Source organism: Pisolithus orientalis (assembly GCF_024613125.1).
Source record: "Pisolithus orientalis strain OTSU chromosome Unknown F5J12scaffold_5, whole genome shotgun sequence".
In the NCBI taxonomy this organism is placed as follows: Eukaryota; Fungi; Basidiomycota; class Agaricomycetes; order Boletales; family Pisolithaceae; genus Pisolithus; species Pisolithus orientalis.
This window is the reverse complement of record NW_026260786.1, coordinates 483887-584927: the sequence shown is the minus strand read 5'-3', so window position 1 is coordinate 584927 and position 101041 is coordinate 483887. Positions and strand designations below refer to the sequence as shown.

The window sequence follows — 101041 nt, the reverse complement described above, 5'->3', positions numbered from 1 at the left end:
GTTTGGACTTCTGGTTGAGTTCTAGTTTGATGTGGGAATTCTGAACAAGGATGAGTGACCCTGGTTTGAAGTTAAAGTCTTTGGTAGAATGTGCAAAACAGTTGACAAAATCCTTGGCTGAGGCAAAGCAGGATTTTAGGACCAGATCATGGATGCAAGCAAGGTCATCTGGGTGTTTCTGGAGTTGGCAAGCACAGTGAGCAATGAGATCTGTGGTCAAGTAAAATTCCACTTTGAAAGGGGCTAAAAATGTTGTTTTGACCAGATCAAAAGGGAGTCTGGGTTTGACACCATGAGCCATATAGAATGGAGAAAACCCAGTTGCCTTGTGGACCATAACCCTTTCTGCCCAAAATACTGCAGGGGCAACCTCTGACCATCTTGATGCTTCCCCACCACAACTTTTTACCATTGCCTCTCTTACATCAAAATGCCGCTGTTCGACAACTCCATTAGCCTGTGAGTTATAAGGGGAGATGTGTATGTGATAAATTCTGAAGGTCTTGGAGAGCCAGTCACGAGTGAGGACATATGGCCCCCTGTTATCTGTGACAATCTCTGCAACAGCACCCCAACAGCGCAAAATCTGTTCAAAAATGAACTTTCCAATGGACTTGCCTGTCTCTGCATGAAGCATAGCCCATTTGGGGTAACTGGTGAGTGAACAGTGGGCCTGGGTGATGTAGCAAAAGCTGTTTGACTTTGGCATTAGGAACATGTCCATATAGGCCTTGTAGAATAGGGGTTTGGGAATGGCAACAACTGGTGGAATATGAATGTGATCCAAACAACAGATCTGGCACTCATGGCATGATTTAACATACCAACAGATGTCCTGCTCTAGCATGGGCCACCAAAAGTGGGTCAGCAAATGCATGTGAGTTGAGAAGATACCCTTGTGCCCTAGGTCATTGTGGGCCTGGTGGAGAATTCCAAGGCATTTGTGTGGGGGTACCACTAGCTGATGCCATCCCTGGGGATCCTTCCTCCACAGTTCCCCTTCTTTCATGAAATACCAAGTCGCAAGATGCACTAGGCTTTCCAATTCTGCCCCTTCCAACCCTTCTGGTGACTTCTTCATCTCCAATAACTCCTTCACCACTCTCATCCTCTCCTCTCTCTGCTTCACTTTCTCTGATCTTGCCCACACTCATCTATCCAATCCTCATAGTCCTCATCTCCCTCCTCATCTTTTTCTGCTCTTGGCCTCCTCAAAAGTCCATCCAGTGCTGTGTGCTTATGTGCTGGAACATGTATGAGCTTGAAGTTGAATAGGAGAATTCCAGTGATCCAATGATTTATGGTTGCATTAGGCTGTAGGTTGGGATTGTTAATCATCCCTTTGATGTACTGCACATCCACCTCAACAACTAAATTCCACATGCCAAAGATATGAAGTCAGATGTCATGCAAGGCATGGAAAAGCCCAAATAGTTCTAGCTTAGCTTGGCTGTAGTGGTGTTTGTGATCATTGAGAGTTATCAAGCTGAACCTAGCAGGGTAGCATTTGCTGTCTTCCCCCTCCTGCATGAGGAGGTACCCAACAGTGATGTTAGGGGTGTCAACTGCTAAGATGACTTTCCTTTCAGAATTATAGTTGATAGTTTGCAATGCAGAGGACAAGACAATTGCCTGGCAGAGGTACTCCATGGCTTCCCTATGTTCATTGTGGAATTTGAAGGGGACATCCTTCTTGGTCAGCTTGATGAGGGGACAGGCATGTTTGGTGAAGTCTTTGATGAAGATCCTGCAGTACAAGCAGAGACCTAAAAATCCACATACTTTAGTAATGTTTGTGCAATAAGGCCAATCTTTAATCTTCTGGACTTTAGTTTTGTCCAGAATTCTACCCTCAAATGACACCTTGTGCTCAACCACTATGATAGACAGCACAGTGATGATGCATTTCTTTGCTGACATGGTGGTTCCTGCATGATGCAGATGGTGTAGGACTTGGTTGATGTTCTGCAGGTGCTCCCAGATGAAGCATCTAATCCCAGAATTCTGTGGAATCATTTCATAGGTCCCATCAGGATTTTGGTAGTGAGATTTGGGGCCTTTAATAGGACAGTCATCAATAAATGGAATGGTGACTTCCAGAATTTTGTCCTTTAAAATCCAACAGACATCTCTGTGGAAAATTTGGATGGCATTTGTGTAGCCCATAGGAAGTTTGGTGAGTTGAAGGGTGCCAATAGGAGTTTGGATGGTAGTGAGGTCATGGAAATTGTCATGTATGGTGTGATGATCATATCTGACCATAAGGTCTAAAATTCCATAGACCAAATGGCAAGCAAAGGCTTCAGCGATTGAATTGACAAAGGGGGGAATGGCTGAGTCCTGGATAGAAATGGTGTTTAGAGGTTGCAAGTTGTGTATGAGGTGCAGGGATTTTCTGTCCTTCTTGACTATGCAGAACCATTTTGAGCAATAGGATGAAGTAGATGGTTCATAAACCCCTGTGGAAATCTTTTCTTTGATGATGTTAACAACTTCACAGAAAATAGTGGGAGGAATGGGAATATTTCACTCGATCAAAGGCTTGTGAGCTAGTGTAGGTATCTTCAGGGGCAGGAACATGTCCTCTCAACAAGTCCCTCTTTCTGAAGCATCCCAAGCAAAGGCATCCTCTTTCTCCCTGACCAACCATCATACCAGGTCTAATTCCATAGGCCAAAGGAACCTTGCCAGGTCCAGATTGAGCTTGTCAGCTCTTTCTTGAGTAAACCTGGAACCTGGCATGAATGGCAGGGGATGAGTAGGTAAAACAGGCAGATGCATGAGTGGGTCTTTGGCCTCCAGATGCTCTACCCAGAATTCTGCTGGCATTGATGTCAGTACTGGCCTCACCTTCCTTGCTACAGGTTTGTACTTTAAGACATGATAAACAGGATTGAACTGATAAGTAGAGAATAAGGCAGAGATTGTCAGTGGAGAAATGGTAGTAGCAGTCAAAATCAAGAAAGGATCAGTTGGAGAAATGGAACTGGTGTCAAAGGGATTGACAGGGGGCATACTGTTGCCTTGTAAATTGTAGATAAATGCTGCAGTGGGATTTATAGCAGTGTCTGTGGGAAAAGGTGGATTCATGTGGCAATGTGTTTGTTTTCATGTGAAGAAGTCTTCTTCATCTTTGGAATTTACACAATGCAGAAGGGGTTGCAGTCTGTTGTGAGGTCATGTCAGAATTAAAGCTTGTTTCCTGGAATTAGGGTCATGGATTTCTAGAGACTGTTCCCCATCAGGGAAATCATGAAGAATGCTGGAGAGTAGGCAGAAGAAGGGATGACTGAGTAGTAAGTCAAAAGGTGCATGATCAATGACTTGGATTTGTAGATGGGCCTTGACATTTCCTATGTGCAAGGTGGCATTCTCTATGACCCCAAGGGTGCTTTCTTTGGATTGGTTAGCAGCCTCCAGAGTCATAGTCATGTCAGTACAGAGGGGGGCCTCTAAGGCTTCCCACAACTCCTGTCACAAGGCCACTACCTGACATCTGCTGTCCAGAATACATTCAATGTGAAGTTTGTCCATCAAGATTCTGTCGACAGCACATAAGGGAGCCATAGTGAGGCCTATGCACTTCCCCTCTGTGTCTCTGACCCAGTACTGCTCATAGGATGCCCAGGCAGCTGAGGGTGTCACATCTGATGCAGTTTCTAAACTCCTGATCATTATCTTCTTTGTTGCCACCAGTTCTCTGACCTGCTTGCAAATCTCTGGGTTGACAGCTAGTAGGTCTTTAGTGGAGATTTCCATCTTTGCATCTAAGACCTGATTTATGATCCACTTGGTTGCTGCAGCCTCATCAAAGCTGCTTTGGTAATGGAATTGAGGTGTGGAATTTGTAAATGGCTTAAGCTTCTGGAGATCAGTAAGATTAGGAGCAACTGGAGTTTTTCCAGCTGCTGGGGCTTCTGAAGATGTGGCAGGGTTAGCTGGAGCAGGATTACTTGTAGAATATATACTCAGTTGGGTTAAGTAGCCAACTATATTATGTACCTGTAGAATATATACTACAGGACTATTAGCTGAGTGTAAAGACAGGATGTAGAAAGTGCTCACCTCTGTTGAGTTAAGTAGCCAACTGAGGTGTGAATATGCTACTTGAGTGTGAAAATGAATGTGATTATGTAATATGGCCAAATGCGCACCATAATACTAAGTGGGATGCAGATGAAAGTATAATATGAAAGACAGAATGTACAACACTCCTCCTCAAACATCATGGAGTCCAAGCTCATAAGCAAAGTGCTTGGCTTTGATGTTTGGAAGAGCCTTGGTAAGGGTATCTGCAACCATACTGCCAGTAGGACAGTAGATGAGGCAAAGCAAACCATTATCAATAGCATAGTGTATAAAATGATAATGAACATCTATGTGTTTTGTATGGGCATGGTAATTGCCATGGTGAGCAAGCATGATTGCAGACTGATTGTCACAATAAATTGTGGTTGGGAGTGAGAGTGGGCGGAACAACTCTTGGATGAGGTGACAAAGCCAGATGGCTTCTTTTGCTGCATGAGTGGTGGCAACATACTCAGCTTCTGTAGTAGATAAAGTAATCAGTTCTTGTTTCTTTGAGGCCCAGGAGATTGCTCTGCAATTGAGCAGGAAGGCATAGCCAGAAATGGCATGCTGGTGCTCCTGTGAGGCACTGTCTGCATCCATATAGCCCTCAAGGCCATATCTATCCCCTCCAAATGTCAACATGAGCCCTTTCATGCCTAAAAGGTATCTAAATATTCTTTTTACACCCTCACAAGGTGCTAACCCAGGGTTAATGCAGAATTGCAACAATGTCACAACAGCAAAAGCCACATCAGGGTGTGTGGCGACCACTAGGTGCATCAGTGAGCCAATGGCTTCATGGTATGGCACATTTTTCATGTGCACAGCCTCAGCATGCATTTTTGGGCACTGGGCAGTTGAGAACTGGACTGAGGGGTCCATAGGTGTCATGATGGGCCATAGATCTACAAAATTATATTTTAACATCATAGAATCGATGTGGGATGCCTGCAAGAATGAGAATGTGTGTGCCAAGTGGTTACACATGACTTTTATTCTGAGTAGGGATGAAATGGGGCCTAAATCTGTTAACTTGAAATTTGTGTCCACTTCAGATTTGAACCTTTTAATTAAGCTAGGGTTATTGCTGGTGATGGTGCAGTAATCTACATGTGATGCAAGGAGTAGGATGTCCTGGCCTGTGTGCATGAAGAAAACACCCCAGTCAGCTTCAGCACAATGCATACCAAGCATAGCAAGTGCAGCACACAGCCACTTGTACCACTTCAATGCTCTTTGCTTTGATCCATAAAGCACTACATGCAGTTGGGTGACAGGATTGTTATATTTGCTGTTAACTGAGAGTCTGGGTGGCAGTTGCATGTAGATTACTTCATCATCATCCAACTTCCCATTTAGGAAAGCACTCTGGAAGTTGAAAACATCAACATCCCAGTTGTTCTGTGCTGCAATAGTGAGGATGGTGCAGATAGATGCCATGCATGCAACAGGTGTGTAGGTATCATAGTAGTCAATGCCATAGACCTGCAAGTAGCCTTTTGCTACAAGTTGTGCTTTGTATTTTTCAATTTCTCCCTCCATGTTTTGTTTGATATGAAATACCCATATACAGCTGACCATGTTGACACCACACAGTCTCTCAATGATGCTCCATGTTTGTGCTTCATCCAATGAGGTAAGTTCTTTATTAATTGCTTCCTCCCACTTTGACCAATCAGGTCTTGCACAAGTGTCTTTGATCATGATGGGATCTGTCCCTTCTAGCTCCACAGTCCCAGCAACCAAGGCAAAAACTTCTTCTTCTTCTTCATCCATCACCCCCATCATGCCCAGGTTTGCTGTCTCTCTATTCTCCTCTTGTCATGAGCCTGGTTGTATTCCTTGAGGTAATGGTAGTGTAGGTAGTGAGATTCATCCATCATATGTACCCTCACCCTCATGCAGGTGCCATACATATGCTGACTCAACATGTGTGCAACCAGAGCAATGGGCAGGTGCTGCAGGTTCAAACCTTGGTCCAAGGTGGTCAATGGGAGTACTTGGTGTCGTTGGTGCACTTTCTGTGGTTTGTATGGCATGCTGATTGTTTTTACCAGCTATGTGCGAGGTGGATGATGCTCCCTCATCATCTGTGATGCATTTCTCCCCCTCAAGCTGCATGCTGATAGGAATGGTGACCTCCTGTGAGCTGAATTGGACATTTTGTTCAACACCCACATGTTGTAAGTCCTCAAAATAAATTCTGTGTGCATTTGTGTCCTTATCAAAGCCCACCCAGCAACCATCTTTCATGTGCATGTCTAGTTTTGAACCATCAGCTGTGTGGACCTTGACATGGCAGCCCCAGATTGGTAGATTAGATAGATCTGGTTTCTTTTTATACAGCATTTTGTAGGGTGTCTTTTTGTTGAGTGCACAGGTGGAGGTTCAGTTCTTTAACCAGTTTGCATGCATTATGGCTTCTCCCCATAGTGACTTTGGGAGGCTGCTTGCATTTAGCATGGCACATACATGTTTGACAAGTGTGCAGTTCAGCCTTTCAGTGACACCATTATGCTGTGGTGTATTGTGCACTGTGAGCTTCCTCTCTGTTCCTTTCAGCCTGAGATGATGTGAAAACTCTTTGCTTAGGAATTCCCCACCCTGGTCCAAGTGAAGCCTTTTAACCTTTGTGTTGAACTGCATCAGCACCCAGGCTTCATACTTCTGGTAGGACTCAAAGGTTTTGTCCTTTGACTTCAGGAGATACAGGCTTGTAAAGCGAGTGTGGTCATTGGTATGACATGAAATACTGACTCCTTGCATTTGTTTGGACAGGGGATGGTCCCCATAAGTCTGTATGGATTTTGTCACCAACCCTGTCTCAGTGTGGGGGGTCTCAGATTTTTCCTATGGGTTTTCAGGTTGCCTTGGCATACTTGCATGCATCACAAGATTCAATTGTTGCATGGGAAGGGTCTAGGCTTATTCTGGTTACAATGCCATCCTTTAGCATTTGTTTAATAGTGTCTGGTGATATATGGCTGAGCCATGCATGGATATCTTCCATGGTAAGGGTTACTCTTGAGTTTGCCAAGCCCACATAAACCTTCTGCATGGCTTTGGTTGTGTAGAGGCTGCTGCTGACTGGTACTTCCCCAAGGAGTTTCTTTTGTCTGTTAAAGATCTTTGCAGTGTGAGTCACAGAAGAGTATGGCATATCCACTTGCATCTAGGCAGCTAATGGATACCAGGGTCATGCCAATCTTAGGTGTATGGAGGACATCCTTCAAGAGGATACAAGTGGGTGAGTTGCCATTTGGTAGGGATATGTACACATCTCCTTTTCCACTGGCTTTGAAGGTTTGTTTGTCTGCTGCAGTAATGGGTTTGGGAGTAATGGGCTTATAGTTGACAAAGTTTTCCCTGTATGATGACATGTGATGAGAGGCTCCAGAATCATATAGAGTAGTGTAGTTCAGTGGTCTCATGTATGCATTAGTAGTGAATGTCTCTGGGGATGGTTGAGCTTCATCGACCTCAGCTTCATAGCTGTCATTGATATGCATGAGCCATACCCCATCTGGGTCACTGCTGCTGTCATCCTTGGCCACCACTGCATGCTCTTTTTGTTTCCCTTTGTTCAGAGACTTCCCTCCACTTTGTGAGTCATCCCCACTTGACCTGCATTTGTGAGCTTGGTGCCCATGTTTTCCACATTTATAACAAGTTCCAGCAAATTTCTTCTGCTTTCCTCCAGCTGAGTATGCTGCATTGTCTGTATTGCTAGACTTTTTCTGCTTTGTGGCATGACAGTCATACTCATCATGTACTGCATCCATGAGAGTTTCAGTTGTTAGGGTAGTGGAGGTGGAAACTTTTGTGAGTGCAGACATTGCTCCAACAACAGAATCATAAGAGCTTGGGAGGGATGTCATGACCATGGCCATATAGCTTTCATCTGTCAGGGCTTGGCCCACTGAGGCAAGTTGTTCATGTATTTGCTGCATTTTGTCAAAGTGTTCCCTGACATTTCCTTTCTCCACACATTTTATAGTTTGGAGCTTCTTCAGCAGTTCAACCATACAACATGAGAGCACTTCTCAAAGAGGTTGGATAGGTATGTCCAGATGTTGAGTGCAGTAGTGAGACTCTTTATTTGGATGAACAGTGTGTCAGGGATTGTGCCAGCAATTTGTTGCTTGATGATGGCTTGGCCAAGCCTCCATTCTTTTAGAGTAGCTTGGTAGTTTGTCACTTCCTTTTTCTCCTCTGCAGAGACAGGTATCCAGCTCTTGCTCCAGTTTGGTAGCGTCTTGGGGTCAACTGGCATTGTCTCAGTACCATCTATGTACCCAAGCAGCCCACAAGCATCCAAAGACCACATTAGCCTGTCCTTGTATGTTACCCAGTTCTCTCCATCTGCTGAGAGCTTTGGGACCTTAAGGAAATCATCTCCAAGCTTGGATGTGAATGACATTTTGCTACAGGTTCCCAGTTAGTGAGCAACAGGGCTCATAACCTGTAGAATATATAATACAGGACTATTAGCTGAGTGTAAAGACAGGATGTAGAAAGTGCTCACCTCAGTTGAGTTAAGTAGCCAACTGAGGTGTGAGTATGCTACTTGAGTATGAAAATGAATGTGATTATGTAATATGGCCAAATGCGCACCATAATACTAAGAGCCAGCTCGGAAACTGGTGTACAACCCATTGCTGACACATGTGTTGGTTAACATGCCCGGGATGCTCCATGAACTACAAGGCAGAGTTTCAACCTTCCTTCCAACTATACAATGATGATCGCTCATCGATATGATGACCTCAAACCCATTATTGCTTGTATCACTTCTGCTACACTTTGCATTGTACATGTTGCTGGACTCCTTGTTCTTTTAGAATCAGATCAGGAGCCAGAAATGATGAGTAGTCACAAGTGGACTGATTCAGAGACTCATGCTCTCCTCAACTACCTCATTGAACACTGGTCAGAACAAGGCAATACAGGCAACTTCAAATCCAGTGTATTTTCTAGTGCTGCTGCTGCAATTGCTCCACCTAACTCGCCCCCCACAAGAACTGCTCAGCAGATTCAAAATAAATGGTGATGGGTAAGTGCATCCTCCTCACACTGATAGCCTTGACTGATATCGTTATTAGTTGAAAGGGATCTATAATTCCATCGATGGCTTCATTCAACACTCTGGGTCTGGCTCATGGGATGAACATTTTGGTGCCAATATTGTCACACCAGCTGAAGAGAATGTATGGAATAGCTACATTGCAACCAATGTATGTTGTCCCCTATCATTGAGCATATCAGTTCATCTAACATGAATACATCAGAGTGGACAATGTATCCTGCCCTATAAAAATGTGGGATGGCCATTTTACGCAAAGATGGCACAGATCACCCCATCAGGAGGGGCACAAGGTGCTAATGTGTATGCACCATCAGAGGCCCCCTCATCCAACTGGCCCCCAAATTGGCTCAAGGACTTCAATGAGCCTTCCAACAGTAACATCAGTGGCATGAACCCAGCTCCTGATCCCTCGTATATCGACTTCATGGCTGAATTTCCCACATTTTTTCCCAACCCTTCGCACCCCGATCCACCAATTCCATCTGCATCACCCAGCATCTCAGCGCCCATTGTGGTCCTGACCCAGGGGGTGGGCACACCGTCAGCCAGCATCCCAGCATACCCTCCCTTCCCAATGAAGGGGCTGGGCACATCTTCAGGGAGCGTCAGTAGGACTGGTAAGGAGAGACACACATTTTCTTCTGGGCCCTATCCAACCTCGTACACTTCTACCCCGCCCCCATCACATAAACCATCTCATGGGTCTGGTTGGTCGTCTGCCCAGTCCTTTGGTCCTCCTAGGAATCAACAGCCAATTCCGCCCAAACTCTCAGCTGGGACTGCAGTGTTTGGTCTGACTGGCACTGTCAACCACATGACTGATCTCCTTGGTTTGATATACCATGACAGTGCAAATGCAAGTGCTGCCTCACCTGCCCCCACCCCTGCCACCACCAGTTCTGTTGACCACCTTTCCAAGGCATTGACCCTTCTGTCCACTGAGGACTCCTCACTACCAGTTGAGGTAGGTGCATTTATGGTGCACACTGTTACTGCAGATGAGAAGAAGGCAATGATGTATGCATCCATCACAAATACCACTCTTTGTCAAGCTGTTGCCAACCAAGAGTATCAACAATCAATTGCTGGTCATCTGCAGGAAGGTGGTGTTGATCAGGGGGGACCACTTTGAATTACAATGTAGCTGCATATACTTTCCATACTGACATGTACCTCTGTCATTTGTTGTTGTAATTCATGCTGTTTCAGATGACTTATCAAGAGTAATCACTGGAATTAAGTCTTCACATTAAAAAAATGTACATGGAAGGGCAGTAGTTCCTAGGTATATTCCTCACCACTTACTCATCCTCAGTGCCATCCACATCCATGTCAGACTCATCTTCAAGGAGCTCCATGTGTCCCACTGCCTCTCTCTCCCTCAGGATGGCCTGGTAATCGATCCACATTGCCTCAGCAATTTGATCGCACAACACATGTGCCTCTGGATGTTCTCCATTGCCTTCCAGTACACTGGGCCCCTCCAACCCATCACCACCTTGCACACCTGCATCAAATGGAGTGCCAAAGTCTTCTGGAAGTTCACCTTCAAATGGATTGTGGATGTGAATGAAATTATGAAGGGCGCAAAGTGCTGCTGGCAGCTGCACTTGCATCTGGAGATCAAATGGTGGAACTAGTGAAAGGATATGAGAATGACACTTTATGACACTGAAAATATGTTCAATAATGTTGTGGGCTGATGCATGCCACAAGTTGAACAATTCTTGCTTGTTCACAGGCCTGCAGTTTTCATCAGTAGGATGGTCAGGGGATCGTAAGTGTGATTACTTACCTTACACTAGCATGGCCCCATTCAGCTAAATGGTAGCGTACACCATGGTATGGAACAAGCAATGTTTGGTCTGCAGGAAATCCAGCATCTGCAAGCAAAAACTTTCCTTCAGGAATCCTCAAGCCATGTGTGGTTGCATATTCGTAGACATGGGTGTCTGCTGCACCACCCTCCCAGCCCATAAGAGAGTATATAAACCATAAGTCAAAATCGCATGTGAAGAGACAGTTTTGGGAAACATATCCCTTGCAGTTCCAGTAGTTTGAACATACATAGGTGGGGGGAGATGCATGGATATGGCTTCCATCAATGGCACCAATAGCGTTGTGGAAGTATGGCCAGAACTTTGGGTTGTTTTGGATCTTCGAAGGAACAGTATTGCCAGCTGGAAATCAAACATAGTCCATATAAAAAGGTTGTGTTGCAAGTATGGTGAGTATCATATGGAAATAACTGGAAACTCCATGCAGTAGTTACATCGGAGGAGTGTTAAATACATACCATGAAATCATATCATTTGATTGTTGAAAGTGCTCCCCTACATGCCTGAATGGCAGGCCAGTGACACATGTATACAGGAATATCACAAGTTGTTCCTCAAGAGAAATGAACCTTGAATTCTTGAGTCCAAGCTGCTGCAAAGCAACAATAAGCTGCTGGAAAACCTCCATGTGCATCCCAAGTTTGCAACGAATGCATTCTGGGTGACCTGCAAGCAGTTCCAGCACCCAGTCTTCACCAGACAGGCAGGAGGTGTGGTATGGCTGAGGTTCTTGCCCAAGATCTGATTTGAGGAGATGTGTGACTGCACAGAGAACAATGCTGAGGACCAACACAATATACTTTACCAGACAATGGCATTGTTCTAGGCTGAGAGGGTGCATGTAGGGTTACATACTGTAGTACATGCTGATTGATTATCACTATCAGCAGCCCAGCACAGATTATGGCTCTGACTAAATTTCGGCATGTGCTGTTAGACTCAAGTGAGCCAACATGAGTCGGTAATGCTCAGCAATGCTCTACACCAGTTTCTGAACTGGCTCTAAGTGGAATGCAGATGAAAGTATAATATGAAAGACAGAATATACAACATTACTGACTGGGGTAGAGGCTGCTGGTGTGTTGACTGATGCTGGGACTGCTAGTGCTGGCCTTTGACAATGAACTGGGATTTCTACACTGTTGAAGTGAGCTGTCTTCTTTTTCTTGATAGCATTCTTCAACTCTTCTACTTGTGCATAAGCCCTTGCTAAGGCACATTGGTCCTCTTCATCAGCATCCTCCTCTAGGTCTTCATCAACTAGATAGGAAGAGGGGTGTAAGTTGACTTGGTATTCTGAGGCATCTCCATTGCTGAAGAACATTGTGCTGACAAGGTGGGGAGGTGTATTGTGCCCACAGGACAAGGATGACTGTGGGCTGGGCTGCTGAACTGAGATGAGGTTTGCTAAGGCAATGATTGAGTTGCACATGGCAAGGAAGTTATTGATCTTTTCCTTGAAATTATGACCCACAGCTGCCCTAGGAATGTCAGACCTGTCTGGCATGAAAACTCTTCCCCCAATCAGGGAGCATTTCCCAGCTTGTACATATTCATGACACAGTGCACACTCTGCAGTTCTGTGGCCATCTGTTCCTCTGCAGAAGAAACACCATGGATTGAAGGAACAACAGAATTGGCCTTCTTGACCTTGTTGAGGAGGCAGGGCAACAACAGGTCACTGAGTGATGTAGGAAATGGGATTTAAGAGAGAGGTTGAGGGGAAGGGTGAAATCTGATGGGAGAGAGTAGGCCAAAAGGGGCTTCTACAGCCTGGGACTGGATGGAAGGGTCATCTGAGGGCTTCTATGGCTGTCTGGGTGCAGGGAAATGACCTGCTCAATTTTGTCTCTTGTCTGTGGTATCTTGTCTATTGTTAAAAAAAACTAACTACATCAAGTATTGGGTAGGGCTGACTAAGCAACAAAAAAGCGAAATTCTAAGTAGCACTAACAGAAAAACACAGAATGAAAACTAAGTAAAACAAAAAAAATAAAGCAAATCCCCTGGTAGGGAAATTACATTCCCTACAGCAACATGAACATACTCTTGTTTCAAGATAGTAGGAACAGTTGGTGAGGAAGATGGAGCAGAATTCTGGGGAAACAGTGCTGACAAATCTGGCTGAGGGAGGTTTCATTTGGCCCCACTGAGCAGGTATTTGGCATGTTTATAGACTGTATCAAACTCCCATGGTTTGTCAATGTCATGATCTAGGTCAGAGAGTTGCAATTGTGTGAGCAAGGAATTCTGAAACCTCAGGGGAAACTCCTCAAGGAATTTCTCATTGATGTAGTCCTCAGGGAGTTTCTTCTTCTGGATGAGGCCAAGAATGCATCAGAATTCTTGGATGTATTTCCTGAGATCTTCCAGCAATTCCATCAGTTTCTGAACTTGATGGTAGTGTAAGGTTTTGAGGATGGCTTTAGTATAGTGATGATCTTTCACTGAGGCACCTGGATAGTAGTTCAGGAGTTCTTTGGAAAATGCATCCCAGTCATTGAAGCCATCAGTTGCAGCATCTAGGGTGGACCAAAACTCCACCTCATTGTGGTCAGCATAACAAATGACCCAGTGGATCTTATCTTTTCTGGAAACAAGACCAGCATTGAGGCAGAGTTGTTCAACATCTTCAAGGTAATGGGTGATATCTTCAGTATGCCCAGAAAACTTCAGGGCTTTGTTGGAACCCCTGAGCAGTATATCTTTTGCTCCAGACATTATGCAAGGTGGTGTGGGGATCTGGATCAGAATTTGGGGGAGGATAGGAGCAGAATTCAAGAGAGTTGAGGCAAGAGTATTCTGTATGGGTATTTGAGTAGAAAGGGTGATAGCAGAATTTGCAATTAGGGAGCAGGAAGGAAGGAGGAGTTGTTCAGTGGCTAGTTCTGAATTGCTGGATGGTGAGGTCAATGAAGAGGTTAGTTCTGAGAGAGGCAAAAATTCTTGATGCTCAGCAGGAGGATTGAATGGTTCATCAAAGTCAAATCCTCCTGGGAACACTGGGTAAAACACTGGGGACTCTGGGCTCCAAAAGATCTCATCTAACCTGGGATCTGAGTCTGATGAGTGTGGCACTGAAATATCTCTAGGATCAGCTACTGGGATTAAGATTTCTGATGAAGAAATAGATAGTCTGCAGAAGGGCTCTAGGAGATCTTTGAGTTTGGTTCTTTGACAAGTGGGTCATAAGGATCTCCTTTCCAGATCTACAGACCCCTTGTGGTGGGCTCCAAAACATTGTGAGACACAACTTCTGGGAAGCATGTGACTAGAGGAAGGCTGAAGGGAGAACTCCCTAGGATCATCCCAAGGGGTGCTGTGTGGAAGGAGAAGTCAAGGGTTACCCTAGAAGGGGTGGGGAATATGAGTGAGGGTCAAAGAATTTAATTCTGGGGGGTCATGGATGTGCAAGGATAGCAAGATGGGTATATGAAATTCCAAGAAGCTGAATTGTGGCAAGAAGAGTGTATTTGAGGTGAGGGGGATATGGAATAAGGTGTGCAGGATTGGAAGATGCAAGAGACACGAGGCTCACTGGGGACACTGTATACACTGGAGACTCAATATATGCACTTAGACTCTGAGAACATCTCAAACTTGTGGAACACACACAGATAGTGACTCTAAAGGTGGGTGCTTTATTTCTGACATTATGGCAGAATTATATAGTACAAGGGAAGTAGGTACAAGTCAGATTAAGGTGGGGCAGAAAAAAAAAAAACCCAGAAAATAAAGGAAAGGATGACAGACATCAGTGAATTACAGATGCATGTGAAATAGTCTGGCAAGTAGTAGACAAGAGTAAAAATGGGTCAACAGTAAGGGGTATCTTCCAACAGAACTAGGGTATGCATACAAGTGAGAGGTGGAGCTGATGGGAGGGGGAAGTGCAGGAGGGCAGAGCATACTGGCATGAAGTCCAGCTTGCTGTCATAACCATGCATTCACTCTAGGTCCTTACTCACTCTGCACCCTCTTCCACTGGTCATTCACTCACTCCACACCAACTCTGCCCAACTTCTGTTAGTTATGAACCATCTCTGCTCTGACTGCTGTTGGAGTTGTACTGGTCTCCTACTGGACCAAATGGACCATTCTCTGAGGGTTCATGTGAATACCTTCAGACTCCTCCCTGACAGCTCACAGTCAGGTACTCTGCAGCATGCACACTGCATGGTCCAGCACCTGGACTGTTTCCTTTTTTGGATATTCTATGTTACCCATTTGTATGTCCTCTGTCTACCCTTCATTCATCATCTAGGAAGTTTTACTTGAAATTTTACAAGTCTCCATATGTCAGTTCTGATTCTGATTACTGTACCTCCATAGTAGTATAAAAGCATGTACTGTACTCTGCTGTTCTTCAGTACAAATATTGACTTAGTTCCTACTCCCTCTGTCTCCATCTTCTGCCTATTGGAGTTACCTCCAACTGTCCGTCTGTACTCCCCCTCTGAAATGCAAGGGCTGAGATCATGCAAGGGGGTAGTGCATGAACTAAACCCAATGCCCTCACTTCACTCTGCCCTTACCTTTGGTGGACTTCATTCTTGCCAACACTCTGCCAGTCAGAGTCCTGCTCTTTCTGTTGGACTTGCTTCCAAACCTCTCCCCAGACCTCATCCAGCATTGGAGTTGGTTGGAGTAGGCCCAGACTTGACAGTATATTCATACTCACACTTGTACAATCTCATTTTCTGTCTTCTGAAAAACTTACACCATTATGAGAACTCAAGCTCAATCCCAGAGAGAGGTCACTGAGAACCCTTGCTGCTGCACTAGCTAATCCATGTCAACTCCCTTCCATTGTCAAACAGTTCCAATCATTCTCTGCTTGATGCTGCTCTCACACTGAAGGTGAAAGTGCTTTGCAAGCTGGTCACTCTGACCTCCATCCAACCACTTTCCATACTCTGTCTCCTTGTAACCAAGATGATGGACCCAACCCTGATGACCCTGATGGTGATCCTGACAGCAGGGGCAGCAGTGATGGGGATATACCCAAAGACCTGGCTGAGCTGCCAGAGGATCCCCTCGTAGCTCTTGCTAGGGCTGTCCATGTGCTTGCACAGTCTGGTTTGCACACTGGGGACTCTGCTCTGACAACCAATGTCTGCAAGCCTGACACTTTTGACAGCTCTGACCCTAAGAAACTCTGTGAGTTCCTCATACAATGTGAGCTGAACTTCCAGGACTGCCCCCACATGTTCTGCTCTCACAGAGCAAAGGTTGCCTTCACCCAGTCTTATCTTAAAGGTATGGCTCTGGCTTGGTTTGAGCCAGACCTACTAAACCCTGACAATTATGACTGCCTGCTCTGGATGGATGACTATCACAAGTTCTTACAAGAGCTCACAACTAATTTTGGTCCACATGATGCCATAGCAGATGCTGTCCAACAACTCAAAAACCTTACTATGAAAGACAGTTCTTGAATTACCAAATATGTCATAGAGTTCAATCACTGGGCTTCACAGGTCAAAGACTATGGTGTTGTTGCTTCTGTCATATCCATGACTCCCAGACTCAATCCTGGTCCAGTCCAGACCCCTAGCCCCTAACTCTGGTCAAGTCTGGTCCTAGTCCAGCCTAGAAAACCTAACTCCAGCCTAGAGAACACAACTCTGGTCCTAGATAACCCAACTCTGGCCTAAATAACTCAAGTCCAGTATTTTACCCCTATCTCTGGTCCATTCTGGCCTCCCAGCCTTGTGCTGCTCCACCCCAGTCCTCCCAGGTCCATGTCCAGGTCACCCAGACATAACTCTGGTCTGTTTTCCTTTGTTTGTACTATATTTAGTCTGGTCCTTTTGTCTGACTTTGCTTACTGTACAAATCCTGTGTCTGACCCTGGTTATGCCAGTCACCTGGACCTTGGCTATTAGCCTTGGCACAGCCACTGTGGCTATCCATACCTTGCTAATCACCTCACTAATAGCTTATTAACAAGTCTGGCTTTATGTTCATTACCCCAGACTGGCCTCATGTATTTAACCCCTGTACATACTTCATAGCACCTCAGTCAGAATATCAACTAAGTATTACCCTCAACTCCTGTACTACACTCTGAGTCTACTCTATAGCTAAGGTTGAGCCTTAAGCCATCCCCAGCCCTATCCTGGACCTCTCCCTGGCTGCATAAGGGTACAGTACATAAGCTGAGACCAAGGGAGGTAGATCCAACCCTGGACCAGCTTCCCCTTGTGTGCACTCCAAGACCAGTCAGTTTCCCATGCTACCAGCCTTGTTCCTGTGCTCCTGGCCTTAAGTCCAGTCCTCTGGACTTAACCCCTGACCTCCAGCCTTAACTCTGGTCCAACTGGACTTGGCCCCTGTCTCCTGGCCTTGACTTTGGTCACCTGGACTTAGCCCCTGTCATGCAGTCTTGAAGCCCAGTTACCCAAGGGTAAACCCATACTTAACAGCTTCCTATGACTCCAACCTCACAGCTATGACATCTTCAGGCCTTGTAAGGTTGGAGGTTGAACTTTCTCAAGCTCACCTGCATGAAGTGAACTGTATGGTATTTGTGCAGGAAAAAAAGGAACAGAGAAAAGGAAGAAAGGAAGAAAGGAAAAAAAGGAGACATATGTATGGTTGGGCCTTGTGATTTTCAATGTCAAGGGTGAAGCCTTGGAATTCTATGTGGAAGAAGAGGTGTTGAACCCTGCACTTACTAACAAAGGTATGAGTTTCTACACTACATCAGTACCAAGTAAATGAGTGGGAATCTAGCTATACTCACTTCAGTGTATGAAGCACTCACTGAAGTGGAAAACAACAGTGTGGAAAATTTATAGTACAGTAATTAGTAAGTGTGTTGACATTGGAATTTAATTCTGAGGGTCAGGGAGAAACTCCAAGCCCTCTGGGCAAAACCCCAAGAGGCTACCATAATTCTGGAACACATTCTCAACACTCCCCCTCAATTGGAATGGAGTCCAAGTGCAGATGTGAAGCATTTACCTTGATGCTAGGTAAAGGTTTGGTGAGGGTATTGGCAACCATGTCATCAGTAGGACAATAAATTAAACAGAAGGAATGGTTTTCCACAGCAAAACGAATGAAATGGTATTGTATATCAATGTGCTTGGTGCAAGCATGGTAGCTGCCATCCTTGGTGAGTGTGATGGCAGATTGGCTGTCAGAATACAGCAGGATAGGATGTTTGAGTGGTCAGAAAGCTTCTCCAATGAGTTGTCAAAGCCACAAGCCCTCTTTGGCTGCATGAGTTGCTGTGACATACTCTGCTTCTGCAGTCAAGAGTGTGACAAGTTCTTGTTTCTGCAAAGCCCAACTAATAGCTCCTCCATCCAGTAGATATGCATATCCACTGACAGCCCATCAATGCTCCTGTGAAGCTCCATCTGCATCAGTATAGCCCTTGAGGCCTCATTCTGTATTTCTGAACATCAAAGCAAGTGCTTTTGTGCCTGCAATATACCTGTAGATTAATTTTTACAGCTTCCCAGTGAGCCATGTTTGGTGCATTATTGAACTGCATGACTGTGGAGACAGCAAATGTGATGTCTGGATGTGTTCCAACAGTGAGGTGCATAAGGGAGCCTACAGCAGCATGGTAGGGTACATTTTTCATGTGTGCAGCTTCTTTGGCTGGCTGTGGAATTTCTCTGTGAGAGAGTTTTATTCTGGGGTCCATCAGAATTGTGGCAGGCTTGCAGTCAGTGAGGTTATATTTCATCAGGATGGCCTCAATGTAGGACTGCTGGGATAGCAATATGGTGTGGGCTTCTCTGTTCTGTGTCACCTTCATCCCAAGTAGCCAACTGATGGGCCCTAGGTCAGAGATTTTAAAATGAGTGCTTATCTCCTGTTTGAATGAGTGAATTAACAATGGGGAACTGCCTGCTACAGTGCAGTTGTTGACATGGCTGGCAAGGATGAGGATTTCTGATCCTATGTGACTGTAGAATACTCCCCAGTCTGTGTGTGCCCTGGTGAGTCCAAGATCTGTGAGAGTGGCACATAGCTTCTGGTACCATTGAAGTGTGCCTTGTTTTGAGCTGTATGATGCAACATTTAACTTCCCAACTGGATGGGAAAAATTCCACCCTACAGCATAGCCCTCAGGGAGCTCCATGTAGATGTCTTCACCATCTCTGAGTTTGCCATTTAGGAATGCTGAGTGGAAATTGAATACATCAATATCCCAGTCATTGCATGTGGTGATTGCTAGTATGGTGTGGAGAGATGCAAGTCTTGTGATGGAGCATATGTTTCATCATAGTCAATGCCCTTGATCTGAGAGTAGCCCTTAGTGACTAGGTGGGCCTTGTACTTCTTGATTTCTCCAGCAGTGTTGCATTTGATCTTGAAGACCCATTTGCATCCTATGACATTTGCACCTTTGGGGCACTCAATGATATCCCAGGTATGTGCTTCCTCTAGGCTCTTTAACTCCACATTTATGGCATTTTGCCACTTCAGCCAGTCAGCTCAGGATTTTGCCTCCTGTACTATTGATGGATCCAGCCCTTCAGCTTCAGTCATCCCTGCCACCATAGCATACATGATGTTAGTGTCATCTTCATCAGCAGCTAGTTCATCATCAAATATGTAGGTAGCATTCTCTCAGGATTTCAGGCTGTTTGGGTTGCTATTGCTCTCCCAGAGTTCTTTTACAAAGTCAAGAGGGGCGCATTCATCACAAGTGCCTTCCCCTGCATGCAGGTGCCTCATATAGTCTGATTTGAAGCACTGGTGAGTGGAATGTCAAGGTTGAGGTGGAGGTGTTTTGAAATTTTCTCTGAGTGGGTCCAAAATGAGTCTTGGAATTTCCAAAGTTGCTTTGGTGGGTTGCTCGACTGTCTGCATAGCCTTGGAATTTCCTTGTGAGGCTTCAGAATTTCCCTGCTCCCCCTCAAGCAGCACACCTGAAGGTACAGACACTTCCTGGCACTCAAAAATGATGCTATGTTCTATGCTGATTGCTTGTGTGTCTGGCCAGTAGATGCAGTGGCCATCACTCACAGGATCAAATCCTACCCAGTGTCTGTCTTGGGCTTGCATGTCTAGTTTGGAGCCAGAGGTGTCATGGACCTTGACACAGCTTCCCCAGACCAGAATTTTTGAGAGGTCAGGTGGTCTTTGGTAGAGCATTTCATAGGGAGTTTTTGTGCCTAGACAGCAAGTCAACAAGTGGTTTTGGAGCCAGGTCACATGCATGATGGCCTCCCCCCAGAGGTTCTTGGGCAGGCCACTGGCATGAATCATCACATGTGCATGCTCAATGAGTGTTCTGTTGAGTTGTTCTGCAACTCCATTGTGTTCAGGGGTATCATGGACAGTTATGTGTTGTTCTGTGCCTCAGGATTTCAGATATTCCGAAAATTCTGTACTAAGATACTCTCCCCTGTGATCTGAGTGAAGTTACTTGACTTTGGTATTGAACTGCATGTTCAGCCATGCTTCATAGGCCTTGTACAATGTGAAGGTCTTGGCTTTCATCTTCTGGAGGTACAGCTTGGTGTAGCAGGTGTGGTCATCCATGAATGATGTGTAGTACTGACTGTGGCCAGGGGTTTGGAGCAGAGAAGGTCCCCAAAGATCTGTGTGGACCGTGTCACCTAGATGTTCATGGCAGGGTGGGTCACACTCCTTCCTGATGGGCTTCTGAGTCACTTTGGCATATTTGCATGAATTGCACACACCCATGGTGGAATGCACCTCATCCAGCTTAATTCCAGTGATTGTACCATCCTTGAGCATGTACCAGATGGCTTCAGGAGTGATGTGACCAAGCCTGATGTGTATCTCCTCCATGGTTAAGGATTCTGTGGCCTTAGCTAGGCCTGCAAAGGCATGATGAGCCCATTTGAGGCAGTAGAGGCCTTTTTGCATTGGAATTTCAGCTACTTTCTTTTTCCAAGCATCAAAAATTTGACAATGCTTGTCTCAGAATAATGTGGCATACCCAGCGACATCAAGTTTGCTAACAGAAATGAGTGTGATTCCCATCTTGGGGGCATAGAGCATGTCCTTAAGTCAAATGTGGGTTTGTGCAGTGCCATTTGGGAGTGAGATTGCAAGGTTGCCTTTCCTGATGGCATGGAAGGTGTGGTTGTCAGCAGCAGTAATAGGTTTGGGAATGATTGGCTTGTAGTTGAGGAATTTGCTGCAGTAGGAGGACATATGACATGAAGCACCAGAGTTGAACAGGATGGTCTCTTCTGTGGAATTTAGGTTTTTGCCCACAAGGAGAGCATGGTCATAGGTGTTCATATACACATCTTTGTCATCAATAATGATATCCTGGGGGTTCAGAATTTCTTCCTCTGCAATTTCTGTTAGCCAGTCATTGTCCTGTGGGTGCACTAGCCAAACTCCATTGGGTTCTGGGTCAGTGCTGGTCTGTGCACTCAAGCTGGCTGTTGCACTGGCCACAGTGGCCTTTTCCAGAGCCTTTTTCCTTCTTTTTTCCTTTGCCTTTGTTCTGGAACCACTTGGGCACTTGCCCAGCTTTTCCACCATCCTCTTCCCAGCATTAGTCTTTCATATGACCTTTCTTTCTGCAATTTTCACAAGTAGACTTCTTTCCATCCTTCATTGAATATGCTGCATCTTTGGAATTTCTGGAGTTTCTGGAATTGCCCCTTTTCATCTGTGTTTGGCACCTATCATATTTGTTGGAAATTACTTTAATGATGAAGTCCAGAGATAGGTCCTTTTGCATGACCAGGGCCAAAGACATCATAGCTGCAAGGTTGGAGTCATATGAAGTGGGAAGTGAACTGAGGATGATGGCTGCAAAGTCATCATCTGTGATAGACTGTCCAAGTGTGGCAAGTTGTTTGCACAGTGCATGCATCTTGTCAAAGTGAGCATGGACATTGCCTTTTTCTGCACAGTGGGATTCTTGGAGTTTTCTCTGAAGATTGATTGTGGCAACATGAGAGCAGTTTTGGAAAAGGTCAGTGAGGACACCCCACACACTCTTCACAGTCTCTTCCTTCAGAACTCAAAGGAACAATGATTCCAGGAGTGACACAGCAATCACTTGCTTGACATATCCATCATCCTTTGCCCATTGCTGGAGTTTTTCTGGGTATTCACTGACAAGTTTTTGCTCCATGGCTGTGTGCTTCCAGGAGGAGTCTTTTCCCACTGAAGGGTCCTCTGGTTTCACATCCAAGCCAGTCAGGTGTCCAATCAGCCCTTTTGAACTGATGGCCCATTCAACCCAAGCCTTGTAGTATAGCCAGTTCCTTCCATCCACATTTAGGGTTGGGACTTGTAAGGAATGATTGTCTTTTGCCATAGTGGGTATTGTTGCTGTGTAGTAACTCTTTTGGAATTAGAGTGTGAGAGCAGGGCTCATAACCTAATGAAGGTATGAGTTTCTCAGTGTATGAAGCAGTCACTATATTAGTACCTAACAAAGGTATGAGTTTCTACACTACATCAGTACCAAGTAAATGAGCAGGAATCTAGCTATACTCACCTCAGTGTATGAAGCAGTCACTGAGGTGGAAAACAATGGTGCAGAAAATTTATAGTATGGTAATTAGTAAGCATGTTGACATTGGAATTTAGTTCCAAGGGTTGGGGAGAAATTCCAAGCCCTCTGGGTGAAACCCCAAGAGGCTACTGTAATTCTGGAACACATTCTTGACACTTACAAACTCATGGGAGAGTTGGATCTCCAGAGGGAACACTCCTTCCCACTCATGACCTGTCTTCATCCTTGAACAGGTTGTCAGTCATTTAGCCCTCCTCAGGCTCAGAATCTCTAACAGGGGGATTTCCCCTGGTAGTGGATGCTCCCACACAAGGGCAGTGACAAAACACCTTCCTTCTTTGATATGATGGTCTCTTTCTTCCTTGGAGGGTCTTACTCCATCAACATCCACTGCATTGGGGTCCTTTTCTTTGCTGAGGTTGTTGTTTGGATAGAACATCCTCATTTCTTTCTTTCCAGAAAGTTTGTTCACTTTTCTCCACTTGGAATCAAGTTTTTGTGCTTGTTTGCACCAATCATTAATTTTGGCAAGGGTTGTCTCCATCATGTGGATGCAGTTCCCAATGAACAGTTTGAGACCTTGAGAAAAGAACTTGATCAGGGTTACATCTTGGGTGAGGGTGGAGTCAGCAGTGGCAGTGTGGAAATCAGTGATGTACAGTGAAAGACAAAGCCATTGCAATATTTGCAATGTGTGTATTGTTGATGATGCAGCTCAGGCTATTCTGCATGGGGAGTTATGATACATATACCAAGGGGTGACTCTGAGCTTTCCAGAACACTAAGGTTTATACTAAACAAAGCCATACATGCTGAGATATAGTGTATTCTTTCCAAAATGGTGCATTGCAACACTTTTGTCCCTGACTGGTGAAATAGTGAAAAGTGACTTTTTGATGGATTGAGAGCATGAGGGATGGGAAAATATGTAATAGACCACATGATCTTCCAGATGATTTGTCAACATGTAAACAATGACAAACATTGGATTTGTACCATTAACCCTCCCTCTTTCCCCACAACTTATGAAGTCATCTCTCTGGCTCATGTGGCCATTTTCTCAGGGAAATCTTATTAACTACTAGTGGCCACTACAGTACCATCAGTATAACATGCACTCAGAATCATCAGTCCCTTGAAAAACCTGCTGTCAGTCATTCCCTGGACTGTTTCCTCACCCATGCCTGATGTGTTCTGGGACTAATCAATACTTGGAAGGCTGAGAATGTTATGGAGGTCCATCTGGCACTTCAGAACATGATAGACAAACTAATCCCCTCTCAACCTATGCATTTTGGAAGTCAGGGTGAGACACAATCCTCTTTACCCTTGGGTGTCATCAGAAGGATATGCTACTGAGCTGTAATGGAGCAGAATCCTGTGCTTCCATCTGGCCCTGAATATTGCCTTTGGTCACATGTGACCAAACAACCCTTCCCCAGTCATCTGCAACTCAGATAAGAGCAAGATCTAGTGAACCCTCTTATAATGCTTGGAGCACAAGGAGGTTTTGTCTTGCCCAAGCTTCCACACCAGTGTCTCTGTGCCAGAAATGCATAGGTTTGGGATTGGTTTGTCCATCATGTTCTGAAGTGCCAGATGGACCTCCATAACATTCTCAGCCTTCTAAGTATTGATTAGTCCCAGAACACATCAGGCATGGGTGAGGAAACAGTCCAGGGAATGACTGACAGCAGGTTTTTTAAGGGACTGATGGTTCTGAGAGCATGTTACACTGATGGTACTGCAATGACCACCAGTATTTGATAAGATTTCCCTGAGAAGATCACCATATAAGCCAGAGAGATGATTTCATGAGTTGTGGTAAATGAAAGAGGTACAAATCCAATGTTTGTCATTGTTTTTGTGCTGACAAATTATCTGGATGATCATGTGTTCTATTATGTAATCATATTTTCCCACACCTCATGCCCTCAATACTGTCAAAAGGTCACTTTTCACTATTTCACCAGTTAGGGACAAATGTGTTGCAATGCACCTTTGGGAAAGAATACAGTATATCTCAGCATTTATGGCCTTTTTTGGCATATACCTTAGTGTTCCAGAATGCTGGGAGTCACCCCTTTCCAATGGTATATGTATCACAACTCCTGATGCAGAATAGCCTGAACTGCATCATCAACAATACACACATCACAAACATCACAACAGTTTTGTCCTTCACTCTATGTGATACTACTGAAGGGCCTGTCCTTATGTTGTGACACTATTAAATGATATTACTGACAGGCCTGTCTTTATGTTTCTACTGGGGTACATCTTACTATGGATGGGCCTGTCCATATGTTGTGATGATATAAATGATACTGCTGAAGGGCCCATCCATATGTTGTGACACTATGAATGATATTACTCCCAGGCCCATCCATATGTTGCCAACTTTGTATTCTAATCATAGAGGGGCCCATCTTTATGTTGTAACCCTCTCCATGATATGATAGGTGGGCCTGCCTTGATGTTGTGACTGGGGTGTACCCTACCATGGACAGGCTCATTCATGTGTTACAGTAGCTTAGTATACTCAATTGGTCACAGGCCCATCTGAATGTTTCAGCATCCTTACCCTCCATGGGCCCTCCCATATGTTGTGGTAATGCATGTATGGGCCTGTACATACATTACTCTCACTTTAAGCCCTTAGGCCTGTCCATGTGTACTGGCTAATCTATTTAGGCAGGCCTGTCTTGGGGTCTATATAAGTGTTGGTGTTTTGGTGCACAGGCTGCCCATGTGTTGTGACTGAGTGTGACTACACTATGCACAAGACCACTTCCACAAACCTTATGTTGTCATTAGCTACCCTACAAACTGCAACATGTATGTAAGGTCTACCATATGGCCAAGACCTTTAAGGATCATAAGCAAGGGCTTTGAATAATAATTATAATAAACAGAAATAATTGATGGCCTGTTCAAAGATGAAGACAGGTCACAAATGTGATGGGGTATTCCCTCTGGAAATCCAACTCTTCTCTGAGTCTGAAAGAGTGGGGTTTAACACCCTTCCCTCTGTGCAAAAATCCCCAGGCTTTTCCCTCAATTACTGGAACTGTGAGGCTTATTTCCATATATGTCTCTTCTTTCTTTCTCTTCTTTCTTTCTTTCTTTCTTTCTTTCAAGCCTTTGACAGCTCTATAGGTATGGGTGTTAGGGGAGATGCCCTAATGAGTAGTAATTACTACCAGCATGTCATACCTCAGCATCACATCTCCTGCTCATATATATGTCTCAAAGACATTGCTGTAGGAGAATCTTTCATCAGGAAATTAACACTTTACTATTTTTGACTTTTTCATGACTTTTTTTGACTTTTTTGTGACTATTGTGACTATTTGTGACTTTTTGGGAAGGAATCTACTATCTGTACTTTTTTTTTGGACCATATACAGCATTTTGAAGAATGAAAAGAGAACAGAATCTATTGAGACAACTAAGTAATGATATATCTAAGCCAAGAAGACTAGAAAATGTCTGAAAATTCAGAGATATTGAGCCATTGGTGTGATGCACACTGTCTGAGAGAAAAATCACAATATCTCTTTGGAACCTCCATCAATTTGAATGTATGTGGTATCTACTGAAAGCTATGAATTAAGTGGTTTTAACAAGACCAAAATCAGCAAGAACAGTGCAGCCATGCCTGCAGGACATAGGTAATGATAGTAGATTCCTTCCCAAAAAGCCACATTAGTCACAAAAAGTCAAAAATAGTAAAGTGTTATTTTCCTGATGCTTTTATCTCTACAGCATATACTGCAAATACCATGCAGTTCACTTCACTTACATGAGCTTGATGTCATGACCATGCATTCATCCTAGGTCCTTACTCACTCTGCACCCCTTTCCACTGGTCATTTGCTCACTCTTCACCAACTCTGCCCATCCCCTGACATTTATGAGTCATCTCCACTCCAACTGCTGTCAGACTTGTACTGCTCTCCTACTGGACCACATGGGCCATTCTCTGAGGAGTCATGTGACTACCCTTCAGACTTCTCCCTGACAGCACATGATCAGGTACTCTGCAGCACATGCACCACATGTTCCAGTGCCTGGACTGCTTCCTCTTCAGGACATTCTGTGTTACCTATTCATGCATCCTCCATCTACCCTTCATTCATTGTCTAGGAAGTTTTACTGGAAATTTTATGGGTCTCTGTATGTCAGTTCCAATTCTGATTACTGTACCTCCATAGTAGTATAAAAGCCTGTATCATACTCTGCTGTTCTTCAGTATGAATATTGACTTAAGTTCCTACTCCCTCTGTCTCCATCTTCTGCCTGTTGGAGTTACCTCCAACTGTCCATCTGTACTCTCCCTCTGAAATACAAGGGCTGAGATCATGCAAGGGGGTAGTGCATGAGCTAAACCTGATGCCCTCACTCTGCTCCACCTTTATCTCAGTGGACTTCACTCCTGCCAAAACTCCACCAGTTGGAGTTCAGTTCCTTCTGTCAGACTTGCTTCTGAACCTCTCCCCAGACCTTGCCTAGCATTGGAGTTGGTTGGAGTAGGCCCAGACTTGACACTTGAGATAAATCCCAACCACAACCTTACAGCATTGCCTCTGTGAGCACCACACACTCATTTGAGTTGGAACTGAGCAAACTCAAAGAACAATTGTAGACTTGTAGCAACACACCAACTACTATACATCCATTGTGTTCCTGTACTTGGGGCACCTTTGTAAGTAGTCCTACAATATCACATTCATTATCATTATCTTGCAATTTCCACATGCCCAATTATATCAAGCATCATGATTCTCTACTGGATGCATACAGCTCACATCAAACCCATTCTCTTCCAAGTATTGATGGAACTTCAAGTTAGACAGGTGTCAGTTCATGCCCAGAGAAGTAAAGGAAGACATGAAAAACATACAGCTTTGTCATTGGCTTTCTTTTGATCATGTGTAAGAGGATTCACCAGGAAAAATGTTACAACCACATTGAGAGTTGCAAGGCCACTACCAAGCCAGAACAGACCAATGTTACCCTTCACAGTTTCTGATCCACCTAATGCTAAATGGTTATACCCCTAAGCATGAGCAATTACACCTTAGATTGAGTGTATTGAAACACACCATCAATGATTTGTGGGAAGGCTATGGCCATTGGAGATCAGTCTTAAGAGGCAGATCAAGCCAACCTTTACATGGTACATACCCCACACTCCAATGAAAGCTCCTACTTTTCCAATTGCAGCTGCAATGATGCATACTTGTCCACTAACATGGGCTGAAGATCCAGTTTTTGCAGCAAGGACATGGAGGCAACTGCCAGGACCTGTTTCATGGCAGCATATAAACAAACCAATCAACCATGCCATTTGATTCTTCAGACTCACCAACTTCACCAAGACTTAAGAATATTCCATAGATAATCTGTATAATGCTTGAAAAGTTACACCCCTGAGTCCAGATTCAATGGGCTTACTGCAAATGTAGAAACATGATGACTGAGTTGGATGTACATGGTGCCCATAGCAATGCCAATGATGGCCTGCAAGAGCAATCCAACAATCTGACAAAACAGGATCTGAATGTACATGGGCCTGGCACTGTGCACTACTACATACCATTGTTGCCTTTAGACCAAGGTAATTCATAAGGAATGTGCCAAGCACAGTTCCTGAAATGGGTTCAGCTCACAGAGAACCAGGAAGGGTAGGTAAGGCACCTGGAATACAGAAAAAACTACTAGAAGTCAGGACAACACCCCATGGGACTAAAACAGACAAGCCTACTTGATGACCCCAGACCACCCCAACACAATTGTCAAGGATGAATTGCCTCCTGTGATACTACAATCCCCATGAGGTCTAACTCTTTGTAAATGACACCCCATGTGAGTCACATACTCACCATAGATAACAAAGCTTGGCAACAAGTTTACTAGCACCCTGACCCTCCATGCTTCCCTCAGAAGCAGACATTGCAGAAAACATGATGAGCATAGAAGGTGCAAACACCTGTGTGCAACACTCAGACACATAAATGAGGTTACATGAGCAGCACACCACATCTATTCCCCCACCATTTGAAACCAATGCAAAAATCAGCATACTAAATACAGTGCCTTCAGGGACATGGCATGTTGGTGTGCTTGTGACATGGGCACAAACAAATACATGGAGCTCAACTTACCAGCAATTGTCATACTTGTCAACAGCCCACTGTGATATGGTGTCCCAAATTGACCTCCAGCATCTTCACGAGCTAGTACTGATGCCAGCGGTAGGGATTGATTAATGCCTTGTAGATATCTCAGTTGATGGATTTACGTATGAGTGATAACTGCAATAGCGAAATCAGACTGGAGTAGAAGATCAGGGCAGGATACACATCATACCTGCTCCAATCGCTCCAATAGAGTAGCCTGCCCATGTCAGTGCACCTCTGATGATGAGTAGGTGGATGGGCCGCACCATTCGAAAGTAGGACCGTACCACGGCCGACAAGTCAGGTGAAACTTCTCATTAGTTCCAAGCACAGGGAGCAAAATGAATCAAAACCTTACATGAGTCGCAGGCACAACGTCTCAGCAAAATCTCCCTTCGTTACAGCTGGCATTTTCGTAGGAAATTGATGAAACGCTTGACAGGTCAAAAGCAAGGGGCGCGGTGAGTCCACGCTCCTTATAACCAAATGTGATAGGGGTCATGATTGGCCGCAAAGGAGTGTTAGGGGTTGACTCAGCATGCAGCATCAAGTGTCTATTTTCTGCACTTGCAAACCAAAAGATTGTGTGGCCTCACATGTCTTACCGGACACTCGAGACAAGTTAGTAGAAACTCACTGAGAAGGCACGAGAAACGCTGTTTCTCGTGCTCGTGGCCCATCAGGAAATTACTAAGTGACTTAGGGAAATCAGAATCCATTAAATGACGATCGAAGGGCTTAATAGTTCGGTACCATACAGCACAATACTGTCATAATTCAAGTTATAGCGATGGACTGTACGAACTACTTATCCCCCTTTAATCGATGAATCTACCGACTTCCACAACCTGTGCCACCCTGGGGGGGGTTCGATACCTCGCTTCTTCCAAATTTCTGTCTGGTAGTCTTTGGCAACCTTTCCAGTCCTGCGTTCACAATCCGCTATAGATTCAGTTTCTCGCCGTACGGAGTCGTGCGCAATGGGTGGCGAGTTTGCGGCCAGAAGTCGAAGGTAGCCGAGTGAGTAACGACCTGAAGGTTCACATTTTCGTATATCTGATACTAGCGCGCAGATCAACGTGCCCCGTTGTCCCAGATTGCGACAGAATTTGGCTCCCGACGGAGACAAACTTGGAAGTCCACGACTGCGCTGAGCTGGAATTGTAAGATTGCGCCCGATCCGGCCTTTGGAAGTGCGATGGTGCGACGCGTGAAGCCCTTATTAGCATAGACGCTCTTCCATCCGGTCACTGGGGTGGACACGGACGACAGGGTGAATGTTGTCTACGGTTCCCTCTGCACGTGCAATCCCTGGGCATGGGCTCCTTCCGCCTGTGCGACCGCACTGTGAAGAGCAGCGCGACCCTCTAGGTACTTCTGAAATCCAGGGCTCAACGACGAATAGAGGGCGGATCTGGAAATGATGTCAGGCCTTCCACACCCAGCCAACTAACTAACACGGCGCGATAGGTTGTCTTACCCAGAGGTCTACAATGTGTCCTCTCCATACTCTGGGCCTGCTATGACCTTGAGAGACGTTGTGCTCGGAGGTTGGATTTCGTAACTGACATCGCTGTGGCAAAGGCCAAATTTGGTGAACGTAACTGGATCGGGGCGGTTAGCGAGATCGTTATATACAACTACGGATGCTTAGGTTTCATTGTCAAGACTGCAGCGTTAAATACGTACCATGAACTTCCTCAAGCCCTGGTCCCTGAGCACACCAGTGGTGGCATGGGCATGAAGGGTCCGAAAGATCCGGCAAGCTCAAGTTGTTCATGGATATTCAACTCCTAATCCCTGAAGACTGTTGAAGGATATATCGGCACGCGGAACCAGTTTGCTTAAGTTACTCACAGACGACACCTCTTTCTTCCACCGGGAGAGCGCTGTCCGTACTACTTTAATATCAAAAAAGGAGAAACGTGCGCACAGCTCGTCTTTCTGAGCTGGAGCGAGCTGGCGCAGATCGATGCCAGTCGGCTTCCTGACCAGCTTCGTCTCTAGCTTTCCTAACGCGTAGGGAGGCTGGTATAGATACTATTGCTGCTCAAAGGCTTTGGTCTGCGATACGCCTGCCTGAGCAGATGCGGCTATGAATTCCACCTATGTCCGGCGCTGTTTCTCTCTCTCATATGCAAATAACAAGCCCACCGATCGAGTCCAATATATGGGGAGGTCGTACTTTGACTAAGCATTCCACCAACAGTTAGGTGCTTGGTCGAATGCAGCGGGATTTGGGTAATGCATTTCATTCCGCGTTATCGCCATTGGTCACAGGAATTGAAGACATTTGTCGAACCGTAGAAAAACAAGTCCGAACCAAAATTGATTAGCACAGTCACACCTACATGAAGGCGAGCGAGATGCAGCATAACTATCGAAGCATATGACTTGCCTTTTGGTATATACATGCCGTGAAAAACGTTTGCCGTCGTTGTCGTGCATGGAAGCACTGCTAGAGTGTCGATGAGGCCTGAATGCCACCGCCAGCTCTCCAAAAGTACAGCCTCGGCGTAAGCTATCCCTGAACTCGGGCAGACGGGTATCTCAAACCATGCGATCGATCTCTTGAGCTTTGGCCTGCGCCTCTGAATATAACACCACAGCAAGGAGGAAGAGAAGGAGTGTGAATGATGTCTGCGCCGGTGGCTCAGTGGTGGCAATGAAAAACTACATAAACTCACTGTTTCTGCTCTACTTGTGCTGGAAATGAATTATACGTTACAGATAGAACATACGAAACTCAACTCACCAAGGAGTACAGTGGCTGCCACTGCTTTGATGAACTCATCTTCAGAGGAAGCCAAATCCTTCCCAGATTCCATCTCGAATAAGTCACCCACAAATGACGTCGTTGGCGTGCCAGCTGCCTGCGAGATATTAAGACTTTGATGTCTGAATTTACGTAGCTGCCGCAAAACTTGCTATTCTATCCTGCACATACGTTACAGGATCGTCCAGCACCGTTCTCGCAAGAGCGCAGCACTCTGTTGAACTCTTTTCGAACTGTCCGCCAGGGATCCACGATAGGAGGTATACCACTGAAATGGCATTGGTCGCGTTGATAATTCGACGTCGTTAAAATGGACTCACAGAGTGAGATGGCGCTAAGTAAAGTGGCTCGTTCCACAGTTAACACTCGAGTCCTTCCCTCTGGGAGGAACACATCAAGACGACATCTGATATAGGACGGACGGCCGTGCCGTTCCCTGGTAAGTCACGTCACGAGGGGCGTCCGCATCTTGGAAGAATATCAAATCAAGGTTCTAGAACAGGTATCATGACAGCCTAATAATTACTTGTACGCTATCACGAACGCTCCCGGGACTGAATCTGATTGGGGGTCATGCGCCTACCTAGACTTAATGACGGGGTAACGAGCGGTTTCAAATGGACTGAACTGTTCTGAAAGACGTTTTCCCATGAGGTGCAGCGGTAGTAGATTGAACGTTATTGTACCGTACATAATCAAGTGGGGTGACCATCGCCGACAACTTGAAGTTACGTGGAGAGACCCTCAGAAGGTAGCTTGTGGTGGTTCCAAGACCCGACCCGACCCTGCTCTGTAACGGTGGTAAGTAAACTGTAATAGTTATAAAACAAAATAGAGAAGAAGAAAAATAAAGCAGGAACACCATATCCTTGGTAGGAAAAACCCACTGCCTACATCCGAGGCTTGAAACTTTGACTATCCCCAGTCAACCCAGAGGCAGCACAACTAGATGAGAACCTAAGGTCATGAGGGAGGGGTGAGGGAACGGCGCGGCGACGGACAACAGCAGCTCGAAATGGCACGAAACTATGGGATACGGCGAGGGCGAAAGCGGAGAACACGGCACCAAAGGAATGGAGCGAATTCGCCCATCTGTTCCGGCGATATTCACGTTGTGCGAAGGTGCCTCTAGTAAGAAGGCAGGGCGTATCTGCACACCCATAGAAGCAAGCGCGACGTAAGGTATACAAACGAGAGGCACGACGACGAAGTGGGTGAGATACGGCGCATACGACGTCGTGGACAGCAAAGGGGGAACTGCCGACTAACAGCGGATGCTTGGAACGAGACGAAACTGCAAGAGACGATGGAGAGAAACGTAATAAATTTGGCGAGAGAGAAATGGTGGGAATTTATGCACGCAGGCCCGAGATGTTCACAAAGTTATCGGAAAGTGCCTCACATGACAAAAACCGACTGAGAGCCCGAAATCCGAATCCATCACAAAAGTCAATTATGTCCTTGAAATAATATTGTAAATTGTAATAGTCATAAAACAACAGAAACGAAGAACAATAAAGCAGAAATACCATGTCCCTTGGTAGGGAAAACCCATTCCCTACAGCGCAATAGCAGATGCAGATGGTGCACCCACGGGCAGTGGAGTTTTCGTCCAGTCTGGAATGATGCTTTTCAGCAAATGTTCCGAATCAGCTGCCGTGACGGCCGTTTCATCGTCATCGTTCTGCGATGAGAACGCTTCGCCCCACTTTTCCCTCGTAATCTCCATCCCTCCCGTTTTGAGGGCCCTGCAGGTAAACAGCAACCGGATTGAGTATGTCACGGGTGGACGTGAGAGCGAAGCAGAACATACCCTGCTAGGGAGCCGCCAACCCATGCCATCAACGCAGGGGAATATGCAGGCGCTTTGCCAGCATTAGCTTTGGCGCGCGTCGAGGACGACCCAGAAACCTGTGGCGAAGGATTGTTCAGGATGGCAAAGTGTGGGATGAGTGGTCTGAGCTCTGCATAACGATCATAGGCAGGTGGTGCTGGTCTTCCACGTCGAGAATCTTGTTGCGGTGATCCTGGAGGTGCGATTGCGCGAAGGAGTTCGGCATGCAAACGCGGGATAAAACCAGGTAACATCGCAGTGCCCCCCGTTACGAGAATGGAAGATGCCATCGTTGTTCTCAGGTCGATAGGTACCTGTGAAAACATGTAAGATCCGAGCGAAATTTGGCCATACAAGGGAGGAGGAACCTTGAGTAGAGCATCCAGTATGACCTCTGCGACGCTGCCTTCGTCGACGTCACCGCCCTCGAAAAGGACCTCGGCGGCTCGCTCGCGGATCCATCCAGCTACGATAAGGGTGCCGCGTCCGGTGCCCATCTGCTGTGAGGTTGGAGGCACAACGCGGAGTTGGACGTCAGTAGCATTCGAATGTCGAGTATATAAGTTGGCGAGTGCTTGGAGGTAACTTTCGGACGCGGTCCCAGAGTCAGATGAAGCTTCTGGCTGCGAGGATACGAAACTTTCGGGTACATCGGAGGCAGAAGCACGAGAGAACTCCGACTCAGACACAGCACTATCGCTTTCAGGAAGAGGGTCGGCCTCGGAGGCAGATGTTGTCGGGGACGAAGGTCGGATGTCATGCCTTGCTTCCAATACACTGCTCACGAAACAGCACCTAGTTTTGATGTCTTCAACCAGTAAATCCGTAAGAATCTCCTGCGGGACACGTGTAAGACGGGTCGCAAGTGGAGGATTGACGACGGTAAGATTCGTCGGAGGCGGAGCATATTTTCCGAACAGAAGCAAAAGGGCACGGAGGTGTGATGTGAAGCGGGAACCCGCCAACGGTGTAGTCTGTAGATGTGGGAACAGCGGCCTAGCAGCGAAAATCTGTATAACAAGACTGGCGTTAGCGGGACGGACAGTTCGGATTGTCTGGAACGAAAAACGTACGGGTAACGCTGCAGTTTCGAGATGACCACAATCGATCACCAAACCAGTGATGCGGCCAACCGACAGGAGAGACAGAAGGTGACTTGGAGCAAACGATATTGAAGGCACCTTGTAAGGTATCAAGGATATGCCGTCAAGACAATGTAAAACCACCCAGACGCACCTGCAAATTACCGAACAAGACGCGAGCAAATATTTCTTTGATGTGCAGTGGGAGTAGAGGGTGTTCGACCAAAATCACCTTGCGAGATTTGGGGTCTGTAAGTAGCGACCTACCCCGCACCTCTGTTGAGCAGAAAGCATCGACGAGAGAGTCTCAGTCCGTCCTCACTCATGGAACACCGAGCGCATGCGCCTCTCGACATTGATTTCGAGTAGCCGATCTTGCTCAGCTCTAGTTGCAGCATCGCTTGCGCGGTTCAATCCCCACAGAGGTTCCGCGCTTATTGGATCTGAGTAGAAGACATCCCTGGGCCTTCCCTCGCCACTGAAGCCAACCTTCCAGATACGTGAGCCAGGATCGACGACGACGCGGTCTTCGGTGCCATACAAAGAGTGTCTGCGTGTAGTCGTATAATGGGGCGATGCCTGAAGGACATGGGAACCTGCGATCCTGGTGGCAGTTGGTGTTGCGGTAGGTGTCGCGGACGCTGTTTTCCCTCTGGGCGTTGCTGTGAGCACAGACATGGCCTGAGCGCACTCGGTATGCCCTCGATGCCCTCGAGTCCAGAGTACTAATGTAGGTCACGTGAAGTTGGACGCGTTGCAGAAGTAAAGCACAGAACAAAAAGCCCACGGACATGCAGCAGTAGTGATTACATGGAGTGTGAGTCGATTAAAACGCCGGCCCTTCGAACAACACGCATTCTATCATACAGGTTGGACGAAAAGCTGGTATGGCTCCTCGTATTCACCCCTAGCCTTCCTGGCGCGCCTCTCGTCCTTCCTCGCCCGCCTCTCTGCACGCCTTGCACCTCTGTCAGCCCTCCTTTCCGCTTTCCAAGCCCGTCGCTGAGCCTTGTAATCATTGTGAGAGTGTCCATTCCCACGGTGACGGCGATGGCCATCCTTGGAATCAGACGAAGACGAAGACGACGAAGACGAAGAGGACGAAGACGAAGAGGACGAAGAGGACGAAGAGGACGAGCTCCCGCGACGGCGGAGGTTGTTGACCATGTGTCGTTGCTGTGGATCCCAAAACTTGGGAGCAGGACCTTCGCGTCCACTCAGACGTTCGGAATCCTGACAGAGGACGACCTCCATTCTGCGAGGGCCAAAGAAGTACTGTCATAGTGATATTCAGTAAAAGCCGAAAATCAACATGAAGCTGTTTGGAAAACGAACGTGGTTCCAGTGATCAACGACATCTCCGGCAGCAGTGCGATTCTTGGATTTCATCCTATTCTCGATTGCGTGGGTCATAAACAGACCTCCTGTAGTCTTGTGTCACAACAAAGTACAACTTCAATCAGTTGGTAAGAAATCATACCGAGGAAACCCAGTCCAGCAACCACAGGGATAACGTTAGATTTGATACGTTGTGCACCAGACAGCGAAGCACCCTTCTTCACGTCCGCCAGGAATCTGTGAAAGAGTTTAGTACTTCGCGGCAACCGCACACTAAGTGGACAACCATGACTTACCGCTTCCAATCTTCTTCGGCGACATCGTGGGTCGCGAACGGGTGCGGGGCGAGCTGACAAGGGGGTGGGAGCTCCGGGAAGCCCTTCGCCAAGTCCTTTCCGTTGGAGATCAAACACATCGGCGGGAATTGATTGTACGGCATGTTGGATGGGGGTGGACGCTGCCACGAGGACGGAGGTCCCTGATTCCCGAAAAACGATGCAAGAGACAACCCCCCTTCCCTTCCATTGGGTGATGGTGTACGGTTTAAGTGCGTTGAGGGAATGGTGGTAGGATCGTACGCCTGCGAGTTACTTGGGTGAGAAAGAGTGGTCAATAGGATAATCGTTCTTATGAACTTACGGCGGAGCGAGAGGCTTCCTGTGGGTAGGGTGCATACCCTTGGGGAGGGTGGCCACTAGACGGCTGCAGGTATTCTGGCGGGGGACCAAGAGGGGCTGGGTACGATTGCTGCGGAGGCGCAGGGTATTCTGATTGCTGATAATAAGGATTGTTCGAGTGCTTCTCTGGCATGGCTACCGATTGCGATGTGAGATTTGTGAACGTCTGCAGCAGTGAACTCAATACTAACCAGCCTTTTAAGCCCTCTCTTGGGCGCTTTGGCCACCAACTGCTGCGCTGGGTATCTATGTAACTCGCATACCCGGTCAACTATGATGGCATTATCGCACAGTGCACTGCTCTGACAGCATCCGGGTGTGGCCACGCCGCACGGTGGCAATTCCAGTTCGGGAGCAGATGGTATCTGCTCCCAACACCTGACCTTGAACCAGTCCAACTCCACTGCTCGTCATGGCCTTGCACCCTGTGCACGATTGATTCAATATCTGTAGGAAACGCGAGCAATGTCATTGTACAATCGTGGCTGCGTACGGAAGATGGAGGCTAAGTACACATGTAAACAGAGAAAAGAGCGTCCCTGATCAACAGCGACGCAGATATCAGAGTGACCGTGCCTAATTGGAGGGGCTATTGCAAAGATTAATTATCCGCAGCACCGAGAACCGAACAATAGGGGGACGGTATCACAGATACAAAGCGTGTATGTGAAATCAGACACAGGACGGAAGCGGATGTGTTTAAGAAGACCCGGCTCATGTGCCGGCCTCCTTCGTAATACTTGTAGTCGTGAAGGAGTGAATGAGGAAAACGTGTGTTGCGATATGATACGACAAAACCCCAAAAATGAAGAAAAGAGCACCTACGCCAAGGTCAAACAACCTTTAGGTCTGGCAATGCATCAATTTGTGACTCACCGAAAGTAACGGCATCGTCCTCCCGTTTAGGACGTTAAGATCCCCAAAAGCAAATTCCAAACCCACTGAAGCACTAGCCTGACATTAACATTTCACGGTAGCACAGGGACAGGGGCAGAGACGCACCACGCATGAAAAGAAGTTGATAGTATGTTCGAATAGAAAAGTTCTCGTCATTAATACGATCGATCGCCGAATCCTGGCGTAGTTGATGGAAGTTCTGAGCGTATGAATATGAATGGTCACGAAGTGCGCAAATGGAACATGGCAACATGGCAAGTAATCCGTAAGGAAGTCCTTCGCGCACAGATTTCATAGAGTGGAAGCGGAGGCACTCACGGTTGGTGAGTTTATCAGTCCCTGCGATAGACCTGGGCACACAGCACGCTTTACGGATTCCTCCGCAGCTGCATGATCCGAGGATTCGCTATCCTGTAGCGGATCCTCGATATTGATCCTAGACCTGGATGCTCCGTGTGATAAGAGATTGGGCGATACAGCACGTTGTGGGGTTGCATCCGGGGAGCCCGTGACAGTGCGAGTAGCCAGTGAACTGTGCATCATAACTTCGCCGCCATCACTTTTATCACTTGATTCCTCAGACAGTTGAGAGTGAAGGCTAGCATTGAGGCGACTGCGCCTTTTCACTAGACCGGGTGGGACCGGCGGAACGCGAGTGTTCGCCGGATTGAGCTTGGGATGAGTTTTCATCCTCGAGAGCGGAGGGGACGACAGCGGAAAGGATTTGGGAAGATGTGTTGGCCAATGAGGTAAATTCATGTGGTGAGAGTTCATGGCGGATGACAAGGGCATGAACGGTTCGGTTGGAGAACCCTGGGTTTTGGGGAACGGGTATTCGAAACGCTGAGAGCCGATATCGAACGGTGTACCTAAGATCTGCAGCCAGAACAAAAAAAAAGAGTGAGATGCACGACAAAGAGTGATGAGCCCGACAATTGATGAATGGTGCCACAACGCGGAGAATCACCGACCTCTCCAGAAGATGCAGACGAGAAACTGTGACCTGAATCTGAATGGGAAGAGCCTGTGGTGGTGTTGTAGGACCGGCCACGGCGAGTAAGAAGAAAGCGTACTGACCGCTGCGTGTAGGGTGAACAGACTCGTCCATAGTCGTGACTGGGCGCCGTTGGGCCTGCTCTACAGCGAAGAGGTGGTCAGCAGAGGGTGACATCCACTGGGTAGCAGCGTAGTAGCGTGCTGGCAGGAAAGAAATAGGCGAACCGGCCTCAATCTCATGGGGCCAGGCGCAAACCCGCAATCAGTTAAAGCAGCGCATCGGCCAAACGTGTTCGATGTTCCTCAAAACAAAAACACTGCGACTGTTCCCGCCTGCATCTGCCAGTCCACGGTGTGATGATCTGTGAGTGACTAGACCTCATTAATTGTCTGTCACCTGAAGGCTGTGAGTAGGGAGGCCGATGGGCTTCAGTTTCATTGACGAGTCTCGAGGTGCAATCATGCTCTGAATGCACAGACGCCCATAACAGTCGTGCCCTTCTTCGCATCAGACCCGATGTTCGACACGCCCCCTGCGCGTTTCCAGCGCAAGGCCGACTTCGGCCACAATGGAGTGCCCACACCCATCCTGTGTACAACAATGTGGCAGGCCCGCCTGACCCACGTTTGTGCCGCTTCCGACGCCGTGACAGCCTTTTACAAGCTTCTTGGCACTGCGGGGGGCTGTTCCCCCTGAAGCCTTTCACTTCCGCACTCTTCCTTGTGCTCGTTCGAACACTACAGCAACCTCCGGTCTTGTCCGATCATCTAGCCAGTGAGCCAGTGCTGCAGCAGCAGATTGCGGGCGCCAAGGCTCAGCGTACATCTTCCATTCCTCGCGGGACGGTATTGTCCGTGCGTCCCTTACCTCGCCCTTTATACTCGGTAACTGGGAATGAAGCTTCTTCGCATGTCGCTCAAATGTATCTTACAGCTTCGCCGCCCGGGTCTGATCACCTCGAATGGCCTGATTCTGTTCTACAATTGTCGTTTCGTCCCTCACGTGAACTCGTCTGCTGTCCGTCGGAGAACATGTCTATCAGAAGCTTGATTCTAACCCAACGCTGCTTGCAGTCGATCGTTTCGTGGGACGGCCTCCCGTATACCGACTATTTGCTGCAATGGCTGTTTTACATTCGAACGACTCCTGGTAGAATTTCAATAACCACAAATGAGCGATCGGCTCTGAGGCATGCCTATCTTGATGGACACTCGTGTAATCTGAATCGGGACCTCGTGATAGAATGCATGGACGGTGGTAGTCAACCTTGATCAGCAGCTGCGAACGTCGTTGCCGACCACACTGGCAAAGTCATTGCCATTGACACTGTTAACACCTACCCTTTGGTTCCACTGGCGTCCATCGTGAATACACGAGGCACCAATCTTCTCGAACTTTGCGCATGCATACTCGTCTCCGACCCAGCGAATTAGGCCTAGAAGCCGAGCGCCTCTCAGGTTGCTGACAAATGGCACCTCTTCCATCCTGCCCTCCTGATCTTTGTTGTACATATGGTACATAATGTACACATCACCTGTTATACAATCCCAGCCCGACATCCAGACCCACGTTATCCGATCCTGATACGCAGTCAATTCCCGCCGACACTTGCATAGATTAATTCCGCAGCCCTAGGAGACCGTGGCTCTATAGAACAAGGGAAGGGTTTAGGATGTCTATTGAACATTTTTGTTAAAAGGGCACGAGCAATATCGACCGGATATACTCACGAAGCTAACCCTGCCATTATGAACTCAGGAGTAAAGTCGACTTCATGGCAAGCTTCGTTCCTGGCCTTCCCAATGCGTAGGGTGGCGAGGATAGATACTGCTGCTGCCCAAAAACTTTGGTCTCCGATATGTCTGCCTGGGCAGATGCGACTACGAATTGCTCAAGGCTGTTACCGTCCGTCATATACAAACACCACACCCACCGACCGTAGCCAAAAAGCGGGTAATTTGTACCTTCAGCAAGTGTCCCGCTGGCAGTTAGGTGCCTTCTAGGGTTGAATGCGGTGGGATTTGGGTAACGTTTTTCATTCCGGGTTATCGCCCTGGTCACAGAAATTGAAGTTTATTGAACCAAAAAAAAAAAAAGGTTCCATACCAAAAATTCGTCATCACAATCACACCTATATGAAGTCGAGTGAGATGCAGCGTGGCTATAGAGCAATTTAACTTGCCCTTTGGGATATGCATGCCGTTAAAAACGTCGGCTGTCGTTGTCATATGTGGAAGTGGCACTGGACGGGTGCCCGTGAGGCCTTTTCCGCCCGACTTGGTGAAGCGACTCACATAAGGGGTTGATGGGATGCCATCGCAGGGTCTCTATAAGTACAGCCTCGACGTAAGGAAGGTTCTCTCTATCCCTGAACTCGGGCAAACGGGCATCTCCAACCACTCGATCGATTTCTTCTTGAGCTTCGGTTTGCACCTCTGGATTTAACACCATAGCAAGAAGGAAGATGAGGAGTGCGGATGATGTCTGCGCTGGTGGGTTAGAGGTGGCAAAGTAAAACTACATAAACTTACTGTTTCTGCTCCACCTGTGTTGGAAAATGAGTTGTATGTTGCGGATAGAGCATACGAAACTCAGCTCACCAAGGAACACAGTGGCTGCCACTCCTTTGATTAATTCATCCTTAGAGGAAGCAAACTCCTTCCCAATTTCCATCTCGAATAAGTCACCCACAATTGACGTCGTTGGCGTGCCAGCCGCCTGCGAAATATTAAGAGTTTGATGTTTGAAGTCACGTAGCTCGTGCAAAACTTGCCGTTCTATCCTGCACATACTTTACAGGATCGTCTAGCACCGTCCTCGCAAGAGCGCGACTCTCCGCTGCCCGCTTTTTGATCCGTCCGCCAGGGAGCCACGATGGGATGTATGCCACTGAAATGGCATTGTTTGCGCTGATCTCCGACGTCGTTAAAATGGACTCACAGAGTGGGATAGCGTTAAGTAACATGGCACGTTCTGCAGTCAATATATTTGTGATTAGTTCCACTAGATGTGCGACATTGGTCACAAAAGGGTCGTCCTTGGGAGCAACATCATATCCGTAAGTGATTGCCATGATTATGGCAGCAGATAACCTGGAAGATCGTCAGAACATGCGGGGTCTGCAGATCAGCACTACGTACGTAGCGGCGTGCTTTGGATAGTCGTGCGGTGTGGAGAGCAAGTTCACAAGGAACTGATGCACCTTTTCCATCTGCACGGCTTGGTATTTCTTGGAGGTTTGCTTACTAAAGGCGACGTTGAACATCTTTCGATGTAGCCTCCATTTGTCACCGTACGGGAGAAGGCCTGTATTGAAATCCAGTCCGAATCTGGGATCCAGTGGAATCATGCGGTTAATGTGCAGTAAATGGTGGATGATTACAATTGACTCTCACAGCTCATTTGCTAACAGATATGGGCGATCAGAGTAGATCGACGACCGTTTCACCATCAGTTCATGAAATATTTCTTCGTCGTTGATGATAATAAATTCGTAGCCCAATATGGTACAGTATGATATTCCACCTGTGGGATACACAATGAGAAGCATACCAAATATATGCCGACCGAGATCACGTACCATAGCGCTTCCCCCACTGTTCGTACGTTGTCCACGGTGTAGAAATGTCTATATCAAGAACATTCCCTACGAAGGGAAGACCCCTTGGACCTGGAGGGAGCGGAAGACCATTCCTGAGAGCTCGGTTTCTCCGTTTGCTGATGGCAAACATGAGACAATTCGCCATGGCGAAAAAAGCGACAACCTGTAGAGCGTGCATTTCAACGTTGTGGTGATCGTGCGTGGAGGGAGGGGTATATATGCGAGTTTTAAATCTCAGTCAGCGCTCAATCACTTCCCTGTGAGGAGAACACATTGAGGGGATATTGATGTGGGATGGACAGTCGTATCGGGTAACGTCATGAGCGGCGTCCACATGCCAGTAAAGTCTCAGATTGGGAGCGGGTACCATCAGCCACTGTCAAGTGATTGGGAGGATCGCCCATGATGCATGAAGTACTGAACCTGATTGATGGTCATGGACCTACATATCAAGCCTAAACTCGCCACCGAGGTAAGTTACGCCAGCTTGACGATTGTTTTCCCACGAGATGCGGTTGTCTTACCTCAACTCCATGTAGCCCCTCAAGGCCTCTCACCTCCTGTTGCTTTCCGTCTATGGGCCGACAAGGCGCTGTACTTCACCCAGTGTTCGGATTTTTTGTAAAACCACAACAACTCGATGATCGTTGGTCTAATTTTTGGGAAAGAAGATCATGCTCTGGGCTAAACTCCATAAAATTCGAGATGAAAAAATGATGGGAAAGACGGTGTGAATGATGAGAATGAAACCCGTAGGTCTGGTTTCACCTAGTATTTCCGGAGGGTGTCACACAAAAAGCTCGGCAGCCGCGAAAACTCAGCGGCATTGCGGTGCCACTGAGTTCTTCATCCTGGGTAGTCTAGTCGATGTACTAGCCCTTGGAGTCTCAGAAGAATGCCTGCACCGTCACGGTAAGATCACATTAGTCCTGTGGCATAGTGCAGTGGCGGGAACTAATCCACTTTGTGTTAGTACACTCTGAATTAATACACGCCGTTCGCCGTGCTTTCGGTCTTGAGGCTTGACAGCCCATAGATGGCCTTTACATTGCGCACGAAATTTGGCTACTTTCAATCCAGCATGCCTAGCTCCTAACCGAGCGCCACAACTACTAACTGATCACGGAGCACTAGCTGGCATTCTCACCCATCGTTTGCCTCTGAACGGCATGTCTCACACATCGGTGGATTCAAGAGGCCGTTGAATAAGATGGCCAGTGAAGGCTTGATCGTCACCCAAAACCAGAGAGCGTGATTCGACTTAAATCAAGCAAGTGCACGAAAGGTGGTTCATGAGATTGAACTCTACAATTTTCTTGGATGCCGAGTTGGCCAAGCCTGCAATCGTAAAGGACTATCAAGCATCTCGACTCGATGATTCGCTCAGAACCTGAATCATTTATTACGAGGATTCCTCCAACAGAGCGGAGAAAAGAGTTTAACAGCACTGGTTTTATCCTACACTCCTTTTTGTCGCTTTAGTGGGCGATCGCTGAAAAGACAAATGATCTAATCAGCCTGTTCTACACTCCTGATCTTTGGTACATCTTTGGTACATAAACTGACTTAGTACACGAGCCCAACATGCCCGATTGCGATACGCAGTTACTTTGCGCCAGTGCTCGCATAGATTATTTCCACAGTCCTTGAGGACCTTGCCTCTATAAGACAAGGGAAGGGCTGAGGACGTCTAACATTTCGCTCAGAAGGGTACAAATAATATCGACGGGAGATACTCACGAAATTATCCCTGTTGTGAACTTAGGAGTAAAGTCGACTTCGTGACCAGATTCGTTCCTAGCTTTCCCAACGCATAGAGTGGCGAGAATAGATACCATTGCTGCCCAAAGACTCTGGTCTCCGACACACTTGCCAGGGCGGACGCGACTGCGAATTCCACCTGCACTCAGTGTTGTTACTGCCCATCATTTGAAAACACCAAGCTCACCGACCAAGTCCGAAATACGGGGAGGCCGTGCCTTCAGCAAGCGTTCCGCCAGTGGTCAGGTGCCTTTCAAGGATGAAGGAAGCAGGATTTGGGTAACACACTTCATTCTGGGTCATCGCCCTTGGTCACAGGAATGAAAGAAATTTATTAAGTCAGCCAATCTATGCAATACCAAAAATTCACGAGTACAGTTGCACCTGATTGAAGTTGAGTGAGATGCAGTGTGGCTAAGGAGCGTCGTAACTTGTCCTTTGGGATATACATACCGCGAAACAAGTCGGCGGTCGTTGTCATATGTGGAAGCACTGCGCGACGGATGTCGATGAGGCTATTTACGCCTGGCTTAGTGAAGTGACTCACTCAAGGGGAGAACGGGGTGCCATCGCAGGGTCTCTAAAAGTACAGCCTCAACGTAAGGAAGATTCTCCCTATCCCTGAACTAGGGCAGACGGGTATCTCCAACCACGCGATCGATTTCTTCCTGAGCTCTGACCTGCGTCTCCGGATGTAACATCATAGCAAGGAGGAAGATTAGGAGTGTGGATGATGTCTGCGTCGGACTTAGTGGTGGCAGCATAAGAATACATAAATTTACCGTTTCTGCTCCGGCTGTATCGGAAAATGATTTGCATGTTACGGGTAGAACATGCGAGACTCAACTCACCAAGGAATACAGTAGCTGCTACTGCCCTGACAGCTTTGCCCTTGGAGACCGTCAAGTCCTTTCCAGTTTCCATCTCGAATGAGTCATTCACAAAAGATGTCGTTGCCGTACCAGCGACCTGCAAGATGTCAAGTCTTCAATATTCGAATTCACGAAGCTCTTGCAGAACTTGCCATTCTAACCTGCGCATACTTTACAGGATCGTCCAGTACCACTCGTGCAACGGCGCGGCACTCCTCTGCTTGCTTTTTGAACTCTCCGCCGGGAAGCCAAGGTGGGATGTATTTCACTGGAATAACATTGATCTTCCCCGCGAAGAAGGCGAAAAAAAGCACACACAGAGGGGAATAGTATCAAGTAAAGTTGCACGTTCCGAAGTCAGTGCGTTTATCATCAGTTCCACTAGATGTCCGATGCTGATCACAAAAGGGTCGTCATTCGAAGAAAGTTCATATCCATAAGTGATTGACATGATGATTGCAGCAGACGACCTGGCAGATTGTCAATCTACGCGGGATCTGCGAGTCAGGACTATGTATGTGGTAAAGTGGTTTTCATAGTCAAGTGGTGTGGAGAGCAGATTCATCAGGAAATCAACACTTTACTATTTTTGACCTTTTTGTGACTTTTTTTGACTTTTTTGTGACTATTGTGACCATTTGTGACTTTTTGGGAAGGAACCTACTATCTGTACTTTTTTTTTTGACCATATACAGCATTTTGAAGAATGAAAGGAGAACAGAATCTATTGAAACAACTAAGTGATGATATATCTAAGCCAAGAAGACTAGAGAATGTCTGAAAATTCAGAGATATTGAGCCATTGGTGTGATGCACACTGTCTGAGAGAAAAATCACAATATCTCTTTGGAACCTCCATCAATTTGAATGTATGTGGTATCTACTGAAAGCTGTGAATCAGGTGGTTTGAACAAGACCAAAATCAGCAAGAAAAGTGCAGCCATGCCTGCAGGACATGGGTAATGATAGTAGATTCCTTCCCAAAAAGTCACATTAGTCACAAAAAGTCAAAAATAGTAAAGTGTTATTTTCCTGATGAACTTCCTGGGTAATTGATGCACCTTCTCCATCTGCATGCCTTTGTACTTCTTGGAGGTTTGCTTATTAAACATGAAGTTGAGCATCTTTAGATGTAGCTTCCATTCATTGCCATATGGGAGAGAGCCAGTGGCAAAATCCACTCCGAATCTAGGAACCAATAAAATCATGTGGTTAATATGTAGCAGATGGTGGGTGATTGTGATATATTCTCACAGATGGTTCATCCATGACTATGGGCAATCAGAGTAGGTCAATGACTGTTTTACCATCAGTTCACGAGCTATTTCCTCATCATTGATGATAACACATTCATGGCCAAGCAGGGTAGAATATAAGATCCCACCTACAAAACATGCTGTGGGATGAATGATAAAGATATACTGGTCAAAATCATGTACCATACCACTTCCCCCATCGTTCATATGTTGTCTGCAGTGCAGAGATGTCTATGTCAAGAACATTTCCTACAAGGGGAAGACCCCTTGGACTGAGCGGAAGTGAAAGACCATTTCTGAGAGCATTGTTCCTCCATCTATTGATGGAAAACACAAGATAAGTTATCAACAGAAGAAATGCAATGACTTTTGCAGCATGCATTTTGAAGTATGGTGATAGGCTGTGGGAGATGAGGGGGGTCCACATGCTGAGAGTGCATTTTAAATCGCAGATACAGCACTTAGTGTCAGTGTCCGCAGTAGGTACAATACAGTTTGCCTCAAGCACTTTCCAGTATACTATGAGTCACCAGTGGCACTTACTGCAGTACCAGGAGAATTGTAAGAAGATCATCCATTATCACATCCAGACTCCAAACAAACCCTCATTAGTTTGCCATGTTCTTCTGATGAGTATTATTGCTGTGGCTTGTACTGACTGATCATCTTCAGGAATGTTTCTAAGGTACCCAATTTCCACCCTGCCTCTGAGAGACTAGATCTTTGAGTGGAATTCAAATCCAACGACTTGGAGTGGACATGTGCAGGTTGACTCATGACTGAAACCTATCTAAACCTTCTGCCATTCCCTTGCAGATCAGATGGTAACCATATGACAGGTCATCCCACTCATTTGGTTGCTTTCTTGCATTCTTTTTGCATTCATGGTTAGAAAAGTTATGTATTGACTTCACTCCTCTCCAACCTAGCCAATTGGATTGGATCTTGAAGCCAACCACTTTCTGGGTTTTTTTTGAGTCTGGCTTACCATTGCAATATTCACAGAGCTTTCGAACTCGAGACCTTCGATCCACATTACAGAAGTAATATCGTCAAATGGCAGGGAAGATATCTTGCTGTTACCACAGAATTCCCTGAATCACGACACCATGGTGTTGAATAGTAGGGTTAGCAGGTTTCATCGACTATGGTTTTTTCTTGCAGGCCAAAAACAGCCCAATGCTTGTTCAGTGGCTCGTCCAACTTCACCTGTTCATTTGAGGTGCACCTGCTAAATCATTCATTTTGCATACCACTTTATGCCAACCCCTATTGAGTGTGACATTGCTATGGTACATCAGTAGACCACTTTGTGAGCTGGTAGTCCTAGGGAATCTGTCCAGTGCTGGACAGCTCTGGCCAGCTCTGGCCAGCAAAAGTGATTTACTGATGTAATAGTCCCATGGTTTAGTGCAGTGAAGGAAACTAATCCATTTTGTGTTAGTGCACTCATACATGTTGGATGCCTTATATATGCATGGCCTGATCGACGGTTGCAACCTTGGCAGCCTGTATTGAATAAAATGACCCTCACCCTAATCGAGCATCACGACTACCAACCGATCCCGGAGTACTGGTTGGCGTTCTCACTGATCGTTTTCCCCACAGTGCAGTGCACAGCCTGTACTACGGTCTATCACCTGCTGAACGGCATGTTTTACGCTTCGGTGGGTCCGAAAGGCCATTCGATAAAATGGCCAGTGAAGTCTTGATCGTCACCCAAAATTGGAAAGTGTGATTCGACTTGGGCTAAGCGAATTGCACGAAGGGTGGTCCGCGAGATAGGATTCTGTAATTCTCTTGGATGCCGAGTTGACTAAGCTTGCAAACATGAAGGACCGCAAGCCCTGGGTTTAGCAATTTTCCATAACTGAGGCGGTCATACCAAGCATCCCGACTCGACGATTCGTTCAGAATCTCAATCACAATTGCTATGGGGATTCTTCCAATAGGGCCAAGGAAGAGTTTGGCAGCTCCGGTTCAATGCTATCCTACACTGCATATCACGGGGGGTTCCTCCGATACAGCCGAGAATGTTCAACGGCACTGGTTCTATCCTACGCTCCATTTCTGTTTTAGGGGCTATCGCCAAAAAAACCAAATGATCTTAGATGGTACATCACGTAGGTACACATTGCTTGTTATACAATCAACCAAACTGCCAGACACAAGATATCCAATTGCTAGATGCAGTCAATTCGCACTGATGCTAGCATAGATCAATTCTGCAGCCCTAGGCGACCGTGCTTCTATAGAACAACGGAAGGGTTTAGGATGTCTAGTATATCTGTTAAAAGGGCACGAGTTATGTCAATGGGATGTACTATACTCACGAAGTCATCCCTGTTGTGAACACGGGAGTGAAGTCGATTTCGCGACCAGCGTCATCTCGAGCCTTCCCAATGCGTAGGGTGGCAAGGATAGACACCATCGCTGCCCAAATGCTCTGTTCTGCGACATACTTACCGGGGCATATGCGACTACGGATTCCACCTCCGCTGAGTGCTGCCACAATCCCCTTACGTGCAAACACCGCACTCACCGACCGAGGCCAAAATATGGTGGGGCTGTGCCTTCAGCAAGCGTTCCACCAGCGGTCAGGTGCCTTTCAGGATTGAAGGCAGCGGGATTTGGGTAACGCACTTCATTCCGGGTTATCGCCCTTGGCAACAGGAATTGAAGAAATTTGTTAAATCAACAGAATTATTCCATACCAATAATTCACTACCACAGTTGTGTCTAAATGAAGTCGGGTAAGATGCAGCATGGCTGTCAAGGGAGATGGCTTGCCTTTTGGGATATACATGCCATGACAAACGTCTGCTGCCGTTGTTGTATGTCGAAGCACTGCCAGAGAGGTGTCAATGAGGCCGTCGCGCCTGGCATAGCGAAGTGACTCACTTAAGGGGACAATGGGTTTCCATCGCAGGGTCTCTATAAGTAAAGCCTCGACGTAAGGAAGATGCTCTCTGTCTTTGAACTCGGGTAGACGGGCATCTCCAACCACGCGATCAATTTCTTCCTGAGCTTTGACCTGCGTCTCTGGATATAACACCATAGCAAGAAGGAAGACAAGGAGTGCGGATGACGTCTGCATCGGACTTAGTGGTGGCAGCGTAAAAATACATATACTCACCGTTTCTGCTCCAGCTGTATCGGAAAATAAATTGCATGTTACATGTGGAACAAGCAAGACTCAACGCACCAAGGAATACAGTGGCCGCTACTGCCTTTACAGCTTCGTCTTTGAATGAAACCAAATCGTTCCCAATTTCCATCTCGAACAAGTCACCCACAAAAGATGTCGTTGCCGTACCAGCCGCCTGCAAGATGTTAAGACCTCGATATCTGAATTCACGTAGCTGCCGTAAAACTTGCCATTTTATCCTGTACATATTTTATTGGGTCATCCAACGCAATTCTGGCGAGAGTGCGGGACTCTGTTGCTTGCTGTTTGAACTGTCCGCCAGGGAGCCACGATGGGATGTATGCCACTGAAATGGCATTGATCCTTCCGCAAAGGCGTCGTGAAGATGGACTCACGGAGGGGGATGGCATTAAGTAAAGCGGCACGTTCCGAAGTGAATGCAATTGTGGCTAGTTCCGCCAAACTCACGACGTTGGTAACGAAAGGGTCGTCGTTGGAAGCAACTTCATAACCGTACGCTGATTGCCATGATGATGGCAGTAGACAACCTGGAAGGCCGTCACCACACTGGGTCTACACATCACTACTACGTACGTGGCAAAGTGATTTGGATAGTCGAGTGGTGTGGAGAGCAAGTTCACGAGTAATTGGTGCACCTTGCTCATCTGTACGAGTTGGTATTTCTTGGTGATTTGCTGACTAAATGCGACGTTATACATCCTTCGATGTAACCTCCATTCGTCACCGTATGGGAGAAAGCCTGTGTTGAAGTCCAGTCCGAATCTAGCACCCAGAGGAACCACACGGTTAATGTGTAGCAGATGGTGGATGATTACGATCGACTCACAGCTCGTTGGTACATAGGGGTGGGCGATCAGAATAGATCGACGGCCGTTTCAAAATCAGTTCATGAGCTATTTCCTCATCATTGATGATAACAAAACCCTGGCCAAGTACAGTACAATATGAGATTCCGCCTACGATACAAACAGTGAGATGCATACTAAATATTTACTGGTCGAAATCACGTACCATACCGTTTTCCCCATTGTTCGTACGTTGTCCACGGTGCAGCAAAGTTTATGTCAAGAAGATTGCCTACTAAAGGAAGACCCTTCGGACCAGGAGGAAGTGGAAGACCATTTCTGAGAGCTCTCCGTCCCCATCTCTTGACGGCAAACGCAAGACATATCAACAAAGCGGAAAAGGCGGCAAGAGATACAGTGTGCATTGTGAGGTGCAATGATGCTGTGGGGGGTCCGCATGGTGAGGGCACATTTTAAAAGCTCAGAAGCAGCACGTAGCGTCTGGAGTTGGCGCTCGATCACTTCCCTAGAAGGAACACATCAAAACGATACCTAATGTGGATGGAGGTCGTTCTCTGCTATTATCTTCGTTTGACTGCCGCCACAGAATCTTGGCTCATGTAAAGATGTTCCAGTGCTATTCCCACCGTTTTCCATGACAGGGAGATAAAATGGAGAGGCTCTGGTGTCCTCATGGTACGGTGAGTGCACCAGATTGAGAACAATTATCGTTAATTGATTGGCAAGGCTGTGGACCGCGACCCGTGACAACCTAACGGTTTGGGGCGAGAACAGAAAATACACCACACTGTCTGCAAAACAGTGAGGCTAAGCACATTTAATCCACCGTTTGCAATTGCGCACTCACACGTGTAGTACGATTGTACATAATAAAGTGTGGGGCTCGAACTTTCATCCCCTTGCGGGATAGGTATAGAGTAGATGTGTGGGCGTCCCCATTTTCCTCACTTGCCTGTTGATCTGTGTAATAAAGTTGACTTCCGGAACCCGCCAGATCATGTTATGCAGCTTCTATTACATACGAGGCACTTACCATTGTTTATTGCGATTCAGTCGGGAAGTGCCACCTGCGGCTGCCCAAACCTCGCTTGAAACGGAGTAAGACAACCTAGGAGGGCAAGGTACATGGGCTGGTGCACCTACTACAGGAGAGTCAATGGCCAGGACGAACAGGTGCTGTTGACAGATGTGGTGCGTTGGTTCCCACGACAAATCTTCTAATCCACTTCAGTCTTCTCCTGCAGCAGCAATGAGTACTACGCACGAGTTCTCCCCCTGCAGCACCTATTATCAAGGGAATTACAGGAAGATCATCCATTATCATCCCCAAAGAGATCGTCACTCCCCGATGTTCTCCTTTGTGCGAGTATTATGCCCCATCGCAGTACCAAGCGTCTTCAGCAACGTTCCCACAGGCGCAAGGCACCTGTGCAATTTCCGTCCCCGGCTCTGAGCCACCAGATCTTTTAGGGGAACTCGAAACCAACGATTTGGAATGGACCTGTGCAGGCTGAAACCTGTGTAAACTCTGCCCTCGCAGATCAGATGATGACTATGTGTCAAGTCATCCGCCCATCCATTGCGTCGGTTCCTTGCATTCTTTTCGCATGCGGGGTTAGACAAGTTATGTACTGACCTTACTCCTCTCCAATTTAGCCGATTGGGCCTGCAAGTTGACGCTTTCCGGGGTTATTCTTAGGTCCGGCTGCCCATTGTAGTGTTCACAGAGCTGCTTTCGATACGCGGGACCCTCGATGCGCTTCACAGAAGTGATATTGTCAACATAGTGGTGAAAGTATCCTGCCGTTACCGCAGAATCCTCTGAATCACGACCCCATAATGTTGAACAGTGAGGTTGGTGAATTCCATGGACTACGTTTATTTCTCGCAGGTCGCAAGTAATGCAATACTTGCTCGGCGGCTTGTCCAACCTTACCCGTTCATCTGAGGTGCACATGCTGAATCATATCCCATACAACATTGTATTAAGGTTGCCCCCTGTTGGGTGCGGCATTATCACGGTAAGATCACATTAATCCCGTGGTATAGTGCAATGGTGGAAACTAATCCATTTGGTGTCACTGCACTCATAAATGTTGGATTTCGTATATACGCATGCTGGCCTCACGGATGATTGTGGCCTTCACAGACCAAAATTTCGGCCTGTACATTGCGCACCCAAATCGGTTACGTTGGATCACTATCTTGGGAGCGCAAGTTAACGCTCCCGCTCATTTACCCAATCGTATACCGCACAGCCTATCTTACGATCTCCTGCATGGCATGTTTACATTAGTGAGTCCAATAGGCCAGAATAAAGCAGGTTTGACTCGACGGTTGGTTCAGAATCTAGATTACATGACACGGGGGGTTCCTCCAATGAAGCTGAGAAGAGTTTAACAGTACAACGCATCTTTTTTTGGTTTTGATAGGCATATTGCTAAAAGGGCAAATCATCAAATCAGCCTATCCTACACTCCTGATCATCGTTATATATACGGTACATCACGCAGATTCGTTACTACACCCAATCGCGATACGCAATCAATTCGCGCCAACGCTTGCATAAACTAATTGCGCAGTCTTAGAGGACCGTGGCTCTATAGAACAATGGAAGGGTTTAGGATGCCTAGTTTTCTGTTAGAAGGGTATGGTAACGTCCACGGCATACACTCACGGAGCTAACCCTTTGGTGAACTCAGGGGTGAAGTCAATTTCGTGACCAGCTTCGTCTCTAGCCTTCCCAACGCGTAGGGTGGCAAGGATAGATATAACTCCTGCCCAGATGCTTTGGTCTGCGATATGCCTGCCTGGGCAGATGCGACTACGAATTTCACCTGAACCGTTACTGTCCGAATATGCAAGCACCAAACTCACCGACCGAGACCGAAATACTGGGAAGACGTACCTTCGGCGAGCGTTCCGCCGGCGGTTAGGTGCCTTTCAGGGTTGAAGACAGCGGGGTTTGGGTAGCGCTTTTCGTCCCGGGTCATCGCCCTTGGTCACAGGATTTTACATGAGAAATCCATGGCACCAAGAAATAGTTCCGCACCACATATTCGTTATCACAGTTGCACCTACAGTATATTAAGTCAAATAAGAACTGAGATGCGGCATAACTGACGAGGGATACGACTTGCCTTTTGGGATATACATGCCATTGAAAACGTCCACTGTTGTTGTCTTGCGAGGAAGCACTGGATGAGGGCTGGTGAGGTTATTTCCGTCTGACTTAGTGAAGTGACTCACATAAGGGTTTGATAGGGTGCCATCGCAGGGTCTCTAAATATACAGCCTGGACGTAAGGAAGATTATCTCTGTCCTTGAACTCGGGAAGGCGGGCATCTCCAACCACTCGATCGATTTCTTCCTGAGCTTTGGCTTGTGCCTCTGGATATAACACCATAGCAAGAAGAAAGACAAGAAGGATGGCAGCTGTCTGCGCAGGGGACTCAGTGATGGTAGTATATAGGTCTGCATGTACTCACTGTTTCTGCTCCACCTGCATTGGAAAATGAAATGTATGTTATGGTAGAACATGAGACCCAACTCACCAAGGAACACAGTGGCTGCTACTGCCTTGACTGTTTCATCCTTACGGGATGCCGAATCATCCCCAAGTTCCATCTCGAACAGGTCACCCACAATTGATGTCGTTGCCGTACCGGCCGCCTGAAGATATAACACTTCCGTATCTAGATTCATAAAGCTCCTGAAAAACTTACCGTTCGGTCCCGCACATATTTGACAGGATCTTCCAGTACCACTCGCGCAAGAACGCGGCACTCCGCTGCCTGCTTTTTGTATCCTCCACCAGGAAGTCACGACGGGATGTATGTCACTGAAAAACATTGATCTTCCCGCGAAGACGCCAGGAAAGTGAACTCACGGAGCGGGATAGCGCTAAGTAGAGTGGCGCGTTCCGTTGTCATTGCACTTACGAACAATTCTACTAGACCCGCGATGTTATCCACAAAGGGGTCGTCCTCGGGGGCAACATCATAACCATAAGTGATTGCCATGATTATAGCCGCAGACAAACTGGAGGAATCAGTCAAATTGGACGTAGTCTGCAGATCGAGACTACGTACGTGGCAAAGTGCTTTGGATAGTCAAGCGGTGTGGAGAGCAGGTTCCCGAGTAACTGGTGCACCTTCTTCATTTGCACGGCTTTGTACTTCTCGGAGGCTCGCTTGCTAAATGCGACGTTGAACATCCTTCTATGTAGCCTCCACTCGTCCCCGTACGGGAGAAGTGCTGTGATCCAATCGAGACCGAATCTAAGGTCCGGTGAAATCGTGCAGTTATTTTCTCCGTAAAGTGTGAATTATCATGATGGACTCTCACAACTCGTTCGTACGCAAGTATGGGCGATCAGAGTAGACTGACGACCGTTTCACCATCAGTTCATGATGTATTTCCTCATCGTTGATGATGACAAGCTCCTGGCCAAGCAGGGTACAATATATGATTCCACCTACAAAATACGCCGTGAGACTCGTACTAAAGATATGCTAGTCGAAGTCACATACCATACCGCTTCCCCCATTGCTCGTACGTTGTCCACGGTGCAGAAATGTCCATGCCAAGAACATTTCCTACAAGGGGAAGGCCCCTTGGACCGGGCGGAAGTGGAAGACCATTTCTACTGAGTGCTTTGTTTCTCCATCTCTTGATCGCAAACACGAGATAAGTTATCAGAGGGAAAAAAGCGATAAGCTTTACAGCATGCATTCCGACGTGTCGTGATACTGCGGAGGTGAAGGAGGTCTAGGTCTACATGTTGAGAGCGTGTTTTAAATGTCAGAAACAGAGCCTGGTGTCATCGAACACTTAGATAGAAGGTACCGTATCTGGAAAATATTCCACCTGATGTACGATGGATAGCCGCATCGTTCCGTGCCATTTCATGTCTAGCTCCTACGCTTGAGTGCCTCCCGGAGCCTTGGCTCTTGCAGGTGAAGATATTTCAGTCCCATTTCCACTAGTTTCATATGACAGGGAGAGAACATCAAAACATGATAGTGGTTCGTCAAATCGAGTTGGACTGGGAATATGTACCTACATTCGACCAGTTGTGTACTGGTCTAACAGGCTGCTGAGTCCCACGAACATAAGAAGGTTCAGTTCCGGGAGCCGACCCAATCACACGCACGTCCTTGCTATTACGAGTCCCCTGGCAAACACCCATTACAGTATCAGGGGAACTGTAAGAGAATCGTCGATTATCAGACCCAAACAAACCCTGAGTCAGTCCGCGATGCTCTCCTTTTTGTGAGTACTATGCCGCATTGCAGTGACTTGCTCTGACCGAGCCTCTTCAGCAACTCTTCCACAGACGCCAAAGCACCCAATTTCCACCCTGTCTCTGAGAGACCAGATCTTTTTGGGGAACTCGAAACGAAAGACTTGGAATGGACTTGTGCAGGTGGATTTGCGACTGAAACGCAAACCTTCTACCATTTCCTAGAGGATGAGACGATGATCATGTGTCAAGTGATCCACTCATCCATTGGGTCAGTTCATTGTATTTTCCTCCGTCTGTCTCGCTGTGAATGATCTACTTTTAAATAGATTATGGTCTCCGACCATTCAGTTCACCTGCAAAATCTACAATCCCAACACCAAAGAGACGATTTGGCGCTCGGATCCATGTCTCCAATTTCACTACACCACCTCCCGGTCTTGACAAGCGTTCGTCTAGGGCGGACCAGTTCTCAATTACCTGCAAACCTTCTACAGACCCGACTTATCCAGAAATGTACGCCATCCGTGCCAACTTGTCTGACGACCTGCAAGTATCCCTAGATGTCTTACGTCCGGCCCTTGTGCCGGGGTTCAAAGTTGGCAGTGGTCCAAACGGCGGGTTCTCGTACTTTGGTCCCAACAAGGATAAGCCGGAAGGTTATGTTGTACATCGCTTCTGGCCACGTACCGTTGCCAACGGACATTTCATTCACAAGGGCCGAGCAGTCGAAGCGAAGGGCGTAGGGATGATGGTTCACGCCATCCAAGGCATGCGCCCCAATTTGGTCGCAACTAGATGGAATTTTGCACACTTCCAAAGCAATGCCTACGGAGGTGTCTCAGCCATTCAGATGGAGTTTACGACCTTGGAGACACACGGCCGTCGCGGACCAGGATCTGGAGGGGTCACGGTAAACATCGGATCGCTCGTCCTAGGGGGAAAACTGGCAGCCATCACTGCGGAGACTAAATGGCCTGATGAAAAACAGTCGGACGATACTGACATCATTTCGCGAGCCGTTCATGTGAACCCCGTTTACTGATGCCGAAACGGGGTACAAACAACCTTCTGCTTTAGTCTTCCAATGGGCCGGACAGTCATTGCTAGAAAATTCTCCGGGGAAAATATCTGCCACCATTAAGGTCGATGTGGGAGGTCCCACCGCACCCAAAGGACTCGTGGAGAAGGTCGATGTCTTGGCAGAAATTCCCTACGTCATCAAGACGATGGTGAACTATGTCGCTGGAACTAAGCCATATATATACCAGGTGAGTCCTAATGTCTGTCAACGTGCCTTTTCGTGACACGTCCTATCAGTGGCAAAACCGTGTCAAGCTATTCGTCCGCGGACCTGATACCCTCATCCCAGGCTTATCAAATGGTCTGGAGTTGGAAGGGCCTCTCTATAACGAAGCTTCTTTCATCTCTTGATGGCAGCGAGGCTACATCACCGAAGATTAGGATTGCATACTGCCACTTATGGTGTGGAATACAATGCTGGCGGAACAACAGAAACGTGTACAACAGGATGCAGAACGTATCGCTATATAGCTAGTTTGGTTAGTTCACGAGACGAAATTTCGTCATCAATACTTGCGAAAGAAATGTGGAATCAGGGCTCTCATAATTGTCGTATCAGGCGTTCTCTCCCAGCTGAGCGGCTGATAAACCAACAGGGGAAATCAACAGGATGTCTTTTTAACCTTGTTAGAATGAAAGAAGATTTTGAACGGCCGGATCACTTACACAGAGATGCCGGTAGGTGAACTTCCGCTCAACCGGGATCTCCTTACCATATGCGTCTTTCGCCTTCGTTATGCGAAACATGGAAAGGATAGAAACGATCGCCATCCATAGAAACGCTTCGGCTGCAAACCGACCAGGACCTACCAACGCAACTCGGGATACATAGAAGTTGTAAACGTGCCAACACTCACATATACGCCTTCCGAGGCCGAAAATTGGATCGCTGGTTGTCGCTGGATCATTGACGAGTTTGCCATCTTCAGTCATGAACCTCTCGGGCTTGAAGTCCTCCATATCATCAAACTTTATCTTGTTGCGGCTCATTGCCCTTTTCAACAGGAATTAAATAGATAGTTTGGACTTGGTCAGGGTTGATGGGTCACGAGCTTACCATACATTAATAATCACCAATGCACCTGTGAGGCATGTGAGCCAGGAAAGTGCCTGTAGTAGCCACTCTGTCTCCTAACCTTTCGGTATGTAGTAACCATTGCAAACGTCATCGGTGGCTTGTTGCATGTGGAATTCCTGAAAGAACAGTAATTTAGTATCCAGATAAACGGGCCAGACGGACGCTTTACCTAGTGGTGTGACCGGGCTCCACCTTAACAGCTCGTGTAGGACGGCGTCAATATAGGGGAGAGATAACCTGTCATCAAAGCTGGGGAGTTTTTCGGTTCCAATCACCCGATCTATCTCTGCCTGCGCCTTCGTTTGGACCTCCGGATAGAGAAGCATGGCAAGAATAAACGAATGTAACAAAGAGGAGCTCTACAGGGGGGAGCACGTCAGTGAATCAGTGCCACCACCAATAATAGTTAAAGGTAGACTCACTGTTTCGTACCCAGCTTTGAGCCCTTCGGTCAGTGGCAGATCAAGCAGACGCATGGATATTACGGCTTACCGATGAATGCTGTTGCGGCGACTGCTTTGATGGCGAATTCCTGTGTATCGTAATCGACTGTTTCGTCGATTTGAGATAAACAGTCTGCCACTATAGATGGCGGAGCATTGCCTGACGCCTTCCCGAAGCGTCAAATAGGAGTAATATCCGCAAGGCACCCGAACAACGCACGATATCCTTTTTCGTTAGATTGAATGGCTCGTTAAGCACTTGGGCCGCCAACTGACGTGAATACGCTGCCTGGCGCTTGAACCCAGCTCCGGGAAACCAGTCAGGGAAATGCTGGACTAAGAGAGATATCAGCACCTTCAAAACGATACAAGCTACATATGTACGTACGGAAGGGAAAAGCGGCTAGTGCTGCTGTTCTCTCTGGTGAAAGTGCCTTCGTAAGGAGATCGACAAGCTCTCTGACCGTCCTAACAATGGGATCGTCCCTCATTCCCACCTCGTAGCCGTATGCTACCGCCATGACATTGGAGGCAACGAAACTTTACGGGTATCAACGTCTTAACAAGGCAATGATGAGAAGCATGATTAAAAACGTACTCCTTGAGATGCGCATCAAAATCTGCTGGTGCTTCCAAAATGTTGACAAGAAGTCGTTGCGCTCCTGTGAAGTAGACTTCTCGATATCGAAGATCAGATTCCGGTCGCAGCGCCTGATGGAAGAGCTTTCTATGAAGTCTCCATTCATCTCCATACCGCAACATTACTGTGCTGAAGTCCACCCCGAACCTGGCATTTGCAAATGTGGGTTACTGGGTATGGGTCATGAACATACGCGAGACGAACAGGGTGTTAGTGGGAATAACAGGTCGGATCAGAGTATATCGACGACCTCTGGTCTAGAAGTTTGCGGGCGATGTTCTCCGAGTTCAGGATGATGAAGTTCTGTCCAAGCAGGCGGACATATAACAAGTCGCCTTAACGTAGGTGAGTGGGGTGAGGGAATGCCTGAGGTACGACAAGACATTACCATACTTCTTCCCCCATTCAGTATATGATAACCATGGTTCAGCAGTGTTCAAACTGAGGAGATTTCCGACGAGAGGGAGGGCTCTGGGGCCTGGAGGGAAGGATAAACCCTTGACCTTTGGCTTCCTGAAGGGTGATGTACAGACAAAAGAAGACCAAGAGTGCAATGCACACATCCAAAAGGACTCGAGAACGAAGAATCTCTTCAACCTCTAGCGGGGAAAGAGAACCCACAGAGGTCAAGGAAGTTGGAAGGGCCATTTCCTCCAACTCTGGCGTGGCTTGATCCCATGCGAGAGGGGATTGGCTTTTTAATAGTGTTGCGATTATAGTTTCGTAGTGGCAACCGCCAATGCTGCCGATGAGGATCTAGACTAGAGGCGTCGTACTCTCGTAGCCTTGTTCGCATTCGGAATGGCATCTGGAGTAAGAGGGGCGGGTCCATGTGTAAATGAATTTGCCTGCCCGAGGTCCGAGGTGGCCAGTCTCTTCCGTGACACTTCCTGCTATCTTTGGAGGGTTGGCGCTTGAGTTCGATTATGACCGCATTCGAGTCCGTATCTCCATATGTCTCGTTCGTCCTCCACGCTTACTCGTCGGCTCCACATCGCATGTCTTGCCCCTGAGTACGCGAGCCCTCTTGGCAAGGTCAAGTGCTAAATGCTGTTAGATGAATGCCACAGACAAGTCTGCAATCGCTGGCTGAGGCCCAAGGTACTGGCAGAGCGTACTACCACGGACTTGACAAGCCGCGCGAGGGTCAGCTTCCACGTCATGCAAATCTCACAGTCGTGGCAGAGTCCGGATAATTAATAATGCGGCCAGGCACAATGAGTCTTCCCCTGTTTTGCTTGACAACCCCTTCCAGGGCCTTCTTTCTCAATCCCCCTAACCATTCACGAGTTTCACTGAGTCCTTGCTACGAGGCCAGATGCGGAACTTAGATTATCTTGCCCGGATTGCGGAAGCACACCTTGGTGATAAATGCTATATCGTTCCTGGAAGCTCCCGCTGCGCCGCCCAAAATTCGATGAACGTTTCTAAAGCATTTGTTCGGTGCGCGTGTTCTTTGGGGAGAGGTTCAGCGTGAAGCCTCATGTATAACACACCGCAACCCGCTTTCCCAATAGTGTCATCGGGTGAGAACCGAAGGACGCAATCGACGCAGCAGACACAATGCCGAAGCCGAGGCGGTTCCTGTTCCGGGGGGAATGAACAGGATCAGAACACAGCACGAAAAGAGACGCCTATCTCACCCAGACCTATCGCTGGAATAGAAGAACGTTAGTCAAGTACTGGAAGGTGGCGTTTTACCCAACTTTTACCATCAAGAGGTGGTGTCCCTCGGCGTCTAATCCTATCTTGGAATGGCCCGCTACGTGTGTTACTAAGGTTGGAAACTTAAGTGTATGTACACACATGGTCCCGAACCAAACCCTGCAGACGGAGAAACTACGAAAGAAAAGGAAAAACGCAGATGCAACTTTATCAAATCAAAGGAGGAGACGGTAAGAGTAAATGCCTTGTTCTGGGACATTTCTGATCAATGTCCACCATCTCGATCGTGACATTCGGGTGAAGCGCCTACCTACGGAATACTTGCACAATGGAGTTTGTGACAAGTTCAATATCGACCCAAAGGTTGTGTCAGACGTGAAATACAAACTAAACTCAGTTCACAGTTTACCACACCATCCAACAACCCATAGGATAATAGCTTAATTCTTTACCTTCGGACTCACTAGGCAGGCCACGCTGACAGTCGCTAGACAACAAAGCCGGGGGCCCATCAGCCTTACGGACGTAATTTATCCTTCCCTCGAACCGGTGGCAACGAGAAGCCGCCAAGAGGATGAGGATAATCAAAAAATCAATGAAATACACATCTGAAAGAGCAGTGATAAAATATTCCCACATGGTTGGCATGTGTGGAATACTGCTGAGCACCGGGGGATATATATTCAGTTAGATTTGATGACAGCCTGGCTTGCAATATGAATGGGCTAGTGTATAGGTCCAAAAGATCCTCCAGACCAAAGTGGGATCTAAGTGGCAGTCGAGTGGCATTTCCACGATACGAAAGTGCGCCAAGCTTCTTGTGGGTAGGCTGACCCTCTCGGGGACAGTCACATCCCTGCACAGCAGTCTTGGCCTCAAGTTGTGAATATGGATACTGCATTATAGTGATATATCTTGCGATAGCTACCCCCCTTTTTTCCTGGTGCGGCATTGAGTCGTGAGGAATTGAAGGAAAACCGAAGAGCTTTAGAAGCAATCCATACTTGCCCACATAATAATGACGTACGATTTCTTCCAATGATATGGTGAAACTCGGAAGTTTGTGTGCTTCGTCGAAGTACTTACAAAATTAGCAGACATCTCTTGTCATTCTCTGAGCATCCATTTGTCTCTCGTGCACGCCCTCTGTTCTGTGTCAAATTCTCCCGCCATCAGCACGGAAGGTCACGTCGAGATTTTCCCGGATGACTCGTTTTATTTCACTGATGACCTTTGAAACTAGGTGCCCAAAGAACCAAGCGGCACGAGCCACACCATGACACACGCTCTTGACCTCGCGCAGTGCTGCGGAGGTGATTCCTAACCTCAGTATTGTCTGGCAGATAAGTCCTGGTCGATAATCATGATAGAAATTAGCACCACATTATTGCAAGGCGACATGCCAGAGACTCGCCGTTACGCTCTGCCCGATCCCGGGAATTGAACAGGATTAACCATTCCACTCAATCTCCGGGATCTGGGATGTGAAGTTTGAATGCCTGCAGGTGCTCGCAGGCAAACTACGCACTCATCATAAGCAATTTTAAGCGGCACTCTCTCATCATCATATTCATGGGTGTACCCATCGCCCTCATTAGCCGCTTAGAAGAGACTAGCAACGCCTCAGTGAGTCCAATTTCCAAAGCCCAGTTGCTCGTAGCTTACCATAGCTCCAAACAACCTAGGAGACTGCTACGAAATAGAAGTCCCTATATTACCAGGCGACGGCAGTCTAGGAAGCAGGTGACTTACTGCTCGTCAGATAGGAAATCTCCTACTACCACCAGATAAGAAAAGTGCGCTGTTGGGCACCCTGGCCACAACGTCCGTTGCCGTATAGACATAGTAGCAATGGTGGGTCAGCGAACGCGGAGTTAGTATTGTTGACGGTGGAATGATGCCGGGTTACGCGATTTTCGTTGTTTATGCAGGGGTAAGGGACGGGGAATTCGCCGTGTACACAGGGCGACCAGAACCTCAGCGGAACACGGAATCGCGAGGGGCGTGATGAGATTATGCACCCGTAATCTCCATTACAGGCCCTTCAACAAGGCAGCACCTGTTCGAGTCCGCAAAACCGCAGAAGTGAGTCATCCGGCGTTGGACCCCAAGTTGTTAGCCTTACCAGCTAAAACGCAATAATGAAACTGGGATAAGTTCCTCAGAGTCGAGATACGAGCCCAGGACTGCACCCTGCGGGGCTACCACTTTGTGGTTGGTGTGTCGAACCTGTGTCCATTGACACAGCCACGCAAACGCTGATTCAACTGACATGCGGCTCCGAGTGCGACATACACGCAGTTTATTGGCGTGTTGGTGACTGGCAACTACAGCATGTACAATGTTTCGTTCATCTGTGCGAGGTTTGCGCACACATTCATCGCTTAGTCGCACTGCTACGTTCCGCTTCGTTCAGGCACCTGCCAGCCGGTCTTTGCGTCCAAGGAAGATAGGACTCGTGGCAGGATTTGATGTATTGCCCAGAAAACACCCATGCAGATCTCCTGCAGATGTAGCATCCTTTCATTCAACACCAAGCAACCGAGGGCTCCCAATGATACCTGCACTACTTGGCGCGTTAAAGGTGGTCGTTGCACTGGCCGGGCTTTCATTGAAATATCTGACCCTGCCTTTAGGCTTCCTCAACCATAGAATTTGCTCGCACAGCAGGACGGGTGGCACTAACGTTGGTCCCCTTGCTGTTATTCAAAAATCGGTTCGCGCGCAAGTATATCAAGCACCATGCACGCTTCCATGACGGCCAGCCGGTGTCGGAAGAGAAAAGGGCCCTTTTGCTACGGAGGATACGCTCAAATACCCTGGCTTTTCATATGCTATTATTCGTTCCCGTCGCTCTCTTCTGGGTTGCAATCCTTGCCAGTGCGGAACAGACGCCCATCACGGGACGGTACGTGTCATTCCATTCTGACATCCTCTTGCAGCTCATTCTCCTGTTTTATAGGTGGAGACTCATTCTCCTTTCTCCAGAAGAGGAAGATGACATCGCAGCTCAACTTGCAGGGACCCAGTGGACTCGAGCCGTTTTAAGTGTACTATCCTCTGACGGTCCTCCCAAGTTAATCCCGGAGAACGACTGGCGATATCAGTGGGTACGGGAGACCCTACGAAGACTTGAGAATGCCATCCCTGTTCTGCAGCACGAGCACAAATCCAGTGATCATTGGCTTGAGAGAGCAGCTGATCAGCCCCCCTTACCTCCCCCTGCCGTCCATCCGTTACGCCCTCGCCCGCGTGCATCAGATAGGGTGAGGAAGTTCAGTGATACCTTGTGCGGCAAAAGATCTTCGTCCTCTGCTCATGTCATTGCGGGTCCTCCATACTCGTTACTCATTGTTGATAAACCTGATGCTGCTAACGCCTTTTCTTACGGATTTGGGCCAGACGGCGCATCCGGCATCGTCATATATTCTGGTTTCCTTGACGACATTCTCGCGAAGAGCTCTGATGATAATACCACTACCCTGCAACAGAAGCCCGAAGAAACCTCCGGGTGGGCCCAACTGTTCGGCTCACTTTTTTCTGTCTCGGCGTCGAATTCGAATGCTCATCCACACCCAGCTCCTACGAAGGATCAGACCGACGACTTAGCGATTCTCCTGGCACACGAAGTGGCCCATTTAGTTCTCTCCCACCATCTAGAGACCCTATCATCAGGCTCTATCATCGTTCCGGCAGTCATTTCTATGCTTGCCGACATCGCCCGCACTCTTCTCTTCCCGATAACTATGCTCTTTGGACCCTTCGTTAACGATGCCGTTGCCCAGCTAGGGAAGGCTGGTTCTGGCGAGCTGACAAAGCTTGGCGAATATTGTACCAGTGTATCGCAGGAGATAGAAGCCGATATTGTGTCTGCCCGACTCTTGGCTCATGCGGGTTTTGATGCCCGCCAAGCAGTCGCTTTTTGGGAGAGTCGACAAAACTCGACAGGGGCTGCGGACTGCTCTTCGGTTGCGCGCTCGGATTCTCCTGATGCAGGCTGGGCCCTAGCCCACCGCATAATGGGCGCCTCTCACCCTGTGAATAACGTGCGTATCGAAAGGCTGAAGGATGAACTCGTAAGATGGGAACTAGAGAAGAGGGTAGCTTTAAAACAACGGCAAGTTGGAAAACCAGCGGAAAGGTCAATTGTGGGTTTGCTATAGCTAGCGCGGACGCTTTGGTTCGTAGGTACACAACGGTTGGATGGCTATTGCTCTGTCATATGTGCATCATATTATGTAGATGGCTCTTGTATTCTAGTATAGGTGTTCCCATCACCACTCGTTCATAATTTCAGATCTAAAGTACTGTCGCAATCCTATGCGAGCGGGAGCGCTAAAGCGCTGATGCGATGATTGCCGGACTTATCTGACTCAGTCGCTCAGTCAGCACTCCCTGGGCTGATCCTCAAGTGCAGTTGCGGTTCGGCAGGAGCTCGAACCATAAACTTCCAGAACTCGACTGACGTCCGTTAAATGTCCTATCTGCAGAATTGGTTCTCGCTGAGGACTGCGACACCCCCATCCTTAAGTGGTAATGGTCAAAATAATAAACGAACCGTGCCCGGATCCTTCGTCGTCGAAGAGGGACTTGATGACAGGATCTGAGACAGAAACCGAGGACGACGTTCCTCCCGCTTTCCCCTCGCTGAACAGCACACAACGTGCCTCTGCACCAGCGCCTGCTAATAGCACCGCTGTACCGACGATACCCACCGTACTTAGGCGATAGTGCACTGATGCCACCACCCCCCGTTCCTACACGAGCCAATGCGACTTCCAGTGGGCTGCTATCCAGTACACGGGTTGCGTCTTCGTCCTTACTATCTCCGCTGGCCACAACCCAGAAGCCTCCCAAACCTTCCAAGAAGGTGGCACTCGCGCCTGGGTTTGGTCCACTAGATTGGGCACAGTTGAAGTCTTCTGGAGAAGACCTGCGCGTGCGTTTTGAGCTTGCTCGAATTTTTTTTCTTGACCATGAATATCTACTAATCATGATCGCAATAGGGTGTCGATACGCTACTACGTGTCCCACCATCCGTACTTAAATCGCATAATAAGAAGCAAGACGCGTGGACAGCCATTAACGGGAAGGTGTACAACATTACACCCTATTTACCATATCACCCCGGTGGTGAAAAGGAGCTTATGAGGGTAGCTGGCCGAGATGGACGAAGCTGTTCTGTAAGAATTCCCTTAACTCCACTTGTGTATGATCTGAAACTTACCTTGAATTCGCACCGTTCAGCATTGACGCATGCTTGGGTGAATGTGGACTTTATGCTTGATTCCTGTCTCGTCGGGTTCCTCGTGCCCGAGCCTTCGTCATGAGACGAATACGCACCTAGTTGTAATGTGGGACCAGTTCAGAGAGGCTCTAGAACTTCAAATCACATCTACGCATCAGATTTTGTCCGGAAACTAGATATCATTTGGCAATCAAGAACCACCAGTGCACATTATCTCTAACAAGCGTTCTTAATCCGGGGACTTCTTGACGGCCGATATTTCCGACACCTCAGTTGAGATATGGCCCCAACGAGATGATAAGTCAATTGCCGATAGTACGGACAGGTGATACGTATTGCGACATTGTAGCGGGTACGTAATGCCATCAGACGTAACATGATGAAATGGTAAAGAGTGCTAATGTGACAGTAGCCTTGTTCATGCTCAGCGTTCATTTTGCTGCGTAAAGCGCGAACCAGCGAGTTAACGCTATGAAATCCATGATCCAACTGAGTGTTTTGGCTATTTGTACCAACCACACTTGGCATAGTACAAGGGCTCAGATATGATTTGTGAACATCAGACCAAGCAATACTGTTCCAATTCGCTGCACTCGGTGTATAAAAGGGGGTCGGAACCACCGCTGCTGAGCGCATTACGAAACGGAAGCCAGATATGAAGAATGAGCTCGTTAACCCGTTCTACTTTCCCAGCGCCGACTCCACTGGTGATGATGAATACAAGTATGCCAACTATAAGGTAACGTTACTCTGACCCCAAAAGATGCTCGGGTGGGCTGATGACGGTAACAGCCTCACTTTCCCCTGTGAACTGAGAGCCCCTGATTGGGCAGGAAGTCACCGACCATGACCCGTTTGTCGACGCGGAGAAGAAGGATTTGTTCAGTGCAGCTCAGAAGGTGAGAACCTTACCCCAGTCATCGGAACGAAGATCAATCTCCGCAGCTCACAGCAGCTCAGAAAGACTAGCTGTGCGTACGTTTTCACGTCTCACCTTTTGATATTGGATGTAGTCCGGACTCGGGACAGCGCTCTCCCGGTGGCAGAAAAGGATGCCGTTTGTGAGTTTGTTCCTTAGGTAAATCGATCCCGTACGGTCATGTATCCTCCAACAGGCATCAGGGACCGGGAGTTAAATAATCATGAGTAGCTTGAGCTCACCAGTTATTTTGGACCCCCTCATAAGCATGTGACCGTTGGTGTGCCCAGGGAAGCAGAACTTGAGGAAATTCATAGTACGCACTGGAGGCTGCAATCTTAACAATGAAACCTAAGCATCCGTAGTCGTTTATAACGATGCCGCCACTCGAGGTCATGATTTGCCCTGAGTGTGGGGGAGACACGTTGTGGACCTCGGGGTAAGTTGACTAGTCGTGCCACGTCTTTAGTTGGCCAAAGGGCCTGACTTCGTTTCCAGTTACGTTCGTCGCTGAGCCCTGGATTCCATAAGTACCCAGAGGACTTCACTGCCCTTCACAGTGTAGCCGCACAAGCTGAAGGAGCCCGTGCCCATTGGGTTGCATGTGCGAAGGGAATCCGTAGAGAACATCCAGCCTGTCGTTCGTGTCCACCCAGCAACCTGATGGAAGAGAATCCATGTAAACCAGAGCTTCACGCGTCGCAAGGCCTGAACCCTTAGCGGACTATGAACGAAGGACAGGAAAGGTTGTCAGTGACTGTCAGACAGAAATTTGGAGAAAGCAAGTTATAAGTGAGTCACTTCGCTGTGTCAGGCGCAACGGCCTCATCGACACCTCTCTAGCGGTACTTCGACATACAACAACCGCAGCGGACGTTTGACGCGGCATGTATATCCCAAAGGGCAAGTCATGCATCTCGCTCCACTTTACTTAGATGCAACTGTGTAGTGAATCATTGGTGCGGAATAGTTGTGTTGATTCAATAAATTTCTTCAATTCCTGTGACCAAGGGAGATGAACCGGAACGAAATGCGTTACCCAAATTCCGCTCCTGAAAGCACCTGACCACCGGCAGAACGCTTGCTGAAGGCACGCCTTCCCCGTATTCTGGCTTCGGTCGGTGAGTTTGATTTGTAGCAGCGCTCAACGGAGATGGAGTTCGTAGTCGCATCTTCCCCGGCAGGCACGTCGCAGGCCAGAGCATTTGGGCAGTGATGCCATCTACCCTTGCTGCGCTACGCATCGGGAAGGCTTGAGATGACGCTTTAAAACTACTTGAATGCACAACAGGGATGACTGCATAACTATTCCGTTGACATCGCTCGTGCCCTTTTAACAGAAATACTAGACGTCCTAAGCCTTTCCATTGTTCTACAGCGGTACGGTCTTCTGGAGCTGTGGAATTGATCTATGCAAGCACTGGTGCGGATTAACTGTGCATCACAATCAGAGATATTATAATTGCATAACAAGTAATAATCACGCGAGTCCACCGAAGATCAGGAATGTGGGACGGAACCGGTACCGTTAAACTCTTCTCTCAGCTCTGTTGGAAGAATCCCCGTAACAAATGATGCAGGTTCTGAATGAATCGTTGAGTCGAGATGCTTGATACGAGCGCCTCAGTTACGGAAACCTACTAAACGCGGGGTTGGCAGTCTCTTATGTTTGCATGCTTAGCTAAGTTGGCATCCAACTGAGAGTCGCAGAATTCAATGTCGCGGACCGCCTTTCGTGCACTCGCACAGTCCAAGTCGAACCACATTTTCTTATTTTGGGTGACGGTCAAGACTTCACTGACCACACCTTATCGACCCACCGATGCGTAAAGCATGCCGTTCATCAGATGATAGATCGTGGTACAGGTTGTGCAGTGCACAGTGTGGGTAAATGATCGGTGAGAACGCTGACCAGTACTGTACTCCCACACCAGAATCTTGACGCTCGGTTAGGCTAAGTATGCTGGACCCAAAGTAGTCAAATTTTGTGCGCATCGTGAAGGCCATTTTACTTGATATGGGTTGTCAAGACCGAAACCACTGATCAAGGGATACGCGTACGTGACATCCAACATAAGAGTGCACTAACACAAAACGGATTAGTTTTCCACACCGCGGTGATCTTACCACGACGATACTGTACCCAACAGGGGGTCAGTAGAACCTGATTTGGGGCATGGTCCAGCGTATGTACCTCAGATTGAACGGGATAGGTTGGGCAGGACGCCGAGCAAGTAACGCGCAGGCGCTACCTTTGCTGCCCGCGACAAATAACCATGGTCGACGGAACTCACCAACCCCACTATTTGACGTTGTAGCATCGTGATTCGAAGAATTCTGCGGGAACGACGCGATACCTTCAACCCTCTACGTTGACAATATCACTTCTAGAATGCGGATCGAACGTCCTTGATATTAAGAGCAGCTCTGAGAATACCATAGTTGGCAGCCGGATCCGAGACCAACGTCAAGAGGCGCTAGACAAAAGTAGCTAGACATGGTTTCTGTGACCGCACATGCAGAAGGCTCGAAGAGACTATCGGAGCCCCGCATACTCACGCCAGGCGTCAGTTGAACCGAAGGATGGGCACCAGAAGTGTCAATGACAGTAGCTTTGCCATATGTGGTCAGGCGACCTCATGGTCGACTACCACTCTCCATGGGAAATCCCCATCCAGATTACACGAGTGCCCGTGAAGATAGGCGTGTCTTCGGAGCTATTTGGCAGCAGGTCATTCAAAGAAATGGATGGACACGGGGGGAACACAAGGAACTGACCCAATGTATGAGTTGATCACTCGGCACAAAATCATCGAGTCCCATACGCGAGAAAATGACATAAGTTTTATGCTTCGTTCACACTGGCATACATCGGACACCACCCAATCCAAAGCTAGCTCATTTCGAATCCCCCGTCTCTGAACATCAGATCTTCTTGGGGTCGAATTGGGTGCCTGTGGGATGCTTAGGGTGAAGATGGGTGATCTTCTTATAAATCTCTTGCTAATGAATGCTGTCAGGGGACTGGTAGTACTTACCGCTGCACATGGTAGGGTCGGGTCGGGTCTCGGAACCACCACAAGTTATCTTCTGAGTGTCTCCCCACGTGACCTCGGATACTTGTCAAGTTGTCGGCGAAGGCCACACACTTGATTTACAGTACAACAACCTACTACAACTGCACCTCAAAGGAAAGCATCGTTCAGAACAGCTGAGTCCATCTGAGATCCGCTCGTGAATAACGTTACCTCGCAATTATATAAGTCTAGGTAGGTGCATGACCCCCAATCAGGTTCGGTCCCGCTCGTCATTGCGTGCAAGTAATTGTTAGGCTGTCGCGGCTACTGCCGAGGACTCGCCAACAACCCGGCGGTCATCGATAGTACCCGTTCTAGAATCTCGATTTGATACTCTTCCAACCTGCGGGCGCCGCTCGTGACGTGACTTACCAGAGAACGACGCGGCCGTCCATCCACATTAGGTATCATCTTGATGTGTTCCTGCCAGAGGGAAATGGTCGAGTGCTAAATGTAGACGCGGACTGAGATTTAAAGCTCCCTCTCAGCATGTAGACCCCCTGGCCCCACACACACGATCACCACACATCGAAATGCACGCTCTAAAGTTTGTCGCTTTTTTCGCCTTCATGAAATGTCTCGTGTTTGTCATCAATAGACGGAGAAACCGAGCTCTCAGACATGGCCTTCCACTTCCTCCTGGTCCAAGGGGTCTTCCCCTAGTGGGAAATCTTCTTGATATAGACATTTCTGCACCATGGACAACGTACGAACAATGGGGGAGGCGATATGGTACGTGATCTGGACCAGCATATATCTGGTGTGTTTCTCACTGTGTATATTGTAGGTGGGATCTCATATTGTACCCTACTTGGCCAACAATTTGTTATCATCAATGACGAGGAAATACTTCATGAACTGATGATGAAACGGTCGTCGATCTACTCTGATTGCCCGTATCTATGTACGAACAAGCTGTGAGAGCCAATCATAATCATCCACCGTCTACTACACATTAACTGTACGGTTCCACTGGATCCTAGATTCGGACTCGATTTAAACACAGGCCTGCTCCCATACTGTGACAAGTGGAGGCTACATCGAAAGATGTTCAACGTCGCCTTTAGTAAGCAAACCTCCAAGAAATACCAAGTCGCGCAGATGGGGAAGGTGCACCAGTTCCTTGTGAACTTGCTCTCCACACCGCGTGACTATCCAAAGCACTTGGTCACGTACGTAGTGCTGACCTGCAAACCCCGTATGATTTGACAATCATCCAGGTTGTCTACTGCGATAATCATGGCAATCACTTACGGATATGAGGTTGCCCCCAAGGACGACCCTTTTGTGACCAACGTCGCGGGTCTAGTGGAACTGCACACAAATGTATTGGCTGCAGAACGTGCCACTTTACTTAGCGCTGTTCCACTCTGTGAGTCCACTTCAACGACGTCGAAGACCAACGCGACCAATGCCATTTCAGTGGCGTACATCCTGTCGTGGCTCCCCGGCGGACAGCTCAAAAAGAGGGCAGCGGAGTGCTGCACTCTTGCGAGAACAGTGCTGGACGATCCTGTAGGGTATGTGCAGGATAGAATGGCAAGTTTTGCAAGAGCTACGTCAATTCAGAAATCAAAGTCTTAATATCTCGCAGGCGGCTGGCACGGCCACAACACCATTTGTGGGTGACTTACTCGAGATGGAAATTGGGAGAGATTTAGCTTCCTCTGAGGATGAACTTATCAAAGCAGTGGCAGCCACTGTATTCCTTGGTGAGTTGAGTTTCGTACGTTCTATCTGTGACGTACAATTCATTTTCCAGCACAGGTGGAGCAGAAACAGTGAGTTTATGTAGCATTACATTGGCCACCACTGAGCCACTGGCGCAGACATCATCCACACTCCTTGTCTTCCTCCTTGCTATGGTGTTATATCCAGAGGCGCAGGCCCAAGCTCAAGAGGAGATCGACCGCGTGGTTGGAGATACCCGTCTCCCCGAGTTCAGGGATAGAGAGAATCTTCCTTACGTCGAGGCTGTACTTTTAGAGACCTTGCGATGGCACCCCAGTATTCCCTTAAGTGAGCTATCTCACTAAGTCAGGCGCAGGAGACCTCATTGACTCCCTCCCGGCAGTGCTTCCACACACGACAACGACGGCAGACGTTTTTCACGGCATGTATATACCAAAGGGCAAGTCATATCCTTCGATAGTTATGCTGCATCTCACTCGACTTCATGTAGGTGCGACTGTACTAACCAATCTTTGGTATGGACACGTTTTTCTACGGCTTGTTAAATGACCTCAATTCCTGTGACCAAGGGCGATAACGCGGAATGAAATGCATTACCCAAATCCCGCTGCATTCAACCCCGGGAGACACCTAACTGCTAGTGGAACCCTTAATCAGAGCACGGCCTCCCCATACTTGGGACTCGATCGGTGAATTTAGTGTTTGCATACGAGGGAGTAACAGCGTTTAACATAGGTGGAATTTGTAGCCGCATCTGCCCAGGTAGGCGTATCGCAGACCAAAGCCTTTGGGCAGCAACAGTATCTATCCTTGCCGCCCTACGCATTGGGAAGGCTAGAGACGAAGCTGGTAAGGAAGTCGACTTTACTCCTGAGTTCACGCTGGCCGGGTTGGCTTCGTGAGTATGTCCCGTCAACATTATTCGTGTCCTTTTAACAGAAACGTTAGACATCCTAAACCCTTCCGTTGTTCTATAGAGGCACGGTCTCCTAGGGCTGCAGAATTGATCTATGCCAGCATTAGTGCGAATTGACTGCGTATCAGGATCGGATATGGCGGGAACCATTTGTATAGCGAAGATCAGGAAGACAACCAGTGTGTTGAATTCTTTTGTCATTGGGGGAACCCTGTCACAGGAGGTAATGCAGATGCCATGCAGGCCAACCTTTTGGTAGGAATTAGATCATGCTGCAGTGCACGGTTAGACAAGTGATCGGTGAGAACACCAACCAGCATTCCCTAAGTCCAGATAGTAGCCATGCCGCTCAGCTAGGCTATCTATGCTGCGTCCAACGTAATCGCCGAGTCACCGAGGCCAGTTTGAATGGAGGATACGCATGCACCCATGAACCGGTTAGCAAATGAGGCCTCGTGCATATGGAAACATGTACTTGCATGGCTTCCGCAAAAACACACATTCCGGTTGTGGGGTTAGTTCCAATGACCTTCTCAAGCAGCCACTGCCTCAGCACAAAGCGAATATCTGCTGCCAACGCGGCCAAATTTTTCCACACCCCGTTGGAATCTCCTCTTCTAGCGTGTCTAGGTGTTTAGGCTCCAGCGTTTCACAGGCCGAGCGGAACGCTTCTAGCATTTTTGTGCTATTATTGTCGTGCCCCTGAGGCATACTTGATCGATCACAGAAATCCAGTCTTTCGTTCTTTATCATTTCGAAGAGGGGCCGGGTGATCCGAGGGAAATGCGAGACGCCGGGATGACGGTCTTCATTCCACCGAAAAGGGTTTTGCCAACGACGGATGATCAGGGAGTGGCCAAGATAAATTATTGGTTTCCGTTGGCAGCCTGCAGTTTTACTGATCTGGGAGACTCCAATACCGGCATGCAACTGTTGACCTGAACAACGCCATCACATTGTACCGATATGTGGATGTGCTGCAATTCGACCAACTGGGCATCCGAGTCGTGCTTCGTCCCCCTACGACCTTGCACAGTGTCTGGTAGACCGGCTTCTTAACCAGTCCACAGCAGCTGACGTTGGCGAGGCTATTTCCGTTGAACAAGAAGCCCTGCAGCTATTCGTGCATGGAGATCTAGATTGCGACGTGTCTCAATGCTGTCTTATCGCCTACCTCCAAATAACCATCAGTTCACAAGTTGTTATGATGTCCTTGGATGTTTCACTGGGTTACCCATTCTGACGTTAGGAGTGCTATTCATCATGTTGACCTTCAAAACCATGCTGACCAGGCTTACGCAAGTAATGCAACCAAGGTTGATGTGTATGTGCACGACGTGCAACCATGAGCGGATGGAACACATCCATACCGGATACTTCCAGTTTGTCACGCTTTCTCACCGCGTGAAGACGAGCCGTTATTGCGTACAATGAAGCCCATCGGGCCCGCTTCATGGTATGTCAGCAGAGAGGCTTAGAACGGAGGGCTCCGGGCCTTCTGTTATTGCTTGCAATCGAAATTGCCTATGGGCGTGGTGCGACAGATGGTAGAGGTAGGCTTGCGCCTGGGCTTGGTCCATTGGATTGGGCTAAGTTGAAGTCTTCTGGAGAAGACCTGCGCGTGCGCTTCAAACCTGCTCGGATTTTTCTTGGCCTTGAACATCCACTGATCATGGTCATAATAGGGTATCGATACGCTGTTGCGTGTCCCACAATCAGTACTTAAACGGAACAATAAAAAGGGAGATGGATGGACAGCCATCAACGGTGAGATATCCAACACTATGGCCTACCTACTGTATCACCCTGGCGGTGACAAGGAGCTTATGCGGTTGGTTGGCCGAGATGGAACCGTTGAAGTCGTTCTGTGAGAATTCCCGTATCTCTGTTCTCATAATTTACGGTCCGAAGCTGTTCGCATCGACGCATGCTTGAGTGATTGTGGATGATATGCTCGAATCATGTTCCGTTGGCTTTCCTCGTGCCCGATCCTTCCTCGCAAGCATAAGACGACTGGTGGAAGTATCGCACCTAGTCGTAACGTGGGACCACTCTAGAGAAGCTCTAAAAGTCCACCATCTGCATCTATGCATCAGATTTGTCCGGACCTCAGTTATCATTTGGCAATCAAGATCACCCAGGCCACACTTCCTTGTGCGAAGATCACTCAACCAGCTGTGATCTCTCACGCACTCAGGTCGCGTGAAATGTGGGGCGAGATGGGGAATCCTTGACGGCCTGATATCGATATCCAACGAGCTCACGAGTGAGATGTGGCTCCAACAAAGTGATAAGTCAGCTGCCGATAGTCGTGCTGACAAGCACTGTTATTGCGACATTTTGGCGGATGCGTACGTCATCGAGCAACTAACATAATGAAGTGACAAGGTGGGCTACGGTGGCAGTACAATGTGAACTCCTACCGAGGTACTCTGAAGTTGTATCTAAGTTATTCGTGCTTTGCGTCCATTTTGCTACAAAAAAGGCAAAGCACTGAATTAGCTTGTGGTCTGACCGCAATCTGCCGTTCACGCAATCCTCGCCCGGCATATCGTAAGGGCTCGCATATGAACATGAGGCCTGGCGGCATCACTCCGACTCGCTGCACTTGGTGTATAAATGGGGGTTGAGAGTACCTAGGATCATTTACAGCGCTGCCACTAGAATCCTGTATAATGGCGCCTGCCACTACCACCGAGACCAGAACCACTGCACCTGCCAAACGCATTGTTGCGGAGCTGAAGTCACTTGGAGAGTGGACTCGTCAACCCATTCTACTCTCCCAGCGCCGACTCCACTGGTGATGACTGAATACAAGTACGCCAACTTCAAGGTGATGTGACTCTGGCCCAGTAGTAGATATTCGTGGGAGCTAATGATGGTAACAGCCTCACTTCCCTGTCGTGAACTGGGAGCCCCTGACCGAGCAGGAGGTCACCGACCGCGCCCTGTTCGCCGACTCGGAGAAGAAAGCTTTGTTCAGCGCCGCTCAGAAGGTGAAACATCTTACCCCAGTCATCGGAACGGAAGTCACTGGCATCGATCTCCGCCAGCTCACTCCAGCTCAGAAGGACGAGCTGTACGCACTTTCCCCATGTCTCTCCTTTTTTCGATATTAACGTAGTTCGGACAGCGCTCTCCTGGTGGCAGAAAGGGGTGTCGTTTGTGAGTTGATTGCTTAAGTAAAGTGGTTCCGGGCGCCGATGTATCCTTCAACAGTCTTCAGGGACCAGGAGTTGAACATCCATGAACAACTCGAGCTCGCCAGATATTTTGGGCCCCTTCATAAGCATGCTACCACTGGGGTGCCCAGGGAACCAGGGCTTGAAGAAGTTCATGGTACGTATTTGACGCTGCAGTCTTGACAATGAAACCCGAGCATCCGTAGTTGTATATAACAATGTCGCCAATCGCCCCAACCCAGTTGCGTTCGCTAAATTTGACCTCTGGCACAGCGACGTCAGTTACGAAATCCAACCTCCGAGCACAACGTTTCTCAAGGTCATAACCAGCCCGGAGTATGGGGGAGACACATTGTGGACCTCTGGGTAAGACAGCCTATCGCGCTGTGTTAGTTAGTTGGCCGGGAGTGGAAGGCCTGACATCATTACCAGTTACGCCCTCTACTCGTCGTTGAGCCCTGGATTTCAGAAGTACCTGGAGGGTCTCGCTGCTCTTCACAGTGCGGTTGCACAAGCCGAAGGAGCCCGTGCCCAGGGACTACACGTCCGGAGGGAACCCGTAGAGAACATTCACCCTGTCGTCCGTGTCCACCCCAGTGACCGGATGGCAGAGCGTCTATGCTAATAAGGGCTTCACGCGTCGCACCATCGGCACTTCCAAAGGCCGGTTCGGACGCAATCCTACAATTCCTGTTCCTCCAGCTCAGCGAAAACGTGGACTTCCAAGTTCGTTTCCGTTGGGAAACAAATTCCGTCGCAATCTGGGACAACAGGGTACGTTGATTAGCGCTGCTAGCATCAGATATACGAAAATATGAACCTTCAGGTCGTTACTCATTCGGCTACCTTCGACTTCTGGCCACAAACTCGCCACGCGTTGCGCACGACTCCCCACGGCGAGAAACCTGAATCTGTAGCGGGTTATGAACGCAGGACCGGAAAGGTTGCCAAGGACTACCAGTACAGAAATTTGGAAGAAGCAAGGTATCGAACCTCCTCAGGCTGACACAGAGGTAGTGAAAGTCCGTGGATACAACGATTAAAGAGGGGATAAGAAGTCGGCTCGAGTTGGGACAGTTTCGTGTTGTATGATACCGAACTTTCGATCATCAGTTGATGGATTCAAATTTCTCTAAGTCCTAAACGGGCGCGAGCGAACGTGGTTCATAATGACGCAGGCATATTGAGTTGAATGGAGTAGATTCAAAACGAGGAACGTCGACTCCAAAAAAGGTTCGCAGACTGCTACTTGACTTTTTCCGGTCAGTTCCCTACTTATATGTTTGGAAGTGAAATCAAAGGAGGAGCCCGTGGCGTAGAGGCTATCGCGTGTGATTCCAGTTAGGCATCCACAAGGTCATCCGTTCGACTCGGGTCGGGCTCACGCTTTTTTATTACCTTATTTCCTCGCCCTTGCTGACAACTACAAAATTCAATTACCACATCAAGTGAGCTTACCCAATCCAATTCCAGTTCCGGTTTCACTTGCGACTGTAGTCTGAGCGGCGCTGAGGGTATATTTACATTTTACTTGTGACGGGCAAGCGTTGTAAGCTCTGCATCCGATCGACGATGTTGTGTACCCAAGCGGAGACTTATTTACAGAGCAGTTTTTCCGATCAGAAACTTTTGGGTGGTTAAGTCACGGTGTGTAGCCTTCGCTGTGAGAGCTTCGCATTTTCTTTTTCCTTGGGAGGACTGGCATTGTGATGAGCCCGTAGCGTAGAGGCTATCGCGTGTGATTCCAGTTAGGTATCCACAAGGTCATCCGTTCGACTCGGGTCGGGCTCACTTTTTTTTTTCCTTCGCGAAGTACACATCCACCAAGTGCTAAGCGCTATTCCATATGTAAGGGTATCAGTTATTGAAATCATGCAACATCAATGCAATGTCCAAACTTCCAGGGACGAGGTATACACATGGCTCTCCTCCACGTCAAGATTTGCCCAACACAAGATGCTTCAGACCTTTGCCTAGCCTCTTCACCGTACCCTTCACCTTCCTTCTTATTTGCGACCTGTCCATCTCTTGGAAGTGGAAGTCTCCTGGCTGATCCGGTGAATCTTCCTGTCGCCACCGTGCCAACTCCATGCGCATTTCCGTCTCTCCACTCAAAGAGAACCCTGAGAAAGGTCTTTCCGGGTGCATTTGACCTGGTAGCACCATCGACATCGGTCGAGAATTGCGCCCATAGCGCAAGGATGCGTACGGGCGTTCACCACAGTCAAGAGACTTGGTCCCCCGCGGCGTATATTCATAATGGGATGGAATGGGAGAAGGGGTGCGAGGCACGACAGGACTGCTTGGACGTGACATGTTCTTACGTATGGCAGAATAATATGGTCGATTCGGGTGGCCAAGTCGCACGGGAGGGTCACTTCCTGGGGGTGGGGTGATCGCGCCCGACCGCAGTATTTCCGTTGCAGATGACAAGGACATATCATTGCATTCGCACAGGGGAGATGGAGATGAGGGTCGGGAGTGCGGGCGCAACGAGTCGGATGATTCACGTCGCCGTAGCATCATGGGCCTCTTCCTACGCAATACACGGGTGGGTGAACAACGTGAGGATTGCACGGAGAGGGTAGAGTCCATGGGGGAGCCGTTGGGAACAACCATACAGTCCGTAGCATGGGTGGAGTTGGAAGCATCCGATAAGACAGACGTCATCGAGCACATGTCCTGGAAGGTGAAAGGGCTACCCCTCCTTCTGCATGAAAGCTTCGGGTCTGACCGGCTGGGACTATGAGTGCGTGTGCTTGAGGGGCGAAGGGCGCAAGGTTTCCGACGGTGGCGTGCGGAGCTTCTTAAAAGCCCATTCTCATGTCTATCCTCAACTTCAGAACCCTCATTCGAAAGATGCTGCAGAAGCAAAGAAAAAAACGAAGAAAAATCGGGTCAGTCGCGCGTTCCTGCTTTGTGGGGAAATGAAATACCGTTGCCGTGGCAATGTCAGTTTCAACGTCAGCCGCTTCCGCTTTTGTTTCTGTCGTCCGGCTACGAGCGAGAACGGCATCAACGTCACTACTCGCTTCTTCATGTTCGAACGAAAAACGTGGCTCGTAGGGGGATGTGGTGTCGCGACGAGGGTCCCTGCCTTGCAAGACGGCGGCGGTATTGTCGGAGATAATTTTTCTATTTTGTGTAGAAAATGGAACGTCGGCTGGAGGAGTCAAGAGCTCCATGCTACAGCTCACTGAATCAACCGACAAGCTTCTCGGCGGCCTGGGCCTATGCGTCCCTGATGACAGGATCTTCGCAGGTGTGCTCAGTCGGCGCGACCTGGGCGTGTTCTTCTCGAACTCTTTTGTCGCCTCTGCCGACGTCCACTTGCACCAAAGACACAATGGTATCCACGTATTCGAGAAGCCGCACCTGCGACAATCGAATAAAGGTCGATTTGGGCAAAGACAAAGAGTCGGCAGGGAGTCAGAAGGCGGTAAGTACTTTGTGTGAAACCGTGTCATTGGGATATTCTGACGTGATCATCACTAGTAAGGACAGCTTACTGGTTTGTTTCTCTTCCATTCTCGTCGGAGATATCGTCGCGGGGTCATCCACATATCATGATGAACTGTCCTATCGCCCATCAGGTTGGCCGGTGAGAGGTCGCCAAGGAATGGGAGGGCAAGTCGTACACGAGGACTAAATGCGAGTTCAACTCACTTGAAACACGACCATGACCGATGCCGGGTCGCGTCAGAGAAGCGATCACACGATTCCCGGGACGAGATTCTAGACGATGGATATCTGCAACAGCAGCTGGCATGCCTTCTGCGCGTGTCAACAGATAAATGCCGTCTGTCACAGCTGTCCGGACAAAGCACACAACGTTTCGGATTCCTGAGTCTGTTCATGACATCTGCAGAACCTCGAGGCGCCTCGTGACCGCCACGTGTGTCCTTATATCATTAGTTCTCGTCGATGTACTTGCCATTTGCATCCCACCACTCACAGGGTAGAGTAGACGGCCCGGATATCCGCCAGGCATGTCAGAGAATACAGGGTGAACTGCTTGGAGTCTGAAGTAAGTTGACACGCGCAGATGTATAACAGCAGGCCGAGAAGTTGAGGTGGTACCTCGCCCGGTGGTGGATGAGGCAAAAGCAGAGGCCTGAGAAGATCTGTTGCTTAACCGCAAGAGGTGACTGCAATTAGTGTACACGTAAAAGTGCAGTAGTGACCTAGAAGTGGAGGTCATACAAATACAGCGATAGCCCCCTTCTTCTCGTCCATAATCCATTGTCCACCAACAAGCACACTAACATGGATGTGACCGCATCCGCCCACCGGGCAAGTCCATTCGTAAGAAGCCGAGACAGTAGGGCCAGTCGCCTTCGCCTTGCCTTTCCCTTTTCCTCGGCGACCAGCGTGTGCCTTGCCGCGGACGCCAGGACGCTGGAAACTTGAGTCGCTTTGAAACGAAAGGTGCTGGCTATCCAACGATGGGTCGGATACACTGTTGCGGGACCGTAGACGCGAACGTATGGAATTCGTGCTTTCGACAGCTATCTTCCCGCTATTCTCTTGGCTCGACGACGGCATAGATGGTGTTTCTGGGTCCATCTTACGCTTCCCCTTCACATCTATAGAAGCATCCACAAGCTCCGGGCCAGCCTCGGACACCGGTTTCATCAGCTTCTTGATACATTTTCCGTCTAGTAGGTGTCCACAACGCAAACCCCACAACCTCCGCTGATCCCGGTCATCTCCGACATCGGACGCTCCAAGAAAAAGAGGATCATGGCAATGGGCACATGCAAGAGCAGGGTCGGCGTGGCGCGAATCGTCAGCATTGCTCGGTTCAGGTGAATGAGAATCATCCAAGATGATGATAGAATCTACCGGTGAGGGTGCTGGAGTCGTTGCGAAGTCGTATGTAAAACCTGGGGAGGGCTTGCTCGGGTGGGTATATTCCGACTTGTAATCGGGTTCCGCTACACGACGGTGATTTCGACGAGCGAAAACGCGCTCCAGTGAATCTCTAATTTCACCTGTTCGTGGGTAGTCCTCGGTGTCATCAGCGTCGTTCCCAAAATAGACGTCTTCTGCGAAAGCATTCAAGGGGTCCCATCGCATTATGGTGGGAGTAGATTCCCAAATACCGCGGTGACGCCAAGGCTCTCGAGTGTCATGGCCACGAGGATTCAAAACATGCCTGACGCCCGCCAGCAATGCCCCACCAAAGCCCATAGATGGTGTATGCGAAGAAGGGGGTGCAGCGGCTGGCGCATCCTGGCGTTGCCCATTTTCGTGAGGTTGCCGCATGTCTGCCTCAAACGGGAGGGGCTGCTCATTAGGGATGATGAGTCCAGCAGGTGGTAATAAAGGGTGGCTCTGTCTCATGGATGCGAACCGCCGCGGAATAGGTGGCACAGGAGGTATATTGCTTGCTTGTGGAGGAGGAGGAGGAGAGAATATGCGTTCTCTCCAGGCTATATATGCAAGCTTAATAGGATGGTCAAGACTAAGCACATTTTACTCACCAGACCTGGATCTACTACTGCCAACATACTGAATTTCGTCGTCTTCACTGTCATGAACGAAGATGACCTCTTGGTCGGCTGGCACTGAGCGCCCGTCTTCTGCTATCCGCCTTCTCTGTCTCGGTGGTGAGGAGCTTGATGCGATAATTTCTGTGTCCAGCAAGTCTACATCTGTGATCTGTGGTGACTGAGCTTCGCGCTGTTCAAGGATGGCCGGGGGAACACTTGGGATGTCTACGAGCGACATTTGCAGCTGGCTGAGTGGGTTTGATCTTTCGTTGTCGTCCCTCACCGGTTCGCCCTGCAGTGCCATATTACATAATCTGCGACCAGACCAAACCAAGCCAAACACGGGCGCTAGGTATAAATTTTGGGCAGCTCGGGCGGTGAAAACTTATTCTCTCTTCTTGCCTTCCATCGGTGAGTGGCAGCTTTCCACACTCGTCGTCTCAAGGATGACTTTATTCTCTTCCCCGTCCTACACGACCATGCCGAGGAACAGAGCTGTTCGTTCGCAACGAACACGCGTTCTTCGGAACGCATAGTGTACTTGCCAGTGCCATTTTGTCTGAGATTTCTGTCTTTTCTATGCGGATCTCATGAAGCGATTTTACTGATCACTGTTGTTTTCTTCTTTTCAGGTTTGCTTTGGTTGGTCGCCGAAGGTTGGTAGTCTTTCATGTGCCTTTTTGTAGTACACCCTACTTCATGATGAAGCGTATTCCGTTTATTCGCAGTTTCCACTCTAGCGCCCTCCGCCTGGAGTACTCCCCCAATGCTAAACGTTTACATTCCCCCTTGCGTTGTGGAACCCAAAAACACGACCAAGCGTGGGCCGCCTTCGGGTGCGCTGAACGGGAAGCGGGGGTCGGCGCGATGAGGGACAAAGAAAGTTCCTTCCTTTGGATGTCTGATCCTTGTTGTTTGCTGGGATGATTTAGACCGTGTGCTCACTCTTTCACTCAGGTTTATCAATCGATGTGAAGATTGCGTTGTAAATTAGGGTAGTAGTGTGTTGTTTATATTAGAAAATTGATGTATGCTGTGATAAAGTTGCACAGCATTTCACTATTTTCTGAGTGCTTGCGTGTTACCTTGAGGTGCACAAATTTTGAATGTCGACTTGAGTTCTGAATGCCCTCCATACAAGCTTTGTCTTCGACGCCCTTAGACATTCCTCACGCTGTCCCCGATCATGCACTCCTTCCGTTCCTACGTTCGCAATCTCAGAACACCCTGACACGCCTGTACCAGCGCCCTTCATCATGTCTGTCCATTCTTCGGTCAGTCTTGGATTTCCGGGCGACGGAGGGGCAAGAAACTGAGAGACTCTTGTCCTCGCGTACAGCTTGCTCGGCCCTTTGGAGCGGCAGCTCATTATGAACTTGCTCTGGCTCGAGAGCGCAATCCCAGTGTCTACTATGGCAACATGGGTCATTCCTGACGGCAAAAAGTGCGTTCTTTTGTTTACTTAGGAGTTCATTGTTCAGTGTCGTATACAAGGCTCTACAACGAAGCCCTATCAGCGGTGGTTGGATTACACATCATCCAGAATTCGACAGTCAAGCTTGCGCTCAACCCGACGTTCAAGTCCAGCCTGAGGCAGGCTATTACTGGAGGGTTAGTCGTGTTCCGTTACTTTGACTGCCGCTGAAATTCCCTAATGCTCGGCCACAGCGGGACTACGTCTAGTTTCGGCGTTCCAGCAGAAAAGGATGAAAAACGGCAGCCAGTCGGAATAGACACGCTCGATGCATATGCCCTCGAGAGGTGGGAGGTGAGTATGCCTTCGCACGTATCAAAGCCATGCTCGTAACTCCTAGCCCTCTGATTATAGACTATTTTGCATTATATGGTCTCATCAGGACAAGGACAACTTCCAACCAAGCCTTCCCAAGGCGTTTTGTTTCTTCTTCAGCGCAGCGGCTTGATGCAAACTACCCAGTAAGGTTTTGCACTAGCAGTCTGGTGTAAGACGTGTTACTCAAGTCGTTCAACACAGCGGGTCTGCTCTGCAAATAACCTCGGCAGGATTCCAGTTTCTCCTGCATTCACCACACTGATCAACTGTGGAGTCTGTTACTACAGTACTTGCACATGGCAGAGGTGAGAAACACAGAATCATCAGGTCGAGCCTGCTGAATGAATCATGGTAACAGGAAAGGCAAATGGATCTCGTCGAAGTCCTTAGCTTCCTCTTCATGCTTTCCACCATGGAACTTGGACGCGTAAGTATCGCTACCCTGTGCCTTCACTCCCATCAAACCTATCATTTTTTCCGCCGACAGGAGTACTCTGCGGATTCATTGAGTGAAACTCAAAAGGCCATGCTAGAAGACCTGCGTGACTACGGTTTAATCTGGCAACGAAAGGTCCGTGATTATGTTGGTCAGCGGGCGCCGCTCATCACTGAAGTTTCCCTCAGGGGTCGTCAAAATGCTTCAGTCCTACCCGTTTGGCAACCACCCTCACCTGCCTATCACCACCGTTACCAACATCTTCCACTGCCACCTCGGTGACGACCTATGGCACTGAGGTGTCTCTGTCGTCGACCGCTGGGCCCCAAGGATTCATAATCTTAGAAACAAATTACCGAGTTTATGCCTACACTAGTGAACCAAGCCAACTCTTATTTGTTTGCCGCCGACTGACTCTTTCGCACGCATTCCAGATAACCCATTGCAAACAGCTGTTTTGAACCTCTTCATCACGATGAAGTACCGCTTTCCCAACCTGGTAGTCGGAATGTTGACTCGCGAGAGCGTTCGAAAGGCCTTGAGCAATGGCATTACTGCGGATCAGGTGCGGTTGTCTATGAATATGTTTGTATTAGCGGGCAAATTAATCACAACGGATACCCGGGTCTAGATCATAAGCTATCTTGTCGCTCACGCACACCCTCAGATGCGGAAAAATGTAATTGCTAGCTTCCCCGTTAATTTGTAAATTTGACCGTGTCCCTCCCGATCGCTCGTAGAATCCCTTGTTACCAGTGACCGTGCAAGACCAAATCAGGTTATGGGAGCTGGAAAGAAATCGCCTCAAATCGGCAGAAGGTCCGTGGCTACGAAATCCTTTGTGACTGTCGCCAGCTTCCATTTATCGTGATCCCCGGGTGTGTGCAGGCTTCTTATACAAGGACTTCGCTTCCCAAGCGGACTACGATTATGTGTTGGCGTACGCAAAACAACTCGGCGTTGTCCTGTGGGAAAACACTACGAAACGGTCATTCTTCGGCACTTTGGAGGGTCACGCGAACATTAGAGGGTTCATTGAGAGGAGATCGGGTGCATCCTGACATCCTCACCATGTTCTGTTCCCTCATAAGGTCTTGACCGCAGTATGCGCCTCACATTGTCAACGAGCCAATACCATTTCCGGGCGTGTAGTGTTACAACAATGCACTATTAAGGAGGCCATGCGAATCACAAGACCAAAGAGAAAACCCAGTAAAGATATATCAACCAATTCAATCCCTAGATTAAACTCCACCTTCGTCATCCTGGCGGCAGAGGACGAAGGCACCCTCGAACCCAATCCTGTGCATCTGTACATTATCTCGCCACCTGCCAACGAGGCTCTGCCCATGGACGTAACCCTTGAAGATATAGCATCCACTGCTGTCAAATGCCGGTTTGTCCGCCTGATCGGTGATGCAAACATGAAACGCGGGGAAATTGTGAGAGATAAAGATTGAACGTACAGGCATCCGAAGCAGGACCACGAGTCCATCCCATCGCCGCACCCTGCCGATATAGGAGTAATATCCCCATGCCTCACCCTGTTTCTCGCCAGTCTAAGGGGAGGTTATTATACCGCATTATGATCGACTCCTCGTTTTTCACACGCATGCACATACCTCGCCAGTGATGATGATGTCCTGAACACCACTCAAAGTCTCCTCGATATAGTCCTCGTACTCATCGTCGTCCCCGTGTGAGGTAAATAGCGACTGGCTACCCCAGCCCGTGCCATATTCGTTGAGTAACCGCTGGCATGCTGCGGCGGAGTAGGGCTGCGCACGATCTGGGCAATATGTCTCGTACCATGTGTCCTTGCCCGTGCTTCGGATCAAATATTTTAACGCCATTCTACGAGAGTAAAGTCGCGGTAAGCCAATTCTACGGGTGATGGACCTGATTGCTTACGGCTTTGTGGCGGATGCGGGTGTTTCGGGGCAGCCAAGCGTTGAAAATATCTTCACCGCCGAAGCCGCTGGGACAAGGAGGTGCGACGAGAGGTTCACTGAACCTAAGACAGTGGTGCTCTTCAAACCGACACGCCACGCGTCCCTGTACCATCGGCACCGTGTTGGGGTGAATACGATTGTCTACCGCGGCATTGATATGAACCTGCGTGTCCGGAATCTGGAGGGAGAGAGGATTGAGTTTAAGCGTACCGGAGATCGGTGGACGCGTACAATCATGCGGCCGCACCAGTTTCCGACCATGGTGCCGAGGGAATATACGATGCCTCTTAAAGGCCGCTCGATGTCCCAAAGGTCATGGCAGGAGACAAGGCGGAACCATTCCAAATCGAGGGGTTCGCTTGGGCTATGGCCGCGCTCGCGCGGGTTATTAAAGAAGTGGGTGCGGGTACGGTAATGAAACTCTGCGACGTCTTCTTGAGTGAGGGAAGGGCTGGCAATTCCACGAGCGAGCGCTTCTTCTCGCGTCGCAGGAAGATCAACAACGCTTGGATGAAGAGGAGCACTGTCTTGGCGAGACTCGCGACGTACAAGGTAGTTCAGTAACGCAGCAGGAGTGAGTGGTGGCACAGCTAGCTGGAGCTGATGTCCGCAATAATGTATAGTTGAAGCGAGTGTCGTGGGCCCTGAGTATCCTGCTGTCACCGTATCGTGCTCTTCACATAACGGGAGGTAAAAGTGTGTATCAGGGGCCAGCAAGGAGGGATACTAAGTTCATACGATGAGGGCGGCGTCTACAAACGAGCAAGGCGTAGGCGCATCACCTGATAGCCTCTGACGAGGAGAGGGAATACGGAGCTGATGGCCATATTGAACGGGGCTCTACCCTCGCCTCTCACACGTTCTGCGGAATGAGTTTCAGGGAGAATAGTAAGGATAGAAGTAAAGACTACCAGCCTGGGCTGCTTGTCATCCAAAGGAGCCACAGTGCCAGCGACGTGCCCTCAGGATCAGGGGGACAATCCTCATAATCTATCCGAGAAAGACATCGCAAAGCGACGGCACTCAAAGCCCATTGAGGTAAATTTGCCCATTGACATAAATGTTGTTCATTTCTGCCGTCGTTCTCGAGCATCATGAGGTACGACCTCCACAAGGCATCCCTGTCGGGAAAAACGGACACTCTTCCGTGACGGATGTATTTCAGGGCGACGAAGCGGAGTCTGAGTTCGTTGGCCAAACAAGAGGCAGACGTCCAACTTGGAGAGAGCCGACGATCGAGTGCAGCAGCATCGAACTTGTAGCGGAAGATCTCGGAGTAGAGGTGTGGATTGTTCTTGATACACAGGTGCTCATACACTGTTCGTGAGGTGAGGAGAAGGGAGACGAGATTGGAGGGTGGACCGAGGAAAGGGTCGACGGCGAGGTAGAAGGCGATTAGGTCGAGGGCGGGACGGTCCATAGGCAAGCCTTTCGAAGGGAGATAGAGGAGACTGAACCATGCTGTCAGTTGGGGGGAACGTACACGGTGCCTATTTATTATTTAAATGAGGGGCAGTTAGACGGAAGTGATGATCATAATACTTACCGTCAGAGCGTGATCGCCGCGTTTCTTCAGCTCGCTCGCATCGCGCCATCTTTTACGGTGACGTTGCGGATGTCTGAATCATTACGACAAACGGCTGCCAGCGGACCCACCCCAGCCCGTCCATGGCCCATCCATTATCCACAGAATCCATGCGATCCGTCGAGGATCAAATCAACCGCCGGGCTCGCACGACGCAACTTCTCTTCCATGTCCAGACAACAGGAATACGCTTCGGATCCGGCCGAGTCGGCCCCATTTCCAACAACGCCGTCCGTCCGTATGGCGGTGCCGCGACTGCCTTTATCGGCCCAACGTTGTCTTGGTATCCACTTCTCGGCCGGATATGGGCAATACGACGCACTCCATGGTAAGAGGAGTTATCGCGATGGACAGAAGAAGACCGTCTGCGTTCCACAAGGTTTGACCTATGCTGACACTGCGTGTTGAGTGTGTGTGAAGAAGATCTCGGCTGCTGTGGTCATTCAAGCTCAAGTTCGTGATTTCATATCGCCTTCATATCCGCGCAACGCCATTCACGCCGCGGTCTAGTCATGTTTTCTTTTTTTCTTCCTCTCGACCTCAAGTATTCCGTTGGTCAAATTTCATCGACCTCAAGCGCTCATCAAATACTCTCACCGTCCAGAGCAACCCGGCTACAAGCCCTACAAATGCTCAGTTGTAAGTCGCAACGCCGTGTATATCCTCCGTCTCCGCTCAGGAGCGATCTGTCCCCGGGTTCCTGAGCGGTTCGTCGTAGTAACTTAGGTTGTTCGTTTACCCTGGCTAGCCCCGGAAAGCGCACTCACAAGGGTAAAACACACCGCGTCACGTTGCGGGATCCGAGATTCAGCGCTCAGCGAACTTGGCTGTGCACTCGTGCCACTAACGCAATTTGCCTCACAAAGATCCAGTGTCCAATGATCCCTCGTCGCCGTCGGAGTCATGGTCCGGACCACGTGCGGGTCCATATATACATTGCGGGGAGGGCTCCCGGATTAGGCAGACTCAGGTCACAACAATTAATAGATCCTCATCCATCGCTATCATGGCGTCTATCCTGTACAGCACTTGGCGTTCACAGCAAACCCTAGTCCATCGCAATGGTGTAGTCTGAAGGTAAGAAGTTGTGATCGGACGCCCGTCAGAAGCCCCCTCCTTTTGTTGGACACGACAAGCGGACCCGCGCATTTTGACAGAATGCTCCGCGCCAGCATGTATCATACGTGCACATGAGGGCCAGATTTAGGTACACATGTCAGACCAGGTAATGATAATCTTCTTTGCAGAGGCTCCGCACCGAAATTGTAATTCATTTCATCGACGCCACCTGTATCACGCATGGCCAGCGGAATCTCGTCAGTATATCCAGTCATGACGTCTCAGTGGGGCGGAATCGGGCTGCTGTTGCATGGTATACCGCCTTGCCATAACCCCACGATTGTGATTGGAAAACAATGACTAATCTACAGGAACCCTGAACCTAGGAATCAATGTAAAGAAGGTGGAGCGTCAACAGTTGTCCGCGGTTTCTGCACAAGCACCCCCGCACCGATTTCGATCGCAATTGCCTCTGCGATGCCTCTATTGGATCGGAAGCAACCGGCTCTTTGCTTGAGTACTGAAAACGATCTTTCAGGTGGCCGGTGATCGCTTTCTCTCGACTACGCCGCCATTCTCTGGCTACGCAGATATAGCCATCAAGTGTCATTACTCCGATAGAGCAGGAGGTCCAATGGCCGAACATGCGGAATCCCTGTGTTATAGTTCAAAGTACCATTCCAAGATCACCGCCGGGCAGCGCCTTAGGCCCATGGAAGCCATAGTACGACAGGAGATATGGAGGGACACGGCCGCGCAGATAGTTAGTCAGGCAACTTGAAATGTGCCTATGTACCTACGTCAATATCGGAACGCGGGGATCTGTAGTGCCTCATGACGGTATTTCTTCATTCTCTTTTGTCAACCCCACTATAGTACTTACTGTTTGGGCGAGGTAGTCGCGTTCCCGCGAAACCCCGAGTCGGCTTTGCCCGCTGGAGGATCCCATCATGGAGCAGGGCAAGTATGATGTCTGGGGAATTTTCTAGTTGATCTAGCACGCTTCCCTTGTCATTCGACCCATTGAAGGAGAGATATTGAGTCGCGAGGAGACAGCGCCGTAGCGGACTCCGTTTAGCGAGGTACCGAGGAAGCCTTCACAGGTTCTTGCTTCTGCTTTATCTTGCCGGAGTCGTCGTAGACTTGTTTGGCATGGGCCGATTAGAACACCAATGGAGCGCAAATTCGTAGAGCACACACAGAAATAAAATGGAGACGGGCTGTCCATATGAAACATCGCTTTGATTGAAAGGCCTGTTGGATCCTGCTGGATGCTGCAAAGTTAAGTTCACGACTTTAAGAACTTACATACTTGCACACGCAGTTCCGAAGTAACCTTGAAAAAGAGTCCTTGTCAGTTTCAAATTACCAATCAAGCTACTAATGCGTAGTAACGGTGGACGCAATAAGGGGTTCCTCACCTCCGCCAAGAACGCATGGGCGGAGAACTCCGTCATGAATTTGCGGGTGTTCGCATCACCACAATACAAGGGTTCCCGTCGCCATTGAACCAGAGAATGCATAATGAAAGTGAAGGTGGCATCAAATACATTTTTTGTTCGCGATCGGTACATGTTTCACATTCACAACCTTGTACCAATGGCCAAAACATGCGTTACCCTAAATCGAGAACGAAAACAAACGTACACGCGAAATTAAAGCGACGGATGAATCATAGAAAAGGGTAGGTTATAAAGTCGCGATAAACTGCGATCGTATAGCATACGAGTGTTCGAAGAAGGGGGAGTGAGGCGTCCTAAAAAATATGAACCAACATGATCAAGCAGCCGCATACAACGGAAGCTGCCTGCACGATCGTGAGAGAGGGCGAACGACCCGCGTGCGACCACGCTCAAATCGCACTCCTTTGACTTCTTCACAAGGAGAGGAAGTCCTCGAGCCCGATGAAGACAACGACGACGATGACGATACGTCTTCGTCAGGTGAACATATGTCGGACCGATCATGCGTAGGAAGCAGCCAGTTGTCATACCATCGGCCTAAGAAGACCTTGATGTCCGTCGTGAGGCCGAGGTACTCGACATTCTGCGTGAGGCCCTCCCAGTCAACGACTCCTTCGTTCAGACAAGTCTCGATGAGGTCTGCTTTGCCAAAGTATATCCAGTGGACGAGAAGGTGTATTGAACGAGGATCGGGAACGGGGAGGAGAAGAACGGGGCGAGAGGAAGGTAGGAGATGTGGCTGGAGACAGCCCGACGTTCGGGATGTGGACGGCGAGGATGCCGATGGATCTGGTTTCACTAGGTCGAGGTACGAGTACCCGCCGAAGAGGCCTCGCAGGAGCGACGACTTGGCACACAAATAGTCCATGTGCAACTGCGCATACTACCGTGTCAGTGCCAAGTTCTTTATGTGAAGGAAGAAGAGTACGTACTTGGAGTGTAAGATGGGAAGTGACGTGACTCGGATCAGCTGCATGATGACGAGGTGATAGCCGAGGGTGGCCGAAGGGTACAACTGCAGGTGAGCCTTGGTAAGAAGAAATGATGGGGGCACGTCGAATGAGGGACCGTACCTATGGTACAATCGGCTGTTTCTGGTTTGTTCCAGTAGAGGGGAGCAAGACTGTGGAGCTGCTGTGCGATATACTCTCTAGGGACATCGGCGAGGGGAGAGGGGTGGGGTGTGAAGCACTTGGGTGACGCCATCATGTTAGGCAGGCGAAAAGGTGACTATGGAGTGGTGCGACCACGAACGGGGCGGATGAGTTGGGGCCTTTTTATTCCCTTCCGCAAAGGTCCCATTTACCTTTGTTCGTGACTTGGAAAGATCTGAAACAATGTTTCCACATAGGCCTCAGGATCTCTGGATGCGAGATTGGCTTTGTCGGTGGCGAGATCTAAGACATGGTGACTAAGAAGTGCTTGTTCTATGGAAGCTGCAGTACGAAGGCTTCACATCTCTCGCTAGCTGCTTCTGACTGTCTGATTTTTTGTACGTATGCAATTGACGCTGCGCGAGTAAGAATGCGGGTGATTTGAGAATCGCCAAGGAGCGTGAACTCGATCTCATACAGCGAGCTTCGAGTCTCCGGGACAGGGATACCGGCCTGTAAGCTGATATAAGTCAGCAAGGGTAGTAATTGGACGCGTGACTATTGGATAGTCTCAGATCCCCTCCATCTGGCCACGGTGAAACTGTATCTGCACAGTGACACTGGGCACGCAAGGCACCGTATCTGGTGTGCGTCGACGTCGGGCACGAAGATCCCGAAAATCTTGCGACCGGCCGCAGTCTAAACGTTTCTCGACGTCACGGTTACATAAGCCTGCATGTCTCACTCGACACAAGCTCAAAAGTCACCAAGGTGGGATCTGAAACCACCCATCAGCCAATCTCAGCCGATCTGAATGTGACCGACTCTTGAGATCTCTCCGTGCATTGTACAGTCATACTGTATCTGTAAAGTGACACCGGGAAATATATCACCTGCTGTGGTCAGGCACACTTTCCTGTTATACAACTCCGAATGTCTCGTATTTCACCTTGCTCGATCTGAGACTGCCCAAGCCAATCTCATTTTCACTTTGCTTGCAAGGTCATCCCACATTGGCTTCGTGTGCAAACGTACACATCCGCTAACAACTTCCTTTTTAGATTGCACGTTACACTTCGTCGACATCCTCCTAAGCGCTGGTGACCGCTCGTCCTCCGTCCCATGTCTGTATATGCTAGTGCACAGAGTGCGCCTTTAAATAGCTCGTGGTTAAAAATTGTACTGTAAATTGTGGTGAGGAGAAATATTTTATGGTCCTCCCATCTCGCCACCGTCTCCACATTCTCCAAGTGCTAACACGATCTTTTTAGTCTTTCGCAATAACATTTCCAAACGTTCGTCTTCTATGCGTAGTTCCTCGCATGGGTGTCTGGTAAAAAGTTCGTTCTCGAAATCACGCAGTAAACGTATGTTATCTCGACCTTTGCTTCGTGACAGTGCCACATAAACATTAAAAGGCATTAATGCAAAGTTTGCTGTTTTCCCTATGTCGACTATAATGTGGCCAATGGTGTCTCCTTGGGATCTATAGTCGGTAAATGCATATGCTGGTGTTATGGGCAGTTGATGGCATGTTACACGGGTGCGTGGCTTTTCTCCTATATAGAAATGATGAGTGACAGGCATAACAGGGATTTCGTCCTCCTGTAATCCATCAAATGCCAATTGCGAGGGTCGATTCACCTTCATGGTGATATAGAGTGGGGGGTAATGCAGCTTTATCTCGTCACATTTTTCCAGGTCATCCGGTTCTCGTGGATCAAGGACAATGTTGCTGATAATTCCCTGTGTTCCATTTGCTATACCTGCTGAGGTGGATACATTCTCTGTCACTATCACTGGCATCCCTACTGCCAATTTAACGGATGTGGGTAGATTTTCTGGATCGTCTATTGCCATTCGTGTGACAAGTAAGCGTTGTTTCTTCGTTAATATTCCTTGTTTGGTTGTATCTTCTGCAGGGGCTATGTATGTCAATGTGCCTGTCTTGTACTGTTGCTTGGACATGGACAGTTCGTTCCATTGTCCCTGTATGTTATTGCATGGAGTAATTAGCACCGCATTCTCCCATGGAGGACTACTAAAGTCTAGTACATTTCCTCGGGAGTTGTCCAGTATAAGATCATGTATTGTCGCCAGGTCATCTCCTGTACATTCACCTGTTCTCGCACATTGCAATACTTCCATCCAGTGTTTGTTGATTATCCTCATTTGTTCTTTTAGTGACACCACCATGTTAAATTGCAGATACAGGTTGCATCCTGTTGCACTGTGTGTGGTAGGTTGTTTGCTGTAATACAATGCATGTTTATGTTTCCCTGTTCCAATTTTGGTTATGCAAAAGAAGGTGTTGTTGGAAAAAAGTTTGGCCCATTGCAATGACATGTTATTTTCACATGATGAGAATGTGATTGTGATCAGATTATTGTGGGAGGTTGGAATCTCAAGTGTATCACCACACAATTGCAATGAGTTTACAACACATATACCTCACCCACTAAGTCTCAGCATTGCTGAATCAGCCTTCAAGCTTCAAACTTCACTCATTACACCCATCCTCTTTGTTCATATCTCATTTGTTGTCCATACAGTCTGTAACTGTCAAATATGCCTGTGGAAAAACCAACTGTTACCTGTGAGTCATGTGGAAAAGTGTTCAAACTGACTGGACTCGGACATCATCACAAGTCATGTATCAAAAGAGCTTGCAGAGAGAAAGAAGATAATGCATATCTGGGGATGCTATGTCAAGGTAGGTGTCAATGCTTATGGATCACACTCTACCATCATTTTACAGTTTGCAGCCAGCTTGAGTGACCCCATGTAGTCCATTTAGTCACAACATATAGGTAGCCTGCATGCCAAAATGCCAACACTTATGTAGACCCTGCGACAGGCCTGTCTAAATAGGTTAGCCATGACACATGGACAGGCCTGAGGGCCTATAGTGAGAGCAACATATGTATGGGCCCATAAATGCAATTCCACAACATATGGGAGGGCCTGTGGAGGGTAAGGATGCTGCAACATATAGATGGGCCCATGACCAAGTAAGTATGCTAAGCTACTGTAAGACATGGATGGGCCTGCCTATTGTATCATGAAGAAGGTCACAACATATGGACAGACCCACCTGTCATATGCTTTATAGGGTCACAACATAAAGAGGGGCCCATCTATGATAGATTACAGAGTTGGCAACATATGGAAGGGCCTGTCTTTGGGATAATATACCCCTGTCACAACATATAGATGGGCCTGTCCATAGCAAGATGTACACCTGTCACAACATAAGGATGGGCCCATCAGTAATATCATTGACAGCATCACAACACATAGATGGGCCCATCTAGTAAGATGCATCCCTGCCACAACATAAAAAGACAGGCCTGTCAGTAATGTCATTTATAGCATCACAACATATGGATGGGCCCTTCCATAATACCATTTATACCATCACAACACATGGGCAGGCCCATCCATAGTAAGATGTACCTGTCACAACATAAAGACAGGCCCTTCAATATATATCATTTACAGGGTCACAACACCTGGATGGGCCTGTCTAGTAAGATGCACCCACATCACAACATAAAGACAGGCCTTTCAGCAATATCAATTACATGGTCATAACACATGGGCAGGCCTGTCAATAGCAACACATATGCCTGTTGCAACATAAAGATGGGCCTGTCAGTAATATCATTTACAGTGTCACAACACATAGATGGGCCCATCAGTAATATCAATCACATGGTCACAACACATGGATGGGCCTGTCAATAGCAACATGTATGCCTGTCAGCAACATAAAGACAGGCCCATCAGTAATATCATTTACAGTGTCACAACACATAGATGGGCCCTGTCTAGTAAGATATGCTGTCCCAACATAAGGATGGGCCTGTCAGTAATATCAATTACATGGTCACAACACATGGACAGGCCTGTCAATAGCAACATGTGTGCCTGTCACAACATAAAGATGGGCCCATCAGTAATATCATTTACAGTGTCACAGCACATAGATGGGCCTGTCCAGTAAGATGCACCCCTGTCACAACATAAAGATGGGCCCATCACAACACATGGGTGGGCCCATCCATAATAAGATGTACCTGTCGCAACATAAAGACAGGCCCTTCAATATATATCATTTACAGGGTCACAACACATGGATGGGCCCATCTAGTAAGATGCACCCATGTCACAACATAAAGACAGGCCAGTCAGTATTATCAATTACATTGTCACAACAGATGGATGGGCCTGTCTAGTAAGATACACCCCTGTCACAACATGAGATGGGCCTGTCAGTAATATCAATTACACAGTCACAACACATGGACAGGCCCATTGATAGCAACATGTATGCCTGTTGCAACATAAAGACAGGCCTGTCAGTAATATCATTTACAGTGTCACAACACATAGACAGGCCTGTCTAGTAAGATGCACCCCTGTCACAACATAAAGATGGGCCCATCAGTAATATCATTTATAGCATCACAACATATGGAAGGGCCTGTCTAGTAAGATATGCCCCTGTTGCAACATGAGATGGGCCCATCAGTAATATCAATTACACAGTCACAACACATGGATGGGCCTGTCAATAGCAACATGTATGCCTGTTGCAACATAAAGATGGGCCCATCAGTAATATCATTTACAGTGTCACAGCACATAGACAGGCCCATCTAGTAAGATGCACCCCTGTCATGACATAAAGATGGGCCCATCAGTGATATCATTTATAGTGTCACAACATATGGAAGGGCCCTTCAGCAGTATCATTTATGCAGTCACAACACAAGGACAGGCCCTTCAGCAGTATCATTTATGCAGTCACAACACAAGGACAGGCCCTTCAGCAGTATCATTTATGCAGTCACAACACAAGGACAGGCCCTTCAGCAGTATCATTTATGCAGTCACAACACAAGGACAGGCCCTTCAGCAGTATCATTTATGCAGTCACAACACAAGGACAGGCCCTTCAGCAGTATCATTTATGTGGTCATAACATAAGGACAGGCCCTTCAGCAGTATTATTTATATGGTCATAATGTATGGATGGGCCCTTCAGTAATATCTTTTATATCACCATAAAACAAGGACAGGTCCATCTAGTAAGATCCACCCCTGTTGCAACATAAGATGGGCCCAACACCAATAGCACATATAGTGTCACAACATATTGATCGGATCACAGCAAAATATTGAGGCAAGCATCCTGACATGCCATAATTTTCCAACAAGCTGCAAGTGGCTCACCCACTATACAACTCCAACCTCATCCACCCCAAGCATGAATACTATGCAAGACATGTCTAAAACCCCCCATGGATGGCAAATGGAACTAACAGACTGCATTGCATCATACATGAAAGCCAGATTTCAAGAGGAGGTATTCAGCAGACCTTGTGCCCTTCCAGATATATTGATTCTGTTTCTGGTGTTATGTGAAGCGGATTGCATATCATCAGTAATCTCACAGGCCTATCATTTCCTGAGTAAGTCCATCATAATGGTGTGATGGAAGTTTTCATCTTTCTGCAGTCAATGTCAGGAAAAATCAGGGTGGAAAAACCTGCAATGCAGAAGCTGCTGAGAGATACATGGAAGTGACTGAGCCATCCATTCTGGTGACCAACTCAAACACCATCCACATTTGGTATTTGCTGGATGCTCTCAGCCCAAAAAGAAGGGTAAGGGAATGCAGAATCTCATATTCTACTGACTTCATGCAATGGCAGGCTGACATATGGAACTGCCTTCATCTTCTGAGGGAACCACTGTGGGAGAGCATAAAGGCTTCCCCACAGGCATGGTGGATGGACAAGTCATATTTCTGTGATGATGCTGAGTTGAAAGGTGCCATCAACCTGTCACCCACATGGTTTCAACAGGGTCATAGGGTGGGTGATCATTTCTTTCCTTGTGAATAAAGCACTCATCTGTCTTGAAGCCCCAAAATGGCTTCCCAGAAGCCTCATGGCTGCTCAAATCCAGGATGGAAAACACTTCTACAAGGGAATGGGTTGACCAAATGTCCAACACCAATGCCCTGTTATCTGTGATCCTGCATGTCATCCATCCATGAAGGTATGCAGATGGCAGGGAAGCATTGATCCACCTTGGCAAACAGGCAGAACAGTGGGTGGATTCAGATATGAGCTCCATGTATAGCAGCATGTCTGTGATGGTGAATCAGGCAACTTGTTACCACAGGGATATCAATGGACAGGATCCATGGTATGACATGCTGGTAACTGTGGGCAACTACCTGCCCTTGGACTTTGTCATTCCAACATTGAATCTGCAGCTGTGCTACAACCCAGGGATGATCACTGCATTTTCAGGTTCAGCACTGGAGCATGGGGTGGGAGCTGTAGATGGTGACAGAGCATGCCTGGCATACTACATGCATGCCAATGTACATCAGTCGGTGCACATTCCCATGTGTCAATCACCATGGATGGACGACCTACTACCTAGACCAGTTGCAACTGGACAACTGTTGATTTGAAGCTGCAAAATTTAATGTAAGATTTAGTAGGTGATGCGGATCTTGTATTTTATTAGGATATGCTGGCTCTTGAACTTTGGATGGGTGGTGTTGCCAAGATTTTGCAAATGGGCAGGTGCTTCAACATCATAGATTGGGCAGGTACTCAGAGCTAAAGGGTGTGCATCATAAACTGCAAAAAAAATAAACCTACTCAGGCCATCATGCAGATGGGCAGATTGTCAGACATCACACAGATGGGCAGGGGTTCAGACATCATGTGAATGGGTGGCATCTCATAAATGATTGACATTTACAGCAATGTATATTCAACCAACTCCACAGTCAAAAACATGTAAACTATTGAAGTGGCATGCACAACAACCCATGCAATGCCCACCACCTAGTGTAGAAATGGTCAATTTGTCAACCCTGACCATTGACAACATCAGCATATTTCCAAATATTTTTGATGCAGTAGTTTACCCACTCCTTGATATGGCCATCGAGATGGTCTGTGATTGGCACCTCAGGCAATGGCCATAAGCCCTGGGCCATCATCAACTATTTGCAGCGATGAGAATAAGTGGCATAGCTTAAAAAAATCCCAGGCCCCAGAAAACAATCCCTTGCCTTGCAATCTTTGGGAATCTGCTGCATATTCCTCAGGATGATATAGCCACCAAGGGAATGCAAAGCTGGAATTGGGATAAGCTGCATGTGGGGTCTGATGTGGGATGATGGCACTGATATTGTTGATTATGCTAAATGTGCTAAGGGGAATTAGCTGCATTTGATCACAGAAGCTAACCTCATCATCTTGGTGTCTGAGGTATGCATGGTAGCACACCAGGAGGGGAGGAGTATAACTGGCATGCAACACCATCACAAGAATCAAGCTATTAAGCTGATTCTGAAGGAATTATGTATCAGTCCCACATTGTGAAAAATTGATGTAAAACCTACCAAGTCCATTGCTAGGTTTGCAAACCAATGTGCAGGCCATCCTGCGATATCAACAGTCTGCTTCAGATGTACAGAGGCCACCTTGATCTGGCATGCCGGTGTGAGTCAAAGTGAGGTTTAGTGGTGAAAACCAACCAATACCAACACAAAAGACAACGAAAGCGAGTGGTGGTGTGCCTATGCGGTACCTAGATGGTAGAACCTGTTCTTTGGGTGGGTTTTTGTGAGCTACAACACTCAAAGATGAGTGCTGAGGGTTGGGGGTGCTCCTGACGAAGAGGGAGCAAGAATGTGATAGAAAGTGATAGGGTAGACTGCTGTCAGCCTACAGAAGGATGGATGGTGACTTAATTCGATGTCCTAAGCTGTACTGAGCTCAGGGAGGGCTTGGAGCAAAGTATATGGATGATAGATGATGATAAGTGAAGTAGATGATAGCTAGACCCTTAATAAAGTCTCAACTATCAAAGCTGATGAATGATTTACTGAGAGATGATAAATTGCGAGCAAGAGGGGCTCTCTGATGTCTTCTTTTTTTGCTACTTAAGTACAGTGACTTATATACAGTACAGGGGCGTTGCCTATGGAAAACCAGGTGCAAACACTTGGTAAGTGATTGGTAACTGATGAGTAAGGAATGTAAGCGATGGGTAATTGTCTTGGAAAGCATTAGTAAGCATTGGTAAGGATAAGTAAGCCAAAAAGTGGAGAATCAGTAAGCAGTCAAAAGATTGGTAAGTATTTGCAATAGGTGAGTCAAAGACAGTCAGAATGTCACAGTATGAGTCAAGTAATGTCAGGAACTGGGAAAGTGCACTGGAATCGCATTAGGGGGAGGCTGTGCATGTCACATCTTGAAGAGATCGCTTCTAGGCCAAAGTGGGATGACAGAGAGGCAGTGCTGATCTGATGGCGATATAGTACATCCAAAAGTGGACAGGGTGAGTCAGATGTCAACAGGGGTCAAGCTTTGGGGGTCTGTGGGGTGACAGGAGCATAGGGGATCGAAACTTTCCCCCCCAAACCATCCTCTCAGTGAAGCAAATAAAAACTTCATGAATGAGGCTCTGTTGGAAGAGAGGATGAAGGGGGAGTGTCTTCTGCTGTATCTTGCAACAAGGAGGCAAGATGTGCATCATACTCGTCATGGATGCGATCAGGGAGAGTGGAGAACAGTAGATTATACTGTAGCTGTCGCAATTTTGGAAGAACGATGGACGAGACTGGTATGAAGACATTGCAGGGGGCAGGGAGGAAGGATCCATATGCTTCTTGGACTGGAGAGACTGAAACGACCACATAAGACCTTTCCAAGCGAATGACAGACCTGAGGCGACCAAAGAACGTCCTCCTGGAGGTCATACTGACAAAAAGAACATGCTGTCCAAGCTGGATGGGCTGAGAGGGGGCAGATGAGGGTGGGATGTACCAGGATGCTTCAGGATGGAAGCTGGTAGGAACTCCTGGTAGATATATGTAGCCATGGTCCCTAGCAAAGGGGACAAGCGAAATGACTGATGTGGAGGCAGCCATATCAGAAGAATTAGCGAAATGAGTGTCTTTTGGAGGGAGTGCTGTAGAAATGTGTGGAGTGCGCAAATCCTTTCCAATCTTGGAAGGTAGGATCACATGGCTGAGCACTACAAGCGAGTGTGGGAATGGTTTCGGTGTCTGCAGAATTGGTGGAGATATGTCGAAAACCAGAATGCCATACATGGGCGCTTAAGAACTTTATTGGCGCTTAACCTGCCTCCTCCTTTTTCCTTGCTATTGACAACTTGTTCTTGTGCGAGGGATGACTGCTGACATTGCTGGCTGTCCTTCTTCGCATGAGGGCTATGGTCTTCACCTCCATTCATCAGCTACATCCATGTCCACCTCACCAAACACCTTTGGTGTGTGACAATGGGCCCATCCATATGTTGCATAATACCACCAATGGGCCCAACCTTATGTTGTGACTCTATTAAATGATACTAGTGATGGGCCCATCTTTATGTTTCAACAGTGGTACATCTTACTGTCGACAGGCCCATCTATATGTTGTGACATTATGAAATGACATTACTGACAGGCCCATCTTTATGTTGTGACAGGGGTACAGCTTATTATGAACAGGCCTGTCTAGATGTTGTGACACCATAAATGATATTACTCCCAGGCCTGTCCATATGTTGCCAGCTTTGTATTCTAATCATAGACAGGCCCATCCTTATGTTGTGACCCTCTCTCTCCATGTTATGATAGGTGGGCCCACCTTGATGTTGCAACAGGGGGGTAACCTACCAGGATGGGCCCATCCATGTCGTACAGCAACTCAGTATACTTAATTGGTCATGGGCCTGTCTAAATGTTTCAACATCCTTACCCACCACTGGGCCCTCCCATATGTTGTGGTAATGCACTTACAGGCCCATACATATGTTGCTCTCACTTTAGTCCCTTAGGCCTGTCCATGTGTACTGGCAAATCTATTTAAGCAGGCCCATCTCAGGGTCTATATGAGCATTGGTGTTTTGGTGCACAGGCTGCCCATGTGTTGTGACTAAATGTGACTACACTATGTGCTTGAGTGGCTCTCAGCAACTGCCTGAGGTCAACAATCCTGAATCTGGGTCTTCTGCCCAGCTACATGCTGGCCCACAACAAGGTAAGGGTGATTATAATATAGTCTTCCTTGGTTTTTGAATTGATCTGGCTTGTTACAGATATCAATGATTTCTGGTTCATGCCTGTTGACATTGGTCTGCCTGTGGGTGTTATAGATGTGGCAGATGAAGCAGGTGATGTGTTCTGATATATTTTAGTAACAGATAGCCAAACAATAATCCAGCTGCAGGTGTCAACATTGGTGTCAATAATGTTGACAACATATGAATCAAATACCATCCACATGGCTGCCAGGCCACCTCAAGACATACCATTTGCCGAGTTTGCCCAGGGCCACAGGCCAAAAGTATACAAACCTGATACTTCCACTGATCCTTGGTATCTGTTCTGATTGCATCTCGACATCAGATTTTTGGAACTGGTCCTTGAGGCTGCTCTTAACAGGGATCAAGTCAACTGTTTTCTCAAGTTGATAAAATCTGCCTGCTGTGGAACTGAGTTGTTCATGCTGAATGAATATGGTGATCTTTGCAGCATGTGGAAGGCTGCTTTGCACCATATGATGGGAGTAAGTGAATTTCTGAGAACTTTCATTCTGCACTACCATCTAATCACACCTAGTCTAGTTCAAGAAAGAGTTGGTTTGTGTAGTTGGTGTAGATGGTGAGTCACTCAAATTCCCCATGTATTATTGTTCACTTTTGGACTGGGCATTCAATCTTCTTAAACACCCTGGCATGGGTCCACACTTTGTCTTCAACACAAAGCATCTTTTCAAGTTTGATGGCTCCTCTTTTGTTCACTTCATCAATGAGCCATGGACAGCTGATGACTTTTGGAACTCCAAGTGCATATGTGTATTAGATAGATTATTGTCACATGTCATTCCCCCAATATTCAGGACAAACTGCCTCCAGATGGGAAGGCTCTTCCATTTATTTTGTATACCAACAGAGCAAAGCTGTTGTCATTTGGGTGACAGAAGGGATACCCTGTCATTGCTCAGCTTGCCAACCTGCCAACTTGGATGTGGAATGGCAAAGGCCTTGGAGGTGGTCGCATTGTTGGGTGGCTACTGATCATACATCATTTGCCTGTTTAACTATTATCTTATTTTCATGCACTTTGTAACAGGTAAAGGAAGACAAGGAACATTCTGGAAAACCTTGGTTTGGAAATTTCAAGAATGCTGTTTGGCACA

The 101041-nt window shown here is 47.9% G+C and overlaps 25 protein-coding genes and 2 non-coding genes across 27 annotated transcripts; 11 read left to right on the top strand and 16 right to left on the bottom strand.

Annotated features, from left to right (window-relative positions):
• Positions 1–27126: 27126 nt before the first annotated feature.
• F5J12DRAFT_910973 (uncharacterized protein) lies at positions 27127–28129 on the bottom strand. The gene is made up of 7 exons (XM_051749032.1): positions 28080–28129; positions 27938–28024; positions 27849–27885; positions 27668–27787; positions 27586–27606; positions 27384–27523; positions 27127–27321 (listed from the first exon to the last, which is right to left on the bottom strand). The coding sequence occupies exons 1-7, from the start codon at positions 28107–28109 to the stop codon at positions 27250–27252; spliced, it is 507 nt and encodes a 168-aa protein (XP_051603013.1). The 5' UTR covers positions 28110–28129; the 3' UTR covers positions 27127–27249.
• A 2578-nt stretch (positions 28130–30707) lies between these two features.
• F5J12DRAFT_444943 (uncharacterized protein) lies at positions 30708–31767 on the bottom strand. Its single transcript, XM_051739453.1, has 4 exons — positions 31759–31767; positions 31418–31706; positions 31350–31368; positions 30708–31302 (listed from the first exon to the last, which is right to left on the bottom strand). The coding sequence occupies exons 2-4, from the start codon at positions 31488–31490 to the stop codon at positions 30924–30926; spliced, it is 471 nt and encodes a 156-aa protein (XP_051603012.1). The 5' UTR covers positions 31491–31706; positions 31759–31767; the 3' UTR covers positions 30708–30923.
• A 1080-nt stretch (positions 31768–32847) lies between these two features.
• On the bottom strand, positions 32848–35338 carry F5J12DRAFT_444820 (actin-domain-containing protein). Its single transcript, XM_051739451.1, has 6 exons — positions 34677–35338; positions 34509–34617; positions 34346–34453; positions 33641–34282; positions 33252–33586; positions 32848–33186 (listed from the first exon to the last, which is right to left on the bottom strand). Exons 1-6 carry the CDS (start codon positions 35030–35032, stop codon positions 32997–32999), a joined length of 1740 nt encoding a protein of 579 aa, XP_051603011.1. The 5' UTR covers positions 35033–35338; the 3' UTR covers positions 32848–32996.
• Positions 35079–36534, bottom strand: F5J12DRAFT_809828 (uncharacterized protein). The gene is made up of 5 exons (XM_051744750.1): positions 36332–36534; positions 35989–36272; positions 35835–35929; positions 35690–35778; positions 35079–35629 (listed from the first exon to the last, which is right to left on the bottom strand). The coding sequence occupies exons 1-5, from the start codon at positions 36500–36502 to the stop codon at positions 35216–35218; spliced, it is 1053 nt and encodes a 350-aa protein (XP_051603010.1). The 5' UTR covers positions 36503–36534; the 3' UTR covers positions 35079–35215.
• A 901-nt stretch (positions 36535–37435) lies between these two features.
• On the bottom strand, positions 37436–38589 carry F5J12DRAFT_444647 (uncharacterized protein). Its single transcript, XM_051739447.1, has 4 exons — positions 38488–38589; positions 38344–38403; positions 38238–38290; positions 37436–38142 (listed from the first exon to the last, which is right to left on the bottom strand). Exons 2-4 carry the CDS (start codon positions 38372–38374, stop codon positions 37558–37560), a joined length of 669 nt encoding a protein of 222 aa, XP_051603009.1. The 5' UTR covers positions 38375–38403; positions 38488–38589; the 3' UTR covers positions 37436–37557.
• A 1400-nt stretch (positions 38590–39989) lies between these two features.
• F5J12DRAFT_715687 (cytochrome P450) lies at positions 39990–41994 on the bottom strand (the record flags this gene model as incomplete). The annotated part of the gene is made up of 10 exons (XM_051740974.1): positions 39990–40143; positions 40197–40316; positions 40442–40505; positions 40558–40752; positions 40855–41020; positions 41052–41152; positions 41204–41355; positions 41404–41592; positions 41659–41788; positions 41844–41994. 10 exons carry the CDS (start codon positions 41992–41994, stop codon positions 39990–39992), a joined length of 1422 nt encoding a protein of 473 aa, XP_051603008.1.
• A 2017-nt stretch (positions 41995–44011) lies between these two features.
• F5J12DRAFT_444766 (cytochrome P450) lies at positions 44012–45221 on the bottom strand. The gene is made up of 6 exons (XM_051739450.1): positions 44816–45221; positions 44650–44765; positions 44477–44594; positions 44408–44421; positions 44173–44362; positions 44012–44117 (listed from the first exon to the last, which is right to left on the bottom strand). Exons 1-5 carry the CDS (start codon positions 44946–44948, stop codon positions 44252–44254), a joined length of 492 nt encoding a protein of 163 aa, XP_051603007.1. The 5' UTR covers positions 44949–45221; the 3' UTR covers positions 44012–44117; positions 44173–44251.
• A 2509-nt stretch (positions 45222–47730) lies between these two features.
• On the bottom strand, positions 47731–50132 carry F5J12DRAFT_910967 (cytochrome P450; the record flags this gene model as incomplete). Its single annotated transcript, XM_051749031.1, has 11 exons — positions 47731–48031; positions 48087–48233; positions 48296–48415; positions 48468–48600; positions 48655–48844; positions 48890–48903; positions 48959–49076; positions 49419–49449; positions 49496–49684; positions 49749–49878; positions 49934–50132. 11 exons carry the CDS (start codon positions 50130–50132, stop codon positions 47947–47949), a joined length of 1356 nt encoding a protein of 451 aa, XP_051603006.1. The 3' UTR covers positions 47731–47946.
• Positions 50133–52272: 2140 nt separating this feature from the next.
• Positions 52273–54312, bottom strand: F5J12DRAFT_889578 (cytochrome P450; the record flags this gene model as incomplete). Its single annotated transcript, XM_051747348.1, has 12 exons — positions 52273–52357; positions 52406–52552; positions 52606–52725; positions 52853–52925; positions 52978–53167; positions 53217–53230; positions 53283–53400; positions 53454–53536; positions 53618–53769; positions 53820–54008; positions 54076–54205; positions 54261–54312. 12 exons carry the CDS (start codon positions 54310–54312, stop codon positions 52273–52275), a joined length of 1353 nt encoding a protein of 450 aa, XP_051603005.1.
• A 676-nt stretch (positions 54313–54988) lies between these two features.
• On the top strand, positions 54989–56607 carry F5J12DRAFT_964509 (oxidative stress survival, Svf1-like protein; the record flags this gene model as incomplete). Its single annotated transcript, XM_051749981.1, has 5 exons — positions 54989–55002; positions 55053–55244; positions 55325–56000; positions 56074–56244; positions 56294–56607. The coding sequence occupies 5 exons, from the start codon at positions 54989–54991 to the stop codon at positions 56405–56407; spliced, it is 1167 nt and encodes a 388-aa protein (XP_051603004.1). The 3' UTR covers positions 56408–56607.
• Positions 56608–56683: 76 nt separating this feature from the next.
• On the bottom strand, positions 56684–58339 carry F5J12DRAFT_889576 (cytochrome P450; the record flags this gene model as incomplete). The annotated part of the gene is made up of 9 exons (XM_051747347.1): positions 56684–56862; positions 56914–57050; positions 57114–57138; positions 57193–57493; positions 57557–57570; positions 57627–57744; positions 57798–57913; positions 57966–58117; positions 58176–58339. 9 exons carry the CDS (start codon positions 58337–58339, stop codon positions 56684–56686), a joined length of 1206 nt encoding a protein of 401 aa, XP_051603003.1.
• Positions 58340–62436: 4097 nt separating this feature from the next.
• F5J12DRAFT_889575 (uncharacterized protein) lies at positions 62437–64045 on the top strand (the record flags this gene model as incomplete). The annotated part of the gene is made up of 3 exons (XM_051747346.1): positions 62437–62466; positions 62519–62790; positions 62845–64045. 3 exons carry the CDS (start codon positions 62437–62439, stop codon positions 64043–64045), a joined length of 1503 nt encoding a protein of 500 aa, XP_051603002.1.
• A 155-nt stretch (positions 64046–64200) lies between these two features.
• On the top strand, positions 64201–65122 carry F5J12DRAFT_809718 (cytochrome b5). The gene is made up of 5 exons (XM_051744749.1): positions 64201–64456; positions 64491–64545; positions 64607–64821; positions 64889–65035; positions 65059–65122. The coding sequence occupies exons 1-5, from the start codon at positions 64358–64360 to the stop codon at positions 65095–65097; spliced, it is 555 nt and encodes a 184-aa protein (XP_051603001.1). The 5' UTR covers positions 64201–64357; the 3' UTR covers positions 65098–65122.
• Positions 65123–65785: 663 nt separating this feature from the next.
• On the top strand, positions 65786–66769 carry F5J12DRAFT_780521 (uncharacterized protein; the record flags this gene model as incomplete). Its single annotated transcript, XM_051742485.1, has 5 exons — positions 65786–65869; positions 65964–66105; positions 66144–66191; positions 66340–66365; positions 66548–66769. The coding sequence occupies 5 exons, from the start codon at positions 65786–65788 to the stop codon at positions 66767–66769; spliced, it is 522 nt and encodes a 173-aa protein (XP_051603000.1).
• A 2637-nt stretch (positions 66770–69406) lies between these two features.
• On the top strand, positions 69407–71907 carry F5J12DRAFT_443955 (cytochrome P450). The gene is made up of 12 exons (XM_051739446.1): positions 69407–69858; positions 69914–70043; positions 70110–70298; positions 70347–70498; positions 70550–70665; positions 70721–70838; positions 70894–71145; positions 71201–71257; positions 71309–71333; positions 71388–71507; positions 71567–71716; positions 71796–71907. Exons 1-12 carry the CDS (start codon positions 69660–69662, stop codon positions 71809–71811), a joined length of 1524 nt encoding a protein of 507 aa, XP_051602999.1. The 5' UTR covers positions 69407–69659; the 3' UTR covers positions 71812–71907.
• A 1512-nt stretch (positions 71908–73419) lies between these two features.
• F5J12DRAFT_704639 (uncharacterized protein) lies at positions 73420–73587 on the top strand (the record flags this gene model as incomplete). The annotated part of the gene is made up of 1 exon (XM_051740549.1): positions 73420–73587. A coding segment is annotated over one exon (168 nt), but the record flags the coding sequence as incomplete, so codon positions are not given.
• Positions 73588–74213: 626 nt separating this feature from the next.
• Positions 74214–75959, top strand: F5J12DRAFT_919515 (alpha-ketoglutarate-dependent sulfonate dioxygenase; the record flags this gene model as incomplete). The annotated part of the gene is made up of 9 exons (XM_051749246.1): positions 74214–74567; positions 74623–74813; positions 74868–74899; positions 74954–75073; positions 75123–75282; positions 75349–75502; positions 75580–75690; positions 75743–75859; positions 75894–75959. The coding sequence occupies exons 1-9, from the start codon at positions 74538–74540 to the stop codon at positions 75957–75959; spliced, it is 981 nt and encodes a 326-aa protein (XP_051602997.1). The 5' UTR covers positions 74214–74537.
• A 261-nt stretch (positions 75960–76220) lies between these two features.
• Positions 76221–76300, top strand: F5J12DRAFT_t67. Its single transcript has one exon. It is a non-coding gene; the product is annotated as a tRNA-Trp (tRNA).
• A 327-nt stretch (positions 76301–76627) lies between these two features.
• On the top strand, positions 76628–76707 carry F5J12DRAFT_t68. Its single transcript has one exon. It is a non-coding gene; the product is annotated as a tRNA-Trp (tRNA).
• Positions 76708–76851: 144 nt separating this feature from the next.
• F5J12DRAFT_889571 (uncharacterized protein) lies at positions 76852–78101 on the bottom strand (the record flags this gene model as incomplete). Its single annotated transcript, XM_051747345.1, has 2 exons — positions 76852–77778; positions 77853–78101. The coding sequence occupies 2 exons, from the start codon at positions 78099–78101 to the stop codon at positions 76852–76854; spliced, it is 1176 nt and encodes a 391-aa protein (XP_051602996.1).
• An 864-nt stretch (positions 78102–78965) lies between these two features.
• Positions 78966–80680, bottom strand: F5J12DRAFT_764165 (uncharacterized protein). The gene is made up of 2 exons (XM_051742164.1): positions 80403–80680; positions 78966–80351 (listed from the first exon to the last, which is right to left on the bottom strand). The coding sequence occupies exons 1-2, from the start codon at positions 80647–80649 to the stop codon at positions 79114–79116; spliced, it is 1485 nt and encodes a 494-aa protein (XP_051602995.1). The 5' UTR covers positions 80650–80680; the 3' UTR covers positions 78966–79113.
• Positions 80681–81536: 856 nt separating this feature from the next.
• On the top strand, positions 81537–83700 carry F5J12DRAFT_903846 (transcription factor Tfb2-domain-containing protein; the record flags this gene model as incomplete). The annotated part of the gene is made up of 14 exons (XM_051748461.1): positions 81537–81685; positions 81751–81855; positions 81906–82022; positions 82080–82179; positions 82240–82346; positions 82405–82440; positions 82478–82508; positions 82562–82630; positions 82691–82774; positions 82828–83014; positions 83074–83204; positions 83271–83318; positions 83380–83458; positions 83528–83700. The coding sequence occupies 14 exons, from the start codon at positions 81537–81539 to the stop codon at positions 83698–83700; spliced, it is 1416 nt and encodes a 471-aa protein (XP_051602994.1).
• Positions 83701–83907: 207 nt separating this feature from the next.
• F5J12DRAFT_687118 (uncharacterized protein) lies at positions 83908–84198 on the bottom strand (the record flags this gene model as incomplete). The annotated part of the gene is made up of 2 exons (XM_051740329.1): positions 83908–84045; positions 84106–84198. Coding segments are annotated over 2 exons (231 nt in total), but the record flags the coding sequence as incomplete, so codon positions are not given.
• A 48-nt stretch (positions 84199–84246) lies between these two features.
• Positions 84247–86376, bottom strand: F5J12DRAFT_443794 (uncharacterized protein). The gene is made up of 6 exons (XM_051739445.1): positions 86138–86376; positions 85507–86081; positions 85374–85453; positions 84823–85317; positions 84551–84769; positions 84247–84493 (listed from the first exon to the last, which is right to left on the bottom strand). Exons 2-6 carry the CDS (start codon positions 86009–86011, stop codon positions 84359–84361), a joined length of 1434 nt encoding a protein of 477 aa, XP_051602992.1. The 5' UTR covers positions 86012–86081; positions 86138–86376; the 3' UTR covers positions 84247–84358.
• Positions 86377–88968: 2592 nt separating this feature from the next.
• On the bottom strand, positions 88969–90008 carry F5J12DRAFT_443698 (uncharacterized protein). The gene is made up of 3 exons (XM_051739444.1): positions 89772–90008; positions 89631–89713; positions 88969–89572 (listed from the first exon to the last, which is right to left on the bottom strand). The coding sequence occupies exons 1-3, from the start codon at positions 89905–89907 to the stop codon at positions 89015–89017; spliced, it is 777 nt and encodes a 258-aa protein (XP_051602991.1). The 5' UTR covers positions 89908–90008; the 3' UTR covers positions 88969–89014.
• A 1303-nt stretch (positions 90009–91311) lies between these two features.
• On the bottom strand, positions 91312–92072 carry F5J12DRAFT_964435 (uncharacterized protein; the record flags this gene model as incomplete). Its single annotated transcript, XM_051749980.1, has 2 exons — positions 91414–92072; positions 91312–91335 (listed from the first exon to the last, which is right to left on the bottom strand). Coding segments are annotated over exons 1-2 (599 nt in total), but the record flags the coding sequence as incomplete, so codon positions are not given.
• A 7720-nt stretch (positions 92073–99792) lies between these two features.
• On the top strand, positions 99793–100027 carry F5J12DRAFT_889564 (uncharacterized protein; the record flags this gene model as incomplete). The annotated part of the gene is made up of 2 exons (XM_051747344.1): positions 99793–99880; positions 99939–100027. The coding sequence occupies 2 exons, from the start codon at positions 99793–99795 to the stop codon at positions 100025–100027; spliced, it is 177 nt and encodes a 58-aa protein (XP_051602989.1).
• Between the last annotated feature and the right edge of the window lie 1014 nt (positions 100028–101041).

Coding starts and splice junctions, on each gene's coding strand:
- F5J12DRAFT_444943 (XM_051739453.1), bottom strand. CDS start 31,490: ATGGAATCTGGGAAGGATTTGGCTTCCTCTGAAGATGAGTTCATCAAA.
- F5J12DRAFT_910973 (XM_051749032.1), bottom strand. CDS start 28,109: ATGAATTACCTTGGTCTAAAGGCAACAATG. Junction 27,886..27,937: donor ATCATGTTTCTACATTTGCA/GTAAGCCCATTG, acceptor AGCATTATACAG/ATTATCTATGGAATATTCTT. Junction 27,322..27,383: donor AGAAAGCCAATGACAAAGCT/GTATGTTTTTCA, acceptor TCTAACTTGAAG/TTCCATCAATACTTGGAAGA.
- F5J12DRAFT_764165 (XM_051742164.1), bottom strand. CDS start 80,649: ATGTCGCTCGTAGACATCCCAAGTGTTCCCCCGGCCATCCTTGAACAG. Junction 80,352..80,402: donor CAGTAGTAGATCCAGGTCTG/GTGAGTAAAATG, acceptor TTGCATATATAG/CCTGGAGAGAACGCATATTC.
- F5J12DRAFT_444647 (XM_051739447.1), bottom strand. CDS start 38,374: ATGGACGAGTCTGTTCACCCTACACGCAGCG. Junction 38,291..38,343: donor TGTTCACCCTACACGCAGCG/GTCAGTACGCTT, acceptor ACACCACCACAG/GCTCTTCCCATTCAGATTCA. Junction 38,143..38,237: donor CGTCTGCATCTTCTGGAGAG/GTCGGTGATTCT, acceptor TTCTGGCTGCAG/ATCTTAGGTACACCGTTCGA.
- F5J12DRAFT_443794 (XM_051739445.1), bottom strand. CDS start 86,011: ATGGACCGTCCCGCCCTCGACCTAATCGCCTTCTACCTCGCCGTCGAC. Junction 85,454..85,506: donor TTGGATGACAAGCAGCCCAG/GCTGGTAGTCTT, acceptor CTCATTCCGCAG/AACGTGTGAGAGGCGAGGGT. Junction 84,770..84,822: donor ACTGGTGCGGCCGCATGATT/GTACGCGTCCAC, acceptor CTCTCCCTCCAG/ATTCCGGACACGCAGGTTCA.
- F5J12DRAFT_809828 (XM_051744750.1), bottom strand. CDS start 36,502: ATGCCAGAGAAGCACTCGAACAATCCTTATTATCAGCAATCAGAATAC. Junction 36,273..36,331: donor AGGAAGCCTCTCGCTCCGCC/GTAAGTTCATAA, acceptor AGTAACTCGCAG/GCGTACGATCCTACCACCAT. Junction 35,779..35,834: donor TGCTGGACTGGGTTTCCTCG/GTATGATTTCTT, acceptor ACAAGACTACAG/GAGGTCTGTTTATGACCCAC.
- F5J12DRAFT_443698 (XM_051739444.1), bottom strand. CDS start 89,907: ATGATGGCGTCACCCAAGTGCTTCACACCCCACCCCTCTCCCCTCGCC. Junction 89,714..89,771: donor AACAGCCGATTGTACCATAG/GTACGGTCCCTC, acceptor GCTCACCTGCAG/TTGTACCCTTCGGCCACCCT. Junction 89,573..89,630: donor CTTCCCATCTTACACTCCAA/GTACGTACTCTT, acceptor TAGTATGCGCAG/TTGCACATGGACTATTTGTG.
- F5J12DRAFT_809718 (XM_051744749.1), top strand. CDS start 64,358: ATGTCCTATCTGCAGAATTGGTTCTCGCTGAGGACTGCGACACCCCCA. Junction 64,546..64,606: donor CTCGCTGAACAGCACACAAC/GTGCCTCTGCAC, acceptor CACCGTACTTAG/GCGATAGTGCACTGATGCCA. Junction 64,822..64,888: donor CTTCTGGAGAAGACCTGCGC/GTGCGTTTTGAG, acceptor TGATCGCAATAG/GGTGTCGATACGCTACTACG.
- F5J12DRAFT_444766 (XM_051739450.1), bottom strand. CDS start 44,948: ATGTCAATCACTTATGGATATGAACTTTCTTCGAATGACGACCCTTTT. Junction 44,766..44,815: donor ACTTGATACTATTCCCCTCT/GTGTGTGCTTTT, acceptor ATGTTATTCCAG/TGAAATACATCCCACCTTGG. Junction 44,595..44,649: donor AGTATGCGCAGGTTAGAATG/GCAAGTTCTGCA, acceptor GACATCTTGCAG/GTCGCTGGTACGGCAACGAC.
- F5J12DRAFT_443955 (XM_051739446.1), top strand. CDS start 69,660: ATGCACGCTCTAAAGTTTGTCGCTTTTTTCGCCTTCATGAAATGTCTC. Junction 69,859..69,913: donor ACAATGGGGGAGGCGATATG/GTACGTGATCTG, acceptor TGTATATTGTAG/GTGGGATCTCATATTGTACC. Junction 70,499..70,549: donor ACTTAGCGCTGTTCCACTCT/GTGAGTCCACTT, acceptor ATGCCATTTCAG/TGGCGTACATCCTGTCGTGG.
- F5J12DRAFT_444820 (XM_051739451.1), bottom strand. CDS start 35,032: ATGTCTGTGCTCACAGCAACGCCCAGAGGGAAAACAGCGTCCGCGACA. Junction 34,618..34,676: donor ATGCGCTCGGTGTTCCATGA/GTGAGGACGGAC, acceptor GGTGCGGGGTAG/GTCGCTACTTACAGACCCCA. Junction 33,187..33,251: donor GTTGGCGGCTCCCTAGCAGG/GTATGTTCTGCT, acceptor GTTTACCTGCAG/GGCCCTCAAAACGGGAGGGA.